The sequence below is a fragment of the Ochotona princeps genome, chromosome 10 (assembly GCF_030435755.1).
Source record: "Ochotona princeps isolate mOchPri1 chromosome 10, mOchPri1.hap1, whole genome shotgun sequence".
NCBI lineage: Eukaryota > Metazoa > Chordata > Mammalia > Lagomorpha > Ochotonidae > Ochotona > Ochotona princeps.
The window spans coordinates 31,041,078-31,183,512 of NC_080841.1; the positions used below are offsets into that span (position 1 = coordinate 31,041,078).

Here is a 142,435-nt window from a genome sequence, read left to right on the forward strand (position 1 = left end):
AGGAGAGCTGGCCTGAAGATGAGGCTAGTATAAAATAGGTGGCATTCCAGGGCTCAGCAGTATGGCCTAGTGGCTAAGGTCCTCGCCTTGATCCCATATGGCCGCTGGTTCTAATCCCGGCAGCTCTACTTCCTCTCTATCTCTCCTCCTCTCAGTATATCTGACTTTGTAATAAAAATAAAATAAATCTTTAAAAAAAAAATAGGTGGCATTCCAGAATGTCACTGACTTTAAGCTGTCCCCTTGATAGCAGTGGTTGCTTTGGAAGCTGGACAGAATGGAGGGATTGTTCAACTTAGGAAGGGCCAATAGGATTTGTGGCTCTGACTTGGGAGTTCTCCAACCCCAGGGCTGGCACAGTTCTGGAAAGGATTTATTTTATTTTTGAAAGGCAGAGTTATACAGACAGAGGATGTGAGAAAGACAGAGAGCCAGAAAAATTGTTGAGAGAGAGAGAGTGAGATCTTCGATCCACTCGTTCACTCCTCATACTGGCCACAATGGCTAAGGCTGGGCCAGGCTGATGCCAGGATCCTGAAATACCATCTGGGTCTCCAATGTGGGTAGCAGGGACCCAACTACTTGAGCCATCTTCTGCTACTTTCCCAGGTGCATTAGCAGGGCGCTGGATTAGAAGACAGTTGGGAATCGAACCAGTGCTCATATAGGTTATTGATGTCACAGGTGGTGGCTTGGCTTAATCTGACATGCCACAATGCCAGCACCTGTGTCGCAGCCCTTATTACTAAAATGTCAGCAGCACCTGCTACTCTTCTTAGCTTAGGACTTGCTTCCCTTGGACAATAAAGAAATCGCACTGGACCATCTTATTCCCATTCTCATTTCCATTTCTGTCATAATAATTTTATTTATTTTTATTTAACCACTTTTTATTTGCTAATTTTCAACTTTATTTGAGAGGCAGAGAAAGAGAAGCAGTGAAATCTTCCATCTGCTGGTTCACTCCCCATGTCCTCCCAGGAGCCAAGGCTGAGCCAGGCTGAAGCCAGGAACCAGGAATTCACTCCATGTCTCCCACATGGGTGGCAGTGACCAAGCACTTGAATTACATCTCTCACCTGCTACATCCTGGGCATGCATTAGCAGGAAGCTGGACAGGAAGTGGACGAGGGACTTGGACCCAGTCCTTTTAACTGCCAAGTCAAACATCTGCCCTGCCCTTTAGAAAGTCTCATTTAAATTAGATTATATAAGAAAAGATTCTGGCAGGGTCCAGTCTGGTTGACAATGTAGGAACTGAGAGGAGCATGATTTGGGGGGAGGGATGTGATGAGGTCTCAATCAGTTTGTTCATCTTCAAGAAGTCCCCTGGTCCTTTAAACGGCAGCCTAGCCCAGGGGGTATGGTTGGGTGGGTGGGTGGGAGGCTTGGGACATGGTAATTTAAGCCCTCACATGTGACATTAGGTTCCCTTATCCTAGCTGTTGAGGTCATTTAGAGTGAACCAGTAGTTGGAAAATCTCTCTTGGGCCTGGCACGATCACTCAGTGGATAACTCCTTGCCTTACAAATGCTGGGATCCCATATGGGTACCAGTTTGTGCCCTGACTGCTCCACTTTCCATCTAATTCCCTGCTTGTGGCAGGGAAAGCAATAGATAACGGCTCAAAACCTTGGGACCCTGCACCTGCATGGAAGACCCAGAAGAAGCTCCTGACTCCTGGCTTCGGATTGGCTCAGCTCTGGCTGTTGTAGCCACTGGGGAGTGTATCAGTGGACAGAAGATCTTTCTGTCTCTCCGTCTCTGTAACTCTGCCTTTCCAATAAAAATATATACATCTTAAAAAAAAATCTCTCTCAGGCCCCACATGGTAGCCTAGTGGCTAAACTCCTTGCCTTGCATGCGTCAGGATCCCATATGCGCTCTGGTTCTAATCCTGGTAGCCCCGCTTCCCATCCAGCTCCCTACTTGTGGCCCGAGAAAGCAGTTGAGGATGGCCCAAAGTCTTGGAACTCTGCACCCTCATGGGAGACCCAGAAGAAACTCATGACTCCTGGCTTTGGATCAGCTCAGTTCAGCTCCGGTCATTGCGGCCATTTGGGGAGTGAATCAGTGGATGGAAGATCTTCCTCTGTCTCTCCTCCTCTCCATATGTCTGACTTTCCAAAATCTCTCTCTCTCTGCCTTTCGAATAAAAATAAATAAGTATGTTTTTAAAAGCTCTCTCTGTCTTAGCTGTGCCCAGGAGTCTGTTTCCTCCCCATCTCCACCCCTGACCAGCATTAACCTCTTAACCTCTAGTCTTCAGCTGGGAGGGGGCGGGCGGGGGCTGGTAGGAGTCAGTGCTGGAGCAGTGAGTGGAATCACACGATATCTTGAACAGACCTGCTGTGAGAACTGCACCTTCACCACCACTCCCCAAGGTGCCTGCTTAGGGTTCAGCATTCTGGGGTCTGTAAAGTCACTTCTGTCTTCTCATCCATCTGCCCTCCCACGTCCTTTCCCGTGGTGCTTTGATTTTTGTCTCCTTGTTCTGAGTTTAACTTTTAACACAAGTCTCTGTTATTTTTGTGGGCTAATGAGTGTGTTTAATCTGCCATCTTTACCCAGAACCCCGTAATTTGAAGTAAAGATGGTTCCATTGTCGGAAAAAGATCGGAAATGGCTTTTTTTTTTGTCCAGGTTCTTTTACTCCCTTCGACGTCTCATTTCAAAACCTTGTACTTTCTCGCAGTTCTCTGCATTGTGGTGGATTACCTGACTGTGTATTTTGACTAATTGATAGGCACGAATGATAATCAGGCATATGGTAAATCACTCCCTGCTCTTGAGAACATGATATGAAGAGCTCAACGCATGGGAAAAGGGGTACCTCCTGCTTGCCTTTAAAGAGAAAGAGACTGCTCTGCTCTTTGGGAAATAACACTGTTGCGCGTGGTTTGAGTCATGGGAAAAGAAAGAAGGATTGTCATCCTTGTGAGCCCATTATGTTGTTATTGACTAGCTGGCTTTTTAAAAGTGACAGGCACCATTTTTCTTTTCTCAGAGCTGATTTGTTAAGGTCACATTTAGCTCATCTGCACAGCTAAGGATCTTCAGGAATAACATTTGAGTCACTCGTAAGCCTGGAATTTGAGAGATGGACTTTTCAGGTCCAGATTACCGTGGTACGAGGAGGACTCTGGGATGCCTGAGAGCAGAGAGGATGAGCTGCATGTTTCGGGTATCTCTTCACGCCTTTGGAGTGACAGGGTGTGTGACATTGGGGTGTTGAGCGTTTTTCCTCATGGGTGATGGGGTGGGTCTGCACAAGATGGGCGAGAACCACGGTGATGATACTCGGGCAGACTGGCCCAGCCTCAGGTGTCGCAGTTATCTGGAAAGTGAACAGGAGTTGAAAGATCTTTCACTTTCTCTCCCTGTTTCTGTAATTTTGCCTTTAAAAAGATAGAGTTATGAAGGGAGAGAGAAAGAGAAATCTTCCTTTCACTGATCACTCTCCAAATAACCATGACCACTGGAGCTGGGTGGCCTGAAGCCAGTAGCCAGGGGCCTCTTTGTGCTCTGCCACATGGGTGCAGGGGCCCAAGGACTTGGGCTGTCCTCCACTGCTTTTCCCAGGTGCATAAGCACGGAGATGAATCAAACTGGAGCAGCTGGGACATGAACCAATGCCCATATGGGAGGCTGGTGGTGCAGGCAGAGGCTTAACTCAGTACATGTAATCCACAGCGCTGGCCCATACTTATTTCTCATAACTGTCACATGAATCCATAAATTGCTGTACTGGCCAGGCCTTAAAATGTGCTAGTATATCATCAATGTTTTAGAAGCAAATATTGTCCTGTTCTGTGTAGAGACAGGTATGGCTGAACTTTTCTTTCACAGGATTTGTCTGTGATAAGCAGACAAATCTAAAGTTTAAAGAGAATAAAACTGAATTTTTCCTTCCTAATATAGCTAACAACCAGTTATTAACCTAAAATAATGGTGAGAGATCTTTTTCTTTTACAGATTTATTACATTTTTATTCATGTAAGGTAGAGAGAGATTAATCGATTGGTTTTCCATCTGCTGGCTCATTCCCCAAATGGTTGCAACAGCTGGGACCATTGTCTGACAGAAGCCAGGAGCCAAGAAACTCCATCTGGTTCTCCCTTGTGGGTGGAAGGAATGCAAGTACTTGGGCCATCATCTACTGCCTCCCAGGAGCATTAGCAGCGAGCTGGATAGGAAGTGGAGAAGCACTCCAATGTGGGATGTGGATGACTCAAGTGGCAGCTTAACCAGCTGAGTTGGAACCCTTGCAGATGGGTCTTGAACATAACCAACCTAAAAGAATCACCAGAGAATTTCCTTCTTGTGTACGGGGGGAGTGGGGGTCTGGAAAAAAACTTCTGGAAAATGCATCTTATGAGAAGACTATGCATTAATTTCCATTTTTTTTTTTGCAGCAGCAGAATAAACTTATCTCTTAATCTCATTGCCATGAACTTTTTGAACTATGTGTAAATCTCATTTCCATGAACCTTTGAAGTATGTGTATGTATGTAATGATACAGAAGAAATTTTATCCATCAGATTCCTGCTGGATAGAGGGAATATGTCTTTGAAAGAAATATTTCAACAGGACCATTGGAGTAGGGGACTCTAGGTGACATGGCCGGCAGTTATAAGAAACTTGATTCCTGTAGCCTGGAACTTTTTGTTCTGAATGCTGAGCCAGTCAGGTCTTTGCGCTTGGAGGCTAGGAGATGGCATGTGTGTAAAATGCTCTTAAACAACAAAGGGAAGAGTGGACTTCATTTTTCCATTCATTATTTCAGATGTTTTTGTGAATCCTTTCTTTCCAGGATGTTCAGTCATGTGGCTGCTTCTGGGGCGTCACTATGATAGCGCGTGCCGTAGCTGATGGGATCTAAACTGGGCATTTTCCTGGGTTCTTGGTGGTGTCCCTGATAGGAAACACAAAACTCACCTGTTTTTAAAAACATTGCATTTTAAAGATGCTGGACTCTATGTTTGGTATATGCTTGCAATGGGAGAATCTCAACTGAACTTGAGCTGTGGTTATGCAACAAGGTGGAGGAATCCACCATGGTGGGAGGGTTTGGGGAGGGGTGGGAGAACCCAAGTATCTATGTAACTGTGTCACATAATACAATGTAATTAATGAAGTTAAATAATAAAAAAAAAAAAAAGAAAGTTAAAAAAAAAAAAACATTGCATTTTAAAGGACTTGCCCTGGAGCACTTGACTTTCAGCTCCTGAATGTCACTGCCTGTGTTGACTGTCCCCAGGCACACACAAGCGCTGCCAGAATTCCATGGTCTAAGAGAATCTTCCTGGCAGTGAACAGTCCTGAGTGACCACAGGCGACAGCGCTTGAGCTGAGTCTTGAAGGGGTGGGAGTGTGTGTGTGTGTGTGTGTGTTAGGCAGTAGTTGTTGGCTGTGTATTCTTGGGTGAAGAAAGCACGCCCGCTAAGGAATTATCTTGAATCCAGCTCCAGGGTGGAATTGGCAGCCAGCGTGGACAGATTTGGCCACGCTGTGGGAGAATGAGGGATGAAATCGGAACTGATACAGAGAAGAGTGGGTGAGAGGCAACTATGAATCTGTTTTGTAGAGGAAATTCTGATGGTTTGGGCCATCACTGAGTGAGACTTTCGGGAGGTTAACAAGAGGATGATGTGGAGTAGTGGAAGGGATGTTTAGAGACCAGTTAACTAGATTTCATGATTTTTAATCAGAAGTCAGCTTGGCAGTCACCTGTGGGATGGTTGAAGCCACCCGACTGGGGTCCCCATGGCTAGAGATTCCAGTCTAGGATAAGTGGGGTGGAGTGCAAGGAATTCATACCTGGACAGAACAGTTCAGCTCATTTTACTGCATTCTGTGGTGGAAAAGGCCCTGAAATGAGATGTAAGTCCAATAGCCCATTTTTAATGTAATAGAATTAAGGTGAAGACAAGAGAAGTGGGTAAGAAAGATTGAATTCAGAAGGCTTGGTAAAACAAGAATTAACAGGTTATGAACAGAATTAGCCCCTTCCCTGCTATTGTAGTGTGATGAGCTGGTCACCCCTTGCTCTCTGTGTATCTTTCAGGCTAGTACCTCCTGGGTTCTCAACTTATAGCCCTTTTCCTGGAAAATCGTTCCACTGGCAGCATAGTTCCTGGTGAAATTTATACACGATTTTTACGAAGGATATTTTCCTATATTATAGTTGCTGGCATCACCATTTGCTTTCCTGTTTTAAAAACTATTTTATCATCCTGTCCAGCTTCATTTTTGCTCTTTTAAAACAGAGCTATATAGAGCAAGTGTAAATAGGAAAAAAAAAAATCCTCCAGTGCCTGTTGCATGGAGATGCACAGACTTGAGCACTGTGGGTCTCGTTTGTCCTTGAACGTCCTTGGAATAATGGGAGCCTTGGAGACAGCATCACCCCCTTTAGGGTGGAAGACGGCAAGGTGCTTCTCGATTTTGAAAGACCTGGGTTTAAGTTACGTATGCAGACTAGAAAAAAAAAATCGGTTCCATCATAAACTCTTCATCCCATAGCAGACAGTATGTCAGTAAAGGACAGAAAGTGCTGTTAGGGGCCCTTCTTCTTTGGAAGGCATTGCTTTTTGTCATGAAACAAAGACTAGGGAAAAAGATTTATATTGGCAAATCATCAGGACAGCAAAACTTGGATTTGCTGTTTTGATTTGCTTTGGCCACTTGGGAAAAACGAAGCATCTCTTGGGTAGGGAATACTCTGTTGCTCTGGGATACTTGTCTTTAGTTGCTAGCCTATGGCATGGGGCTTGAGCATGGGGATCTTGAAAACTCAATAGTGGCACAGCATGAACCTCACGAGGGTAGGACCTAGGGTATGGTTAGAACTGGGACTCAGATGACTCTTGGGCACTCTGCTCTCAGCCTGTACTGCTGCTCTCCATTTCTTTCCCGGTGGAAGCCCAGTGCTTCCACAGCACATCCGGCAAGACCTTCAGTGCTTGTCCCATCCTCCTCACTATTGCCACCTCCCCATCACCTGCCAGTTATCGTGTACACTCAGCATTCTGTGGCGCACTTTGGGCCTTGGCTCTCTTGTCCTTCGGTTGAAGTACCCTTCTGTTGTTCTGCATCAAAACCCGACTCCCAGTGTGTGTTCATTCACCTGGAATCCTGGAGGGTGATGTCTTTTGAAAGTAGGGTATTTGCAGCTGTGATTAGTTATAGAAAGTATATTTAGTCGTTGCCTACTTGAGTTGTAGAATAGAGACACCAAGCCCATTCCTGCTCAGCCCTGAATGGTTACCGCCTTGTGTTGTGTGGCCCCCGAGCTCACTACAGATAGAGACGCTGGTGTATATCCTTGAGATTTACTTGGATACTGGAAAACTTCTGGTGCACAGTGTGGTATCACCCACATTTGTTATTTCCTTGGTATTTTTCTTTCAAATTTTAGATGAAGTATGGTTTATTTAGGGCATTTGCCTCAAACCTTCCCATTGCTGGAAGACAGGGCCCCAGGCTCAGGATGCAGGAGCCAGGAAAAGGTAGCGACTTTGATTATGTTGTGTAATTGTGATGGATTCCCAGTGAGCATTTTGGCAGCCACGAGAGTAAGGGCCCTGTGGCAGAGACTCCTGTGCCTGTGAAGAAACTGAATCAATCAAACTGAGGAAAGCAATTTTTTTAGAAACAGCACGATTTCTGGTAGGATTTTGTCTTTTTTTTTTTTTTGCTTTTCTTTTTTTTATTATAAATAATACACATTTATTAAAAATTCAAATACAGAAATAAAAGCACAATATCCCACCCAGTATACAGACAGCCACATAAATCCCCTTCCCTCTAATCCCATTCCCCAGAGGTTACCACTGTGAACAAGTTAAAGTATATTCTTTGAAACATTTTCCTTTGTATATACAAGCATATATAAACACAGATAAATGCACTTTTGCCTTTTACAAAAATGAAATCATGTAAATGTACATATTAATCTTCAATTTCTATCTTCATTCATTCAATATACAGAAAATTCACAACAAATCTGATTATCAGTCCTCTTGGGTTCTTTTTTAAAAAAAGATTTATTCATTTTTATTAGAAAGGCAGATTTATAAAGAGAAAAAGATCCTTCATTTGCTGATTTGCTTCCCAAATGGCTGCCAGAGCTGAGCCGATCCAAAGCCAGGAGCCAGGAGTCAGGAGCTTCTTCCAGGTCTCCCACGCGGGCGCAGGTTCCAAAGCTTTGGGTGGTCCTCCACTGCTTTCCAGGCTACAGGCAGAGAGCGGGATGGGAAGTAGAGCAGTCAGAAATGAAACAGCACCCAGATGGGATGCAGGCAGAAGATTAGCCAATTGAACTATCCAGCTGGCCCCTTCCCTAGTTATTTAAAAGTATTTAAAACTTCCACATTGTAAATTAATTCTGATGAATATCCATTCAGACAAGCAGGAATTTGACAGAGCTGTCTGCCAACACGTCCTGGGTAATTAGCAAGATTTTTGCACTTCCTTCATTGTGCTGGAGCATTCAGCAGCACTTCCTTGGTTCTTAGTTCTCACTTGAGGATGCTGATGATGGCAGTCAGAAAAAGTTCAAAGTGATGAGCAGTCGCATAGACTTTGGAACATGCTGTGGGTGAGAAGGCTGGCCCTGGACATTTCTGGTCTTCACACTGTCGGTGATTTTGTACTAAGCCTTGGTCCTTGCCATCAGTTTTCTCGGCTCTCCCAGCCACTGTGACGTTACTTCTGTTCTTTCCTGTTCTAGGGGCAACTAGTCCAGGTTCCTCTGTGAAGCACAGGGGGGTGTGGGAACCAGCTGTGCGGCTGCACTTGTTGGGTTCACGTCCCGAGGCCACCCTTTACCAGCTGTGGGTCCTGGGCAGCCACTTCTCTTCTGAGGCTTGAGCTGCCAGGTTCTCCCCCGTCTCCCTCCAGGAGGGCAGTCTCCGTGGGTGTCTACCTGTGGCACGTAGGGAGGATGATTTAGAAGCCTAGCTGACTCTGCTATTTACTGTGTGACCTTGGACAGGTGCCTAACCTCTCAGAGTCTCGATTTTCCCGTTGCTGGAACGAGCATGACAATTTCCGCATTGCAGAGCGGGAGAATGAAAGGAGCCGGTGCGTGGCAGGTGTTTGCACAGGATCTGGTATCCAGGAAGCAATCTGCATTGATTATTAACAGCCCCTATTTATAAACTCTTTCACAGAACACGTAAACACACAGGCTGTCATGATCGGGTAGAGATGATGATATCCTTTGCTCATTCAAATGATGCTTCCAGCGTTTGTTTTTGTCCCAGCGTAGAAGCTTCACTCATTCCCTGTGTGTGCACACGCGCATGCACATGTGCGTGTATGTGCATGCAATCTGACCTTCGCCTGAATGAGGAAAATGGAACCTTTCAGTGCTTCACAGCTTTTAAAAGTTGAGATTCTGGTGGAGCACAAACGTTGGAAGGCGAGGGAAACAGAATTCAGTGAGAAGAGGAGGGGCAGGCAGCAGACGTCAAAGCCAGTGCCTGGGAGGGCCCCTATCCAAGCCGTCATGTTCAGGCTGTGCAAAATTAGAATCAACATTAATCTAGTGAGTTGCAGACTCCTTTGCTGTAGGGTAGAACTTGGCAGCCTCAGATTTTCTGCTGAATGTCTGAAACTCTTACAGAGAGTGGCACACCTGCAAATGGTCTGAAACACATTTCAACATCTGATGGTAAAGCTCAGAATCTCATGATTCCTACTGGAGTTAGCAAATCAGAAATACCGACATCCCAGAAGGATTCTGTTACTAATAACGCCCAGTGATGTCTGTTGATGGCCTGTGCTTTGGAGCATCATGGGCTGATCCAAGAAACGTTTTAGACATGAGGTTGGTAGGCTGTGGGTTTTTCATATCCCCAGCACACACCACTAAGCTCCTCCACTCCAGCTCATGGGAGTCTGAGAAACATTCCCCTGACACGACAGCCGCCTCCCAAGCAGTATTGTTCCAACATGTGACACATTTCCAGGTGTGGAAGGAGCAGGGCTCAGAACTGAACAGGGTGTTTCCAACAAAGGCTCATTGTTTGTGATCTGCATAGAGTGCCTGTTCAGTGGTGCTAATAATAGGAAAATCACTTAATTTCTACAGGAAGCAGTGTTTGCAGGAAGTTGGCGTTTGGAGGAGTGGGGAAGGCAAGCAGGAAGTTGCACTCCGTTAACCTGCCTCCCTAGCCTAGCATGTAGAATGGTCAGTTCTGAACTCTCCACCTCCCACCCCACTCTAATCTTTCTTGGGCAAGAACTCAGCTTCTCCATCTGTTGGGTCCCATCTACAGAGTTGGAGCCAGCACCCCTTTGGTCATCAGCTCAGAACCATTGCACATCTGCAGGGCGAGCAGGCTGAGGGTGATCCACTTGTCAACGTCTTCAAGTGAATCAGGCACTGTGTGGGAGGCATGGCCGGGGTCCTCCACTGACACCTGCACGTCTCCGCCGCTGCTCTAAGGAAGGCAACAGATGCCGTCTCTGCATTTCGGTTGGACTGTGAGAGTGCTGCAGTCAGGGCTCTGTCCTGCGTATGGAGGGCTGGATTCCCCTAAGTAAGTAAATGAAAGGTGGACGCATGTCCTTGTCTGTGTGGGAATCATCTAGGGGACGACGAAAGTTGCCTGTGATCCTAGGCAGAGAATCCAGTGCTTATTGGATTTATTGTATGGCAGATGGTGGGATGGAGGTTTGGGGTTCCGAAAAGAGTTAAGAAAAGTCCTTAACCTTAATGTCAAAGACCTCCTGAGGAGATACGCGCAGAAGTGATGTGGGCAGGGAGGTGGCCAGCAAGGAGGAGCTGAGAATGACCAGCACATGCACTGCAGCCCCACAGACACTGCCCAGTACAGATAGAAGCTACTGGGGTTTCTCTACCTAGAACTGGCACTAGCTAAAGATAGCCAGTCTGGCTGCAGACTGCACCCGCGTGATGCCCTCTGGTTCGCTATAGTGAAATTACCCCTAGCCAACACTCCCACTCACACCATGCAGCTTGTTGCCATGATACTTCTGAGATTTCCAAAACAGGAAGGATACTCAAGCCCTGCCCAAGCTCTATCCTCTAGGTCTTTATTACTTTCAATTGAAAGGCAGATTTACAGAGAGAGAGAAGGAGAGAGAGAGAGATAGAGAGATTGAAATTGAAAACTTCTATCTGCTGGTTCACTCTTAAAATGGCTGCAATGGCTGGAGCTGATCTGACCCATAAGCCAGGAGCCAGGAGCCTCTTCTGGGTCTCCCCTGTGAGTGTAGGGTCACAAGGCTTTGGGCCATCTTCTGCTGCTTTCCTAGTCCATAAATAGGGAGCTGGAAGGGAAGTGGAGCAGCTGGGATTTGACCAGCGCTCATGCTGGGTGCCAGTGCTGCAGGTGAAGGATTAGCTCATACTGCTACTATGTCAGCCCCTCTCCAGCCTATTGTACTATTCAGTTAAACACTGCTTAGATACCCCCATGCCTCCAGATCGCATCAAGCAATGACCTTGATCCTTGTTGATTGCAACTCTGTCTCATGAGTTTGTTTGCCTGCAATAAATCTTGCTCACATTTACCTGTATCTGATTCTTAAATTCTTTCTTGTATGGAGACATGATCAAAACCAAACCCAGATCTTTTTTTAAAGATTTACTTATTTATTTGAAAGGCAGTGTTACAGGAGGGAGTCTTAGGGGTGGGAGGGAAAGAGAGAGAGAGTGAGAGAGAGAGAGAGAGAGAGAGAGAGAGAGAGAATATTTTCCGTCTGTTGAGTCATTCCCCAAATGGCCACAGTGGTCAGGTCTGGGCCAGGCCAAATACAGGAACCTGGAACAGCTTGCTGGTCTCCCATGGGGGTGTAGGAGTTTAAGCACTTGTGGCCATCTTTTGTGGCCTTCCTAGGTGCATTCCTAGGTGCGTTAGCAGAAACCTGGATTGAAAATGGAGCATCTTGGATGCAAACCTGTTCCCCATAAGGGATGTTGGTGTTTCTGGCAGTGGCTTAACTCGCTATACCATAACGCTGGCCCAGAACGAGTTGAATCGTATGACAGGGTGGAATTTCACATTTATAATATTCCACCCAGACTGGAATTCATAGAAACAAAACATGGAAAGGTGGTCAGAAACTAGAGGAAGAGAGGACTGGGAAGTGCTTTTCCAGCAGGTGTAGAGTTTGAGCTGGGAAGATGGACGAGCTCTGGAGATGGGGGATGGTAATGCTTGCAAGGCAGTGTACACGTGCTGAATACTGTTGGGCTGCACACTTAAAATCAGACAAAGTGGAACTTTTTAAAATAAGATACTTATTTTCATTTGAAAGGCAGATTTACATAGAGTGAAGGAGAGACATACACAGAGAAAGAGATAGATCTTCCATCTGCTCAATCATTCTCCAAATGGCTGTAAAGGATGAAGCTGTGCTGGTCCAAAGCCAGGGGCTGGAGCATCTTCCAGGTCTCCTGTGTGGGAAGAGGGGCCCAAGCACTTGGAGCATCCTCTGCTGCTTTCCCAGGTCATTGGGAGGGAGCTGGATTGGAAGGGGAGCAGCCAGGACACAAAACAGTGCCCCTTTATGGGATGCCGGCACTGCAGGTAGAAGCTTAGCTTATTACTAATGCCAAAGTGGGAAATTTCAGGTTATGTGTGTCTTAGCACAACATAACAGAACCAATCAGGGTAGGAGGTGATTACTGTGCATCCTGAGGAGGGGTGACCTCTAGGGCCCATGGCTTTCCCTGGCCTGATCTCCAGAACTTTCATGCCTGTCTTGTCTGTGACGGGCTTGTGCAGGTGGGGGGACTCTCCCCAAGCCCTAAGAGAGATGCCCTCTCCCAGAAACTGTGAGCTGTATCCTCAGTGGGTGCTTGTTCTTGTATGTGATGGTGAGCCCTGGACAGCCGCACAGGGAGGCTCGGCAGGTTGATTGTCTGCACAGGCCCTAGGAGCAGGAGGCATGGCCAGCAGGGTGACGTGAGAGAGCTAGTGTGCTCCAACTAACTGCAGGAGGGCAGGAGCTGAGAGCTGAAGCCTTTGTTGGGATTTTCTCAGAAAAGCAAGGCTTCAACAGCAACAGGAACAACAACATTTTTTTTTTTTAAAAGATTTATTCATTTTATTACAGCCAGATATACACAGAGGAGGAGAGACAGAGAGGAAGATCTTCCGTCCGATGATTTACTCCCCAAGTGAGCCGCAACGGGCCGGTGCGCACCGATCCGATGCCTGGAACCAGGAACCTCTTCCAGGTCTCCCACGCGGGTGCAGTGTCCCAATGCATTGGGCCGTCCTCGACTGCTTTCCCAGGCCACAAGCAGGGATCTGGATGGGAGGTGGAGCATCCAGGATTAGAACCGGCGCCCATATGGGATCCCGGGGCTTTCAAGGTGAGGACTTTAGCCGCTAGGCCACGCCGCCAGGCCCGGAACAACAACATTTTAAAAGAACTTTTTCTGTTAATTTTTAAATGAAATATTTATTTTTATTTTTTATTGGAAAAGCAGATCTAACAGAGAGAAGGAGAGACAGAAAGACCTTCCCACCACTGGTTCACTCCCTAAGTGGCTGCAATGGCCAAAGCTGAACTGATCTGAAGCCAGGAGCCAGGAACCTCCTCCAGGTCTCCCACACAGCTGCAGGGTCCCAAGGCTTTGGGCCGTCCTCCACTGCTTTCCAAGCCACAAGCAGGGAGCTGGATGGGAAGTGGAGCAGCAGGGATACGAATTGGCACCCTTATGGGATCCTGGCGTGTCAAAGGCGAGGATTTAGCCACTAGGCTACCGCACCCGGCCCGCAGGAAGAATCTTGTGCACAACACGCTCTGAACTTGCTGTGTAGAACAGTAGTCACCCAAGCGCCCCTGGCTGCGGCACTCACTCAGTGGGCCGCCTCACTGGGGCCACTGTGGCATCCTGGAAGTGTAACTGAGGTACATGGGGACCTGGGCCTGATTGTCCTTACGGAGTAGCACCTGTAATGAAATGTTTTCGCTGTTATTAATTTTTTATCACTTTCAGTCCATAGAGCTTTGCACACAGCTTTGACACAGTGGATGCCGTTAATAAATAGAAACAACTTAAACATTCATTGTGCCTTTTGCATAATTTATGAGAACATTTAATAATTTATCCTTTGAATTATTATAAATATTTAAATCATTATATGGGTCTGTGTGTATTTATCTGATCAGTTAATCATTTTACATAATCTGATTTTCTAATAACCTTAGGACTTACAATTTTTGTCTCAGTGATTATATTTCTTTGCTTCTATATTGATCCTTGTGTGCTTAATTATCTTTATTATTAAATTATTAACTGAGACGTTTCTTACAAGATTATGGAAACCACAGGTTTCACACTTGGAATATTATTTATTAAGGTTAAATTCTTTTTTTAAGTTTCTATTTTTTTTAAGGTTTATTTAAGATTTATTTGGAAGGCAGAGCAGTAGAAAGAGAGAAAGATCTCCGTCCTCTGGTTCACTCCCTAAATATTGACAATTGGAACTGGGCCAGCTCCAGGTGAGGAGCTGGAAGCTCGGTGGAGTTCTCCCTGTGGGTGGCAGGATGCCAGGCCTTGAGCCATCAGCTGCTGCCTCCCAGGGTCCACATTGGTAAGAAGCTGGATTTGGATAAAGTTGAGTCTTGATCCAGACATTCTGATACAGGATGCAGCACCCCAAGTGGTAGCTTAGCTTGCCGTGCCACAGTGCCTGCCTTCATTTCCCAAGAGTTTACTCTCAACTTACAAGTTACACTAAAGTGAATATAAAATTTCTAATTCTTTTTTTTTTTGCATTATAGAATTATAGTCCATGAGGATTCAGATACTCCTTTTAATTTCAATTCCCAGATTATCAGAAAAACGATTTGTGTCTGTTTATATCTGCATTAGTTTTTGTGAACTGAATTGTATTCCCTCCCTGCAAATTCCTGCCTATCCTTAACCCCTGCACAGCTGCAGTTGGCGAAAGGGCCAAACCTACAGTAAAGGTTGCATGGAGTCCTAAGGCTGAGTGCGCAATCTGAAAGGACTTGTGTCTTTTTAAGAAAGGGGGAAGATTCCAACTCTTGCTCCCCTCCTGCTATGCACAGAAGAAAGACCGTGTGAAGACACAGCGAGTACGTGGCCACCTGCATGCCAGGAGGAGAGCACCCCCCAGCCACTCCATCCCAGGTGTCTGTAAGGCGACCCAAGCAAGTCCAGCAGCAAGTGCGATGCTTAGGAAGCCAACTCTAAGCAACCTGCTGCGCTCACATCACATCACGTAGAGGTAATTGAAAACAGTAATTGAGTGTCAAATTACAAGTAGTTCAGAAATGTTTCTAAAACTGGCTGAAATGTTAGACTTTCTTGGTAGTGGTGGGGGGGATGGGACACCAGCCAGTCATGAACAATAGGTTTTCCCACAGATACTTTTCCTGGATACCATTTTCCTTGAGCACAGACCATAAGGTTTGATAAATTATCTCAGCTATGATTTATTCCAAGTCTGCAAGATCAACACGCTTTTAAAGTCCTCACTTAAAATAAATTATTAAAATGTTTTCATGTGAAATAATTTCATTGAAAATTAATATTTGCTATATTGATTTATGGTTTCTCTGATAAATTGCTTTCTCATTTCAGTAGACAGGTTTTCCAACAAGTAGGGCCATGCATTTAAAATACATTGTATGCTTATATAGGTATTATTTTTTAATGGCTATTGAATATTTTATATTTGAAAATGCTTGAGTATACCCTGAATGTTTTTTTATTTTATTTTATTTTATTTTTGATGATGTTTACATAGTTCATCAAGGTTAGAAGGATTGAGGATAAGGGAAAAGTGGGTGAGACCATTGTTTCTAGATTGTTTTTTTCTTCCTCCTGTATCTGGGGGAAGGGGAAAATAAAGAGAGGAGACTCACCCTTTCTCCCAGCTGCCTCAGCACCCAAGGGTGGGGCATGGCCACCCGATATCATCCCAGGGTCCCCAATGCAGAGCATGTTCCAAAGGTTCTACTTAAGTGATTCTGATAGTTATGAAATGCTGTCTATCTTGTCAATCCAAGGATGAGGAAATCCTTTCAAGATCCATTGGCTGGCATACTCCACTTTAGAGTCCCCATTCGCCCAGATATTTGCTGTCAATGCTTGGCTGGGGTAGTTGTCTAATTTGTTCTGCCCTCCTTCCTCTGCTATGGTACTAGATGTCCTCTGCAGGCCCCAGTGAACTGTCATATCCTCCATGGGCATCTGGGCATGCTGTTCACTGTTCCATCTTAGCCAGTAAGGAGGCCCAGTTCTGACACACGCACTCCACAGTCAGGTCACAGAGCCTGCAATTCTCCCCAGGTTGGAGTTCTTCTGAGTCCACCTGTTCATTTGGGGATATCCCCACAGAAACCTATTCTGAGGCGATCCCAGACCTGACTCTTGTGTGTGTTTGCCAGTACGGGGTCTGGTTAAGTCCATCACTCATGTGTACTACCCTACACACACACTGGTAGTTGCAATTGTTGGGTCAGTTCAATGGATGCTGTGACCCAGCCCACCCTGCCCACCACACACTTGGCCCTCACATTCACCAGTAGGAACTACCGCTTGATTGGAACGACCCCCAATTACCTCCACCAGGCTGGTTCCCAACCGTGGTTCTTATGCTTGTCTGTATTTACAGCAAAACTGGTCCAGTCTGTCCCACATCCCATTCAGCTCTCGTATATATCAATGGGTGTTGAAGCCTGGCTCAACCCAACTGATCTCACTATCCAGCCCACATTCATACTGGTGTGTGCCTGTGTAGCCAGGTCCACCTTCAGTCTTAGTTCTCGTGCTCACCAGTGGGAGTTACAGCCCATCAGAGAGGTGCCCACAGTTTCCCTACTTAGGTCCACTACTTGCCCCGAATCTTGTACTTTCCAGGTGCTTCTGTGGTCTAGCCTGACAGGACTTGTCTCCAGTCCCAGCATTTACCATTTGATGTTGTGAAAAAGCCCAACCAGCCTACATTTACTCTGGCCTATGCATGTACCAATGGATACAGTTGGTTAGCCCCGTCTGGTTCTCCCACTAACCCAGCTCACATGCAGGCCAATAGGTGTTGTATCCCTGCCTGACCTGGTCTGCCCCTCATTCCAGTACTCATGTTCACCAGTGGGAGCAGGAGAGCTCCTGCAGCCCCTCTGCTGAGCTCGTATTCCCTCCCACATGTCTTACATGTGTTGGTGGGTGCTGCAGCCCAGTCTGGCATGACCTGCCTCACCTCAGCATTAGTTGGTGGGTGCTGTAGTCTGGTGCGGTCTTGTGTGCCCCTAGTTCCAGCTCATGCTGGTGGTGCTGCAGCCTAGCCCAGCTCAGCTACACCCTGAATGGTTTTAACATTTTTAAGGATACTTTCTTTTCTGTATTTCTTAATTTGATTAGCATTTTTGTTAGATTTCCTTCAAATGCATTATTACATAAAACTGATTTTTAAAAGAAGATGTATTTATTTTTTTTGAAAGGCAGTATTACAAAAAGAGAGGGAGAGTCAGAAAGATAAATATCTACTGTTCTCTCCCCAAATAGCTGCAACAGCCAAGACGGGGTGAGGCAAAGGTCCAGAGGTAGGAATTCCATCTCCCACATGGGTATGGGGGCTTGAGTATTTGGGCCATCATCCTCTGTCTTCTCAGGAGCATTAGCAGGGACTTGGATAAGAAGTGGAATAGCTGGGACCTGAACTGGCTTTCCAATACGGAATGGTGGCTTCGTAAGTGGAGGCTTAACTTGCTGTGCCACAGCACTAGTCTCTGAAACTCATTTCTGGAATGCTCCTCACTGATGCTTGTAACTTCTTTAATTGAACCATAAAGCCCCTCTAGAGTGTGTTTGGTATTTTGATGAATTTGCACTTTTGTAAAGGAAGAATGATGACTTTTTTTAAGCCTTCATAAAGTTGTAACTGAAAGGGACCCCACTAAACTAAGACAAATTTAGAAGAGAACAAACAGAAGCTGCTTGACATATTTATTTCATGTGTGTAGAGGAGATACCCAGAGAATGAATAAGCTCTCCAGGAGGGGACCTGTGTTCCAGTTTAAGGAGCATCTTCAGCAAAAATCTGTTTGTAGAGCATTGGCAAGACTCAGGAAAAGGACTTGCAGTGTGTCAGGGCGGCAACCTGGCAGAAGGCAAAGGGCAGACAAAGGCTGATTGGTGAAGCAGGTCCCTGTCAATTGCTCTGCTTCCATCTCTATGTCCAAGGCAGCTGCCAGGGCTCATGTCTGTTTTCCCCTGTAGGCTCTGGGACAGGATCCTTGGTGACTTAGGGACTGTGGTCCTGCCTCACGGCGGGCAGAGGGCAGATGGCTCCCCTTCCCCATCTGTGTCTTCCTGGCCTTCAGCTTGACAACCCTCTGTGTTTGGGGGAGGCACATTCTGGTTGTTCCCCAAGCCACTGGGCAGCGAACTTGGGGCATCCAGTGTTTGCATCAGTGGTACTGGTGAGATGCTCATGTTACGTTTCTTATAATCCAGTTACTTTGGTTTGAAGCGATAAAGAATATAGTGTTATTTTGTACTGATTCTGGCACAGTGCCACAGATGTTGGGGCCACGTGGTAGATGCTCTGGGCTGCAGGCTCGGAGGAGGGAGGTATGGGACAGGGTACGGAGTGGTGATGAACACACCCGTGGGGCTGGGTGTTTGGCCCAGCAGTGAAGCCACCAGGTGGGAAGCCCACATCCTACATTAGAGTACTCTGGCTCCTGACTCCTGCTTGCTGCTGATGTCAACTTTGGGAGGTGATGCCAACCTTGGGAGGTGATGGCTCAAGCAGTTGAGACCCTGCCCTTCATGCAGGAGACCTGTGTGGAGTTAGTGGCTTTGCCTCCCTTGCTGGCATGGCCAGTGTATGGGGAGCGGGGGTGCTAAAGCCGCTCCTGGGATTGGGAAGGGCCGTTACAAGATGGCGGCTGGCCCAGGGCCAGGAGGTGGAGTTGGTCTCCCCAGCAGGTAAACAGGAAGTCACAGGGATAGGCTAATGCGCTTGCTGTGATTATGTCATTGCTACTGGCCTATCACGTAGCGCCAAGTGGACCCACAGGGAGAAGTGATTGGTGGAGAACGATATAAAAGTAGCCGGTAAAAGCTAGGACGAAACGACAACGAGAAAGACAAAGACGGAGAGACTGCAACGGAGCGGCTGAAGGGCGACTGAGAAAGATGGGGAGGAGAACGAGGGCCGGAATGAGAAGAATAGGGCAGGGGAAGACAAACGGGGCAAGTGGCAAGAGGGCTGGAGAAGCGGGGAGGAAAGCTAAGACCAATGGGGAGAGGGGCAGTAGAGAGAAGGATTTAAACACAGCCACTTTTGGCAGTGAAGGGTCCGGTTGTGGTTCCGACTTTTCCCAGACCCTCAGAGTATGCCTCGTCATTTCAGTGTCACTGCTAGGCGGCACAGTGGGGCATCTGGCGAGGGATCCAGCTGATGGGAACTCTGTCTTGTTCTCTCTCTCTTATTTATAGAATTTATTTTTAATTAAAAATGCATTGTCTTTAAAAAAATGCGTCTACAGTTGTTGCTTTATCCTGAGTGTGTTTTATATATAAATTCTTTTTTAAAAGAATTCATTTGCTTATTTGAAAGGTGCAGTTAGAGTTGGGGCAGGGGAGGAGAAGAGAAGAGATGAGATAGAGTGAAAAATCTCCCTAAATGGCTGCAATGGCTGAAACTTGGGCCAGGCTGAAGCCTGGAGCCAGGAGCTTCTTCAAGTTTTCCGCATGAAGGGCCTAAGCGCTCGGGCCATCTTCTACTGCTTTTTTTCAGGCCAGTTTAACAAGAAGCTGGATTGGAAGTGGAGCAGCTGGGACTCTAACCTGTGTCCATATGGGATGGCAGCCTTGCAGGTGGTGGCTTAATGCATTATGCCACAATGCTAGCTCCAATTTATAAATTCTTAAATGTATTGCTATTGAAATATTGCATTTATAACATACATCAGAATTGCAACATGTAACTGCACAACACAGTATTATTATACCATCAAAGTAACAATGTGATTTCAGAGTAGTGGGGAACCTGATGTGCACAGTAGGGTGTGTTTGGTGCTAAACAAGCAGACCCTTGGCCCATTTATCAACACTCTTTGTGACATTCCATGACGGCTAGCCTGAATGAATGAGTTTAATTTATAATTTAATAATTAATTTTACTGTTGACTGCAGTAGCGATTGTATTATTTACTAATCAGAACCGAAATATTGACTAGTGTAAGAATCATTGCACTTGCACTTATAGGATGGGAAAATTACAAGGTTCCAAAATAGAAGCTTGTTAGAGACCCAGGCCCTTTCTGGCGTCCTGCTGACTGGCAATGTTCTGATCCAGGCCTGCAACTCATGGGAGAGGCAGGACCCCAGAAATGGGAATGGGCGGGCCATGGAGGCAGGAGCCAGCGCTTCCCAGCAAGTGGACAGCAGCAGTGAGGGGAACTAAGGGCAGTGCTGCCTGAGCCCCTGCAGTGAGGCAGTAGGGGAGCAGGGAGCTGCAGTGCAGGCTGAAACTCCTGCTGGTCACCCAACAAGTTCAATTTCAGTTATTATAAAGAAAAGAAAAAATAATGTTTGCAGCCTACCTCATGTGAATGTGCCCAGTAAGCCCAGACCAAAACCAGACGACCCCAGGTTAGACCTGTGGGGGCTTCCAGAACAAGGGGCATTGGTGACCTATGAGTCCCACGCAGTGTCCTGCACAGAATTGCCCAGACCAGGCGTGCAAACTTCACAACAGTCACTGTTGTGTGAATTGTATGCCAGAAGAGGATTTGTGATCACCAGCAACATACACAATTTGGGGCTCATCTGCAGCAGGTAGAGTGAATTGCTAGCTAGCAGTTGTTGAATCTAGGTGATGGGCAGACAGTTCCTCAAGGTCTCTATCCTGCTGTTTTTTACTTTTTTTTTTTTCCAAAGATTTATTTGAAAGAGAGAGAGATGGGGAGAGACAGAGTTTCCCATCTTCTGGTTCACCACCCTAATGGCTGCAATGGCTAGGGTTGGGCCAGGCCAAAGCCCAGAGCCAGGAACCTCTTCCAGGTCTCCCATGTGGGTGCAAGGGCCCAAGCACTTGGGCCATCTTTGGCTGCTGTCCTAGGCTATTAGCAGGGAGCTGGATGGGAAGTGGAGCAGCTGGGACTACAACCAGCGCCCACATGGGATGCTGGTGCTGCAGGCAGTGCTTTACTGCCTGTGCCACAGCACCAGCTCCTGTTCTGTAAAAAATCATACAAAAGCTCAGACCCGAGACCAAAATCCAAACCTACCTGAGAGATACAGAAGAAAGTTTTAGGGAAGCAGTTCAGCCAGCAACTGTATCCTTCTGGCTGGAACTCGAGGGCAAACTCTGCGAACTGTGTTCAAGCTGGAGGATAGGAAAATATTCTGGATCCTGACACAGCTTGGCTGGGAAGCAAGCAAGCAGCTGAAGGCTCAGAGTTCACTAACGGGGCAGCATGCCAGGCAGGAGGTGCTCTTGAATTCTGTGCCAATGAAGCACCTGCGGGTCCTCCTGGGAGTGGAATGGAGGTCGGGGAGGGTAGGAAAGGAGGCCCCCAGCCTCCCTAGTTAGGCTTCCCATGAATGCAAAGTCACTGTTTTATGCTTTGATGGTTTCTCTAATAGGTGTTTTGAGAGTGAGTGGCGACAAAAGCAGGAGGAGGGCAGAAATGGGACAGGCTTGGAGGAGCTTCCCCATGTGCCCAGACCCAGCTGGCTGAAGACAGGCCAACCTTGGTGTGAAAGCCTGGCAGCAGGTAAGAAGGCACCAGAGCCACAGGACCAGGCACACTCACGGGAGGTCTAAGTTGTCACTCTGTCCACAGCCCCTCCCTGATCATACTGCCTCCGAGGCATACTGTCTCTCTCATGTGCCCCCGTTAGCATAGCGTTGGCCCCTGGAAACAATACCATGATGCTGGAAGCCACAGTGATGTCAATGTCTTGCTCCTTCTGTATTCTTTGTTTTTCCATTCTCAATGTGTTGATTTCTCCATTTATGGTCATACAGCAATTGGTTGCTGTATCTCCAGGCATCGAGTCTGCAGGCTGGCACAAGAAACTGCACACTTTGTGGGTTCAAACTGTGTCACCTGGCCACTCCTGGATGCATGGTGGGTTGGAGAAAAAACAGACTTTGTAGCTTGTATGGTCGAGGAAACAAGGCAGGTTGGTCACTCACTCTGCCAATCCTTTTCTACATCTACCGGGTGACAGGCACTTCTGTTTAAATAATATTGCCTTCTGCAGGAGCCTCTACCCCACTCATTGGGCCAGAAACCTTGTGGATCCCTCACCTGTGCAGCACAGTGTGAATACTAAATAACATTTTTGAATTAACAAGCAGTAACTGAGTAAGTTCTTATTTTTCTAACTTTCTTCAATCCCCTTTACTGAGACCCTTATTCTACAAGGAATAAAACAAGGCAAAGCAGGGAGAGAAAAAGCAGGAAAAACACTGGTTACCAGTGCGGCAGGATGGTGGATTGATTTTGTTTTTGTTTTAAGTTTTGGTTTGATGTAGACATTCCTGCTAGTGGCAGTGCCAGGCTAGACAATGCAGGCCAGTCCTCTCACCGACCATGGCTTCAGGAGCTGATGCAGGCTGATCCCGCCTCTCCAAGAACTCATAGGCACCGGGGGCCACTGGGACTAACCCTCCATGCTCTTGGGGCCTCAGAGAGGTGAGCGTAGCACTTAGGGTCCCCCCCTTTTTTTCTTTCCTTCCAGACACTTGCTGATCGGGAGGAGTTAATCATGCTTTTAGGGCATTAAAAGGGGATGGGAGATCACCCTTCTTGGGACTTCATAGCCAGCTGCTTTGTCTTGGGATCGAGGAGCTGCTCTGCATGAACGGGTGCGTGGCAGACAGACCAGCCCTCTCACAGAACACACTCATGACCCATCCAGTGCATCTTGACCCTGCCTTTGGATTAAGGCATTTCTGGAGTGTGATAGTCCCTTAGACACTTGGTAGAAGCAGCACAAAATCCGCCAGAACATTTCATCCTCAGGCCTCAAATGTCTGCAAAGAACTGCTTCAAACAATTGTTTGCATACAATGAAAATTACTGCCACACATGGAGCTAGGACACCATAAGGAAGCAGCAGCAGGGACAAAAGACCAAATCAGCTTAAAGACTCAAAATATTCAAACTATCAATGTTTTTATTCTTGTATTGTTCTTGTGTCACAACAGTTTATGTAGTATAATTACAACAATCAAGAAATCATCTGTGTAAAAATACAAAGCAAAAAGCAGAGCTAGACAGAATTATCTCACTACATGTGTTGGTAGTGTTTAGTAAACGATGATTTCATTTCTGTGTTTCCCAAATTTTCTTTTTTTGTGTGTAAATAGTTTTTCCTCACTAAAGATTTAGTCACTTTATTAATGGATGGATTAATTAACTCAACAGGCATAGTGCAAGGAGAGGGCCAGGGAGAACACAGAGACAAAGAGAGATTGAGAGACAGAGACTTTCCATCTGCTGGTTCACTCCCCAAAGGGCCACAACAGCACTAGAATCAATATCTGCTGCTTTCCGGGGTCATTAGGGAGCTAGGTTGGAGGCAGAGGAGTGGGACTTGAACCAGGACTCTGATGTGAGACGTGGGCATCCTGAACAGCAGCTTAACCTACTGTGCCACAACCTTGTTCCACAGAGGTATTTACGTATGTGTGAGAGATGGGTTCTCTCCCCATCTGCTGGTTCATTACCCAGAAGTCTGCAATAGGCAGGCCTGGACCCAGCCAATGCCAGGAATATCAATCCAGGTCTACACAGTCAGTATAACCATATGAGACACCCCCTGCTGCCTCATGGGGTCTATATGAGCAGGAAGCTGGGATCAGGATTGGAGCTGGGATTGAACTCAGACACTAGGATACAGAACATGGGCATCCCAACTGGTGGCTTCATTGCTTTGCCAAACATCTACTCCACCCAATTTTCTTTAGTGGCTGTTTACTCTGGGAAAAGAAAAAGCAAGAGGCGTGATCCAGAGCGGGCTGCACTCACAGGTGTGTGGATCCTGCAGAGGTCGGGTCTGCTGTTCGGCAGGGCTTCCAACTTGGCTGAGGCCCTGCTGTTTCTCTCTTGAAATTCTTCATTTTCCCATGAGGAGTCTCACATTTCTGATTTGTACTGGTCTCTTGGTCAGTCGAAAGGCCGTGAAATGCTGACCTGTGATGCCTGTGGCCAGCTCCCCGGACTTGCTCCAGTTCTCCTCCCCCCCCCACTTTCCCTTAGACATGTTTACTTTTTTTTTTTTTTAAAGATTTATTCATTTTATTACAGCCAGATATACACAGAGGAGGAGAGACAGAGAGGAAGATCTTCCATCCGATGTTTCACTCCCCAAGTGAGCCGCAACGGGCCGATGCGCACCGATCTGAAGCCGGGAACCTGGAACCTCTTGCGGGTCTCCTATGCGGGTGCGGGGTCCCAATGCACTGGGCCGTCCTCAACTGCTTTCCTAGGCCACAAGCAGGGATCTGGATGGGAAGTGGAGCTGCCGGGATTAGAACCAGCGCCCATATGGGATCCTGGGGCTTTCAAGGCAAGGACTTTAGCCGCTAGGCCACGCCGCCGGGCCCGACATGTTTACTTTCTAAAGTGAACATGTAGCCTGAGGGCCAGGTAGGCAGGGGTGTGTGCGTGTGTAGCACACCCAGCCAGGGTTTGGAGGGGAGTATGATTTTAGCTCTGTCAATAGCAGGTGGTATGGCCAGCTCAGTAATTCACTCTTTCTGGCTCTGAAGCCATGGGTCGCATCTCTATGGTTGGCACACTAGAGTCACAGCACGCACACTTCCCTGTGCAAGGTATCAAGTACCCTGAGATCCCCTCCAAACCATGCTGTGGTTCTAGTTGGCTACCTAGATTTGCGGGCCATCCTCTTTGCTTCCTGAACAGATTGTCTTCAAATTCAAGGTTTTTTTTTTTTGTTGTTGTTGTTGCAAAGATTTATTCATTTGAAAGGTAAAGTGAGGGAGAAAGAGAGAGAGAGAGAGAGAGAGAGAGAGAGATCTTCTATCTGGTAGTTCACCCCCCAAATGGCTTCAATATCCGGAACTGGGTAGGTTAGAAGCTAACAGGTTCGTCCTTGTCTCCAGTGTGGGTACAGGTGCCCAAGCACTTGGACCGTCCTCTGCGGCTTTCCCAAGCACATTAGCAGGGAGCTGGATGGGAAACGGAGTACCCAGGATTTGAACTAGTGACCAACATGGAATGCTGGCATGACAGGTAAGCGGCTTCATTCGCTGTGCCACATGATTCAAAGTTCCACCTGCAATGACTGGAACCTGTCCCTCTGCTCTAAGAGAAGCAACCTGACAAACAATTATGCGAGCTTTCAAAGTACTGCTCAGCTGCCTCTTAACCCATGTGTACCAAGTGCCAGCTCCCTCCTAGGCTTTCTATGTTCCCATCTCGTTCTTTTAAATGACTGACTTTCATGCTTATTTCTCAGGCCTAGGTTAGCAGCTGGAAACTGAACTAGACCAACAACCAGCAATACGAACCCCACAAAAGTCCACCAATCCTGAGGGCAGAGGGCAAATCAGGGTGCAAGGGCAGGGCTGTAAACGCACCGTCCCCCTCCATCACGGGAATTATCCTCAGGAGACCCCAGCACCTGCCAGGCCATCACCCGCTTCTGTGGGTGCCAGGGCTGGAACCCGCTGCGCCAGCGGCAGGCGCGCTAGGGCGTGAGCCACGCGTCGTACCCTTCCGCAGCTTCCCGCCTCCTCCGGACGCACGTGGGTAAAGAGTCCCGGCTCCGCCCCGGCACGCCGCACCTGCGCTCGGCAGCCGCCCGCAAGTTTCCTGGGAGAGCGCGACGGGCGCCACGGCTGAGGGGACCGAGCGCCCCGCGGCGCTTCGCCACCCGCCTCGGCCAGGCTGGCCCCGCAGTCTCCGCCCGCCGGGGAGGGCATGCTTAGCTGCTTAGCGGAGGGGGAGCTGAGGGTGGGGCGCCGGGAGGGGATCCCGGGCGCGCCGCTACAGTCTCGCGGCGGCGGTAGCGGCAGCAGCAGGTGGAGCGACGTCCGCTTGGCCTGAGACCCGCCGCTCTAGCCACTCGGGCGGCAGGCGACCCTCCGGGCCGGAGTCTGTGTCAGCACCGATTCTATCCCTCAGTTCCCTGGCACTTGGGTTACCGAGGCCGGCGGGCCCGCGGCGGCGGTTGGAACCGGGACCCGTCGCTCCTCTGAGCGCACAGCTGCGTGGCAAGCCGCGTCGGGCGCGCAGGACCTACGGCACTGGCACTCTCTGCTACCTGAAGAGCGGTCCTCCCGTGAGGAAGCCGCCCCTGCCTCTGGGACTCGGGAGGCTCTCGGAGCCCGCCGGACACCTCGCCCGACGCCCTCGGTTTGTGGCCGGGGCGGGGGCGCGCTCGCCTCTCGGCTTCAGCTTGGACGCGCGCAGACAGCGCGGGGCTCTGTCCTGGGGACTCCGGAGGGCCGGGACCTTCTTCCCTGATCCTCGCATCCTTCGCCGCGCTACTCTCTAGCGGGCTGTCTTCGGCCCACCCGTCTGAAGGTGTGCCCTGTTGATTTGGTTTCTTCTTCGGTCTGGGGACAGTTCATGCCAGCGTCCGTCGCCGAACCTTTCTCTGTCTTGGCGGGCGGGCCAGGTCCGCGCTCCTATTCGCTGCTGCCCCGAGCGTGTCTCCCCGGCCCGCGGGGTCTCCGAGTTGCTGACCTGGAGGGGCGCACGCAGACCCGGCTGCTTGTTGGCCCCGGTGTGAGGGAGCGCGGCCCTGGAGGAGAGGTGGGCGTCCCGGGCGCTTCTTGGTGTGCTGTGGGATCGGGGTCTGCCAGCCATGGCCTTCACTTTCGCTGCTTTTTGCTACATGCTGTCGCTGGTGCTGTGCGCGGCGCTCATCTTCTTCGCCATCTGGCACGTGAGTAACCCACCGCGATGTCCAACTCTTTCCTTTAGCCCCTTGTACATCCCTCTCCGCTACCTTCCCGAGGTATCTCACTCTCCTCCTCGCGCGCGTGGGCGCGCCCTGAGTTGCTGGCCACGCACACCTGCTTGGCGCAGATCCTCGCGGCTCCCTGATTCCGGGCCAGGGGAGACTGCTGGCCGCATCTCCAGTTCCACGACCGCCGGGCGCGCCCTCACCTTCCGGCTGGAGGTGGAGTAGCGGCTGGTACCCAGCACAGGACACCATCTCCAGGGCCTGCCCAGCGTCCCGGGCCTCCCCGGACATCTCCCTCCCTGAGTCCCCCGCCCACTTATCTGCTGCGGGCGGGAGGCCAAGAAGCGCCGCGGTCGGCCCGGCAATTAGTCAAGTAACTATAACAACTCAACGTGGAAAATGTCAGCGTTTGTGGTGGGCTGCGTTTAGACATCATTGGAGGCACAGCGGAAACGCGACGGGATCTCCTTCTGAGAGGAAGGAGGGAGAGGCGGGTGCAGGGAGGGGAGGAGGGGGGAAGTAGGGTCCTGGGGTTGCAGTGGAGGGACAGGAATCCGAAGAACGTGGAAGTCCCCCAGACCCTCGGAGTGACCCTTCTGCCCCGTTGGGGTCGCAGCCACACAGCTCCTGAGGATTCCATGCAGGGGGGCAGTCAAGGAGTCCTTGCAGGTTCCCAGCAGCCCCCAAGCTGCACAAACTGCCTGCTACCCTCCCTGGGGCCACACTGGCCAAGTTATGGGCAGTGGAGGGGCCTGGTTCTTTAGATGTGGCTAGGATGAGAGAACAGCTGCAAAGAGGAAGAGAAGGAGGAAGAAGAGGAGGAGGAGGGGCCATTGCAGCAGCAGCACTGAGGCCTTGGTACTGCTGGCCTGGAATCAGCAGTGTCCAGCAAGGCCACTGCACTCTCAGGACAGCTTTCTCCTGGTTCTTCCAGGTTTGTCAGGAAGAATGGCCAAGGTCAGGGGCTTTAGCAGGAGCATCACTTGTTGGCTTCCCTTTATTTGCAGCCTTGCTGGAGACCCTACAAATCCAGGGTCAGAGAAGGACTGAGATACTTCTGGAGGGCGGTTCTGGGCAGCCTCTGACAGCACCCTTGCACTTCTAGGGAGCTGGCCCTCCGAGAAGATTGCAGGGTGGCAGTGTGCCTGTGCTTTTTGCATGAGTTGAAGTGGGAGAGAGAGAGAGAGAATGAATGAATGAATGAATGAATATACTAGAACCCAGAGCCCAGTTCTAGGTCATGTCAGGGAGGAGGGAGGCTCCTGACCCTGGGACCTCAGGAAGGGGAGAGACTGCGCTTGTGAGCTGAAGCTTCATTCCATGTCTGAGAAAGTGCAGACCTGTGAAGGGTGAGTGGGAAGAAATCAGATACAGAAGCAAGGTGTGTGTGTGGGGGGGCGGAGGGGTAGTTAACAAAACCCAGTCCTACTGGCTGGCTGCTGGTGATGGGATTTTGTATCCTCTCCTCCTCTGTCCCCAAATGCTGGGTCTACCCGATGAGCTTTGGCAGTGTTAGCAGATGTTAAGGGAAAAGGAAGCTACTGAATTGAGAATGGAAAGGCGGGTATGGACAAGGTCATGCCCAGCCAGTGCAGTAGGCCCGTGCTGGCCCAGGCTTAGAGGAACTTGGGCTGCTTTGAAAGGCTTATGGCTCCTTGGGTCAAAAATGGGTCAACATTTGCTGTCTTTCTGTGTCTGTGGGCCACAGGGGTGGCAGGTACAAGAGGCTTCCCTCCATCCGGGTCTGTAGGGGAGTTCTCTGAGCCAAGCCCTAGGAATGGTAGGTAAACTGCAAGCATGAATGCCTCTCACTCAGGGGATGATAATAAATAATTCAAGAACAGGTTAATTAAGTGGGTGGTTTGCACAGCGGGGGTTGAGGAAGAGAGATTTGAATGACAATCAGGTAATCTCCTGTGTTGGGTGACAGGTGCAGGCTGCCAAGGAGAGGTAGCTGGATGCAGTTAATTCCCTGTTTCTGTCCAGGTTAGAGTGGACTTGCAAGATTCCTGCCTCTGATGATGAAGGCAGTGTGTACCCCTTGAATTTCACTCTGAAACACAATGCCCAAGTCTCAGGCAGGTTTTTCTTTTCTTTCTTTCTTTTTTTTTTTTCTTTTTAAGATTTGTCTATTTATATTGGAAAGGCAAATATACAGAGAGGAGGAGAGACAGAGAACAAGATCTTCTGTCCGCTGATTCACTCCCCAAGTGGCCGCAATGGCCAGAGCTGAGCTGATCTGAAGCCAGGAGCCAGGAGCTTCTTCTGGGTCTCCCAAGTGGGTACAGGGTCCCAAGGCTTTGGGCCATCCTCATCTGCTTTACCAAGCCACAGGCAGGGAGCTGGATGGGAAGCAGGGGGCTGCTGAGACACAAACTGGCACCCATATGGGATCCTGGTGCCTGCAAGGCAAGGACTTTAGTGACTAGGTTACTACTCTGGGCCCCAGGTAGTTCTTTCCCAGTCTTTTCCTTCCACCTCTCTGGAGCTCTGTAAATTTCTCATGTATTTATTGATCTCTTAGGTTTTTCTTGATTGATGGCTTACCACATGCTGACCCTGCAAAAATGAGGTGGGCTCTTACCATTGGTTGGAACCCCTGCTCCAAGGCAGTGTGGAGGCTGCGAGAGAGGAAGATGACTTTCCTTACTTCTACCATGCCTAGTCCAGCTGAGGAGGGGTGTACCAAGAGCCCCTGTGTTCTGTGTTTACAGTGCACAGTCTGTATTCTAGGTGCTTTGTAGAGGACCTGCTGCGGGTGCTCCAGCTGTTAGCCCCATTCTTACCAGATGCCTGGGGGCAGGGACAGATGTGGTCAGCCGGAAGCACATTCCTTTTAAGCCTTTTTTTTTTTTTAATAAGTTGCATTTCTTTTGTCAGGACAGTATTTCAGTTTATCCACTTACTATACATCAATTATCATCTTTGAGTAAGCCTGTCACTTTTGGAAGAAGGCTATTTTTTTCTTCCATGGTTTTGTACACCTTGAGGCATCAGGCCTCTTATTTACCAGACAGTCCAGCCATCCTCACCTTATACAGACGAGAAAACTCTGGATCTGAGAGGCTGTGAAACCTGCCTGAGGTTGGAGCTGGGATTGGAGCTGGGTCTGTGTGACTTTTTATGCCCAAACCCTCTTTCTCCTGACTGCCATCACTGCCTTTGGGTTTTGCAATAGCCGTTCAGCCTTCCCTTCCCAAAGTATCTTTGTGCAAATGAAATATTTCTGGTTGGGCTTTTTGATTGGAGTTATAATAAAAAGTGAAATGTTTTATTTTCATCAATTGGGTTTTTTTTTGCTTATGAACCAATACAGCTTTATGGCCAGAAAGATTTGGAAAAGACAGTGATTCAGAATGAAAGAAAATCAGCACTCACATTCTGTCCAGAAAGGATGGGACATCCTTCATGTTTTTAAAAATTGCCTGAGGATGTCTAGGAGGAGGAAAATGCTCTGCGGGGCCTCGTCTGTTTGCAGCCAGGGGCAGATGACCTGTGTTCACCCATGGAAGCTGCTTGGCCCTGGCACTGTGGGGCTGGCCTGCAGGCTGGCTTGTTTTGACCAGTGCAGCTGTATCTGCTCTTGGGGGGGGGAGATCAGATTTAGTACTAGTTATTTCAGTCTGTTAGCTTTTAAGGTTCTGATATCTGGAGTCACTGCGAGTTCTTACAATGAAGTAAAACTGTGCAATATCCCGTGGAAGGAGCTGGTGTTCGCCTCTTCTGGAAGTTCCTTTGCTTTCATGGCTTTTTCAGGGATCCTCACAGAGGAAATCCAAGGGCATGTTTGTTGAAAGGTAGTTTTGCTGGGCGGACAGAGTCTGCTGTTGAGCCATTCAGCTAGCTCCTGCTGGTCTCAGACTTGGTTCCTCAAATTGTGTTCCTGGAAACAGGAGCCACAACAACACAAATGGACTTGTGTGCTGGGGTCGGGGCTGACCCTAACCTGTTTTGTCAAGATTCTCCCTTGACCTGCTCATCTGAGGGTGCTGAGCTCTTGACCAGCTCTTTGCCTCTGTTTGGTGCAAGGCACTCCCTTTGCCTCTCTGGTGTCTGCCTTGCTGGTGTGTGATGTCTGCCGCTCCAGCCTGCCCAGCTCCCTCTCAGACCCACAGCCCTCCGCTGCCTCACAGCTGTACTGGAAGGAGATGTGGTCACTGTGGTTGCTCTAGAACAGGCACCTGTGTCTTGCAGGTGCTCACTGAGCAGGTGTGGACTGTGTTCATGGGCCCTTTTGACTGGCTACGTTTCTGGCCAATGCACTGGCTCCTTCAGGATTTGGCCTCTGCCTGCCTCTCAGAGGCTACTCCCTAGGCACTTTGCCTTTTTCCTTGTACCCTGGCATGTGGCTACCTTGGAAATGGATTGCCACAAGCAGTGGCCATTGCTATGGGCCTCGTGGCCCTTCTTGGTGATGCTGGAGTCGACCTGCAGAGGGGCAGCCAGGGGAGACAGGGTGGTTGCATCTGGGGGCGTCATGCTGCGTGAGCTCTAGCCTCCAGGCCCTGGCTTATATGGAGACACCGCCTGACCACTTCCCACAGCTGAGCCAATAAAGACAGCTTCCGTTATTGCTGTATTCCTAGCCCCGTGGTGTTGAGTGAGAGGAGAGAGGGGTGCAAAATTTAGAGGCTGCCTGAGACACATTGGGACTGCAGGGCAGTGGGGTGGGGTGGCACAGAAACATTAAAGAGACTTTTCTTGAACTTGGAACTGTGGAATGAACATTTAGGGCCAAGAGCGGCTGTGAGGCCCGTGCCAGATTCTGGAGCCCTTCTGGACTGAGTTTCTTGCTGAATGTGGCAGTCTGCTGTCTCCATTGAGCTCTACTCCAGGCCCATTGCTGCTGGTCTCTTGTCTTCCACGTGGTTCTGGGCCTTCCCCTCTGGAAATCTGCAAACAGATGCCTCTGTTGCCTCATCTTCCTCTCCTTGTGCTGTCCAGGTGGTGTCCTTGTCACCCTTTCTGGTCACTGTCATTGGCCTCCTGTGGGATGCTCTTCTGGGGATCCTTGGAGAACTTGGCACCTGGTCATTGTCCACCTGCTGTCAACCTGGCTGTAGGTGCTATTGGTTGTCTGACTTGTGCTCCAGTGGCTCCTTCCTCCCAGCTGCATCCTGGACCTGCCCCTGCTGCCTCTTGCTCTCCGCCCTGCCCCCTTTCTCCCTGCCCTGGGCTGCCCATGATGCTAGTCCTCAATTTTTTTTTCCAGCTTTTATGTATTTTTTTTCATTTCATTTAAAAATGAGAGAGAGAGAAAGGTATCTTCCATCAGTTGGTTCACTGTGCAAGTACCTGCAATTGGGAAGACTGGGCCAGGCTGAAGCCAGCAGCCCAGAGCTCAGCTTCTAAGTCTCCCACGTGAGTCGCAGGGACACCTGAGTCCTCAGCTGCTGCCCTCCCTGATGCTCCAGCAGGAAGCTGGGTTAGAAGCAGAGGAGCCAAGCCCCCTGATAGGGGATGCCTATGCCCCTGCTGCACCAATTGCCCTCTCTGCTGGCCTTGTTGACTGTGACTTTCTCTTGCAGCGTGTGCTCGCTTCAGGGTTTCATGCCTTTCCTGTGGCTTTACCTGCTACACTGCAGTGCGGATCTCCTCCTAGCGCTCCTGATTCGACTCCTGTGAATTCTGTTTTCTGGACTCAAAAGTAGCAGGGTCTCTCTTTGTGTCCTCCTTGGGGACATTGCCCCATCACTTCCTCCACTTGCCTGGGTCTTCAGCCCCTGCACTCACCTGGAGGAGCCTCTGGATAGAAATAAGCGCCTTGTTCTCCCAATGCTGCGGAGATGCCCCTCCCTTGGCTCTCTGGTCTTAACCTCAGACACATAGAAAACCCCTGTAGCCACCTCCTGGGACTGCCAGTGTTACTTGGTTGAACAAGACATTCATGTCGCTTGGTCTGTGCCTTGTGCTCCCATGCTTGGCACAGCACCAGCAGCCTCCTGGACCACCTCTGGGTACCCGTTAGTGTTTGTCTTGTCCTCTGTGTGCCTTACCTTCTTCCTGCTCTTCTCTCTGGGGTTCTCTTTAGGCTTGGCTCCTGGAACCCTGCCCTGGGTTGCTCACCGCTCCTTCCATGATTCTTCCTCCTCCACACCCCCTCAGTGGGTTCTTCCTCTGCATTCATTTACCTGTCCCCATCTGACAGGGACTCGTGCATGGATAAGGCTTTTAGCCTCATGCCCTGACAGGTGACTTCATGCCCAACTTTGCCACATGCTCCTGTTTATGGCCTTGACAGTTCTTTGTCCAGTGTCTGTGTGGGCATGCTGTCCATCCTCTCTACTGTCCACCTGGCTGACTGGCTGGCTGGCTGCCTGGGCCCTCTGGAAGCCCCGCCCATTGCCTGCAACCCCCATCTAAGTCCCACGGCTGCTGTGCCATGTGGTGGTGTTTTAGACTTTGTGTCTAAACTGTCAGCTCCTGGAGTAGCTGCCACTTTCCTTGGTGCCCAATGCAGGGCTGGCACTGTAATCTCAGGTCAGTGGCCACAGAACACATCAAGTCAGGATCTGGGTCATTCTTTGGGGAGCCAGACCCCTCCTCTTCCCTAGGGAGGTGTCACAGGAGACATTGCAATGCTTGTCAGCTGTGTAGCTTCATGGCTTCTGGGGGCTGGTGGAGGGCCAGGCACGCAGGCTCGCCAGCTCCAACCCAGAGTCGCCGGGCAGGGCAGGGCAGGGCAGGGCGGGGAAAGGCAAGATGGGACAGAAACTGTGCTGGGCAGAGGGGCTGAACAACTGGCAGCAAAGAACAAGAGCTATGTCAGGATCTATCTGTGTCTGCAGCCTGAGAACTTGAGGGCATGTCTGAGAGCACAGGGTATGTCGGGACTAGCACGGGTGGGGGGCAGTGGGGATAAGTCTCTGGCCTTTCCAGCATCACAAGGCTTGAGTCTGCTGCGAGTCCATGGCCCCACTGCCTTCTCCCAGCACCAGTGTTTGATTTCACATGAGGGTGACATAACCCTCTTTCCCATCTGCTGGCAGCCAGGTGCAGATGGTCCCTCCATGGCTTAAGTGAGGCAGGAATGTGCAGTGTTAACAGGCGTCCTGTGATAGGTCTCACCAGCTAAGTTCCAGCCTGAGGGGCTTACCAAGCAGGTTGCTTGTGATGAGTTACCCCTCACAGATGAAGGGCCACAGGGAAAGAGACCAGAGGCCCGGGTTTAGTCCTGCTGTGCCCACTGATCATGCTTACGAGCCGCAGACTCAGCTCTGCAGTGTACAGCTGATGACTGACCGGGCTCGTTCTACCCAGAGAGTCTGTGTCTTACCATGGTTGTCTGTCTCCTCTGCACTTACTTATTTTTAAATTTTTATTAAATTTTTCAAGATTTAGTTATTTTCATTGGAAAGTCAGATCTACAGAGAGAAGAGACAGAGGAAGATCTTTCTGCTGTTTCACTCCCCAGCAGGCACAGTGGCCAGAGCTAAGCTGATCCAAAGCCAGGAGCCAGGAGCCTTTTCTGGGTCTCCCACGTGGGTGCAGGGTCCCAAAGCTTTAGGCTTTCCTCGACTGCCTTCCCAGGCTACAAGCAGGGAGCTGGATGGGAAGCGGGGCCACTGAGATTAGAACTGGCGCCCATAAGGGATCCTGGTGCGTGCAAGGCAAGTACTGTAGCCCTAGGCTACTGTGCCAGGCCCTGCACTTATTTACTTTTTAAAAAACTATTTATTTGAAAGGTATAGCTGGAGACATGTAGAGAAATTATCCATCCACTGGTTCACTCCCCAAGTGACTACAATGGCTAGGGCTGGGCCTGACTGAAGCCAGGAGCCAAGTGGCTTCTCTTCGGTCTCTCACAAGGGCCTAATGATTTGGGCTTCCTCTGCTGCTTTCCTAAACACATTAGCAGGGAGCTGGATCAGAAGTGGAGCATCTGGGACTCGAACTTGTGATCATATGGGATGCTATCATGCCAGGCACTCACTACCCACTACACTGTAATGCTCGCCCTTTTCTATACTTTTTACTAAAAGATTCATTTTATTTTTATTGGAAGGGCAGATTTACAGAGAGAAAGGGGAAAAGACCTTTCATCTGCTAGTTCACTCCCAAAATAGCCACAACAGCCAGAGTGGAGCTGATTGAGAGCCAGGAACCAGGAACCAAGAACTTCTGAGTCTCCCACGTGGATGCAGGGTCCCAAGGACTTGGACCATCTTCTCCTGCTTTTCCAGGCAGCTGGATGGGAAGTGGAGCACTTGGGACACAAACTGGTACCCATATGGGATGGTGGTACTTAACAGTGGAGGATTAGCCTACTGAGCCATGGCGCGTTCTGCCCAACTCTGCACTTTTTAAAAAGTGGTCTGCTGGGACTGGCATTGTGGTGCAGTAGGTTAAGTTGTGACCTGCAATGCTAGCATCCCATGTGGGTGTCAGTTCAAGTCTCAGTTGTTGCATTTCCAATCCAGCTCCCAGCTAATATACCTGGCAAAGTAGCAGCAGATGGCCTAAGTGCTCAAGATTCTGCCACCCATGCAGGAGAACTGGATGGCTGGATGAAGCTCCTTGATTTGGCTTGGCCTATCCCTGTCTGTTGTAGCCATTTGGAGAATGGACTAGTAGATGGAAAATATTTTCTCTTTGTCTTTCAAATAGAATAAGTTTTTAAAAAGTTATTTATTTATTCTAAAACGGAGTGACAGAGACCTTTCATGCACTGGTTCACTCCCTAAATGCTGGCAGCAGCTGGGACTGAGCCAGGTAGAGGGCAGGACCCATGTGCTGCATCCAGGTCTCCCACTGGGTGGCAGGCACCCACATACTTAGGCCATCTTCATGGCAGTTAACCCGGAACTGGCTTAGGTCCACAGTAGCTGGGTCTTGATCCTGTGTTCTGATGTGGAATGCTGGCATTGCAGGTGGCAGCTTAACTCACTACGCTGTGACACCCTTCTCCCTCCTTATGTGCACTCCTGTATGGCACCTGAAATCTGGTGAACTCCATACAGACCACAAAAATCTCCAAGTGCACAGCTAAATCCTGAGTTGGCCTCTGAATAGCGATCCAGAACTTAATGATGAGACAGGCAAATGTTTTTAATTTGGTTTAGAAAGAGAGGCAAACATGAAACAGTCTTACATGTGCTAAAATAAAGCTGAAATATGAAATGCGCAAGATGGTACCTAAATAGAGACGAGGTTGTTCAGCTCTAATGGGACCACTGGTCTTTGTGTGCCACTGGTGTTGGGAGACCTTACACAAGGCTTGGGGTTGATTCTAAGGTTAGAATCTCGTGGGATAAAAGGACTGTGAGTTGATGTTCCAGCCCCTCAGTGGCTTATCACTGCTTGATCACCTGATGGCATCTGCCTCCCTCCCTATGAACTGTCTGCTGCTGTCTTGTCCTGGCCCTTGTAGGAAAGACTCCTTCTGGCTTGCATCTAAGCCCGTGGCACTCCTTAGCTGCTGCCTGTCCCACCCTGTCTGGGATATGACTCTGCGATGGCCTGTTGCCCTTCACACACCACCCTGAGTTCAGACTGGCACATGTATTGTGTGTGGGGCATTCAGGGAGGCAGAAGCTGAAGGGGGTGGGATTCTTGAGGTCCTCTTTATGCATGCACAGAGCAGGACAATTGCTGAGTATGGGACTCGTGGCTGGTGGTTATTGTTCGGAGCATGGAATGAGTGAGCCCCTTCAGGCTAGAAAGTCAGGAAGCTTGCAGGCCTGGTCCTTTTGAAGAATAGGGGAGATCATAGCCTCTGGGACAGTGGTGGCCGGCTATGGGAACAGTGCTTGGCAATTTGTCCCGCTGGATGTGCACGTCCAGGCTGGCCTCTGGGGCCTGAGAGCTTCTCCTGTCTTCCACTCTGTGACTATGTACTGAGGAGGCTGTGCAGGACAGTACCTGTCTCAGGAGATCATCAGAGGCCTGTATACCTAGGAAGTGCCCATTGGAGGGAATGGCTTCTTTCTGCAAACGCTTGCTGCTGGTACTGGGGGATCTGGGAACACACCTTTCCAACACCACCCGACTCTTGGCACCAAGGTCTTACAAGAGTGGTGAAATGACCCTGGCTGACAACTTGTTAAGGCCTCTGCTGCGTGTGGGAGCAGAGACAGGAGGGGCCGTGTGTTCACCTCACACAGACCCAAGTGCCTGCTCAGTGTGTGCCAATGTGAACTGGGTGTCTGTCAGCTAACCTGGCATTTCTTTCATCTCGTACTATCCTGCTGCCACCCAATACTCCCCTATGTTCTCTAACTGCCGAGGAGACAGAGCGCTCCCACCTAGCTCTCCAGTTTTCACTGTTGGTGCTATCATTTTTTATTTTTACCTCTTTCTCTCTCTATGTGTGTGTGTATGTGTATATATAAATATATAAAAGATATATTTATTTGAGAGAGGGAGAGACAGAGACCTTCCATGTACCAGTTCACTTCCCAGATGGTCCCAATGGTCAGGTCAGAGCTGGGAGTCAGGAGCTTCATCTGGGTCACCCATGTTGGTGGCCAACCACTTGGACCATGCTGTGCTGCTTTCCCAGGCCATTAGCAGGGAGCTGGATCAGAAGTGGAGCAGCTGGAACATAAGCCTGCCAGCATTGCAAGCTTTATTAGCCATACCACTACACTGTTTCTGTAACTTTTTTTTAAAGTTTACTTCTTTCTATTATGGTGAAATATGCAGAACATGGTGTTTACTATTGCTAGCCATTTTTAAGTACAATTCAGTGGCGTTAAACATATTCACATGTCGAGGCGTGAACATGCCATAGTCCACCTCCAGAACATTTTCGTCTTCCCAAGCGGAAACTCATTAACAGTGATTCTCATTCCTTCCTCCCACTGGCCTATGTGTCTCTATGAATTTGATTCCACACCTCATGTAAGTGGAATCATAAAGTATTTGTCCTGTGTATGGGTAGTTTTACTTAGCATAATGTTCTCGTGGTTTATCCATATTGTATTCAGATTTCCTTTGTAAGGTTGAGTGATAGCCCATTGGAGATATTTACGCACTGCCTTCTGTTTGGCCTTTCATTCTCCATGCGGGCACTTGGACTGCTTCCATTTTTGCCTGGTGTGAGTAATGCCGTGACTCTCGGTGTGAACGTTCCTCCGTTGAGTCCTTACAGGTTTCTCTGTAGATGTGCAGAAGCAGCGTGTGGGAGCAGTTTTGCAGCTCCTCCAGTCTTATCAGGGAGATCTGCCAGTTCTGTATCTTGGCTGTGCCAGCTTCCTGTGTCTTCCTGGCCCTCTGCCCCTGGCGGTGGCCGCCTCTGGGCTTATTTTCTAGGATTGAGCCAGTAGCAGTGCTATGGACTTTTAGGGTTGACTTGGTTTAAGGGTATGGGTCTGTTTTACTCTATTATTTGAGATTGTCAAGTATTTTAAGTGAATAGGACAATTAGAAAAATTCTTAAAAAATATTTCTGATTGTCTGAGGGAGACACATTGTTTCACTCCCCAAATGCCCTCACTGGCTGGGTTGGGCCAGGCTGCTGAAGTCAGGAGCTCAAAACTGAGTCCAGTTCTCCTCTGTGGCTGCCTGGGACACAGACACTTGATCCATCCCTACTGCTGCCTTTCTAGGGTGCATTCTGACAGGGATGCTGTAACCAGGAGCCAAGTGGAGACTTGAACCCAGGAACTCTGATATGGAATGTGGGTATGCCAAGTATTGTCTCAACTGCTTTACTAAATGCCCATTCAAGAAGTCTTTTTTTTTTTAAAGAAAAATATTTTAGGGGCTTGGCGCAATGGCTGAGTGGTTAAATCCTTACCTTGCAAGTGCCAAGATCCCTTATGGGTGCTGGTTCGTGTCCTAACTGCTCCACTTCTCATCCAGCTTCATGTTTACAGCCTGAGAAAGCAGTGAAGGATGGCCCAAAGTCTTGGGACCCTTTGCCCATGTGGGAGACCTAGAAGAAGCTCCTGGCTTTGGGGAGTGAACAAATGGGCGGAAGATCTTCCTCTCTGTCTCCTCTTCTCTACCTTTCCAATAATAATACATTTTTAAAGATGAATTTATTTTTTATTGCCAAGTCAGATATGCAGAGAGGAGGAGAGACAGAAAGATCTTCTGTCCGATGATTCACTCACCAAGTGACCGCAATGGCTGGAGCTGTGCCAATCCGAAGCCAGGAGCCAGGAACCTCTTCCAGATCTCTCACACGGGTGCAGGGTCGCTAGGCTTTGGACCATGCTCAACTGCTTTCCCAGGCCACAAGCAGGGAGCTGGATGGGAAACAGGGCTGCTGGGGTTACAACTGGCACCCATGTGGGATCCCTGGGCGTTCAAGGCGAGGACTTTAGCTGCTAGGCCACAGCGCCGGGCCTAAGAATATATTATTTTTACAAAGATTTTATTTTTTTGAGAGAATTATAGAGAGAATGAGAGAGAGAGAGTTCCATCCCGTGGTTTACTCCTCGGATAGCTGCAACAACTGCGGCTGGGCTTCAGCCTGGCTGAAGCCAGGAGCCAGGAACTTCCTCCAGGTCTCCCATGTGGGTGGCAGGGACCCAAGCATTAGGGTCATTCTCTGCTGCTTTTCCAAGGCTAATAGCAGGGCTTTGGATCAGAAGTGGAACCACCAGGTCACAATCTGGCATCCTGATGGGATGGCAGCATTGCAGATGCCACGATACCGGCCCCCAAGTTATAAAGTCTTCAATCAGATCTTATCATGAAGCAATAATTTTTGGAAGTTGTAAATGGCCCTTCGACACATCTTACTGTAGACAGCTTTGGGCTTTGCAGGGAGTTGCCTTGGGACCACAGATCCTTCTTCCAGGAGATTTTGTCAGGAAGAGTGGAGTAGTGTTTCCCGTGATTTTAGGGCTGAGAATGTTTTGAGTAGTTGAGAACTGAGAAATGCACCTGCCATTCACAGCCAAAGGGAGTCTTACTAAAATAAAGTTCTCGTTTTTGTGAAAATCTTATTTGTTTTTCTGCTTACAAATCAGTGCAAAGACCTAGCATTTCTGTGGAACCTGCCATGGTGGGGAAGGGGGTAGATCAGCAGTCTCACTTGGGCTGCAAAGGAGAGCAGGCTCTCACTTCCGTTTTGCCTCAAAGCTGGCAACTGCTGGGGGCATGGAAATGAGACAGGTTGTCAGCTCACTGGGAGACAGTTTGGAGGATGACTTAATTTTCTTTCCTTTTTTTTTCACGTGCTTGAAAGGCAGGATGACACACAGACACACAAAGGGAGGAAATGGGGAGGAGGAAAGAATGAGTGCACAGGTAAGTGCTCTGTCAGCTGGTTCGTTCCCCAAATGTCCACGGTATCCAGGGATGGGTCAGGCCAGAGACAGAAACCCAGAACTCCACCTGTCTCTCACATATGTGTGGCAGGAGCCCAAGTCCTTGAACCATCCCCTGCTGCTGTTAGCGGAAGCTGGTTGGAAGTGGAGGAGCTGAGACCCAGACTGGTACTCAGATGTAGGATAGTGGTCCTGCATGTGGGGGCTTCACCCACTGCGCCATTACCCATACCCCACGACTTCTCATTTTCTCATTTATTTAGGCTGCTTGGAGTAATAAAAGGTTGTTCTTTTTTTCCCACAAAGAAGTCCACAGCTGTGCAAATCCCACTTCTCCCTGGTAATCCCATTATAGGTAGACTCTGCTGTCTCCCTGCTCCCAGGGCATGTGCGGGGAGCAGGTAAGGAATTACTTGTGTGTCCTTTTGCAGTGTACACGGTTGGGGATCCATGCCTCAGCGGGAGCAGTTCATCCCACACGTGGACTGTACCATTGCTGGCCTCTCTGCTTGGTTTGGGGTCCAGGGCTCCCAGCCTTGTTGCATGGCCTGCACATAAATGTGACTAGACCCAACACGGGCTTTTGAGACAGCTGTCTGGTCAGGATGGAGTGGTAACCTCTGACCCTTTACATGGTCTTTGAGGACCCTAGGTGTGTGCTCAGGTCATGGGTCTGACTCCCAGCCAGACCCCTGGGAGTCCCCACATGGAAGTTCTCCTGGTTCCATCCATCATCTTTCCCATGCATCCTCATTTCTGGCTTCCAGTTGTCACGTTGTCCTCTGGCCAGTCCCAGAACCCTGGAATTGAGTTGTCTGCCACTGCCTAGCAGGTACTGTGGGCCGGCTGGCTGTGCTTGTGGCCATCCCTGTTGCTAGGGACTTCCAGGCTTAGCTACTCTTTTTTTCTGGTTCTCTTGCCGCTCTCCTCCTTTTTCTGTTGCCTCTGACCTCCTTTGATTTCTTCCCCTCTGCAGATGAGGTCAGTTGGAAGCAGCCCACTAGCACTTGGCCCAGCGGGTGGGTCATTTCATGGACTGGGAAGGTGATGCCACCTCCCACCTGCTCATTGGTGGCAGGAGCCAGTGTCTGGAGCTGTGGGCTGATGGTTGCAGAGCACTGATCTTGGGTGGCATTTCTGTTTTGGTTTTAAATGGACCATTTTGACTGCAGGACATAGTTCTCCTGCTGGGAAAAGTGCAGGGGAGGAAAACAGTCTTGGCACTAACTTCTTGTTTTTTTTTTTTTTCCCCTTATTGGAAACTGATTCATGAACTCTAAAAAAAGAGTTGATGGCAACATAGCCAGCTAGCAGTGGCAGCCCAGATGGTCCCCCTATATAACAGAGACGTTTGTTTCTTGGATTAAAAAAAAGTGCTCTGTGAATATTATTAAGACAATGAGTTAGCAACTGCATTCACTGGTTGTAGGTACAGAAATACCCGAAGGATTAGCCAGGCCCCTGGAATGCAAAGATTAGACAGTAGGAGCTCGGCGGTCTGGGGCCAGGATACGGGACAGGGAGGGGAAGTGGGGGCCAGCAGTCAGATGAGGGTGGTGGCTCCTGAAGGAGCTATCCCAAAGCTATCCATAGGTGTGTACGATCCCACGCAGAGGTGTGGAGCTGCTCATGCAAGGCCTTGTGGCAACTGTGGGCAGATCAACAAAGAACACAAGTGTGCCGAGAGGTCCTGCATTCCACACTGAACTGTTAGCTGCCCTACTTGTTTCCCTGCTCTGTCTTTGCTCTGGCAAACTTGGGAAATGTGATGGGCTGCATTATGCTACAACAAGCCCCCTGGGACCGGCCTGAGATCCTCAGCCGGCTCTCCACGGTCCTGTGACCCGAGCAGGCAGGTCATCCGGCTGGTGTTCATGAGGCTGCAGCAGGAGAGGATGCTGAGAATGGAGTTGTAGCAACCACTGAGATGGGGGGTGTGGGGCAGGTATTGGGGCAGGTGGCATTTTCATCCTGAGCCAGGAATCGAACCAGAGGATGTGGTGGATCTTTAGGTTGCTGCACTGTGAGCAGGCTGTGATTTCCCTCGGAGTGATTTCTCTGGAAAGCAATAGGGAAATGAGTGGAATGCCGGCTGGAGGAAACTGTGTTTGGGCTTCACGAAATCTGTTTTCCTCCCACACAGTGGAAGGGGCCTGGAGGCTAGCAGGTCTGGTGCTGCTGCCGAGTGGTGCTCTCTGGCCAGCTTCTTGTGGCTTCAGACAAAGCCGAGGGGCGTGAAGGGCAGGAGCTGGACGATGGGCACGCTCAGATCCTGCCTGGTTCTCCCACAGCTCACTCCTCGCCTGGGTCCCCTGGCGTGGCTTTGCTTCCCATGGCCTCCCAGGTATTCAGTGTCAGGGAATGTGTCAGTTAAGGCACCTAGATGTTACCTCTGGCCCATATGTGACAGAAAGGGAGTTAGGGCACTCACAGGGGAGAAGTCTGTAAACAGAATCTCGGTGCAGACTGCTGTTTGGGAATCCTTCCTAAGAAGGCAGTCTCTGGGCTGAGTGAGGGCTGATGCCACTGTTGGCTGAGGGTTGCAGGCACTACAGGCCTCCTGGCACCTTGCTGGTGGAAGGGCAGGCCTCTGGGTTACCCAACATTGTCCCTAAAGGTGCGAGAGCACGCTGTAGAGGACATGAGACTGGTGCCCAGATGGTACCTGGATGTGGATGAACAAAAAATGCCAGTCAGTTGCTGCCTGGACTGCTTGGTTTAACATTTAAAAAAATTTTGTTTAATGTATTTATTAGCCTGAGAGGCAAAGACCTGGGGAAGGCAGAGACAGGTATCTCCTATCTGCTGATTCACTCCCCAGATGCCCACGACAGCCCAGGTGGGGCCATGCTGAACTTAAAAACTCAGTATAGATCTCCTCTGTGGCCGGTGGGGATATTATTATTATTATTATCATCATCATCATCCCCATCTTTGCTGCCTTTCAGGGTCTACACTGGCAAGATAAGCTTGAGTTTTTAGTCTGTTACCTCACCTTTGGAGAAGGCAAGATTTTCTGCAAGGCCAAGGTCAACTTCCCAATGCTGCAGACCCTTGGCTATGTAAGCCCATGGCAGGGCGGCTACAGGCAGAGAACCTATTCATCGTCATTCCCAGCTTGATGAGGAGTGGTGGGGCTGTGTCTGGCAGGGCAGATGGGCTGAATGGGATCCCCCACGGGGCAGCGATGCCCGCAGCCCCGAGAACCAGCTCCACCTTCTCATTATGAACACCTGCGGTGGTCCTGGAGGCAGTGGGCATGCTCTCCTGATGTGTATCTTGCCTGCTTCGCCCGTGGACCCCACAGAGTCCCAGGATGATGCTTTTGCAAAGCACGCACTCACCCAGGAGGAAGGAGCAGCTGTGATGGATCCAGGAGAAGAGAAAGGTTTCTTGGCCAGTTTGATTCTGAAATCTTGAACATAAATAATAAAGCAAACCCCAACATTTCCTTTCCCTCTATTTCTTCTCTCCCCCATGCCCACACCTCTCCCCGACTGCTGATGTGTTTGCCTCCCATTCGCTGCCTGCCTCAGAGCCAGGCATAAGAGATGCCCACCCCTCCCCCTGCCAAGTCCTGTCTGTGCCACTTAATATGCATCCCGCTGTGTTGCCGCCTGGAGCCACTCGTACAATTAGCAAAGTTGGCAACTTGTGCTGTGGTCCCGAGTAAGTTCTTTTGCTCTGTAAATGGGAGGCAGTGTCAGTTGTCCCCCCTGGGGGAGAGGTGATGTTATGGCCCAGAGCTGTGCTGCGTGCCGGCTGGCACTGCCGTTAAAATGAGCTCCTTCGTACCATTCAACGTTGCTGTCATGAAGCCCAGTAAGGGCTGCTGTGGCGAGATTGTTAAAGCCAAGAGAGAAGTAACTGGAGGAACAGCAGGTCTGGTTCAGAAAGTGCACTGTGCTGCGCTATAGGGAGGAGAAGGAACTGTAGAGGCCTGAACCAGGACGCGTTGGAGGTTTGGCTGTGGATGTTGACTGTAGCACACCCCACTGGGCCATCCAGCAGCTGTGGCCATGACTGCCCAGCCTGGACCACAGTAAATGGTTGGTTGTTGCCAGGAGCTACTTTTAAAAAAATTTGGTAGGTCAATCTCCCATCTGCTAGTTTACTCCCCAGATCACTGGGGATGGAGTAGGCCAAGGCCAGGAGTCATGAATTCAGTCAGGTCTCCAGGCGGTTAGCAGGCACTCGAGCCATTGCTGTAGCCTCCTAGACTCTGCCTTGGAGGAAGCTGGAAGCAGGACCCCGAGTCAGGTAAGCAAGCATGGGATGCAGACCTCCTAACAGGGGCTTCACTAGGCCACAGACCTTCCCTCCAGCACCTGCTGCTACATTAAAAAAAAAAAAAGATGTTTTTATTCATTTGAAAAGGAGAGAGAAACAGAGATAGGGAGAGAGATGGAGTGTCAGTTCTTCTGCTCTCCCAGTGGCCCCAGCTGTAGTGACTGGAGCTGGGCCAGGCTAAAAGCAGGAGCCTGGAACTCTGTCCAGGTCTCCCCTGTGGGTGTAGGGGCCAAGCACTTGGGTTGTCCATTGCTGCTTTCCCAGGCTGGGAGCAGGGGTAGAGCATCTGGGTCTTGTCCCCGTATTCATGTGGGATGCCAGCATCATAGGCCGCGGCTTAGTGTGCTGTACCATGGCCCCAGCCCCCAGGAAGTACTCCTTAATCCCTCTGTTCCTTTGGATGTTTTCATTTCTTATTTCAAAACACCAGGTAGAATGTTTTGTTTGGGAATAACAGAGCAACAGTTCAGTAAACCAAGACCCAAGGTCATCAGAGGTGTGGACCAGGGGCTCAGCCAGCAGCGGCTGTGGCTGTTTCATCGTTGCATACGCCACATCTCTGCTCACGGGATGGGGTTGGGGGGGCTTAGTTCACGGCTTGCCGCTTTGTTTTCTTTTGCTTCAGCTTGCACAGAAGGAGTAGAGTCAGATGGTCATCTAGTCCTGGAATCCCATTGAATACAGGGACCTGAGATGGTGTGTGGTTCTGTCTTGGAGATGAGGCCCCTGGAGCCTAGAGGGGTGAGGCGGCTTGGATGAGGCCACACAGTCCATTTAGGGCAAAGCCCAGAGGGAAACTACCCGTGTTCCTTCCATACATCTGGGCTGCTGCTGCTTTTTTTTAATCCGGCAAACCTGATGTGTTTTATATTAGCATAAAGCTGTGCATGTTAAGTATTCGTGCTTCCTCTGTGCCTGGTCATCAGATTATGTAATTGGTGGTTCTGCAGATGGGTTGCAGAGAAAGGTGTTGGGTGAATTAAGGAATGGGGTACACATCTATTCAGGCTGCTCCCCATGTTGGACATGTTGCTGACCCTAGAGAAGATGTGAACCAGAGGGTTGTATGAACATTAGCCTCTGCTCACTTCATCTCTCTGTCTGTGTCAGTGTGTGCTGCATTAACAAAACACCTGAGATTGAATAGTTTATCAGTGATAGTGTTGGAAGTTCAGCTAAGGTCAAGGTGCTGCTGGATTCCATGTCCAGGAAGGTTCCTTCTTCAGAGGTGGTGCCATCCGAGTGTCCTCATGTGGTATGACAGACGGAAGGACGTCAGGGGCCTCTGCTGGCCCCTCTAGTCCCAAGGCACAGCCCCCAAACCTCAGTCCCTTCCCTGCACACGACCCCCCTCTTCACTCACCATGGCGGTGGAGTTTCAGGATGAGCTGGGTAGGGACATTGGCCTTCTAGCCTTGGCGCTATCTGTCCTGGAGAGAATGTTCTTGACCTGTGAGCAAGGAGCCTTCACACATGCAAGCCCAATTCAGAGTTGGAACTGAGTGCACCCCTGGGTGCTGCCCTGAGCCACCCCTGCTGTACCTGCTTGCCTCTCTCTGGGTAGCCATCTCTTCCACTGCCCACTCAGAGGGGTCACCTCCTCTCTGCCTGGGAAGCTTTTCAGGCCCCTGGCTTGCCTTTAGGAGACCTTTGTAGACCAGCAGGAAGCCAGCCTGCACTCCCTTTGTCCCAGTGACTGACTCATTGCCCCTGAATCAGGGTCGTGGTCTGCTTGTCACCGTGTGGCAGCTGGGGTCTTGTTGCTCAGATGACCAGCTGCTGTCCTTGGGGGCTGGCTCCCTGGCTGCCAGTGCCAACTGCAGCATTTGCCCTGCAGAGGAGAGCCCAATTGACTGGCAGCCTCTGTGGTTCCAAAACGGACAAAGAGACGAAAGTGAAGCATGTGGCATTTTCCATGCGTGATATTTCTGAGATAGGAGTCCTGACTTTGAGTGGAGTTGAAGTTAACTCGGATTTTCTGCCTGAAATACAGAGGGAAGAAAAGGCTCACATGATGAAGGGAGGAAGAACACTTTGTGGGAAGCTTCCCAGGACGAGCTTGTCTGCTGGGGCTGGGAACTGCGCTGGGCTCCCTTCCCACTCAGCCTTGAGGAGGCTAGACCACCTGTCCAGGTGGCGGTTGCTGGAGTGGGCAGACCCTGTAGGGAGATTCTCAGGGGGCCAGGAGTATGGACAGGTCTTTGGCCCCAGCCCTGCCTGCAGGCTGGAGACGGGCAGCCTTCACAGGAAACCCCTGCCTGGAGAGGAGCCCTACCGAGAAGGGTGCACATCCCCACAGGTGCTTCTCTGAGGGCCAGGTTTTACTGTGTCACAGTAAAGGCTGATGACTGTCATGATATGCAGGTAAATGTGGTGCTAAGAACACAGAAGCCACCAGCAGAGCTTCTGCCCAGGCTGCTCCAGCTGGGCCCCAAGCACCCTTTGAAACACTGGGGCCCTTCTTGAAGGAGGGACAGCTGCCTGAAGGATGTGGGATGCTCCCCCAACCCTATCCTTTGCTACATTTTGTCACGCTCTGCTTCCTTAGCGGCCCTGTCTTAGGAAAGGATGATGGCTTGTTTCCACACCCAAACTTTTCCTGGTGCTCCTAGGTCCTGGCTTCCATCACTAGTTAGTGACAAAACAAGGCACAGATTGTAGGTGATTGCAGAGTTTATACCCTGAGCAGGTCTCCTTGCCACCACAGTTCTCCACCTCTGGAATAGCCCTTTCTGGTTACTGCCTCCAACTCCATGCTCTTTTGGTAGAGATTTTTATCTTGTTTTATTTTGAAAGATAATTGATTTGAAGGAGTTCCAAAGAGCTCTTCCATCCATTGGTTCACTCCCCAAATGGCTGCAGTGACTAAGGCTGTGCCAGGCCAAAGGCAGGAGACAGGAGGCTTTTCTGGGTCTCTTAGGAGGGTGTAGGCTCGCAAGCACTTGGGCCATCCTCCAGGGACTTCCCAGGTGCAATAACAGGGAGCTGGATTAAATTGGCATCCATATGGGATGCCGGCACTGCAGGCAGTGGCTTTATCTGGTAATGACATTCCGCTGTCCCTTGAGGTTCTTATGTTTTCTACAGAATTTGACATTTATAATTCATCCTGGCCTTAGAATTGCCTGTAGATCAGAGGAGCTCTAATAGAAGATAATACAAGGATGAGTGGTCCTTCTCTTGGGATAGAGAGCCTGACTCTGTGAGGAAAGAAGTCGATGAGTTGGGCAGAAAGAAAAGTGGGGCCGTGGCGAGCTGGTGGTGCTGCATGTTACACATGCTCCAGGGAAAGCCCTGTGGGGAGATGTGCTAGGGCGTCCCTAAGGTGTGCCCCTAAAGTGTGGGCCTCCTACAGATCTCACACTTCCACCTGTGATCACCAGCTGAGGCCTGGCAGCCTGGACATGGCCTCTGTGGGCCTTCTGTGGCCTGTAGGTGGCAGAGGAGTGTGTGTGTGTGTGTGCTTTGATTTCTCTTTCATCTTTCTCTAGTCAGGTGCATGCCTAGCTGGTCTCAGTGCCCAAATACCTTCCCTATCTGGAATCCTGGGCCCTGGACATGGAGGAAGGAGGTGAGCCGGGCCTGCTTGGGGGGCGCAGGGGCATGCAGGGAAAGCCAGCTCCACAGTGTGTCAACACTATGCTTTACCTACAACGCCTTCATTTTTTGGTTCCAGCATGTCTTCATGGAGCCCCAGCTATATGCAAGAAAACGGCTAGATGCAGCAAGATGTTCAAAATAGCTTCACTGGCCCCACATTGGGCTTTGAAGGCCAGTCAGTTCTGCTGGAGCGAACCAGGCAGGAGGCTGAGCAAGCTGAGGCAGCAAGAATGGGGTGGGGTGGATTTGGAAGTCGAGGAAGTCAGGGAGCCTCTGCACTAGGCACCCGGGGAGTGAGCGTAGAGCCGACAGGCCAACCCCAGTGTATCCAGAAATGGAGCTGTAGGCTTTGGCAGCAGCCCTGGTGAATTTTTCATTGGGTCAGAATTGTGGTCAAGGCCGGGTGACCTTGGGGACCTTAGGACTGAAAGCTCCCTGAGTGCAGGGCTTGAGCCTACCTCCTCTTTAGCTGTTGCTGCAGTTCCTGGCGAGGCCTGCTTACTTGGGACAGGCTTGGCCGTTGAGTATGTGGAAGAGACCGTCAGTATCTCCATGGGTGTCTCACTTTCAGGGTGGTAGCTAAGGAGACAGACCATGCATGGCAGAGAGCTGGGATGACTTGGTGACATCTGACTGCTGATTGCAGCCAGCGGCCCAGCGCACCCCAGTGTGTGTGTGTGTGTGTGTAATTTTGGGGAGGATAAGGCCATTCCAGCGACATGTACTCACGTGGTCCTCATCCACTGTCGGTTACCTTTGTGCTGGCTGCCCAGGTGGGTGGCAAAGTACTGACTGCTGGGTATTGTATTCTGTAGGTTGTTTTCCTTTACCGATTTGTAATGCTCACCTGTTGCCACTAGAGGGCTAGGTTTTGCACAGCAACAGGACGCTTTCAAGTTCAAAGAGCTCCTTAGAAACCTGCAGAAGTTTGGCGAGCAGCCTGAAAACTTACCTAAATGATAGGTGCATCGGCAGCCAGCTGCATGTGTATCTGAGCTGGGGGTGCAGGAGGAGAGCAATGGCTTCTGTGCTTTTAACAGAGCCGGTGCTGACAGCGGCTGAAGAGGGACAGTGGAGCATCTTGGGTCCTGGAGGAAGGGGGCTCATGGGAGAGTGGAGACTGCCTTAGCAGCAGGGACCACTGTAAAACTCTGCTGGCTTTCTCATTGAGGGCCCGGCTGCTTCTGTATTAACTTTAAAGATGCAGCAATATGCAGGTGGGAATACAGTAATTCTTCACTAAGGAAAAGCTGCATGTCTGCTTTGTGGGGAAAAAATTATTTATGTGAAAGGCAGGCAAAGGCAAAGGTAGAGACAGTTCTTCCATCTACTGGGTTCATTGCCTTAAATTCCTGCAACAGTTGGACATGAACCAGGTCAAAGCCAAGAACTGAGAACTCAGTTTGGATCTCCTAGGTGGGTGGCCGGGACGGACCCTTACTCTTGAGCCATCACAGCTACATCAATAGGAGAAGGAATGCGGGGTGGATCTGAGCCTAGAACCTAGGCACACCCGTATAGAATGGAGGAGCCTCATTGGCTAGACCAAATGCATGCCCCTCTGTGTTTACCTTCTGCTTCTCCCATCTTGTTGAATGTATTCTTTATTTTCTCTCATGCCCATCCCCTCTGCCTTCCTCGCCCTTCCCTACTGTTGAAGTTCTTGGGCTTGCCTGGTTTAGTGTCTGGTCAGTGTTTGCTGCTGCTGTGGAGCCCCAGCAGGTGGTGAGCTGGACGGGTGATCCAAAAAGAAGGGACAGCAAGATTTGATTCTGTCTCCTTTGCCCTTGTGCTGCCAGCAGTGCTGTGCTGGGTTGTCTGTGGAAGGTGTGAGACTAGGATGGAGGTCCTGACACAGACTGCCAACACCGCCAACCCTGAGCGTGGGAGCATGGGAGGTCCCCAGCTGCTCTGTGGGAAGGGTGCACAGCTCCCCTGGCATGCAGAGGGCAGGATCTCCATGCTGCTCCTGGGCCTGTTTCCAAGCTGTGGCAGGTGGGCAGGTTTAGGCCCTGGCTCAGTTTGGGCTATGGCAGGTGTGCTCTGCAAGGATCTGTGTTGGTGACCAGTGGATGTGTTTATCTCCTGTAGTCTGGAAATCTAAAGAGAGGCACACCCCAAATCTGGACGTTTTCAACCCCAAGCCCTTGCGTAGGGGCATGTATGTTGTCATGCATGCTTTTTCCCTGGCCACCTTTCCCTGAAGGAGTTAACAAGGACTGAGATGGCCAGAGGGCAGGAAGCAGTGGGGAGATGCAGAAGAGAGGGACGGAACATGTTTAATTCATAAATCAGATCATCTCTTGCCCTTGGCAGTGTGCAGGCTATTTGCGGCCCTGTGCAGTATAGTCTAGGGAAAGCAGTTGTGTTTAATTGTATTCATATTTGTTGAGCACCCATCTGCACTAAGTCACTAAATTTGTGTTAATTTATTACAGTGGCTATTGGAAATGAATACTACAATAGAGACCTAATTCCCAGCTTAGCCTCTTACACAATAGGTGCTCAATTGAATTTATGGGATGAATTATGAATCCCACACTTGACTCTAATGGCCAAGACAGAGTTCTCTGCAGTGTTGTCGGAAATCCACTTAGCTTCATTTGGATAGTTAGAAGTTTCTCGGGGGAGATTTTATCCAAGCTGAAAACATTCCCAGGGATTCCTTTCCTGGAGGTTGCCAAATGGTCCTGTGTGTCGTTTATGCCAGTCAAGGTAGGTGTGTGACAACAGTGAGGACTGACAACAGTGAGGTCATGTGGACTTGGGCTTACTTTCGGCTGCTTTTACATTCTTTTACGCTCTTGGAAATAAACATGGAGGTAAATCCTGGGGAGCCTGAAGAACAGGTGGAGTGACAAGGTGGTGACTTTTTACCGAATCTCTGTGGGGTTTTTGAAAGAGCACAGGTCCTGGCTGCGCTCCCAACAGCCTGGTAGGAATAGTACACACTCATCTATACTCACCTACAAAGTGCCCTTCCTTGGGTCTAAAGTGTCATGGGCTGGGGGCTCTACAGGGCTCACGACCCAAGTGTCCTAAGTGAATTGTTCCCCAATACCAGGGCTACAGCCACCGGAGCTGCACCCAGGAGAAGCAGGAGACTTGGTGATGACCGGATGAGCTGTTCTAGGGAAGCAAGGTTCGGGAGCCTCCAGGGTTTGAGGCTGGGCTGGGGTGGTGGGGGACCCGGGGGACACTCCTCAGTGGGATGGAAGCTTCAGCAGGCACTGACCAAGAAGGGCAGCAGCTGGGTACATGCGCCCCAGAAGTTACACAAATTCAGCAGTTTCATGTTAAGTACTTGGAGTTAGTGCTTGAGGCCAACTTTCAGTTTATATAACCCAATATACAAATAAACTTCAGAGTCCAGCAGCCTGACCCCGCTCCCTTACATGGCACACAGCAGCCCTGTACCTGCTGTCCTTGGATTTTGGTATCATTTTGGCTTTGGGAATCCTGTGCTGTTGTGTTGGCAGTGTTGGGCAGTTGGTGGGGTAGGCTGTGGAGGGATGGAGGGACAGTTTCAATTTAAACAAGCCCAGCACACCATTCTCCTGGTGACGTGGCCAGCTGCTTCTAACCAGCACTGTGTTCCCGCCACGACTCCTGAGCTGACCAGGGAAGCCAGGGGCTGAGGCTGGGTCGCTGGAACCCAGCACATGAGATGGCAGTTAAGGGGAGGGCTCTTCCTGCCTCCCAGGTGGAGCTGGTCACTGTGATGGCTAAGAGTTGGGCTCCTGGGCAGAGAGCGGGAGGTGGGGTTGGAGTGTACATGTTCAGTAGATGGTGGCTTGGTGGGGTCATCGGGGTTTCCTGTGTGGTGTTTTATGTGGGAGGCTGGTTTTCCTGGAGGTGTTAGGCTAGGCTGAAAGTGAGAACAACACCCACAGACACACACAGAGGCATATAATAGGTACACAGGTATGCAAACACGCAGACACATGCATGCATACACAGAGGCACACATAGACATACATACATGCACAACACATTGGAGCACATAGACAAATGGGCACACACAGACACACATACATTCACACAGAGACACAGACATACAAAGGTGCACACACACATCCCACTCAGAACTGGCGAAGGTAGAGCCCAATGTAGTGGGCAGTGGCCTCTGTGATGTGGGTAGTCTGGTTGGAGAGAAGAGAGTTTGAAAAGCAGAGGAATAATAATAAAAAGAAACCCAGTGAACTAGGTTTGGGGAAGACTTTCCTGATAAACAGTGAACATTGCAGTAACGGGGTAAGGAAGCAGTGGTGACAGCCTCTGTCAGGATTCTGGGACTGTGTGTCTGCTCATAGATACTCCCGTGCTCAACCTTACATCAGTGGGACTGTGGGATGTTGTCACACATTCTGGTTGACCCTTAAATCCCTTGTACCAGGTTGTGGCTCTGGTCGCTGCCGTTGCCTGACTGTTCCTCCTGGCCAGCGGTGCAGTCCTTTCCCTGCACCCTGTCCAAGCTCCCATGCTCCCACACTCCCATGCTCAGGGTTGGAGGTGTTGACAGCCTGTGTCAGTCCTGCATGTGTTTCTTCATGGCCTTGCCATCATAGGCAAGCATTTATCCTTTCTATTAAAAAAAATTTTTTTTTACAGTGAGTCGATTTTGGTTTTCATTTCTCTGCCTCTTGCTTTCTCACTGGATAACAACCCAGGCATCCCCCATGTTAACAGTGCACATCTGCTCACGACTGCATCATAGCCCACAATTTAGACATGTCCCATTCAGGCCCATAATAATGAGAATTGGTATGTTTGCCATTTTCTTTGCCATCTTGGACAGTGCTTGGACTTAGCAGTGTGTGTGTATGTATGTAATATGTACATTATATATAATATATATTTAATTTTTTTAAAGATTTATTCATTTTATTATAGCCAGCTATACACAGAGGAGGAGAGACAGAGAGGAAGATCTTCCGTCCGATGATTCACTCCCCAAGTGAGCCGCAACGGGCCGGTGCGTGCTGATCCGAAGCCGGGAACCTGGAACCTCCTCCGGGTCTCCCATGCGGGTGCAGTGTCCCAATGCATTGGGCCATCCTCGACTGCTTTCCCAGGCCACAAGCAGGGAGCTGGATGGGAAGTGGAGCTGCTGGGACTAGAACCGGCGCCCATATGGGATCCCTGGGTGTTCAGGGCGAGGACTCTAGCCGCTAGGCCACACCGCCAGGCCCTATATATTTAAGTTTTAAAGATTTATTTGAAAGAGTTAGACGGAGGGAGCGGGTAGGGAGGGATGGAGAGAGAGAGGGAGAGAAAGAATCTTCCATCTGCTGGCTCACCCCAATGGTTGCAATGCCAGGGCTGGGCCTGATGAGCATAGGATACATATGTATGTGTGTGTGTATATATATATATATATGCACACATATATACATACATGCAAGCACACATATTTCTTTATACTCTTTTTTAAGATGCTTATTTTTAAAATTCATTTCAGTGTACTCGAAAGACAGAACAGCTTAGAGAGAGAGGGAGACAGAGACACTGAGAATGGTCTTTCATTTACTAGTATACTCCCAAATGCTGCAAATATCTGGGCTTGGGCCACGCCTAAGCTGAGATCTGGGCATCCCATCAGGGTCACCTGTGCGGTTGGTAGGCATCCAGGCACATCACCTGCTGTCTCCCAGGACAAGCACTGGCAGGAAGCTGGATCAGAAGTGGAGTAACTGGTACTTGGAACAGCGCTCTGGTGTGACGTACGGGCGTCACACACTTCACCCGGTGCACCCCATGTGCATCCCTGAGTATTTTCTTACCTAGTGGTGTCTGTATTTCCATGGGCTGGAGCCACAGAAAGAGGATTCTTGGGTTAAGGATAACTTGGATTTTTTATGAACTTTTTTTTTTAATAGTATTGATGATTACATAGTTGATCAGGGTGGGAAGGGTCAATGATCAGGGGATGATGGGTGAGACCATTGTTTACACATTTTCTTTTTCTTCTTTCCGGATATCGGGGAGAGGGGGTATAAGAGGAGAAACCACGCCCAGCCTCCCAACTGCCACATTCCCTGGGGGACGGGGAGCTGCTGCCCAATGTCATCCCAGGCTCCCATTATGGGCCATATTCCGAGGGTTCTGTTCACGTGTTTTCAGTAGTTCTGAGATGCTGTTGATTGTGCTGTCCAAGGATAAGGAATTCCTTCTGAGGTAGATTTTCAAGTACCCACTGTGTGTTTTCATTGGCAGCAGATAGTGTCAAATTGTTTCCTAGAGGTTTTACCAGTTCACAGCTCCACCAGCAACAGGCAGGGTTTCCTTTGTTTCTATGCTTCTAGGATAACAATTTGCTTGCCACAGTTCATTTTTTCACTAGGAGTTGTAAAATTATCTCTTGTTACCTTCAATTGCATGGCCCAGGAAATTCTCCATTCTGGATGTGGTTAGATATGCTTGCGAAGCACCAGGATTGGCCTGGAAGATGGACCTGTCTGTGCCTTTTGTGTCCTGGGAGATAGAGATAACTGGCCCTGGGGCTCACCAGACCCCCTTGCTCGGTGCAGCTTTGCCCAGAGGCACCTGCAGGTGTGAGCGAGCAGATGCTGTCTGTTTTGGAAGCTGACTAACAGTTGAGCTCGGATAACTTTAACATTGCCAGGCTGGGATTTGGCTGGTAGGTAGGAGGGAATCATTTGCTGCTGCACAGAAGCCACACGTTTGATGAGCTTTGCTGCAGGCCCCAGCAGGGGGAAGTGGTCCTGTAAGTTGGATTAACAGAAGTGTCCCTTCCAGGTGCCCATTCAATTTGCAGTCTGCTGGATTGCCAGCCAGCTGCTTGGTGTAGGAAGAAAGGGGCTGGTGTGAGGGATTGACGGGGAGGAGTGGGCGAGAACCAAGCAGAGCTGTGGCTCTGGTAGGAGAGGTCCCAGTGTAGCAGGCAGGTGCTGTGTGCCAGGCAGGGTGGCAGAGGAAGAAGCCACGCAGAGCAGGGAGCATGGCACAGGGGCTCCGCTTCCTGGACACCAAGCCCAGCTCGCAGCAGCGGAGTCCAGCTCACTCCAGCTGGTGGGGGCTGGACCATGTACGCACTTGTGCTGTGCACCTGGAATGCCAGGCCTCTGCTGGGAGTCGAGAGTTTGGGCAAACACCAGGAATTTGTTCTGTTGGAATGTCCCTAAATAATCAGCCTCAAGTGGGAGTTATTCATAGGGGAGTATTGCTTGTGACAAGTGAGGGAGATGGTGGGAAGGGGGAGATCCCTGGAGAAGCTGCCTCTCCGTGGGACTTCCACGTGAGAGGCTCGGGAAGTGTCCAGAATAAGGGGTGGGGCGCAGGGCCCTTCAGGGGTGTGGAGTATGGTGACATGTGTGATGTATGTACTGAACAGTCATCATGCATGTGTAGCATGTCATGGTGGGGTATGTTGTCATGCATGTGTTATGGCATATGGACACAGTATGTCATCATACATGTGGCATATGTCATCATGTGTGTGGAGCATGATGTGATTGGCATGTGCTCACACTCAGGCTGGTCTCTGAGCCTTCCTCATCTGTGTTCTCTGGTTCCCTCCGATCACCGTACTGTAACACACACTTTCCTGGAACAGTATCTGCAAAGTTAACTCAAGTGGGAAACTCTGCTCCTGTCTTGTCTTTGTCTAAGTCCTGCACTCCTGGTTTTAACAGGGAGGAAGTGGTGGGACTCAGGCATCAGCAAAACTCTCCAGAATTTTCCATATTTTCCAAATGGTGGAGGCCAGGAAAGGATAGCGTGTGGTGCTAACTAACCCGCTTGAGAGTGACCAGCTGAGTTTTACTAGCTACAGTGATGCATGCCCTAGGTTACTGCTTCCTTCTCAGTCATTTGTCTACCTAATTATTTTCAAAGTCATTATTAAAAGCTGTAGTGCTGTCAATATTGCATCTAATTTTCATGTGTTCCTTTCTTAAATTGTGCGGCTTATTTCTCAGACTGATGGTTCACATTGGGTTCTAGGCATTTCTGTATTTTTTTGTTGCTCACTTTTGCACACCTTTTGCTGGAACCAACCTGAGAAGCAAAGCAGGCCCCTGCAGTCCCTCTTCAGCCTCCACTTGGAAATGGTGATGCCGTGTGGATTCCCAGGTACTGCTGCCGTATACCATGGCCTCCTGGGAGGCTGATTATCCACTGTTATCTAGGGGGAAGAAGCTCTGTTCCCTCTTACCTCAGAGCAAAGACTTAGAGCTGCTTCTGGGTCATTCACACGTTCATGTTGTGGAGTTTGCTTTTGTGTTTAACTGGAAGGCTCTTCTGTATGTTGGAGAGACAGTTTTTATTTCCTTTTTAATCAACTAGGAGTGACCTCAATTGACACTATGTTTAGCTGGCGTCTGAAGCCTCATTCTAAAACAACAGTCAGCAAGTGTCCTGAAAAATTTGCCTCTCTCCAGCAGCTCCAATACAGCGGGTCACTTCCTTTAGTCACGTCAGGAATGCATTGTGCAAGTAATTCATTCTGCGGAGTTTGTTAGGAAGCTGCATTGCTTCAAGCCAGATATTCTGTAAGAGACTTGCTGAGATTGCTTTTTTTTTTTTTACCCTCCTGCTGGACAAGGGTGTCACCACTGGTAGCCCTGGGTTGAAGAGTTCCATTCCCTGTGGCGTTGGATGTTGAGGTCCTGGCCAACTCTCCCTCCCTGTGTTGGTGTACTTCTGGAGATGGAGCCTGACCCAACCTCAGGGACTCTTTTCTGGGGCTTGTGTCAGCACATTCATAGAAGAAAGAAGACATTCTTGGCAGTCACTGGGGAGAGTTTAGTGAAAGGTGTTTTATCGAGGAAGCCCAGAATTAAAAAACCACCAGGGTGGGGATCTAGTAGCTGGGGAGGTTGCTCCTGCTCCAAGGTGGAAGGAGGCAGGAGGAGCAGCTATCCCCAGAAGTTCACGGGGATTCTGGTGGGGATTGGGCCATGGGAGATGTATGTGGAAGAGCAACACTGCCAAGCCACCATGCAGCTGGAAGGAGACAATAAATCCCCTCTTAAGACCCTCCCTGTCTTCTGCTGCTGTCTCCCACTGGCAAGAGGAGGAAAGCTAGATAGTGTTACTTTGGGGGTCTGTCTCCAAGAACAGGATCGTGTTGCAGTGTGAAGAGGGGCCTGGAGGGGAAAGTGGAGATTTCAGCTTCCCTTTGCTGAAGGAAAATTGGCATGTAGGTCAAAGGGAGAACCCCTTAGACTCTGCTAGTTTTGCTTGTTGCGATGTCGTTGTGGGCACACAGAGCTTTCTGACCACCGACAGCTACATCTGATGAGCCCCGAGGCTCCCCTGCTGCCAGGGCCCTTGCTGGGGGCCCTCCCCTCTCCTTGTTTGTTCTCCAGCCTGTTTGTTCCACAGTACACTGATGGCAGATGAGCTGAACCACATCCACAGTTTGGGCCACACTGTCTGTGCTCGCCTGCTCCAGCATTGTTGGACTGAGTCGCACTTTCGTGTTGAGTCCTCAGTTATTTCTGAGGGGTACCGTGGTTCGCAGTGCAACACCTGTGGCTGTGAGGGTACATGCCATGTGTGTGTTCTCTTTTAGTGTAGGGAACAGTATGTGTCCCCCCCCACCCCGCCCCTGGGAACTGGTACTGCCTTTCTTTGTGGACATTAAGAAATATGCTAATGGTCACTTTTTCTTCTCCCTTGAGTTTCCAGGTAACTTCAGTTGCTTAAGCCAATGAATTTAGCTGTTTGGGGACTTGTAATCTTTGGGGATGTATGTGTGTGCATGTGTGTATGGATGCATGTTTATGTGTGTGTTTCTTTTATTATTTATTTTATTACAAAGTCAGATATACAGAGAGGAGGAGAGACAAGGAGGAAGATCTTCTGTCCGATGATTCACTCCCTAAGTGAGCTGCAACAGCCGGTGCTGCGCCGATCCCAAGCCGGGAACCAGGAACCCCTTCCAGATTTCCCATGCGGGTGCAGGGTCCCAAAGCTTTGGGCCTTCCTCAACTGCTTTCCCAGGCCACAAGCAGGGAGCTGGTTGGGAAGTGGAGCTGCTGGGATTAGAACCGGCGCCCATATGGGATCCCGGGGCGTTCAAGGCGAGGACTTTAGCTGCTAGGCCACGCCGCCGGGCCTATGTGTGTGTTTCTAACATTACTTTTGTTTTATTGGGTAAACTCTCTCCTTTTCTTCCTTCCTTTCTTCTTCCTTCTTTTCTTCTTTCCTTTCCTCCTTTCCTCCTTCATTCCTTCCTTCGTTGAACTGTGGTATGCCTGGCCCTGTTTCAGTGATCAAAACACAGTGTCATCTTCTCTCAAGGAGTGGTTCCTCCTGGAATCCTTGGGACCCTCATCATCTCCTGGGATTCTTCACTAGGTATGTGATGGGTCTGACTTTTGAGAACAAAGCTGTTTAGATTGAGGGTCTCTGGGGCTACATTATGATATGAAATATGAAGTTCAAATTTACAGAAAGATCAGCACTTTCCCTCCTTTCCCGCATTTCCCCAACACTGTGGAATGATACCCATAGGCGAGGGTCAACAGCTTCCATGCCAAAGCCAAGGATTCTGGCCGTAGGTTCCCAAGGAAGCCACCGGGCTGGGAGTTTGTTGTCTGAGCGATCCTTTGGGTTATGGGGTTCATCTTTCACACACCACATGTAACCAACATGTGGGAGCTAGAGTGATTAGTCCTGGAGGCTCTTAGCTGGCCATGAGTGTGCTACTGTTCAGGTTTCATCTAGCAGATCCAGACCAAAGCCTGTGCCCCCATGTATTTTGAAGATCTCCCTGGGACATCTGCAAAGGTTGCCATCCCTATCCCGGATCAGAAATGCTTAGCCCATCCCATGTGCTCATTTTGCCCATTAGGAAGGAGACTGTAAATACAGGGTGCGGGGTGACTGCTCAGAATCCCTCAGAGAAGAACAAATCCAGAGCTACACTCAAGTCCTCACTCAGTGCCCTTTTCGTGAGTCCTGGGCTGTATACCCACACATGCTGCCAGCCACTGAAGTCTGGCATAGTATGGGCAGGCTGTGAAATGACCAGTGCTCACTTGCTGACTGGCCTTGACCCAAGGACTAGGAAGGGCCTGAGCAGTCACATCCTGTGTGTGCCTTTGTGGTTTCCTTGATACTGTGGTTACTGTTCTTGCATTGAAGTCTACTCATTAATTTCTGATGTGTTAGCTTTTCAAACTTCTTAAAGCAGATGGTGCTATGTAGAGAAATCTTACTGAAGTATTGAGTGCCTCCTGGGGGAGGGATGTCTCTGCAGGAGAATGGTGGGGTGGGTGCTTGTCTTGGGCAATTGACAAAGTGATCCACTCAGCTCCAGATAGGCCTTCAGTTGCCAGTTCACTGGTTTGAAGGAAGTGGCTGCCCCTTGAAAGGCTCTGTAAGGAAGAAGTCTGCCAGCACCATGGGGGCTGAACCAATTATATGTTGTGAATTTGTTTGTTTGTTTGTAGTTGATTCCATTTAGTTTTGAGAACTGAAGCTTCAAATTTAAGTCTTGGTGCAAATCCTTCCAGAAATGAGTTCTTGATCTGCCAGGAGAGTCTGTGTTGGGCTGTTGATACATTACCCAGATGTTTACATGGTCTTCTTTTTAAATCAAACTTGAGTGTGGTTTACTACTGGGGAACCACCAGTCAGTGGAATGTGTAAGGAAGGCAACATTATTGGATCTGGCCTTGCCAGGCAGCCAAGCACAGTGAGACTTGAAACTGAATAAATCTATAGGTGGCTAAGCTGGATAGGTTTGTATGGCCTATACACAGTGTTATATTCAGTGGCTCTCATCAGAAAGTAGTTTCCCTGTTCTCTGATCTCTGTAGATTACTACAACCATGGTCTGTTTCTTCAGGGTCATCTGCATGTTGACCTCTCTGTTCTTGTACTTGTAGTTTTCCTTTCCTGAGTCCTCTTACCTCCTGACACATGGGTTGTTAGTCTGCACCTGTCATCGAGCTGATTGAGTCTTCTCTCTTCCAGCTCCAAGTACAGTGCCTGGCATTTAGTAATTGCTCATAAAACATTCAACGACTGCAGTAACTAATCTCATGGCGTGACGTAGCGTCCAAGGACAGAAGACTAACGAGCCCTGAAACTTCATAAAGAAAATGGAAAATACTGTTGGGTTCTGTCTTATGTGTCTTCAGGGAAAGGAAGAACTTCAGTAAACTTCAAAATATATGAGGCAGTAGGCAAGAATGGATGGCGTTAATTTTCCTTTAGTGAAGCACACGGTGGACACAGGCAGCTCATCCATTAACAGGTGACACGTGAGAGAAGATAAAGCAGAGGATTGATATGTCGTCATCAACAGCAGTTCTGTTTAGAAAGGAGCAGTGGCAGAAAATCCCATTGAAAATTATGGGGCATTGTGGGCAGCCAGGCAGCCGACAGAAATGGAAATCTTGAAGGCTGTGGGCATTATAAGCCTCGTACAAGGCCTAGTGGCTGAATCCTTGCCTTGCATCTGGCAGGATCCCAGCTGGGAGCTGGTTCATATTCCAGCTGCTCTACTTCCCTACCAGCTCCCTGCCTGTGGCCTGGGAATGTAGTAGAGGATGACCCAAGTCCTTGTGACCCTGCATTTCCATGTAGGAGACTTGCAAGAGGCTTCTGGCTTTTAATTGGCTCAGTTCCAGCCATTGCAGCCACTTGGGGAGTGAACCAGCGAATGTAAGATCTTTCTGTATCTCCTCCTCTCTGCATATCTGCCTTTCCAATAAAAAATAAATAAACCTAAAAAAAGAAATGCACATTATGACAGAGCACATGTTGTGTGCCTGAGACTGCTAGGTGTCTCCTTAGAAATGCCCGGGAATGCTCAGCTGTGCTGGGGCAGCCACTTGCAAGGCAGCCGGGGAGGGATGAGTCCAGCTGCAAACACATAAACCTCACGACTCAGCTGGCCTACTTTTTGGGTATGAATCCCAAAGCAGTTGCTACATTGAACCCTGAGGGGACGCTATGGGTGATAGATAGGTGGCAAGATCAGGTCAAGTTTGTGTTTCTTGAGGGAAGAAGGATGGACAACACCTAGTGGCCACTCCTATAGAAGCCCAATGCAGAAGGCAAGAGAGTGAAGTGCAGCTACTTACACTTCAAAGTGTATGTATACAGACCATGCACGTGTTGTAAGAACACAGCGAAGTTACACATTAAGTGTAAAGTAGTGATTGCCTGGAATGGTAGCAAAGACTTGAAGGCGTCAAAGGAAATAAGTAAAGTAGGATCGAGTCTTGCTCAGATCGTGTTGTGTAATGAACCAGACAGTAAAGTTAATTCTACCTTCTGCCTCTCAGGATCTCAAAATAAGCCAAAAGTGACCCGCCACCAATGGCTTGGAAAAATTTCAGTTCTGGGCTAGAGCTGCTATTGTTACATAGTCTCACTTAGTTTGAATGAAAGTTCCTATATGCAGATGAACAATTGATGCCCTCCTGAATAGAGTAGGACTCCTAGAAGCTGCCACATTCTTGTTAATATTTATTTATTTGAAAGGCAGAGTTACAGAGACGGGAGGAGTAATAGACATTGAGAGACTTTTCTATCCACTGGTTCTTTCCCCAAATGGCTGTCATGGCTGGGACTGAGCCAGACCAAAGCCAGGGGCCAGGAACTCCATCTAGGAACTCCCCACATGGTGACAGGGGCCTAAGCACTTGGGACATCTTCGGCTGCTTTTCTAAGCTCATTGCCAGGAGTTGGATTGGAAGTGGAGCAGCTGGGACCCCAACCCCCAGCTGTTATGGAATGCTGGTGTTGCAGATGATAGATTAAGCTGGTGTACCACCACACCACCCTTGCTGCTGTGTTTTGGGTGAATGCAGAATGACAGAGATCATATCTTCCACATCACTTTCAGTGTGATGTGCAGCTCCCGCTCCGGTGCCTGGCACATGGCAGACCAGAGTGAGCATTTCAGAGTGACAACATCGCATCTTTGGGGAAGAGACTTTGTTAGCTTTGCTGGGGCCCATCCACACTCAGCGACTGTTCCCCGAGAGCTTGGAGCATGCTGCTGGGGGCACTTACTTATCCAAAGAAACAGAAAGCATTGGAACCAGAAGGAGAGGCCTGAAAGTTCCTGTACCAGTTGAGCTGGAAATTCTTCCTGCAGGCTCCTGTTTGAGCCTCGGATGTCAGAGCAAGCCCAAGTATGGTGGGAGAAAGGAGGCCTCTGGAGCTGGGGATGGGTACCTAGGCCAGGCTCCATGGTTCCCAGCCTCCCCAAGCTGCCCAGCTGAGTGGGCAGCAGCTCTGAGCTGGCTTACAGGAAGACACCAGAACACTTCAGACTGCTGCCCTTCCTCAACCCCTCCCCCAGTGTGCATGTCTTCCCAGAGGCCACCCTGCCTGTCCCCGTAGCCCATCAGCAAGTCTACTGAGGGCTGGCCTTCCTAGTATCTTCTGCATTCCTCTGTGGCTCTGGCTGCTGCTGGCTGGGATATCTGGCTCTGCTGAGTGTTACAGGAACAAGTCTATTGGGGCCAGACCTGCCCTGGTGCCTGCTCCCTTGGCATGGCTCTGGGGCCTCTTTGTTCTCAGTTAATGAGACGAACACCAGGGAAGCTGTGCTGGAAACAGCTGTGTCTGCAGGTTCTGGCGCAGACGGTGGCTGTGAGCCTGCCCTGTGTGCTCCAATTTGTACTCATCCAGGCTATAGGGCCACTGATGCTCCCCTGCCTGGCTCATCTGCTCACCTCTACTCTCTGCCTGAAATCCCAGTGCTCAGTCCACCTTAACAAGGTGGGCCAGCATTCTCATGCACCTACAGCCTCATAGTGGATCTACCCTTGGCTTCTGTCCACTGCCCTTTTCCCCTGTACAGTGAAGGGGTCTATGCTTAGCCTGAGGGATAATAATGATGGTTAGGGACTGGGGGGAGAGGAGAGGCATGGGGCCAGAGGCACGGGCCCCTGACAACTGCATGGGAATATGACAACAGTAATGCACAGTGGCAGCATTTATTGTTAGTTAACTTAGTGCCTGGGTTTTGTGTGCATTATCTCATTTAATCTTTCCCAGCACTGATTTCCAGCTGCGGGGGAATCCCTGTGTAGGATTCCACAGTCACAGAGTTTTCCGGCAAATGGAATCATTTTGGTAAGGGAATGCATAGGGAGTGGCACAAGTGACTGCAAAGTGTGTGGGGTAGGTTTCTAAGCTGCGCCACAGATCTACAATTCTATTTACTTATTGCAGTTGGCCCATAGCTCTTTGTTTGCAGTCACTTGTGCTACTCCCTCCAGCAAGTTCCAGGTCTGGGTTCTTGTGTTAGATTTCTACCATGGTCTCCATAGCCTCAGCTCCTGGCTCAACAGTCTCCACCTCTGTGCTGAGGCTGCACCATTGTCTGTACAGCCTTTCTCCCACTTTCGGTTGGAGCAGGTCCCAGGATTAGGGAGACACCAGGTGTCCTATATAGCTAGGTTGTTGTTGGTGGTGATCTTGCTGGAACGTGTTGGCCATTAGGTCTGAGGGCCACACAGACCTATTTTGACCCATACAAAGCCATAGTCGGTATTATTTTCCTGCAGGACCAGTGCAGTGCAATGAGTTCAGTGAGTTCTCACCGAGCTCAGTGCATATGCAGCTCACTGTTGTCCCCTGCAGTGTTAAATTCTTTGTCACACTGTAAGAATGGCGCTTGATGTGCCACTACTAGAGTTCTTGGTCTGTTGGTCGTCACATCTGAGGGCTACCAAGACCTGTCTTTGGTGGAACCTGTAGGATCCCACATTGTTGCAGTTTGCTGAGCCAGAAATGAGTTCACTCCCATCTCAGTGCATGAACAGTTCTGTCCATAGCCCTTGCCTCCTTAAACAAAATGGCGTCTGATATGGCTCTAGGGGTGATCTGGTTTGTGAACTCCACCCTGTTCTGTACTGCCCATCTGGTATTTACCGCTCTGTCTCTGCTCCTGGTCAAAGCAAACAGACCAGCAGGATGGGCAGTTCTTTGTCTTGGTTCACCTCCAGAGCTCCCAGTGAGAGTCCCTTCCCACCTGGTTGCTGGTGGATTTCTGGCTGCTGGTATGATTTGGATCACCACTTGCTGAATGCCGCTGGTGTGTCAGTCACTGCAACACCCCACCGTTGTGTCCACTGTTTTCTTGTGTCTGTCGGTCTCCAGGTACCCCTCTGCTATTGTTCTGTCCTCTCTTATTTCCTGGAATGTGCCCTCTGTGCTCCACACTGGCTAATATTTCTCCAGCTGTTTAAACATGTCCTTACCCTATTTGATTCTCCCAAGGTTTTGTTTTGCTTTCCCTGTGGTACAGCCTGCCGATTCTTAGCATAGTTGCTCTTGTAGACAGGTAGAATCACTTTTGTATTTGAGTCTAAATCCCATATCCCTGATGAAGGAAGCCTCTAAGGGTTTGTTTCCTTTCCTCCGCATCGGGTCCAGGCTGCAGGGTGAGGGAGGCAGTCCAGATATTGGGCAGACCCAAGCGGTGACAGCTGGTGCTCCAGGCCTTTCATCCCAGGCTTCATTTGCAGCAAATCATTGCTTTGTGGAGATGCCAGAGGGCTGGTGCAGGGCATCTGGGGAGGCACCAGCCCAAGCCAAGTGGTGGCAGGAACAGGGTCTGACTTTGGTAGCTCCCTTCTTTTCTGGATCTCTCCTCCAGGAACCACCAATGGACCGTCCTCGAAAGGTCTTGGTGTCTTCCTTTCTCCCTCCTCCTGCTGGCAGCATCTCTTGTAGGAGTTCTGGTCCCAGCCCAAAGCTTCATCTTGGCCCTGCTTTTTCAGGGAGGACCCACCCCAAGGGAATCCTGGACATGATGGCTCTGTAGGGTCGTGGTCATGCATCCTCTGGAAGAACAGCTTTGCCTGCTTGGTCCCCATGGCTCTGCTGTTCCCAATTCTAGTCTTTTCTAGAGCCTTGACTAAAAAGCTGTGTTTGTGTATTGCATGATGCTTAATGATTTTAGAGACAACCACATACCTGTGAACCTATTGCCGCAATCTCTGCTGTAAACAGAGCACATCCCTATCAGAAAATCTGGAGAAAAAGCAGGAGATGTTTCATGAAGAAGGAGAAATAGGGACTAAGAGTAGTTTTGAATATGAATCTGTGAATTTGACAGCTGTGATGAAATGGGCCAGATGCTTGACATCACGTCAGGAAATAGGAAACAGATAACTAGACAAGTACTACTTGCATAAGGAAATTGAATTTGTACTGGAAACCTTCCCACAGAGAAAACTCTAGGCGTTAGGGAAAAGTGGAGATAACCTTTGTGATCCTGCAAGTTCTTACAATCAAAACGACACTGGACTGCATTACCCAAGCTATGAGTCCTAAAGGGGAGCATAAATGGGATGAGCTGAAATGTGTCAAAATGCAAAATGTGCTCTGACAAACCTGCTAAGCATGAGCAGACAGGCCACAGAATGGAAGATGTTTGCTAAGTATGTGACTGACAGGTGCTTGTATCCAGCACACACAAAGAACCCTCCAAAATGACCAATCAGAAATCAGCCTGCTAAATTAAAAATAGGGAGAACAAATGATTGTAACATAGATGTTTTTAAAAAGATTGTTATTTCTTATTTATTTGAAAGACAACAACAAAGGGAGAAGCAGAGAAAGATGCCAGCACTGCAGGTGGAGGATTAGGCTGATATGCCATCATGCCGGCCCCATACTGAACTAGATTTTAAAATAAACCACCATGAGCCTTGAAATGCTCTTATAGTCATATCAACAGTGAAGGCGCTGCAGGGACTGTCAGGTGCAGAGAAACCTTAGAGTGCACTGGAGAAGATGGCTTTTGCATGTAGTAGATTAAACCATGTCAACCACTTGTGTGCTCACTCCTGGACTTCAATATTGTGCTGGTCACACTCCCAGTCTGTCCCTGATGTTAATGACTTGGCTGCAGAGGGAGCCCCCGTGGAACCCCCAGGATCCACTGCACTGTGGTGGTCATAGTTTCCACTCCCAGACACAAGTCAAGAGGCCAGAATTAGGAGTCTGAATTTGCTCTCCACACGGGTCATCTAGACCTCCCCTCCTCCGGGAGGCTCTGCTTTCATTCTTCGGAGCAGCTGCTCATTTTCCTGTACATTTTTAGCATTTTGGCTTGCTCTTCTGTGTGTTCTGGGAAGCAGTAGAGTGGTAAGGGTAGCTGCTCGGGTTTTAGTGTTAGGCAGGACTTGGTTTGAACACTAGCACCAGACCCATGGGCTTGGCCAAATAAAGGAAAATATTTTCTTGCAGTAGATTTTTCATCTGTCAAATGGAAATGTGTGCTGGGGTCTGTAACTTCGAGACAGCGCGTGTCTCTAAAGATTGGACCAATGACAAGTACGAAGCAGAGAAAAGATCACATACAGGGGAAAACCAATCAGGATCACTGCTGACTTCTCTGAAGAGACTTTACAAGCAAGAAGAGAATGGACAAAGATCTTCCAAATCCTGAATCAGAACAACTGTCAACCAAGAATATTGTACCCAGCAAAGATTGGACCAATGGATTAGACTGAACAGGGAAGAATGAGTTGTGGTCAACGGCAATTGCTGCTCGTGGGCCTCCAGATCCACCATGCTCATGCAGAATGAGATGGACCCGTTATGTCCATTTGGGGAGTGAGCCAGCACATGGAAAAATTCTCTGTCTCTCTCTCACTCTTTCAAATAAATTAAAAAAAATATTCTTACATAGTGAACATTTGGGCGTTGCAGGCATGTGGTCTCCATTGCCTTGGCTCGGCCGTGGTGGTGTGGGAACATGTCCTGCCAGTGTCACCGCGTTCCTGTCGAACTTAACAGACACCAAATCTGAATTTAGCATAATGTTCATGTGTTACAAAATATTGTTATTTTGATTTTTTCTGTGAATACTTAAAAAGATGTGAAAATCACTCTTAGATTGTACAGAAACAAGTGGCTGCCTGGAGGTGGCCTGTAGGCCAGAGTTTGCTTAGTAGACTGCTTGGATGCTTCAAGGAGTCACAGGACAATTCCATAAAGCAAATGATGACCAGTTAGAGGTGGCCAGTGTGTATTCCTTGCTGCTGTAGGCTGGGTGGTAACCTCTGGCAGGGGACACTGTGCAGGTTATAGCAGAGTTGTCTTCTGATTCTGTAGGAGTATTAAAGTCGGAATGGCATTTGACTGCTTCATTTAATTAAATTTTCAAAAGTGATGTGAAACTCCAGTCTGTCTCCCATGTCATTGTCTTATTCCGCTCTGTTCCTTTTCAGATGTTAACCATTGCTTTTCTCCTAAGTCCTTAGAAAATATTGATATATTTGTATTTATTTAATTTTGAGAAATACCTTCCCTCAGTAACTTGTTATGGAAATAAGTCCACTAAGAAGCCCATAGCCTCTTGTGAGAAAAGAAGTAATTTTGTTTGAGTCAGATGGCATCGGCCAACCTGGGCCTCCCCTGAAAGGCTGGGCCTTGATGGTCCCTTGTCACAAGCTGTTTTAGGATAAAAACACTGGTTTCTGCACTCGCAGCAAGCAGGCAGGCAGATACAGAAGCAGAGACTCCACTGTTGGCCGGGGGCTGTCACAATATCACAGCACAGTTGCTGGTACTTGCTATGTGTTTAGTTGACATCTGTCTCACTGTCTGGCAGTACCAGCCTTGTTTCTCTTGACTCAGAGCCAACTCATTCTTCCCTCTCTCCCACACCCATGCCTATTGTGCAAGTCCGTCCTCTACATGACCTATGGGTGAGCCTGTTTTTCTGTGAGGCCTATGTGCAAGCCTGCTTTTATCCTTCCAATTCATTCCCAGATGCTTACAATAGTGCGGACTGTCCCAGTCAAGTCCAAATCCAGGAGTGTATAACTCAATCCAGGTCTCCTGTGTGGGTGGCAGAGACCCAAGTATTTGAACCATCCCCCATTGCCTCCAGGGTCTGTACTGGCAGGAAGCTGAAATGGGAAGCAGAGCTGGGCCATGAGTGCAGGTTCTCTGATGTGGGATGCAGAGGCCAAGTGCTCACCTCTGTGATGGCTTTGTAGACAGATGTTGTTCTCACTCTCAGCCCCTTGTCCCTGGGTCAGGGACCCTGAGAGGTGCTGAACTGGCTTTTTCAGCTTCAGTGGTTTCACCAGAAAATCTAGGATACCCACCCCCCAGCGATGCACCATCTGGGGAGTTGGTTTTATTCATTTCTGTGCAGTAAGAGTGATGAATTTGGGAGAAACTGGGGTCTCCTGTCTCCTAGAAGCCACGTCTTTGGTCAAATGCCACCTTGTTCCACCACATAGTCCACCTGCTACAGACAGGGTGGTTGGGATTGGGCTGTGGACTTGAGAGCCCTCACCTCCAAGGTGTTTCTTCCTGTGGGTTGGGTTGTGTCGTGTTCTGGGACTGGAGAAGATGACTTGCACAGCTCTTCCTGCCAGATACATGGGGAAGCCACTCTTGTCTGGGAAGTCTGTATTCAGACTGAGCTTTCGTGGAGCTGTGGAGGGCTGTGTGGGAGCTGGTTGTCCAGACCGTGGGCCTCTAGAGTTGGTCATTTCCGTTCCTATTAATGCTGCTGCCTGAATTTTGGTTTGTCTCTTTGGCCCACCTTCTGCCTGTTTGATCCCCTGTCAATCCTTCTGTACTTTATCTGCCTGCCAACCTGCCCTGGCCTGGCCCCGGCCCTTCCCTACATCCGAGTAAAACATAAGAGACTTCAAAAGCTTTCCCTGGGGAATGTGAAGCATGCACAGAAGAGGGAAGAGTATAGTCAGTGTGCCTGTCCCCAGCTTTAATGGTGACCATCTCCTGATGGAGCCCATTCTGTCCAAACATTCTTCCACACTCTCTCATCATGTTGAAGCCAACCTCCAGGTTCCTGCTTTGGACATATGAACCGACCCACCTGTGCACTGACGCCTGCTTTCTGTATTCTTTTGCAGATAATTGCCTTTGATGAGCTAAGGACAGATTTTAAGAGCCCCATAGACCAGTGTAATCCTGTTCACGCGGTAAGTCATTGGGGGGACAGTGACAAGAATCTGGTGTCACCACAGGCTAACCAGTGCCTGGCATGGAGGGTAAAGGCTTCGATGAGTTGGAGGAATAAAGAACATCTACCTGCTGAGTGCTCCCCTTTACGCAGCTCAAGGCTATTGGAGAGTCTTCTCCAGGCCCACTGAGGTCTTGAGCAGTCCTGTTAAGCTGACAGCCCAAGGAGCCCGGGGAAAGTCTGATGGTTTTCAGTTACTTGTCCTTGAACAAGCAGAGGGGTTCCACACCTTTTTGCTGCATCCCTCTCTGTGTGCCAGGTTTCCCAGGTGGCAGTTTGATGGATAGGATAATATATAAAACCCCGAGTCCCTTACTGGTGCCCCAGCATGCATTGATCTCTGACATGAGTGTTTTGGAGGAATCTGAAGCGGTCTGGTAGTTCTGGTTCAGGGTAAGTGTGTGGGATCCACCTGCCTCAGCACACGTGGCTCTCAGTGTCTTTGTGTTTGTCTCGCTGTCAGTCCCTGCATGCTAGCCCTCCTGTCTGCCTTACTTTGGAGGAGCTTCTAAATGGATGCAGAAGCATTGGTGCATGGAGTGGAGGGGGAGCTCTGTGGGTACTTGAAGCTGTAGAGAGAACACTTGCTGGGTTGGGGCCCTTGGACCCGGGGGGATGTCCGACCTCATCCTCAGCCACAGGACCAGGGGCAGCATCTAGGGAGGTCACACTATTTGTTGGCCTGGGCAGGCTTCAGCACCCTTGTCTGCAAGGTGCTGACAGGCGGACGATGCTTACAGGAATTGTAACGTGGGTTTTTTTTTGAGTTTTTTTTTTCTATATGTTAAGAACTTAATATAAACAATGTTTAATCCTCAGAAAGAAGCCACTTGATACAAGTTTCCTTGAGTCAATTTCCAGTCCACAATGCTGCCTGACCTGGCCAGGATCTTGGCGCTCATAAGCAGTCCTTAGGACTTGAGCGTGGATCTGTCTGACTCTGAAACCTGTGTGCTTACCTCCCAGTCTGTCCTCTCTTCAATGAGACTTGCTTTTGTGTCCTTTGAGAGTGCCTGTTGCACTACATTCTTTGATACTATGGAAATAGAGCCACACTCATTGAAAGTACTTCTGTAAAATCCACCTCACAACTTGTCTTTCGGGGGACTTCAAATTGTTAACTCAGGCTTGTTTGCATCTCCCAGCTGCCCCTTCCACCTGGGGTGACTTGGAGTCCTCATCTCGGAGAGGGTTTGCCCTCGAGGCCTCGTGTCTTGCTGTCATGTTTTTGTGCACACCTGGCTCGTTGACACCGTGCAGGTACACTGGGCTGCTCTAGTCTGAGATGGGGAGCGCACTTCCGTTTCGATGCCAGGGAAGACAGAGCCGCTTTCCCTCCTTCCAGATGCTTGGTCTCAGATTATGAAAAAAATGGCACAGATAGAAGAATGCCTGAGCGTTCTTGTGATTTCAGAGTAAACATTAGTTAAGAACTTTTTCCTGTTGTTCAGTGTCCCTTTTTTTTTTTTTTTTTTAAGATTTATTTATTTGAAAGAGAGTCATTTTAAAATGGCTACAGCCACCATGGGTAGGCCTGAATAAAGCCAGGAGCCTGGAAGTCCATCTGGGTCTCTCCTGTGGGTGGCAGGGGCCCAGTTACTTGTCATCTTCATCATCTGTTGTTTCCTAGGTACAGTAATGGGGAGCTGGATCTGAACTGATGTGCATAGCGGATGCTGGCGTGACTGGTGGTGGTTTAATGCATTGTACCACCATGCAGGGCTCATCTTCCCAAGTGCCACACTGGCTTAGAGGTGATCAGGACCATAGACATTTTTTTATAGAGTCCATTTCTACCTTATCATGGCAAGTTCCTTAGTGTAGACAGAACATAGAAAATTAGGGCTTGGATAAACTCCCTGGAACTCCTGTGCAAAGCCAAGTGTAAGAGTAGAAATTGTGCACAGTAGCTGTTCCATGAATGAAGAGTGTTTGCTGAAGAAAGAATGAATATGTTTTGGAGGGTGCAGCCATGGAGCACCAACACTGGATCTTTTTTTCTACTGCAATTTCTAAGGCCACCTTTCTTTTTTTTTTTGTTATTTATTTTTATTTTTGGTGATGTTTATGTAGTTTTCCAGGGTGGTTAGGTTGAAGGTTAGAGGAAAGTGGGTGAGACCATTGTTTCTAGATAGTTTTTTTCTTCTTCCTTATCTGGAGGAAGAGTGGTGATAAGGGGAGAAGCTGCACCCATCCTCATAACTGCCTCACTACCCAGGGATGGGGAATGGCCCCTTAATGTCATCCTTGGGTCCCTGATGCGGAGCACGCGCCGAGTGTTCTGCTCAAGTGATTTCGATAGTTCTGAAATGCTACCAGCATTGCGAATCCAAGGATGAAGAAGTTCTTCCAAGGACCATTGGCTGGCATACTCCACTTTAGAGTCTCCATTCACCCAGATATTTGCTGTCAATGCTTGGCTGGGGTAGTTGTCCAATTTGTTCTGCCCTCCTTCCTCTGCTGTGGTACTAGATGTCCTCTGCAGGCCCCAGTGGACTGCTATATGCTCATGGGCATCTGGGCCTGCTGTCCACTGCTCCATGTAAGTGAGGAGGCCAGTTCTGACACATGCACTCCACAGTCAGACCACAGAGCCTATGATTCTCCTCGTGGTTGGAGTTCTGAGTCCAGCAGTTCAGTTAGGGGGATCCCCAAAGAAACCTGTTCTGAAGTGATCCCAGACCTGACTCTTGTTAGTACTTGCCAGTATGAGGTCTGGCTCTTTTGTCACCCATATCAGACAATGCACACACTGGTAGTTACAATTGCTGGGTCATTTCTATTTCCAGCCCCATCTCTTATGCAAGCCAGTTGATGCTGTGGTTCATCCCAATCCCGTCCACTACACACTTGGCCCTCAAATTCACCAGTGGGAGCTGTAGCCTAGTTGGAGAGACCCCCCTCCCCAATAATCCCCACCAGGCCTGCTCCCAGCCCTGGTTCCTGTGCTTGCCAGTGTGTACAGCAGACTGGTCCAGTCTGTCCCACATCCTATTCAGCTCTCATGCACATCTATGGGCAAGGCCACCTTTCTGATTAGCTCACAGATTAATTAAAGAGCCTAGGCCCCACGAAGCTCAGACATTTCATAGACAGCTTAGAGCCTCTAGGGGTAGGTACCCTAGGTACCCTGGGAAAGACACTTGCTTGTTTGAAGACAAAAGCAGCATCCCACTTCCCCCACTGTAAAAGCCCTAAATGGAAAAGCATCCATTTAGGAAATGCTAGGATCTTTATACCTGGCAGGAAGTAAATGGTTTGGATGCCTCATTTAGCTCATCTGCAAGTTCTCCAAGCCTCTGTGGAGCCACTAACACAGCGCTTCAGGCTCCAGTGGTGTGAAATCTAGGCTTTGCTGGCTGGTGACGAGGGCCCTGTCAGGCCTCGTGCTCATGTCACAATCTCAGATGCTCCCAAAGGCAACACGTTGTTGGGCTCACTGGTGTGCTCACTTGGTGGCAGTGGAGGGGAGGGGAATGCCGTGGTCACTGCTCTTGCCTCAGGCCTTCCTTCCTTTGGACCTGCTGGACATTCAGCAGCACTGTGAGGTTGTGAGAGCTGCTGTGTTGCTGGAGAGTGGACTGTGGTGTGTCATGCATGTGTGTCGTGTATACATGTATATTTGTGTCTGCATGTGCGCGTCTGCACACATGTACACATGTGTTCATGCATGTACCTACACGTATACAAGTCTATGTGTGCTTACACACGTGTGCTAAGCGGGATGATATCTGTTTTGCTAGCCACTTGGACACTGATTTGTCCTGATGTGCGCTGCTTCCTCTGGGCATCAGGATGCACAGGAGTCACTACACTGATGATTCAATTAGGGAACTGGAAGGGGCCCAGCCACCTGTCCTCTTCACATTCACCAGGAATCTCATTACCACTATGTCTGTAACAGCCAAATTGCCTGGGTAATGAAGCACCAGGAGCTACCACAGCTGTGCTCTGCGCTTTGGAAAACATGAAAGTCTGCGGAAAAAGAGGCCACAGCTCTGAGTGTGTGGTGTGACTTCCTCCCTGGGCAGCAAGTCAGCCCTCTGAGATGGACTTGGACTTCTTGAAAAGTCATAGCCTGGGGGCACTGTGCTGTCTTTAATTTAGCGGGGAAAGTTACTCCAAGCATCCTGACTTTAGAAAAATTAAGCCAGTGGGGAGAACTGGTCTACGTTGTGCACTGATGGTGGGGCATATGCCGTCTGAGACTCGAGTGGAGAGTCCTCCCAGGAGGACCAGTTGTCAACTGCAGGATGCTGCTCTGTGGGCCTATGACCCCCCTGCCCATTCTGCATGATGACCATTTCAAATGGACCTGGAGGCCGAGGTGTGGTCTACAGGGGAAGGTGCACAAATTTTTGCTAGGTGAGGAGGAGAGTTCTATTGGCACCAAGTAAGTATAACATGGTAGAGGGAAGAAAGCCAGAACTTGCTGGAAAAAAGCCACCTGCTGGCCGGGCGCCCAAGAGGGGTTGTGTGTGTGAGTGGGGTTGGTGGTGTGGGCTTCTCCCTCTCTTGTAGCAGGACCCCTCACTTTCTGTCTTCTTTCTGGCATATCCCAACAGAGGGAGCGGCTGAGGAACATTGAGCGCATCTGCTTCCTTCTGCGAAAGGTCAGTGCAGTGGGGCGTGTGTTGTGGGGCATTGCCCATTGGTGGGCGGGCTCACTGTGGAGGGGACTGATGCCTGCACCGGCTCTGTCTACCCAGGAAGGCAAATGGCAGCAGGGGAGGGGAGCTGCGAGCAAGCCATCAGCTCCCTGGAAATCTCTTGAGACAAGAGGAGCTAATTGAAAGCGGTGGCCATCAATCTGGTGTCATGCTGGCTCTTGATGATTACAGGTGCCCTCTGGTTGGGTTTCCAGCCTCTTCATCTTTGCATGATGATGGATGGTTTCTACAGCTGCTGTCGCTGCACAGCCTTTGTTCCCGTCTGGTCTCCCCACGTGCAGGGAAGGTTTTCACTGGGTCCTGGCTTTCCTGTGAGGTTTCTGCCTGCCATTGAATGTGGCAGTTTGATTGGCAGCGTCATTGGGAGTGTCAGAGGCATAGGGTGGGGAAGCTGTGATGAAAGAGGGGAGCCACACCAGGCGGGGAGTCTCTCTGAATGCCGGGTGGGCCGTAGGCTGCAGCTGCCCTGAACTCCTTGGGGAAGCACGCATGTACACCTGCCGCTCAGGCTTGCTACTCAGAGCAGCTCTGTCTGGAGGGCTGCCTCCCCCTATCAGGAAACCGTTTGCAGCAAAGTGTACAAAACAAGCAGCCTGCAGTGAACATCAAAGTCTTGGGCCGAAGGACATCCCCGAGCTTTGTGCGGAGTGGATGGACAGCAGGCCATGGGCAGCCACCTGTCAACCTGAAGGGCATTTTTGAGCCTGTGTAAATAGGAAAGTAACCAAATGCTGTGGCCTGTGCCGGCAGAAGGGAGAACATTTTTGCAAGTTTCTGAAGTTTTTCCCTGTAGTTCAATAATGATACTTTTCTCTGGGTAAGAGTGCTTAATCAAGAAGCCAGTTATTTTCTAGCTAATTACTTGTCCTTGCATGTTTTATAAGGGTGTCCATATGTTAGAATTCCACATCTTGTGTGACACAGCAGGGGAGTGTTCTCAGATAAGATACACACATAAAAATACTAGTGATCCAAGGAATAAAGAATAACTGTTATATGTGACTGAGTCAATGATTTGACTCAGGTGTTAGAAGAGGAGTGGGGAATGTTATGGAGTGCAGCCAGTGATTGCTCCTTCACCTCTCCTTGTATACTCTTCCCCCCCACGTCCTAATTCGGCCAGGATGTTGGATGCAGATGAGTCCAATTAGTCTTTTTAGCTGCAAGCCCAGTTCCTGTTCTTGCCCATCCCAATGTGTGCCAATTAACTCCTTAACTCACAACACTTAGGTATTCGCTCCTGCCCACCTGTGACTCACCTATCAACTGAGAGGGGTTGGTATTGCATTGTTGTGTAACCACTCCCCTCACAAGCCCCTTTAAAAGGCCCATGCAGCAGGGGCTCCCTCTCTCTTTCTGGTCAGGTGTTTCCATTACTCTGGCACCTCGACTCTTGGCTGACCCAGGACAGGTAATCCCCTGAGCATGGTCCCTGTGTACTGCTTAGATGGGACAATGGATATAGTAATGTTGTTTCTGGTTTGTGTACTATCAGGAGTTCCAGGAGAGATGAGGCCTAGCAGTGATGGAATGTGGGCAGAGAAGCCAGGGAAAGGTGAATGTCTGCAGTTTTGTAGCTGTGTCCAGGTTATTTGTTGCATGTTTCTTAGGATAACTTTTATTGTTGGGGAAGCTGGGACATAGGTCATTAGCTTAACGGATGGACTTAAGGGTAATGACCATTTGTTCCTCTTTGGATTGTGTTTGGTTGGATTATGATTGGTTGGGTTGCCATATGGACTTGTGATTTGCTATTTCTTGTATGTTCTGTTATCACCAAGCTTGGTTAATAAAGACTCCTTAATAAAACCTTAGACATGTCTGGTGTGATCTCGCTCGCACCCCATAACAATAATGTATAATGTGACTTCATGAATATGTAAATTACTCTCCCAGATAATATCTGGCACACCTTGCTCCTGTTAACCACTTCCATAGTCTTTGGATTAAGTAGCATAGAATGGATCGAACAAGCTTTCTCTCTCAGAATCTGGATTGCCCTCCTTCCCCACCCCTGAGCATCTCATCCTGTGTCATCTGGCAGAGCAGGAATCCCTGGGCCCGTCCTTTTAGCCTTGCTTACCCTTCGTTATTGCTTGACCATGGCCTCCGGCTGCACAGAAGGAAGGGCCTGAGGCTGGCTCCACAGAGGTCTGGCTGCTCACAGCTTTAAAGCACTGGATCTTTCAAAGGTCAGAGCCCAGGATAGGAAAGCAGGCAGGCTTTGCAAAAATTAGCATTGCCATTTGCAAATCTGCATATAGTTTGCATACATTTTTATAAACAGTAGACTGAAACATTTGATGCTAGGAAACATTGCACAGCAGGTACCTTTTCCTGGATTTTGCCCTTTTCACTTCCTCCTTCTGCTTGTGCTGCCTCTGTGAAGTGAAACATTGATTATTGCTGCTCACTGTAGTGGTTAAGACAGGGAGAGAAGTGGAGGACATCCAACACTGGCTGGGAAGCTTTAGGCCATGACAGTGAGTGATGGCACCTTCTGCAGGCTTGTGGCTTCCTGGCTCCCGGCGGCCTGCCCCAGGAATCACCTCTGTCCTTGTAACACAGTGTGTGTACCCCGATTACTTGGCACTACTGATGTCATAGATGCAGTTTCCTTCTGAATGTAGTTTCACATGATTGATACTTATGGTCTGGCCCTGGTGGTCTTGCCGTGGCTCACATGTTCTTTGCCTGAATTTGGAAATTCCCTGTGTTCTCTGAGGTACATTTGGGTACCAGGTGTGTAGGAATCACTGCTCCTGTTGGAATGCCTGTTCATCATCTTGTCTAGTGACATGGGTGTAGAGCAGTCCTAAGCCTGCTGACAGTGTTTACAAAATGGAGCTGACATTGTGGTGCAGTGGGTTAAATTGCCACTTGTGACGCTGGCATTCCATATCAGAGTGCTTTTCTGAGTTATCGCTACTCTGTTTCATCCGGCTCCCCACTGATGTGTTTGGGATGGTCCAAATTCTGGGACCCCCTGAACCCAGATGGAGTTCCTGGCTCCTGCCTTTGGTTTGGCCCAGGCCCTTGCTGTTGTGGGTTTTGGGGGAGTGAATCAGTGGAGGGAAATATTCTCTCTCTGTCACTCAAATAAGTAAGTAAGCCTTTTACAAGTGTTAAGTAGGTGAATGCTAGCTTTTACAATCTAAATCCTTCTTGTTGGGCCCTGTGGGAGAGCTGACGACCTGTTCATTTCTTCATTTCAGGCATGTCTGTTATATAAATTTGACAACTGTGACTGCCATTTACTACTGACATTTTAAAATCAGATTTAACTCAGCATTGTCTTCCTGCTTGGCTCAGGTGCTAACTTACAGCTGCTTCCTTTCCTTCCTGCTGGTGCCCACCCCGCCTTCTATAGTCTGAACTTAAACCTCCCTGTCTTCTCTCGGCCAGTTGTGGGTCCTTCAGAATTGAAGGGGGTTAGTTAAGTTGGTGAGCTGTTGCTGCCACTCCCACATGCTGCCTCTATCCTATGGCCAGTGTGACCTGTGGTGTGTACCGGAGTGCCACCCCAGGTGGGAATAATAACGGTGGTGTGCCATCACAGAGGGGTTGTGAGATTGAAAGGGAAGTCGTGTCTCCAGCTCAGAGCTGCTAGAGCGGTAGTCACCCTGACCCTCGCCTGCCACTGAGAATCTTGATGAGCATCTTAAACACACGCCTGGCCCTGAGTCAGGCAGAGCTGTTCCACGTCCACTGGCATCTGCCTTGGCCAGCCCTCGCTCTGCATGTCTAAGTGACCTCAGGAGATGAGACAATCTGGGCCTTGGCCTTGTGTCTCTCTGTTGGAATGGGCCTCGGACGTCACATTCCCATGCTGTGAGTGTATGTTGGGAACGATGGGGGAGGGCTCATGGGTCTTGTTGACATCACCCCTTCCTGAGAACTGTACCTTCCAAGAAATTTCTTGGAATTCGTCTCCTGAACACCCCGTTGTGTGGGGCCTCTCGGAGCTGGTTGTTGTGACGCCACCTCCTCGGCTTGCTTGGGAGAAAGGAAGGGGTTTGTAGGGTGGATCATTTTTAGCTCTGTAATTATCAGCAAATGTGCTCTTGGGTAATTGAACTGTAGGCTGCTTGTGTCAACTTGGGCTTATGATTCATTTTGCGTGGCAAGTGTGACTTGCTCTGGGTTTGTCCCTCCCCATCGCAGCGTACTAGGGAGGATTTGAGGGGCACTGAAAAGAGCATCATGGAAGCCAGAGGTGGTTTTTTTTTTTTTTGGCTGCTTTTAGGTCAAAAACATAAAGGGTTCTTATGGGGCCTCCTGTGGCAACTGCAAATTCAGAGGATTGTTGGAGAAGATGAATGAGCTCAACTGATCGGTGTGAGAGTAAAGAGAAATTTCTTGAGTTGTGGCTGTAGACTTGGGCACTGGCTGTCACATCCCTAAGACCAAGGTAGCCCAGCTATCGGGAGAGGTGGTTTTAAGCCAGACTGAGCTGGTTGAAGAAGAGAGGTGCTCAGTTGTATAGTTAGGAACCCCCTTTGGGCTCCCCCCTCCCCACTTTTTCTTTTTTTGGATTCTGTAGTTCATGTCCTGCTTTCCCCAGGAGCACGTGCGGTCCTGCTGCAGGGTTGACGCTAGTGGATGATGGCAGGCGGTCTGGCGGGTGATGGTTTTCCCTCTTTCATTGAGCAGCTCGCACTAAGATGCGCTGCAGGAGGCTGAATGAATGGGGCTTGGTGATGGAGGGGGTTGCTTTGTTCACTGGGGAGGCTGATGGGAGAGGGCAGGTGCTCCAGGTTGAATACTGGGAAGAACATAGCAGTGTCAGACTACAACTGATCCCAGCAGGAACCGCCTGTCTGTGCCTCTGTGGAGAGTCACGCTTCTGTCCCAGGGAGCCGTTGTGTGGGAGGCGAAGCCGTGAGCAGAACTGGAATCTCCTGCAGAAATGCTGTTGCAGGGCTCTGAAAGCAGGGTCTGGGGGAGGTGGGGCATGGATGAGACAGTGTCTCAGCGAGGAGTCAGCTGTGTCCAGTGAAAGCACAACATCATTATCAAGTCTATCCTTCCCCACATCGGGTCCAGCAGTCTAATTTTCAGGGGCTGGTTAAAAAAAAAAGGCAACATGGGGTTCCATGTGAAGAAATTTCAGATTCTGACGGCAGAGCATTCACCCCATGATGAGGGCCTTTTGGGCTTTTGAACAACTCACCTGTCCCTCATGCCGGCTCTGTCTCTGTGACCTTTGCCCTGGGATCTAGCAATAGTTCCACCTACTAGAAGTCTCTCCCTGTTGATGTCATTGGGCTGTGCTGTGTGATGGGTTTGTCACCTTGGAACAAGAACAGGTGTGTGTGTGTGTGTGTGTGTATGTGTGTGTGTGTGTGAGAGAGAGAGAGAAAGGAGGGGAGAGCTTACGAGCCCTTGGGTGTTACTGGTTTTTGTCCTGAGAATGAGAGATGAGAGGCAGGAGGCTCTCACCTGGGCCCACCTGTAACCTGCTTGCTCTGGTGACCCCCAGCCGTCCTTTAGATGTGTGGCTGCTGTTAAAGCACTGAGGTTTGCAGTGACTTGTTATGTAACATGATGATGACAGGAGCTAACCGTAAGCATGTACCACTTTTCAAAAAAGATTTATTTATTTATTTTTATTACAAAGTCAGATATACAGAGAAGAGACAGAGAGGAAGATCTTCCGTCCGATGATTACTCCCCAAGTGAGCCGCAATGGCTGGTGCTGTGCCGATCCGAAGCTGGGAACCTGGAACCTCTTCCGGGTCTCCCATGCGGGTGCAGGGTCCCAAAGCATTGGGCCATCCTCAACTGCTTTCCCAGGCCACAAGCAGGGAGCTGGATGGGAAGTGGAGCTGCCGGGATTAGAACCGGTGCCCATATGGGATCCCTGGGTGTTCAGGGCGAGGACTTTAGCTGCTAGGCCATGCCACCGGGCCCGCATGTACCATTTTTATAGAAGGAAGGGATCTTCAATGCCGGCTTCTCCATTTACTGACTCTACAGATCAGCCCACAGTGGGTTCAAGCTCTGCCCCAGTTTCTTAGAGCTCAGCGAGAACTACTAAGAGCATTCTCTGCCCTCTCCCAACAGCACCTCCAGAGAACTCCATGTTGCTTCGGTGCCTTGGGAGGCTTGCCGGCCCTCCATGACTTGGGAGGATGGCAAAGATGGCACCTTTCTCTAATTACTGGCATTTGTTGCCACGAGGGATTCATTGGAGTTGGAATCTTGGCAGCTGTTAACACAGTCTTTCCCACAGGATTCAGGAGGGAATGGTGGCTTTTAATGGAGCGATGCGAACTTAGAGACAGTTGTGGGGGAGTTTTTCATGGAAGGAGGATTTCTAAAGTCTATCAGGAGCCCTGGCAGTTTTTATCTTTTGAGTGTTTGCTGCTTGGCTTTAGTGTTAATTCTTTTCATCTCCACTGCAGCTATAGAAGAAAGTAGCTGCTATTAATGGTCCCATTTCACAGAAATCTTCCATCCACTGCTTTACTCCCCAAATGGCCACATCAGTTGGAGCTGAGATGATCCAAGCCAGGAACTTCTTTTGAGTTTCTCTTATGGGTATGAGGCACAAGGACTGGAGCCATCCTCCCCTGCTTTCCCAGGCCATAAGCAGGGAGCTGGATTGGAAATAGAATCGCTGGGACTCAAACTGGCACCTGTGTGGAATGTCAGTGCCGCAGGCAGGTGCTTAGCCTACTAAACCATGGCACCAGCCCCAGGGTCCACATTTTTAATTAGGACAAATTGTTGGTTCTCTTGAAACACGCAGTATAAAGGCCACCAGTGCAGTCCCTTGGCTTGGCTGTTAGAAAGGGATGACAGGAATCCCACAGCCACACGTGGCCTCGGGGACCCTGCGGAAATGCCTGGCTCCCAGCTGCTGAGGCCAAGCAGATCCCTGCTGGGCTTTCCCCCTCATTCCATTTACCTGCTTGTTGGAGGAGTGCACCCCTAAAGGGAGTGCTTGAAGAAAAGTAAGCCAATGCCAGAACTAAACTTGCAGCTAGTTCAGAAACCGTGTCTCATGTATAATGTATTTTGAGACGCTCTCTCTGTGGCAAGCTCCTTGTTAGTCAGAGGGCAAGCTGGGACATGTCACTCGCTGAGTAAATAGTGGTGCTGTCACAGGGCTGCTGAGCCGGAAGCTGGAGGGGTGGAGATGGTGCCCATCCTCACTTCACTGTTCTCTTGGGGCTGCGACAGGCGAAGGGAGGGCTGGGCAAGCGTACCCCTCGCTAATGGGTGCTGACTTTCCATTCCCATCTGGGTGGCTGTCCTTGTACGTCCTCCAGTGCCACGGGGATAAGCCGTCAGATCAGCCGACAGCCATTGCTGAGATTTTTGGTTTCTCCTGCTGTGTGCACAGGTCATCTGGGGTGGCTGGGCTTGGGGATGGGAAGGCATCCATCTGGTCTTGGCTGGGCTCATGCCTAAACCAGGACGCCAACAGGCCATTAGCTAACCCAGGTGGGCCCCAGCTGTGGGAGGTGGTGTAGGTGCGGGTCGGGGAAGATTGGGCTCTGCTCTACTCTCTCAGCTCACAGTTTCCATGGGCCTGTTCTGCAAGAGAGGTGGAAATGCACAGTGCTTCTTGAAGCTTCTGCCTGCATCCACTCTGCAAGCATCATATTGGCTGAAGCAAATGGCCACACCCAGGGTCAGAGTGGGAGGGACCATAGAGTCCCAGGGCAGTGGGTTTGTCTGTTCTTCAGGGCTGCCTTACTGTGAAAATTCATCCTGAGTCAGGAAATAGCACAAGAGACTGATGTTCTTTTGTATCTGTTCTGAGCTGAGATGGTGGTTTCTCATCTTTTCTAGTCACGTCATCTCTGGAGATTTTTCAGTGTATATCCATATGGGAATGTGTTGGTCGGTTAGCTCAGTTGGTTAGAGGGTGGTGCTAATATCCTTAAGGGAACCACAGCCTGAAATTCTGTTCCAGCAGCTTTTGGGGAGGCCCAGTCACTTGCCTTTTGACAATGCCCCTACCTGTGTGGCCAGGGCAGAGAAACACTATGGGAGATAGGGTGGCTTGGGTGATGGGTAGATACGCATGTGTCTCCTAAGCAGCTCCCTGAGGCCTGCAGGGTAAGAGGAAAAGGGAAAGGGCAGCAGGCTTTGACCCAGGGCAGCTGATGGTCAGTGGGCAAATGTGGCTAGCACCCAACTCCTATGTAATGAGCCCCAGCTGAGCAGACCCCTCCATGGAAAGAATGTCTTCCTGACCCAAGACTTGGCAGAGCTTGGATTCTAGATCCGTGTGGGTCTGGCACAAGCAACTTCATGGAGGGTAACAACTTGTGCAGTCCTCATGGACTTGAGAAAAGAAACTGAGTTAATGGTCCCTTAGCACACACATCATTGAAAGTGGCTCTCAAACCTGACTGGCCTCCAGTCATATCTGGATAGATCTTGAAACATATCCATCCAGAAATAATGGAAACTCCTTGACGTCCATGGGTTAGTTTTATGGGTCAAGGAAACCAGTCCAAGGTGTCCCGATCTATAGTCAGATATCATTATGGGTATTCTGTGTGAGTGTTTCATGGCTGTGAGAATCCCACTGAAACCAGTGGACTCTGAGCAAAGTGGAGGACCCTCTGCAGTGTGAGTGTGCTGTATTCGCTGGTGGGGAGCACTGACCTCCGTGAGCAAGGATGATGTTCATCCATATATGGCCCCAGCTCTCAACTGCAGACTCTACTCTTTCAGGGTCTCTGACCTGCCAGACACTGACCGTGCAGATTTTGCATTTACTAAGTCTCTGTAATCATGTGACCCAGTTCCTTAAAATACTGTAGCCCTGCCTTGCCCCTGGAGGATATTCTTGTTCCAAAGTCTTTGCTGGAAGTGAAATCGCTGACGGTACCAAACGCTTGAGTATACCGTGTCTTTTTCTTATACATCTGTATCAGTGATAGTGCTTGTTTTATAGCTGAGGTACAGTTAGTAAGACCTTAGCAACAGTAGCTAATAATAAAGTAGAACAGCTATAGAAATAGCTGTGGTGAAAGTTGGTTGAGTATGATGTCTCTCTCACTTTCTCGAAACAGCTCATTGGACTGCCTTGTATTTCTCATTTGAAGGATCCACTTTACAGCACCCAAAGTGGGCGCAGCATCATTATGCTTGCACGTTGGGGCCATTGTTGGGTAAAATAAAGGTTCCTTGAACATGAGCACTGTGATACTGTGGCAGTTGATCCAGTGACCAAGATGCTTACTTAGTGAGTAACGGGTAGGTAACATATACAGCATGGGGCCACTGGACAAAAGGGACCACTCATGTCCAAGGAGGGACAGTGTGAGCTTCATCACACTACAACTACTCAGAATGGCATGCAGTTTAACAGTTAAGCATTGTTTATTTCTGGAATTTTCACCATAGTAATTTTGGAACATGGGTGATCACAGAAAATGAAGCTTGATAGAGGGGAACTACTGTCAGTCTGTCTTTTCACACATGCCCTCTTGATTCTGTTTTTCTGGATAATCCTGATGATTACAGCCCAGAGTCCTTTTTTAAGTTCAACTTCGGGTTTAGTTGGCTTGTGGAAGGGCCTGAAGCTGCTGTGGAACTAAATCTTCACGCAACCCTGAGAGTGGGCTGACCGTGTCTACTTTGTTCCAAAAAACACAGTTCTAGCTCCAGGGTACAGGCCCAGTCGCCTCAGCCCCTTTGACTTCTGTCTGCACCCCCAGGTGCAAGTGGTTGCCAGACTACCAAGGGCCTTGTCAGAGAACGATAGCCACCTTCTCACCCCGCCACTGTGGTCTTGAGGACTGTAGGGACCAGAAGAAAGTCAACTTGTCTGCTTGCTGTTGTCAGCGGCAGAGCAGCTTCTCTCAGCCTGGCCTTTGTGCTGTGGGAAGTCATGAAGTCATCGACTGTTCTGACAGGAATAGCTTGGGTTTTCCTACAATCTCCTCTCATGAATGTGAAAAGGAACATAAGGTGTTGTAGAATGTGTGGGAGGCAGGGAAATGCAGTGAGATGTGGGTTCAGCTGTGAGTAAATTGAAAACAAAGTGGCCGTGGCTAGAACATACTGGCGCTTGCTCTGGGGGGTGGCAGGGTTGTTGTGTTGGGGAGAGGCTGGGTGGGAAACAGTGGCTCGTGATGTCCCCCAGAGACACAGGGTACTCCTGCCATTGGGGCTCTTCATTGTTAGGTCTTTTTTGGTTCATCAGGTGTCAACCCTGTGACCTTCCCACACGTAGAAGGGAGGAGGGGTGAAGAAAGCAACCATTGCTGTGAAGGCATGGTCCATTCACTTGCTCCTGTAGACCAGGTCTTGGGCAAATGGCCATAGCTGGTCTTCATGCTGGGGGACTGTGTACTTGGCTATAGGTTGAGGATCTTTATGGATGTTGATGGACCATGCCAATGTCCCTTACAAGAAGGAATGCAACCAGCGGTATAGCCAGTGAAGGGCACACAGCCACTGACATTCACCTCCAAATGTCAAGGGGATTCAAGGGGAGGGGCTGAGTCTGCATGTCTCCAGGGTGTCAAGTGGTACCTGAAGTGGCTGGGCATGTTGGGGCTTGGGGGGAGCTAAGGAATCCTGGTGTTGGTCGTGATGGAAGAAACCCAGTGGGTACCAATTTGATTTAGTGGAATTTATTTCCAACTACTATGTTCATAGTCTTGTGCTATGCACTGAGATAGATAGATAGATAGATAGAGAGAGAGAGAGAGAGAGAGAGAGAGAGAAGTGAGATCATTGTAAGAATATGCTCAGTTCATCTAAAAGCCCTCTTGTTTTTTCTCTGCCTTCCTGAGCTGATCATTCAAACCTTTGTGATTGCCAATACTCAGACCTTACACATTTATCTTATTGAGGCATGGATCATGTCCTCTTTATTTCTGCACCTGCTATGCTACTTATCAGGGTGTCTGCTTCTTCTAAATTAGCTAAGTGGATTAGTGACCGTGAGACTAGCAGCCACCTAACACTGTGGACTATTTGTAACGTGTGAGCTCTCACTGCTGAGCTCAGGTTAGGGCATGGGGAGAAGACCAAAGACAGGTGAGTGACAGGTGTTTCATGCTGCCTGGAACAGTGGGTGGGTGTTGCAATGGATGCAGTCACAGTGCTGGCTTTCCACTTGGTTTACACACTGGAGTCACCTGGACAGACTGAAAAATACTATTGCTTGGGTATCGTGTTTCAGAGTTTCCCATTTAATTGTTCTGGAGCCCAGCCTGGGCACTGAACTGTGAGTCACTGATTTGGAGGGTGAGCCAATCTTTGGTGAGCAAGTGGGTGGAAGGGCATTTGCGCTGTTTCCCAGGGTGTGATTCAGAGGACCTGATTTCCTAAGTGGTACCAGAGTCAAAGCAATAATTTGTCAGCAGGTACCCAGTGGACCGAGGGAGTCGGTCCTCACTTCAGGCCGGTGCAGCAGAGGGACTTGGTGCAAGGGATCCATGGACTGTTTCTTTTTCTTGGTGGCCGCTTCACTTTCACATGGCTTGGTTTTGCAAAAAACATGGCGAGAAATAAAGATTCTGTTTTTTGCTCACCCTTCCAAATACTCATTCTTGTCCTTTTCCAAATTGCTGAAGAGGCAGCAAGCATTCTGTGGATTGTGTTTCTAGGCCGCATCATGAACCAATATTGCCAACTCTTAATGCCCTCCCACTCTAGTATTACAGAGTGTCTGCCTTTCAGTCTCAACTTTTACTGTCTCCTAAAGTTAAAAGTGGGCATCAGCCTGGAGCTGGGCAGTGGTAGTATCGAGATCCCCTGGAAGTAGCTGAGGACTCCTCTGGGCACCCAGCGTGTGCTGAATTGCTTCCCAGGCACCAGATGTAACTTCTCCCCACAGAGGAGCTGCACTGCCGAGTTATCATGCTGGCTCCATTTGCAACTTCTGTGGGACTTGTTATTCTTGAAGCAATTTGGGGCATTGGTTCTCCTCCAGCACAGAGTTTACTGGCTCTGATTCCTAAGTTCTCTCTGCGGAACAGACAATTACACAACACATGGAGTTTTGTTTCATTAGGATAAAGCCTGGCAACAGACAAGAAAATGCACTGCCTAAGTTAAAAGTGCTATACAAATGCAAAGTGTCGTTATTGTAAAGGGACAGAAAAGCCATACAGTTCTCTTTCTCTATCTGCCAAATGGTCAAAGCGATGATGAAATTCTGGGGGCAGTGATCCCCAATTACAGCCCAGGGAGGTGGGTGAGGAACACGCAGCGAGAACAGTTCCACGATTGTAGTCTTTCAGTGCTGATGTCACCACTGCTGCTGCTCAGCACGTTGGGGGGGACAGTGCCTGCGCCACTTGTGTCCTGGTGGAACTGGAGCCTGTGAGGCAGGTTCCTCCCACGGCGGGATAATGTGTGGTTCAGATTCCATCATCAGGATTCACAGATGAAGTGAAAGCCGTGTGTCTTCCCAGAGTCTGCATCATTTTCTTCACAAGCCAGATGTTCACAGGTGCCTTTGTAGCACCTACATGTTTAACTAAAGCAGCAAACAGAGCAAAGCAGGCAGACAATTGGACAGAAGTTTCCCATCCACAAATTTAGTTCCCAAGGGACCACGACAACCAGGGCTCAGCGAAGGTGGCTGAAACCCAAGCACCTGCTGCCTCCCAGGGTGCACATTTTAGCAGGAAGCTGGGATCGGAAGTGGAGCTGGCACTTGAACCCAGGAACCCTAGTGTGAAAGAGGACATCCCAGTTACTGTCAGAACCACTAGGCCAAACGTCTAGCTCTTCACGTTTTAATTGTGGCAATGCCTGTGCTAATAGAGACCAAGAGTGATGGATATTGGGTTGCTTTGAATTATTGATAAAGTTCTCAAGTACACATATCCTTGTCTTTAAAAGGAAGATAAGTGTGATAGATAAAACTTACAAGGTATAGTACTTCATAAAGTGCTTACTGTGGGGCTGATGTTACGGCATGGGGAATAGGTTAAGCCAGTGCCTGTGACACCAGCATCCCCTGTGGAAGTCACTTCATGTCTCAACTGCTAAATCCAGCTCCTTGTTGATATGCCTGGGAAAGCAGCAGAGCTTGGGCCCTGGCCATTCTGACTCCTGGCTACAGGCCCAGCTCTGACTATTGTGGCCATTTAGAGAGATCTTCCAAAGGATGGAAGATCTCTGTCTCTTCCTCTCTCCCTGTAACTCTGCTTTTAAAATATCCTTAAAAAAACACCACAAACCTTTACTATGTTTGCTTTCCTCAGCAGAGTATGAAGTTAGTAAGAGTATTGTCTATTGTGTTCACTGCTCTATTATGCTATGTTATATCACCTGCTTCGCTCATGATGGGAAGACCTGCTGCTAGGCGCCACCTCCAAGAGGTCCCACCAATGTCAGCCCCATCATTCTGAGGACCACACATCCAGCACAGCAGCCCTTGGGGACAAACTACATCCCAACCATAGCAGCCACTTAGCACTTTGCTGAGAAAGTGACATTTAGCTAATCATGCTTTGCTGGTACAGTGAATGAGTGTGTGAGTGGACTAGACGATTGTGGTGACTACGTGGGGTACTTCTCCCATAGGAGAATTTACTAATTCACTCCCAAATCAGTAAAAATGGCTGGGCCAGCCCAAAACCAAAATCCAGGAGCTTCTTCCAGGTTTCCCATGGGAAGGGGCCCATCCACTTGAGCTGTCTTTTGATACTTTTTCCAGGGTATTATCAAGGAGCTAGCTTGAAAGTGGAGCATCCAGGACAAAAACCATTGCCCATATGGGATTCCAGCATCACTTAACTTGCTATGCTACAATGCTGGCCCTGGGAAAGGCTTAGAGGAATTTGCTCATTCAATTATGGAGGCTGAGGACTCCCACACTGGAGCACCTGCAAGCCAGAGAACCAGGTAGCATGGCTCAGCCCAAGTCCCACGTTCCAAAACTAGGGGAGCTTAGTGATACCACTCTGAGTCCAAAGACACTGCTGGTGCAAGTCCCAGCGTTCCAAGGCTGGAGAAGCTGGAGTTCTGGTGTCCAAGGCAATCAGAGTTTACCCTTGCTCTGCCTGACCCTCAGCTAACTGTGTGGTGCCTGTGTTAGTTGTTCTGATTATAAAAGTAGCATATCCTTATTTGTACTAGTAAAATGATGCACAGATCAGGAGAAAATGCTATTGAACTCTTCCCTCCTTTCTCATTACTAACAATAACATACCAGCGTTAAAAGCTTGGACTAGGGTAGTTGTGGTGGTGTGGCTCAGGTTTGGGATGCCTGCATTCTATATTGGAGCACCTGAGATCCAGTCCCATTTCCACATTCCCATCCAGCTTCCTGCCAATGTGCCTGGAAGGTGGCAGGTGATGACTCAAATACTCAAGTCTCTGCTCTCTAAGAGGGAGACTCAGATGGAGTTCCTTGGTCCTGGCTTCGGCCTGGCACAGCCATGGTTATTGCAGGCATTTGGGGAATGCCAATGGATAGAAGATCTATCTGTTTCTTCTCTTGGTTGCTTCATTCATTGCAAATAAATCTTTACATTTGGGGTTGAACATTTATTCTAGTGGTTAAGCCATTGATTTAGTTTCTTGTTGTGTGTGTTTCCCAGTTTCGCTCTAAGTTCCAGCTTGCTACTGATACAACTCTTGGGAGGCAGCAATGATGGATCAAGTAATTGAGTCCCTGCTGCCCACATGAAAAATGTGGATTAACTTCCCTGCTCCTTACTTTGGCCTGGCCCCCTGGTCCAGACCCAGCCATTGTGAACATTTGGGGAGTGAATCAGCAGATGGGAACTATGTCTGTCTCTGTCTCTCAATTGAAAACAAAAACATTTACTTTGATGTAAAATTTTTGAAGTCCATGCATACTATGATTTTTCATGAATGTTTTGAAGATCTCCTCATGTGTGGATTTCACTGTTTTGGCACCCAAATCAGTTTGTATTCTAACTTTACTTTCTGCATTTTTAAAAGTAAATACACATACCCATATTAATATATATTTGTTTTTAATGTCTTTTTGTCCCAAGAGTATAGAAACCGTTTTTTTTTTCTATATGGTAACCTCCCACCTCCAACCTATTTTTGTTTTTCAAGGTTTTAGTTACCTATAATTGACTGTGTTCCAAAAATATTTAATGGAAACTTCCAGACACAGATAACTCATGAGTTTTAAATTGCACACTTTATGGTTAGCATGACAAAATCTCTCACTGTCTTGCACTGTTCCACCTGGAATGTCACTAATCCCATTGTCCAGTGTATACACACTGTATATGCTGCCTGCCCATTAGTTCTTATTTATTCAGTAGCTATTTCCATTATCAGAGCAACTGCCCTGGTATTTCAGTGTGTGTTCAAGTAACTCTCAGTTTCCAGAGAGCTGGAGTAGTACAGTTCAGATAAGCCAAAGAGAAGCCACACAGTGCTTCTTATAACTAAAAAGGCAAACAAGTCCTCCCTACAAGGATAAACAAGAGTCATATACTGAGGTTGCTAAGTTGTGTGAATATATGTAGGAACATGTTTTCTCTCTGTGCAATTGGGAAGAAGTTCATGCGAGTTTTGTTGTTGCTTTTTAAATGCAAAAAGAATGAGCTCGGTGTGTAATAAATGCTTAATGAAAATGGTTATTGTACTGGATGGGAAGGCTTAGTGTGAAGTGTGGGTCAGGTACGGGAGGTCTTGGAACATATGCTGTACAGATTGGGAGCAGGATGCCTTACTGTAACTTCAGTTTTTCTTCAGAAACCATTTCATCGTGCAGCTCCTCTAAGTTAAAAGCTGTAGATCTCTTAAAAATGAATTGCACAGCATACCTAATGCATTCACTTGCACTTTTATGGACTGTGGCTTGTACTAATAACCCTATGATAGTATGAGTGGCATGCCAGAGTATAGGAACTTACAGTACTTTTCTAAAAATCGCCAGGCAACTTTCCCCAAAGTTATGTAAGGAGGCAAGTCTGTTTCTCTCCTACCCTTTCACCCCGGGGAGCCCACAGCCTGCCTGGCACATAGGTCATCATCCCCCAGGTGCCTGTGTAGAGCTCCAGGCAGAAGCAGAAGTACTGCTTTCTCAGGAACATCAGCAGCAAGCTGGATCTGAGATGGAATAGCCAGGACCCAAACCAGCACCCATTTGAGATGCTGACTGAGAATGGTGGCATTATCTACTATGCTCAGTGCCTAAAGAGGTGATTTTATTCTTCATAAAGAAAAAAAACTTTAGGATTTATTTTATTTATTTGAAGACAGAAGGGGAAGAGCTGGGAGGGGACAGACAGAGGCAGACAAAAATTTTCCATCTACTGCTTCATTGCCCAAGTGACCACACCAGCTGGGGCTGGGTCAGGCCAAGCCAGAAACTGGGAGTGCCACTCGGGTTTCCCACTTGAATAGCAGGGATCCAACTGTTCAAGTATTCCTTGCTTCCTCCCAGGCTGCACACTAGCAGGAAGCTGGAATCAGAAACAGAGCTGGGATACTGCAGTGTGGGATGTAGGTATCCCAAGTCCTCAGGCCCATCACACCTCCCCTTTCTTAAAACACCAGCTCTTCTCTCAATCCTCTGGGAAGCCTTTTGTGTCCTGTGTCAGGTGGTCTCTTTCCTTCTGGGTTATCTCAGTATTCTCCATCACGCTCAGCAGGCAGCACTGCTGTTTCATCCCCAGCCAGACCAGTTGCAAGTGACAGGCTGGGACTGAGTTGTGAGGCCCCTGCCTGCTGCCCACACAGAGCAGGTGTTTAGCAAGGAAGTGGAAGGGGAGCTGTCAACAGTGCTGAGGCTTCTGCAGTCACCACCCTCCAGGTTGGCATCCTGGCAGGTTAGAGCTGCAAGGGCCCCTTGTTCCGCAGGTGAGCAGAACCAGAGAGAGCCCTGTGTCACAAGTGAGAGTTGAGATTGACCCCATCTCTTCTTTCCCTTCCAGAGTACAGGGGTTCCCCCACAGTATCATTCACATTGATTTCACTGGACTTGTTTTTCAGTGTACTTGTTGAAATGCCCTTGACCTCTCTCTGTTGACAGGTGGATTAGTCTTTGTTTCATTGTATCCTGCAAGTATCCAACCTCTGCTTGACTGTCCCTGTGTTCTGGCTGCAGGAAAGGGAAGCCCATTTTAATGAAGACATAAGCAGGATGTAATTGGGAGAGCAAATCTCTTGGATGGAAAATGAGCAAGCACAAAATACACATCACCCTGAACCTCTCATAAGGGATCCCCTGCTGCTTTGGGCTGTGGTGGGGTACCCCTCTTTTAGTGTGGATGATCGAGAATTGACATACGGAGTTCACTGAAGTGGATTTGCTTGCCTTTCTTCTTGATTGCAGGCACGGCCAATGTGCCACTGGGTTCTGGGACAGCTCTAGCAGGTTGTTGATTCTGTGGTCTGCAGGTCACCTAGGATTGCCTGAGAGCCTGTGATCCTGTAGGGCACTGGGATCTTTAGATGCACATTGTTTGGTATAGCGTGGCTGCCGAGGAGCCTGGCTGCTCATTGTGGAGCTCCTGGGCTGCACCTCCCGGTCCACGTTTGCCTAGCATGCACTGTCGCCTTGTGGGAGGTCCCGGAAGGAGTGACCCTCTTGTCCTGTCACCTGTGCTGACTGACATGCCTTCCCCACCTCGTCATTTGCGCTCTGCTGTGGAATCCCAGGTACTGCAAGGCACCATCTCTGTCCAGCACCAGACTTCGTGCTCTGTCACCATGTAGTTGGCTTCTGACTTCGCAGCCCACTCGCCGTCACATTCCCTCTGCTGAGAGCTCCTTCATTTCCCCAGGGAGTCTGCTACCCCTCAGTGCTTGCCTTCTCTGTCACGTACACTCTTGAGAAAGTGGAAACCCTGGAGACTGAGCTCTGCCTGTCTTTCTCCCTCCACTTTACCATCTTCAAAATATATTTTATGTATTTGAAAGGCATAGAGAGGGAGAGCTCAAGATCCAGCATCTGCCGGTTCATTGTCGGTCAGCAACAGCCGGGGCTGGGCCAGGCCCAAGCCAGGAGCTGAGTCTCCCTTTTGGATGGCCAGGACCCAAACCCTTGAGCCATTCCCTGTTGTCTCCCACGATGGGCATTAGCAGGGAGCTGGAGTCATCCCAAGTGGCATGTTACCCACTGTGCCACATGCCTCCCCTCCCCCTCCTTGCCACAGGTTCATCCCTCCAAACCTTCCTTGCTGCTCAGGTCCCCTCTGCCCCTGTAAACGCTCACCCAGGATGCGATACCCTTCTTAGCCAGGAGCACATCCACACTAGCTCCCTCTTTCCCCAGGACCTTTCTGTCTTACCCATTTCCTGCTCTCCCCACCTCTAGCCACCATTAGCAAACACATCTCATCTTCCTTGCTCTAAAAAAAATTTCACTGACCTGGGTAACCCTTCCTGCTTCCAGCCCACACATTTCTTCTTTCAAATTGTGCCAACTTCTGGAAGAGTCGTTCTCACTCCACCTACGGTCCCTCATGCCTCTTCATCCCAGAATCCCTTGCAGTCTGGCAGGTGTTCTTTTGATGATGTTTTGAAGGTCACTAATGCATCTCAATGACCAGATCCACTGGGGCTGACGTCTCTGTCCTGGTGCCCTTGACTTCCTATGGAGCCACGTGACTCACCTCCTTCCCTGTCTTAGTTTCCCTTCTGTGTTGCATAATCTTCCCTTTTCCTTCTGATCTCCCTCTCCTTTCTCTGTACTTGTGTTTACTGCTGTTCTCCTCTTAGCCTTATATTCCTGTTCCATGCCATGTTGCAGTTAGAAGCTGGTTGGTCAGATATGACCTGCCTTGTTTGATCCTTTTAATATTTTAGGGATCTGTAAATATAGATTTCAATCTTCTCTTTTTGAGAGATTTATTTATTTATTTTTTTAGAAAGAGAGGAGGAGAGACAGAGAGGAAGATCTTCCGTTTGCTGATCCACTCCCCAAGTGGCCGCAACAGTTGGAGCTGTGCCGATTATAAGCCACGAGTCCGAACCTCTTCTGGGTCTCCCACATGGGTGCGGGGTCCCAAGGCTTTGGGCTGTCTTCGACTTCTTTCTCAGGCTGCAAGCAGGGAGCTGGATGGGAAGCAGGGCCACCGGGATTAGAACTGGTGCCCATATGGGATCCCGGGGCTTTCAAGACGAGGACTTTAGCCACTAAGCTACTGCACCAGACCCAGATTTCAGTCTTTTTAAAAAATGCACAGAGCTTGTAAAGAGTGGATGTGTGAAGAACAGATCAGCTGTGCAGAGAATGAGGTGCTCATTCTTTTTTTTCAAAGATTTTATTTATTTGAAGAACAGATTTAGAGGGAGAGAAGGAGGGACAGAGAAATGTTCCATTTTCTGGTCCACTTCCCAAATGGCTGTAGTGGGCCAGCAAGCCGCAGACTCCATCTGGATCTCCCAAATGGATAGCCAGGGTCCAGACACTGGGCACTCCTCTGCTGCTCTGCCAGGCGCATTAGCAGGGAGCTGGATCAGAAGCAGAGCAGCTGGAACATGAACCAGCACTCACGTGGGAGTCCAGCATCACAGGTGTGCTTTGACCCACTGCACCATAATACCAGCCCCACTCACTGTCAAGCACCACATGTTAGTTTAGCATAAGCTCTCTGTCGCCAGAGCTTCCCCTCTGCAGTGTCGTAGTGCTTGTGGTGATTTCATCTTTCTATGGTCCCCATGTCTGCATGTCCCTTCCTATTCAGCCTCTCATATTCCAAATGTGTGCAGTCACTATTGGGCCTTGTTAACCCAGTCCTGCTGTTTATCTCCACACTGAGTATTGGGGAAAGGAGAGCCAACAAATAATTCTTCACCTCTTTAGTTTTGAAGCTAACTGGGGACAGGCACAAGAGTCTTGGTGAGGGTTCATGTGTGCCCCAGCCAGCTGCATGGAAGGGCACGGAAGCACTTTGAAACTTTGGAGAACAGGACAATGAATCATTATCAAAAAGCAGTAGGTCCCGGGCTTGTGTTGCCAAGAGACAGGCTCTGACCCCAGACCACATAACCCTCCCGCAAGCTTGCAGGAGTGGAGAAAGAATTTGTGCAGTTGAAGGGCAAGCCGGTTCCAGAACAAAGAAGCCAGTCCACAGGCTTCCTCCAAGATGCCTCCCCAAGGCGTGGAGAGTTGAAGGGCATATCCTATGTTTCAGGTTGAAGCAAAAATGCAGAGAGAGGAAGGGATGGTCTCATGTGTCTACATTCCAGCTGCCGTCAGCTCTTTGCCCTGTTCCTTGGGGTGGAGGCTACACCTGTTGTCATTCTCTGGCTCTGATTTCTGGAGTGCTGTATGAATCGCAGTCCTTGTCTTCCATGCCACTGCTGGCAGAGCTCTGTTTGCCTCCTTCTGGATGATTGCAGTAGCTTCCTAGGTTGCTTTGGGTCATTGGTCTGTTTACCCATTCTCCTCCTCTGTTCACACTACACTCTAGTGTTGGAATGACCTAAGCAACCTTGATTGTCTGTGTTTTCTTTACACAGAACCCTTTTTAGGATCCTGATTTTTGAGAGTGAATGACCATTTAACATTTGCAATTTCCTCTAATGAATGTTTAAAAAAAATTTTTTTTTCTATTTTGGGGTCAGCACAGTGGCATAGCAAGCTAATCCTCTGCCTATAAAACCAGATAACATGGGTGCTGGTTCTAGTCTTGGCTGCTCCACGTCTGGTTCATCTGCCTGTTGCTAGCTGGGGAAGGCAGCAGAGGATGGCTCAAGTCCTTGGGTACCTGTGCTCAAAGTGGAAGACCTGGAGGAAGCTCCTGGCTCCGCACTTTAGACTGGTTCAGCTCTGGCCTTTGCAACCATTTGGAGAGTGAACCAGTGGGTGGAGGATTTCTTTCTGTCTCTCCCTCTCTTTCTGTAACTCTTTCAAGTAAGAATAATCTTTTAAAAACTTACTGATTTTCATTTGAGTTGAAAAGGAGAGAGAGATCAGTCTTCCACCTGTGGGTTACTCCCCAAATGCCTACAACAGTTGGTGTTGGATCAGGCCCAAACCAGAAACCAAAACTGTTCCTGGGTCTCCCACATGGGTGGCAGGGACCCACATACTTGAGCCATCATTTGCTACCTCCCAGGATGCATTTTAGTAAGAAGCTGGATCAGAAGCAGAGCATCCAGGAGACAAAGCAGGCACCCCAGTGTGTGATGCAGGCATCCCAAGCAGTGGCTTCACCCCTGTGCCTAATCCCCGGCTCCACTCATCCTTTAGCCTCATGGAAATTTGCTTCCTTTCAGATACCCATTAGCTCACCCAACATGGATGGTGTTCTAAACTGTGCGTGCCAGGTTGCACGCAGTGCTGTGCATGGAGATACGTAAGACACAATTTCTGCTCTGGATTTCCAGTTTTGGCGCCATTTCTTACAGGATGCTCCCTAGAATGTTCTCTGTGGGTTAATGTGTTGTATTTGCATTTCACTGAAATGTCTCCCCTTCTGTGAACACTTCTCTATCCCACTGGAAGAGAAAGCCTGTGCTTTCCCTACTTGGGCTATGCTTGTAGCCATCTCTTGACACAGGAGTGTGCCCTTCCTGACCAGCATGTAATCCTCCTGAGGGCCGAGGCTACTTCCACCCTGTTGGCTGCCCTGTGGTACAGTGTGCGCCTGGCACACTGGAGGCCCTCTGTAGATGAGTGTAAAGATAACAGCATCTCCTCTGAAGCAGAGACTGGAACACACCCAGAGAACTATATTTCCAAACACAAATAACTTAAGCCTGATCCCAGGTATTGCTTAATATAGCTGTACAGAGACAAATATGTCATGATTCACGAACACCACACTGGTGAGCCAACTGCTATCCAATTTGAGGATCAAGGCATGGATTAGCATTTTAAAGTAACATTTCTTCATTGCTTCCTTTTCACTCCTGTTATAGAAAACTTAGATGTTTAATCTCTTCCCTCTTCAGAGCCACAGGTTTGCTTATGGCTTTCTCAAAATCAGGTGCATGCTTTTGCCAATTCATCCACGTGCTGCTTCAGATCATTTCTGCTAATGTGGCTGGGCACAGGCTATTCCTGAACCTCTGATGCTCCTCACTGCCTGCTGCATCAAGTTCCTGTTGCTCTATTGCCCTTCGTGGCCCTCTCAGGGACCTGGCCCAGGCACTTGTCCCTGATTCTGGGCCAGCCAGACTTTCCCTGGAAGGAAAGGCCTTGCCTCAATCCCATCCACTTCCACCAAGTCCTGTATAACCCTTTTCAGCTGACAATAAGTTCTTCCTCTCACTTTAGTAATTGTCCACAAATCTAGTGGCAGGAGGCACAGCTTTTAAAATGCAGATCCCAGGGATGCCATTTGGTGCCGAGGCCGAGACGCCCTGGGGGCAGCAGCATGCCATATGGAAGTCCTTGGATTTGGATCTGTTTGCACTTCTGATTCCTACTTTCTGCTCATGTGTACCCTGAGAGGCAATAGCTGATGGCCCAAGTACTTGGGTTTCTGCACCTTGTGTAGGAGACCTGGATCGAGTCCTGAGCTCCCAGCTTTGGCCTGGTCCAGCCCTGGTGGTTGCAGGCGTTTGGGAGGTAAAGCAATGGATGGGATGGGAGATATCTCTCTCCCCACCCTCTCTTTCAAAAATAAGTAAGTACCCTATATTTGTTGATTTATTTTAAAGATCCATTTATTTTTACTTAAAATTTAGAGTTAGAGAGAGAGAGAGATATCTTGCATCTAATGGTCCACTCCCCACATGGCTGCAAGGGCCCAGAGCTGGGCCAATCTGAAGCCAGGAACTTTGTGTCCTATGTGAGTGCAAAGGCCCAAGGCTTGGGCCATCTTCCACTACCTTCCCAGGCCATTAGCAGGTAGCTAGATCAGAAGTGGGGCAACTGGGACTAGAACTGGTACCCATGTGGGATGCTAGCACTGCAGGCTGAGGATTAGCTCCAACACTCCACTCCCACCTCTTCACTCTCCCCATTTATTAAAAAGAAAAAAATAGAGTTCTTTAGATTCTACCGCTGTCTGGCGGAGGGGGTGTTGCTTTGAAGTTCTTTGCTTCCAGGGGTCAAAATACACCTCACAGATGAAATTATTGTCGACTTTGGGAAATACTCCTATTGATGAGTTTTCGATAGGTATGTTGTTATCTGGTTGTCTCGTTCTGGCTCTCTGATGATCAGCTGGGTGTTTTTAAAATAGAATGCCTCAGCTCTTCCAGAATCTGGTCCCTGAGGTTGCCCTGGCAACCACCTTGAAAACTCTGGAGCTTCCAACTAAGTTTCCCATCTTGTCAGATTTTCCAGCTGCTGCATGTCTTTCAGCATGTTTCCACAGAAGGGTTAACTCTAAGTACCTGGGCCTAATTAGGTGACTGTAGTATCCTTGTCATTGTCTCTCCCTTCTTTTCTGCTGGCGAGGAGGCCTGAGGTGTCCAGGGCTTACGATTGGTAGCCCCGGGCTAACCAGGTTTCAGATACACTCCCTGAGAGATCTTCCAGTGGGGTCTGATTAGTCAGCATTAAAACCGTAGTCACTGCACCCATGACTTGCACAAAGTGCCTCTGGTCTTACTGAAAATTGAAAACATTCATCAGCTAAGTGTGTGTGTGACTTTGTCATGGTTCATGGTCATACTGCTCCTGCTTCTGCCGGCTGCTGACCCCCATGTTACAGCCTTGCTGGACAGTGATGGATGTGGCTACGATTCCAGCACCATCACTCAGCTTACAGGTGTTCATCCTGAGTGAGGATGTGCATCTTGCCAGCAGAGGCTGGCTGCGAACATTTCCTGTGTGTTCCAACACGAAGCCCCTCCACCCTGCCAACTTTGCTGACCGCTCACTCATGGCTATTCCCCTTAGCTGTCCATTCTCCTAGCTCAGTTCCTCATTCCCCACTTGCTCCTTGTTGGTGAGACTAAGGGCTTCATCCTAGGCTTTGCCCTCAATCTTGTCTTGCTCAGTTCCCCCAGCTGACATCCCGATGGAGCAGAGGGTTTCACTGGCCATCTGTCATCTGAGAACCAGAATCTCAGACCCAGCTGCACACACTGGCCACTGCTGATCTTCCGTCTTCCCCCCTGAAAATACTAGTCTTCCTGTCTTGTCTGTCCCAATAAATCGCTCAGCTATGGGCGTGGAAAGTATACCAACGTTGGGCCAGAGTCGCTGGATCCCAGATTTGCTTAGATTAGTGCTGATTAGTGCCTTTTTGGTCTTCTGGGGTGGCTGTTGCAAATTTCAGAATCAGAAATGAACTTGAGGATGGTGCTAGCTGTGTTTGTGTGAGGGAATGATCAGAGGCCCAGGGAGTTACTCATCCAAGCAAAAACCTACACTGTGCCAGCTGTTATTGTGGGCTTTGGGATAAAGCTGTGACTAAGGCAAGCTGCCCTTTGAGAGCATTCTAGTGTGGGAAATAGATAATGAATAGACAAGGACATGATGTGCTTTTAGATAATGAGATAAATGCTATGGAAAGATGGAAGCAAATGAGGGATGGGTGCTAGGAAATGACCTTGAGTTGACCCTCAAACGAGGGGGAGCCAGATCTGTGAAAGTTCAGAGAGGCCCTGTCCAGCAAGAGGCTGCAGCAGGTGCCAAAACCCTGAGGTGGGGGCCCACAGGCTGGGCTGAGACAGATGTGGTTGGTGTGGAGTGGACGAGGGAGTCAGTGGGGGACTGTGGAGTGGAAGGGCACCAAGGAGGCCCTGTGGGCCTCAGAGGTCATGGTGAGGAGCTGGGTTTTATTTTCAGAGAAGACGGGAGGGTTGGGCAGGGAAAGTGCCATGATTATATTTTACAAGTGTCACTCTGGCTGCCAGGTAAAAAGCAAATTTGGGGTGACTTGGACTGTGATGCTCAGTTAGGGGGAGTCTTGTGGTTCCAGTGGGATGTGGTGGAGGTTGGGGCTGGAAGGACTGCAGAAGGTGGTGGATGGAGTGGCAATTACCTCCTCACCTGTGAAATCTCTCTTTTTTTTTCATTTGGATGCAGAGGATTCTTATGGCACCCCTGGCATTAGGGGGCAGCTATTCTCAGGACTCAGAGATGGCTGGAGCAAAGAGTTGCCATTTTTCCGAAGGGGAGCCCTTTCCCCATGGCTGCCTGCCATGGTGCATGCCAGCCCCTGGCTTTCCCGCTGCCCATAGCTTTGGCTGCTGGCTTTTTACGCCTTCACTTGCCATTGTGTAAGTGCAGCCTGCAGCCCTCAACCACTGCCACCAGCCTGGGGATGCCTGGAGTGCTCACCTCATTTGTCCTGGGCCTGTCATAGCATTTGGTACTACATGGGCTCTCAGCGTGCAGTTGTTGAATGAATCAGTGTGAAATTGCTGGGCATGTGCTGTGGTGCCAGTCCCTGTGTTGACTGATGGTTTTATGGTGTGAGAACCATAAAGATGCAGAAAGAGCCAGTGACATGCATATACATAGCAGTGATGTCACATGCATAGCAGTGGCACACATAGCAATGATGTCACACTTACAGCAGCGATTCCACACAGCAGTGATGTCATGCGCACAGCAATGGCATGCACACACAGCCGTGATGTCACACATAGCAGTATTGTCACATGCACAGCAGTGACACACATAGCAGTGATGTCACCCTTACAGCAGCGATTTCACACAGCAGTGACACCACATGTGCAGCAATGACATCACATACACAGTAGTGGCACACATGCACACAGTAATAATGTCATGTGCACGGCAATGGCATGCACATACAGCAGTGACATCACACACAGCGGTGACATCACACACACAGCAGTGACATCACACACACAGCGGTGACTCCACCTTCACAATGGTGACTCCACATGCACAGTGGTGACCTCACATGCACAGCAGTGACCTCACATGTACAGTGGTGACATCACACACAGCAGTGACATCACATGCACAGCAGTGATGCAGGGAGATGAGAGTGTCAGTCTGCAGGAGGTTGACGAGCTTTGTAACTTAGGAGTTGCTGTAACACACAAATGACCACATTCTGCGCAGCACATGGCCTTTCTGGAGAAAGAAGTCAGTGCAGCAGGAGGATTTTGAAAATGTGCAGGCTTTGCAAATAGATTGCAGAGGGAAAGGTGGCTTCATTTTCAAGGGGGATTTAGTTGCTGCTTTTCAGTGAAGTGAATCCAGAATAGTTGAGCAGAAAGGAACTACAGAGATCATGCAAGTCAGAAGCCTGTTCTCGCAGATAGGTATAAAGTGGTATTATGTGCTAGATCTTTTCAGAGCTTCCTGCGTATCAGTTCATTTAATGCTTTAACAGTCCCATGAAAGAAATGCTGTTGTCATTCCCATTTTATAGATGAGGAGATTGAATCCACTGAGAATAAATACTTTATCCAAGGTTCTGTTGCTTCTTTTTTAAAAAAAAAATTATTTGAGAGGTAAACACACACACACACACACGAGATAGAGAGAGGAAGGTAGAGAGAGAAGAGAGAGACAGAGGTGCACAGAGGTCTTCCATCTGCTTGTTTAATTCCCATATGTTACAACAGACAGGGATGGTCCACTGGGAGACTGGGAGCTGGGAACTCAGTATCTGTCTCTCATGTGGGTGGCTGGGGCCCAACTCTCTGAGCCTTCAACTGCTGCTGGCCAGGAAGCTGAAATGGAGAGTGGAGGTTAGACTCGAAGCCTGGTCCGTTGCTATGGGAGGTGAGCATCCTGAGTGGTGTTTGAACTGCTGTATCCAGTGCTCGTCTCTGCCACTTCATAGCTCAGGTTAGAGCCAAGGCTCAAAGGACTTTCAGGCAAGCCCTTGTTGGGAGGAAAGGGACATTTATTTGGGTGTTCTTCCCAGTGTTTAGTTACTAGGTCAAACTCTTGGGGAAGCTTGGCAAGAGCCCAGCTCATGTGAGCCTTGGTTGGATCCTGCAGGGATAGACAGCTGCTCTCCTGGTGACTCAGAGACTGGGTTCATTTGTCCTTCCTTGGCCCATCCTCCTGTGCATGCACTAGTGGACTCCTGATAGCTATTGATCCTGCAGATGATCACAGTTTATACTCCATCCCCAAATGCCAGTTTGCCTCTTGTCTTTTTCAGCTTACCCTCACCATCCTCTTTCGTTTTGAGCAAAATTTCTCAAGCCTGCTGAAGGCAACAGGTGCTTAACATTGGGCTCTCTCCTAGCTGTCCAGTGGGCTCATCCTATGCTTCCAGCCTGTGGAGAACTTGGTTTGGGAAGCACATAGTGCAGCTGAACATCCAGGCCAGGCTTAGGTTTGCTTTGTTGAGTTGCTGAGTGGTGTAGTGACAGAAACTCTCTGGCAATGCCGGCTTTTCCTTAGGTAAGGAGCCTCATATGGAAAATGTCGCTCTGCAAAGGCACTGAATTAGGAAAGCCTTCAGAGTTGGATGCAATCTTTTTCCTTCAGGATTTGCAGTCTCTGCTCTTTGCTTAGGGCTAGGAGGGTCCTGTGGGCAGGTCTCATGGCTGAGCTCAAGTTTACCAGCAAGCTTGGGCAGATGAATTCACTGTCAGCCACTTTATGCAAGACATGGCTTGTTTCTACCTCCCGCCTCTTCCATGTCACCATGGTCATCCCTGGTAAGGTGCTATTTCCTATAAATTCTCAGGTTTATCAAGGAAAATCTTTCAGGTGACTTCTGTGGAAAGCTTGTAGGTGATGGTCCTTTCAGAACCTGAAGAAAAAGAGGAGTGGCGTTTGGTCTAACAGTGCAGTGGTAAAGATGCTTGCATCCTGTATCTTGGGTTTGGAACTTGTAGCAGGTGCTGCTCCTGCCTCCAGCTTCCTGCTCATGCAGACCACAGGAGGCAGTAAGTGATGGCTTAAGTGGCTGGTTTCTGGGTTCTTGCCTCCCACATGGGAGATGTGGATTGAGTTCCTGGCTTCTTGCTTCAGTCCCATCCAAGGGCTGTTGCAGGCATCTGGGGAGTGAATCAGGAGATAGAAGCTCACTCTTCTCTCTCCTTCTCTGAAATAAGTAAGACAGAAAGTAGGAATGGTAACTCTGCAAAGCGCCTGGGTGGAGAGATGATGCTCAGGGTCCATGGCGTATGCTGTGCCTTCCTCAGCATAACTCAAGCTATGTTCTTGGCTCCTCCATGGGGGCCTCCTTGCTTCCCTCACTGGTTCTGTCCTCTTTCCCCCAGGCCATGTTGCCTGTAGGTAGCCTACACTTGTCCTTCAGTGTCCATTTTCATTGTGTGTGTGTTTTAAGATTTACTTATTTCTATTTCAAAGGCAAATTTTAGAGAGAAGGAAAAAGAGAGATGTTTTATCTGCTGGTTCACTCCCCAAATGGAGCTGGGCTGGTCCTGGCTGGTCCTGGCTTCTCTCAGAAGAGCGCAGTGGCCTGAACACTTGGGCTATCATCCACTGCTTTCTCAGGGTACATTAGCAGGAGCGGAATTGGAACTGGAGCAGTTGAGATTCCAACTGGTGCCAGTGTGAGATGCTGGCGTGGTAGGCTGAGGCTTAATTTTCTAAGCCATGATACTGTTCCCCTTTTTCATGGTTGATGGACTCTGAGGTGTGTGCTAGTACTTACGCTGTATCTCCCCTTTCCAGCCTGTTTTGCATTAATGGCCTAGCTAGAGCTTGTTGCTGGTTAACTTTGAGTGAGTGCCCAAGTGGGGGCTTTTCAGCCCTGGAGCAAGGGTTGTGGGACCTGTCACCCTGTCCTCTGCATTCTGGAACATTCCTCCTAGTTTGTGTCTGTCTCAAGCATCCTGACCCTCTGCTGGGTGACTCCCATTTTCTGAACATGATCCGCCCGCCCCCCCTCACCTGCATTATCCCTGGCTTAGAGAAAGTAAGAAAAGGAGAGGGTTGCTGCAAGGGTTAGGATGTCTAAACTGGCAGCAGGTCGTAGGGGAACCACATCCTTTGAAAAATGGGGCATTATTTATCAGAGTGTGGTTGCATTCTCCCCTCCTCACGGTGGATTCTCAGGCAGTGTAGACATTTAGCACATGTGTGAGGAGATGGGCAGTGATGCCTCTGTAATCCAGGGGTCTCCTGATGCTGCATGAGAATGGTGTAGGAAGGATGGGAAGGAGTGGGCAGAGCTGCCGTCCAGAGGTTGGGTCTTACATGGAATCAGTCACCTCCTGAATGAGCAGACACAAAGAAGGCCAGAGATTGGTGGGGGAGGTCTGAGAGGGTGAAGTGGGGAGCCTGAGGAGGAGTGGGAGAATCTGGGGGGACCTGAAGGAAGATTTGGGAGTGTAAGGATGTTGAAGCAGTGCCCTCCATCCCAGGGAGATGCCAAAGTCAGCCTCCTAAGACTGGAGGCTGCTGAGTGCAGGGCCCAGAGGAGCCTTGGAATTCTGCCAAGCAGTGGTGACGGGACTACTGACAGCCAGGTGCGCTTGACCACAGACGCTCTCTCCCCAGGTTGTAGTCCCCTAAACAGAGCTAACTATAAGGATTTCTGTGCACACAGGATACCCTGGTGTAGGAGAACAGAAGTGTCTGCTTCAGGTGCTCTCCCAACCTTTGGTCTACATGTCTCAGCTTCAGAGTCTAACACAGTCACCCGGATGCTTCTGAAGATGCAGATTCCTGACCCCAGAGTGTATTTCAGGATGGCTGCAACATCCAGGGTGGGGCTGGGTCAAAACCAGGAGCCAGGAGCTTCTTCTGGGTCTTGCATGTGGTTGCCCAAACACTCAGGCCATCTTCTGCTACTTTTATGAGGCTATTCTCAGGAGGCTGGATCACAAGTGGAACAGCTGGGACATGAACTAGCATCCATATAGGATGTTAGCGTCATAGGCAGTAGCTTGACAACCACAATGCTGGCCCTTGAGAAATCTGCATTTTCAACAATTGCCCCAGGTGAGTTTTGTAGGTGGCTGGTACTCAGCAACTACTTGCTACACTTTCATGTTTCTAAACATCACCTGAGGAGCTTGTGCAAAGTGCAGGTTCTGATTCAGGAGATCTGGGACAGGGCCCCAGTTCTCCAGCTCCAGGAAGCTTCTGGGTGGTGCTGGTGATATGGTCTCGGGACCACAATCAGAGGAGCAGTGTTCTCAATGACTCACTGAGGAAGTCATCAGAAAGGACAGACTGCAAGCACCCACCCACATCCAGCTCCCATAGGGTCTGGCAATCTATGTTAGCAAGACCTCCAGGTGGCTCTGAACCGCTGCTGGATTCTAATAAAGGAATGGGTTGGAAGAAGAGGCAGGGCAGGTGCACCAGGGCTGGGGAACAGGAAGCTGAACTCTTCCTGGTTGCTCTGTGGGATCCTTGTCAAAGTGCTGGGGTTTGTTACCCAGCTCAGGTCTGGGAGGCAGCAGTGGTGGTTTCAGCAATTGGATTCCTGCCATCCATGTGAAAGAACTAAATTGCAATCCCAGCTCTTGACCAACCCTATCTGTTGTAAGTATTTGGGGAGTAAACCAGTAAGTGGGAGCTCTCCCACTTTCGAATGAATGAATGAGTGAAGATACCTGATAAACGTAGGTGCAGATTCCAGTAGGGTCACATACTTAGCACTTGAGCACCACCAGACAGGCAGCCTTCTAAGTCAGCCCACACATTGTTCCTCACTGTTGGGGTGCTCTCACCTTATTGTGCTCTCTGAGGTTGGGTTGTGGGGCCCTGACAGGGCAGTGCCTGCCAGGACTGGGCTGCCCACCCTCCAGGACTGGATATTTAGACTGCTGGTGTAGTCTGTGTTGGGGTGACCTTCACCAGGTTATTAAAGAGGCACACCTTTGTTGTAGTCTCTCTGTGTAGCAACACCGTAACTTCCCAAGCTTGCCAAACCTTATCCCGCTTTGTTGCTGTCCCCTCTCCCCCACATTCCCATGTACACTGAGCAGGGCCAGTGTGTTGCTGTTCATTTAGGGAGAGATGGCAAGGATTGCAATGCTCACATTTATGAGAAAATTGCCTTCCCCTTCAGGACAACTGTCTATTTTAGGGCCCAAATCATTTAAGCAGTCCTGGACAGTCCCATAAAAGATACACTATTACCTTTTGCTTTTTCTTTGCATTCACTGACTGTTAACTCTTAGGACAGACACACAGAGAACCGAAGATGGTTGTTGAGAAGAGGCAAGATTTGGGGTGCCCTGGTTCAAACTGCAGACTGTTGAATAGTCCCCGGTGGTTCTGACCTCATGTGGAAGCTGGAAGCTTGGGTTTATCAGAAGAATTAGGAAATACTATTGGTTCTGGGCCGCTTTTCTGACTTCCTTGCCAACAGTGAATAGGTTAGCATCTGAGAATTGTGATTCCCTCCTATTTGAACACGTTTGTCCCAACAGGAGTCTCTCTGTTTTTTCTGGGGGCTCTTTCCCTCACCTGTCCTGTGTGCCTTGCTGGGAGGTGTGGTGCATTACCCACAAGACAGGTTCAGTGTTGCTGGCAACTTTTCCCGATCTGGCACTGTTGATGATCCTGTAACAGATAAGGATTCACATAGCCATGGAGAGAGACCAGATCTTTTCAGCTCAAGGTGATATCTGCACAAAAGCTTGTCCAAGTTTACAGGGTCTGCCGGCAGGTGGGTGGAGACTCAGGCTCAGTCTCTCAGCTGTGAGTTTTCCTTGTGGTTTCCTTGGCCAAGGCTCTCAATGTGTTGGGACCCAGGCATGCTTCTATCAGCCCCTTAAAAACCACTCTCCTAAGATGCGTGGGGAACACATAACTCTCCAACAGGAGGGCCACCTGCCACCTCTCCACCTTTCTCCTCTCCTAATCTTTAAGAGTCTCTGCTCCCTCTCCTACTATGGGTCATCATTATTTCTTTTCAACTCACACACATCCTCTATTTCTTGTTCCTCTGGGAGCAAGATGAATCTCTCCCTGATGTCCCTCTCTACCATTGTAGTGAAAATAAGGCACAAGTTGGGCCCCTCACCACAGTGTTCTGCCATCGTATGTGGCAGTTACCAGGGAGATGAAGCAGCAAGTGTTGGATATGTGAATGAATGACAGGATGCATCAATGAGTGTAAAACATGTCAAACACAAAGAAATAGGATTTCTGAGGGAAACGAGCTTGTGATGGAAGGCTTAGCACTGAGCCATGGGTGGCACCCGGAAGGGAGAAGAGATGGCAGCTCTGCTGGACTGAGGGAACAGATGTGGGACAGGCACTCACCAGAAGTTTCCTGCACCAGCCTTGGATGGAGGTACAGTGGCCTAGACCCGTAGGCCCATGGGGAAGAGTAGAAACTAAGAGGAGAGAAACGGGTGCAAGTGGCGAAGAAAAGGTGAAGGCCAGATTCGGAAATAGATTCCTGTGGAAGTTGCTGGGAAGGAGGGGCCAGAGATGGTTACCATTCTCAGGCACTGAAGGGTCAGGAGGTGAAGTGTGCAGGCGTGTGGGGGAAGCCTGAAGTGGTTGTCGAAGTATTTCCCAGCAAATGCAAATGGACTACTGGAACTTAGATGGGAAGTCAGGACAGGTAGAATAATGTTAGCACCTATCCCGTCCTCACACAGTCTCTGGCTTGGCCTTAACATCCTGAAGTAAGTGGGCCTGTGGGATGTTTTGGGAGAGAGCCACCCCAGGTCATGGCTTCCTTCCTTCTCTATGTGACTATGCCCATTGGTCCACTGCTAGATTACTGACCTCTGTGTTCCATATCTGACTAGGCTTTGCTCCTTCCAACTTCCCATAATTCTACCTTGATCAGGAAACCTTTTGTGATATCCCCCCTGGTTACAATGAAATGCAGTCTTTTCAGCAATCTCATCCTACCTATATTGAGACTATATATTTAGTAATTTTCACTAGAGAGAGCAAGGCATAAATAGATATGAGAATTCAGTAGACTGTGGCCTTCCTGAAATAGTTTCCCCATTCATTGAATGAGGGAGTGAGACTAGCACCATTCATCAGCCTCTCTTATGAGCAAACACAGTTTTCCATCGCTCAGAGATGCCTCAAGGGCCATGGGCTATGGTTGGTGCTTCAGTCCGCTTTCGTATTTTGCCTGGGGAGTTTGGGAGTGTTCATTACAGAATAGTTATATACGGATCGGTGGTAGGGAATATTAAACACAACTGTGCATACAAAAAAGCAAGTATTATGCCTGCCTGGTGGCCAGCCCCTCCCTGGAATGTTCAGTAACAGGGCAGCATGCCGGGCTGGCCTCTGTGGCTTGGTCATGAAAGGACTGCATGGGTGGGCCAGGGGCAGAGAAGGAGGGAAGGACATGAAGCTAGGCTTTTCCATTGATGACTCATTCCAGGGCTTGCTGACTAGTTTGGATGAGATAGGTTCTATCTAGCTACAGGAAGCTCTGTTGGTACCCTGAGTCCATCACAGAGGCAGGGGCCTGTCTTATGTTTCTGAATAGTATAGCAGCCACCTCCCTCCATGTGTCTGCTGTGTCAGAGAGAGTAGAGAGATGTGTGGGAGCATTTTGTCTGAGCCATCAGGTACTACAGCCTCCTCCTCACACCTGTTCTGCTCACAGCACCCAGGGCCCCAGCCAGCCACTCGGTGGCTGGGAAATGTTATCTGTTGGGCCTCAGGGGCCACAAACTGGAAGATGATGAAGGGCAGTGGTTATGGCCATGGGATGGGCTGGTTTCTGTTTGGTCTAGAAGGAGCAAGTCCCCTGCATCTTCTGCATCCTGGGGATGAGGGAGAAGGGGGAAGTGGGATTGTAGAGAGGCACTGCCACTCCTCAAGGTCTCTGTGGAGCCATGCGAGGAGCCCAGGACGTGTAGGGACCCTGACCCATGTTCCACATAGACAGGGGCAGTTGGGAGAGGCCACCCAGGACAACGCCCACCTCCTCAATCCCTGGAAACCATGGAGACCTCTGCAACCAGCTGGCCTTCAGTAAGCAGTTTCCCTTGGCATAGGAACAGTGATGAATCCTCCTGGTTTGGAAGGCTGTAGCCCCCACCACACATCAGGCCCCAGGGAGAATAGAGCAGTGGTGATGAACGCACAAGCCTGGAATCCACACAGAGATCAGAGATTTGTCCTTGGAGTTGGAACCCAGGGTGGTGCCATAGTAGGTGAATCAGGGCAGCGTCTCTCTCATGTCGCACCTCGACAGAAGAGGCAGACGTTGATGGTTGGACAGCATGGAGATGTACATAGCAGAATCTCAGCCTCCAGCTCCAAGGGCTGGCCCTCTGAGCTCCCAAGACATGGAAGGTGCCTGGAGGGGATACAGATGTGGTCAATCAGTATGATGCTGAGGTCCTGTACTTCATGTTTGTCCACTGGCGTCACTACCTCTGGAGTGACAGCTCCTAGAGGGAGGGGAGAACCACTTGCTTGCCTTTGTTTTGGCTCCTCTGTATCCACCTGCTATAGTGCTACTTCTCAGGTTCTTCCTGATGCTCCTGGATTTAGAACAAGCACACCAATTCCATTCAAGTTTATGGGTTACTGGGGGTAGCAGCTCACAGGGGCTAGGATGAGAGTAAGTCAGTCGAGAAGCTACTGGGGACCCTGAGCACACTTCTTGGTGGCTCCACCTTGGGAGGGATAGCCAGGGACCACATTATCCCTAACCTGCTTCTCAGTGGTCATCCCTGGGTACAAGTGCAGAGGGTCTGTGCCCAGTTGGGACTGGGAAGAAAAAAGCTCCAGTACCATATGGAGTAGAACCTGGCAGAGGTGGATCGCAGCCTTGGGGTAGTGACTGTGTGACTGTGGGAGGCCATTTGCATCACCTGCCTAGGACATACAGCATCAAGTGTTGTTGAAGCTGGAATGGCTTTTGGCCTCTAACCCCGACCCGTGTCTCTGCTCCCTCTGCAGCTGGTACTTCCGGAATACTCCATCCACAGCCTCTTCTGCATCATGTTCCTGTGTGCACAGGAGTGGCTCACCCTGGGGCTGAATGTCCCGCTGCTTTTCTATCACTTCTGGAGGTAAGTCTGCCTCACCTGGCCCCTGCCTGCTTCCTGTCCGAGTAGCCTGATCTCCAGGGACACTGGCAGCCCAGGTGGGTCAGTCACCCTGTGCCTGCCTTCAGGAACCTCCCCAGCCCCCTACAAAGCCACCTTCCCAGGCTGCGTCTAGGCAGCAAATCTCAGAAGGGAAGACACCTCCCAGTGGCTGCACTAACCCCAAGCCTACCTTGTAGCTCAGTGCTGGAGGCAGCTGCAGCATTATCTATAACGGCCCAACAGCTGAGCAGTGGGTCAGCTGGATACTGTGTACATCCTTAGGCTGGAATATCACTCACTGGGCAACGAAAAGAAGAATGGATACCAGCTACTGCATCAATGAATATAAGTGAAAGGAGCTGGACACAAAAGGTCACATGCTGTATGATCCCATTTCTGTGAAAACAACCCAGAGTAGGCATATCTGTAGGGACAGGAAGAACATGAGTGACTGTCAAGGGCTGGGAGGGAGTGAGCGATGGCCAGTGGGTACATAGCTTTCTGTGTGGGGTGAGGGGAATGATCTACAGTAAGATGATGGTGCTGGCTACCCAGCTTTGTGAATAAATACTGTACAAAGTGAAGTTTGTGGCATGGAAATGAACTCTTCATAACATAGAAAGGAGCACCTAGCAGATGGGCTAGACTTTCTGTGTCTGTTCTGACTTACTATATTCTGTTCCCTGCTTAGACTGTGCATCGGATCATGTGCTATGGGCTTTTTTGAAAAAATGCAGTCGCAGTATGTATTAGAGGTGGGGGGTATGGGGGAACTTGAAGCAGCAGAGAGGGTAGCTGTGCAGATAAATCGCCCACCCCTGACCTCTCACTCTACAAGCTCTGGTCCCCCCAAAATATTTCATCATTGCCACTTTACCACTCCAACACAATCTGCATCTAGTCATGTCTGGGCCCATTCTCCCCTTTAGGTAACAAGTGTACAGATCACGCACCACATGCCAGGGCTGGTGGTGAGTTCCAGGGAGGATGTCTAGTAGAATCCTCGCCCTCTGGGCATGTGCGTGCTAGCAGCAGAGGGAAACATGCTCCCCCAAGATACATGAGGAGTATATATGAGGGATCATCGGGGATGACGCACTTTGGGTATTCTGAAAATCTGAGACCCTTGGAAAACCTGGAAAAGCATCTTCCAGCATGAGGGATCAGCGTCTGCCAAGGCCCAGAGGTCAGAGAGCACTCGGGGTGTGTGGGGAGCAGTGATTGCTCGGTGTGTTCTGGTGCTGGTCTGGTGGGGAGGCTGGGATTCTTTCTGGCAGATGCAGGAAAGTGTCAGAAGCTCCAGAAGGGAATCCAGGGAACAGTGGGAAGGAAAAGTTGGAGGGTGAAGTATGAAGGCGTATTCCAGGGAGGAGGGATTGTGGTGAGACTCCAGGAAAAGGCATGAGGTAGATCTGGCTCAGGCAGCGGATGTTGCAACGAGGAAAGAACTAGAAATGCAAATAGGCAAACTCTGGGCAGCCTTGGCTGATAGCTGTTTGCGGGGGCTGAGGGAGAGGGTGCCATTGATAGTGTGCAAGGAGATGGAGGAAAGGCAACCGGGTTGTCTAGGGAAGCCTGACTTTAAGGAAAGCTGACATGCTGCAGCCTGATATTAGAAATCAAACACAAGGGCGGCAGTGACGTGTGCATGAGTCCCCACTGGGGCCTGTCCCCGCCTGTCTGCCTCCAGGACACATGGCAGCCAGTGGAGCCAATAATGCTGGCATTCACCCCTACACGATGTGACACCCCAGGCTGTGTCTGTGTCCTTACCACCTCACCTAGGCACTGTTCTTCTCCCAACAAGAGACATTTATCCCCAAGTCTCTTAGTATCAGTGATCTAGCTGGGGTACCAGTGATGTGGCTGATCAGCAACAATTTGATGGAGGCTGACTTCTCATGGTCAGTGCTTGTCTGAAGGGACTGAGAGGAAACCAGCAGGTATCCCTATACTTGGAAGGCTTACATCTCTGAAGGAGGGAGCTATCATCTTCCCTACCCTTGTTTTGCTCTGATAACATCCAGTTCCTGGTAATTAGTAGGCAGTTGGGAATGAAAAAAAAATGAGATGGAAATAGGCATGTGGCAGTTAAGACATACCACATCACATGGCAGAGTGCCTGGGTTCATGTCCTGGCTCTGCTCCTAGCATCCTTGTCAATGCATGCACTGGGAGACAGAAGGGGATAAGCAGTAGTTGTGTCCCTGCCATCCACATGGGAGGCCTGGATCGAGTTGCCGGATCCCAGCTTTAAAACCCAACCTTGGCTGTTGCAGGCATTTGGGGAGCGAACCAGCAGAATGGAATCTCTCCCTCTTTGTGCCTCTCAAATAAGTAAATAAAGCATTAAAAAAGAATGAGGCAGGAGTCCTTCAATAACTAGAACTCTTGAGACCCCCTCTTTATTCCCGTTCTTCACTGTCCTTCCTTTCCAGCCGGTCCAGGGTAGAGACGTTTGCCGTGCACAGAAGTCCCTGCTGCTGTTACTCTGCCTGCGTAACAATGGAACTGCCAGCTGTTCCTCCACTGCCTGCTCTGTGCACATTATTCCATGCATGTCACCTCATGTAATCAGTGCAGCAGCCCTTGGACGTAGGCAGTTTCACCCCCCACTTTATAGATGGGAAAGCTGTTGTTGACAGGTGAATGGTTAGCCCAAGGAAGGTCAGTCTGGTGGCAGGTGAGTGACAGAGCCCTGCTTGTTGCCACCAAACCACTTGGCCACCCTATCTGTCTGCCTCCATTTAATGAAGTCACCAAGCCATGGCCTGTGGAAATAAGATTTTGCAGTGTGTTCCTGGGAGGAGGAGGAGAACAGCCTGGAGCTCTGGGAGCTGACTTTAGAGTTCCCTCGGTCTGGTGCTGGTGACAGTGATGTCAGGACCATCCTTTGAAGGGGAAGGAAGAGGGACCCGTGCCACCAGCTGGGCAGGCTGCTCTATGGCCTGGGTGCAGTCTGTCACCAAGAACCCACACTTAGATGCCTGGTCAGGATTGACTGTGGGAGCCACTGACCTGTACATGTGGCCTCCCAGAACTCCCTCAGCAAGTGATTGACAGGCAGCTCATGAGCAAGAGATTTGAGCCTGGGTGCTTGGAGGTGAACAGGGCACAGGTTCTCAGGGTGGTGACTCAGTGTCCTGGGCTCCTTCATGGCCTGGTCTGGCTCGCACAGAGCAGCTGCAGATGTGGTATTTCAAGGCCTCTTTCCTGCCTCCTGCCTTCCACCCACTGTGCTTTCACTTACCCCCAGCTCCTCCTGGAGGTGCTGTGTCCCTGTAGATGGTCAGCATCAACTTTGCCATGCTGGGTATCTCTCTCACAGAAGAACCTATACATTTACTGCATCCTAAGGTGGGAGGCCCCTCCCAGGGCACTGGGGATTTTCGAGGGGAATCTGGGTGGGCGATCCAAAGCAATGAATTTCTAAGCTAAATGGCAGGTGGAGTGGTGTGGAGGCAAGGTGGCCATCTGTCTCCACCACACCTGTAGCTCTGCTGGAAGGAGGCCCTTCCTGGTACCTCCAGATGGCAGCAAGTGACACACTCTTTCTTCTGTATGTCAGAGCAGTTGTGTGCTTGTCTGAGTGTCCTTCCTGTTAGAAGGTGGCCATCAAGCCACCCTGTAGAGGTGCCCAACTCTGACTGTGGTGGAAGGCAGATAGCTGCTGGTCACTGGCGTCCTGTGCCGGGAGGGCGAGGCCCAGGTGATGCCTCTGAGTCCCTTATGTTGCATTCCTGTTGTCCTCCAGGTATTTCCACTGTCCTGCAGACAGCTCGGAACTCGCCTACGACCCACCGGTGGTCATGAATGCGGACACCCTAAGCTACTGTCAGAAGGAGGCCTGGTGCAAGCTGGCTTTCTATCTTCTCTCCTTCTTCTACTACCTTTACTGGTGAGTCACTGCCCTGCCTGGTGAGATGGACTTTGTCAACCAGGGGAAGGAGATTTCAGGCTGGTCTTGAGGAGGTGGATGAGAGACTGGGTGTGATTACACTTGGGTTTGGTAACAAGAGCTTCTGTATGAAAAGGGGAGGGCCAGAAGGTCCCCTAGGAGACCTCATGCTGCTGTGTTTGTGCTTAGGGCCACACATGGAAAATACCTGCTGTAGCTCCCTCCCACCCCCCGCCACCTCAGCAGCGAATCAGTAACAGAACAGTAGGCTGCTGATTCCTCCCAGTTGAGCTTCCTGCCTCTTGGGGTTCCATGGCATGCCCCCCTGCTTACCTATGGCCTCAGGTCACAGCCTCGTGGTCCCTGGCCCCCTCTCCTGATGGTAAAGTTTCTGGGGTTTCACATCAGATACCCCACAGTGGTGGTTATGCTTCATGGTGTGGCATGTGCAGTCATTATGTTGATGCTCTCCATTCTTCCCTGATGACATAAGGCCATCCTAATTCAGTGGAACCTGCTGACTTGGCAATTCCATTTCAGGAATTTCCACTCTTCTCACCTCTGCACTCGGAACCTCCCGGCTAGAGGATGGCCTTGTGGTTGGACCTCCCTCCTCCCCAGAGAGTGTCTTCTCTGAGCATGTTTCCTTCTTCCTCTCCCTGTTGGGGCTCTCACCTCTGGGGTTTCTCAACCTGTCACCCTGCAGGCCCCGCCCAACCTCTGGCAGGGCCATAGACATTTCCAGCCATCCCAGCACTCCCCAGGGGGCATGACTGATAGTAGGCAGGTGAGGGAGAGGAGGGGTGGGGATGTCTGGTTCCATGGCCACCTCAGGATGGGATCAGGCTGTCGCAAGGGTTGTGGGAGCTGAGTGTCTGTCCCCAAAGATGTCATTGTCCCTCCTCCAAGCCAGAAGCAGAGTTGGTGCTTTCTCTGAAGCCCATGTTGGCATGGGGAGGAAGGGCGATGGATTTCCACAGGGAGATCAAAGCAGCTCAATGCCTGCTCAGCCGTAGGTGGAGGGATGGCACGGGGCAGTATCGGCAGCTCCTGGCCATTGGTGGGTGGGTTTGGCCATTCTGTCACCATGCATGTTCCAAGCGTTTTGTTTGACTGTTGACCTCCTGGCCATTTCTTTACCTTGGCACCGTCTTTATGTTATACCCATTCCTTTCTTTGTTTCCAAAACAGGATTGGAAGCAATTGCTCCTTCTACTACACTGCCACCCTGGGTGGTGGTCTAACTGCACTCTCTTGCTTTGTTGAACTTGACCTCTAGGGGATGCTGAAAAGCACAGTTTCTTGCATCTGCAAAGCCCAGATTCGGAGCTGGGGAAGAGCACAGCTCCATCTAGCCAGGTGCTGTGTGTATGCAGAGTCACCCTTGAGCTGAGCACAGGCTCAGGCAATAGTGCCTGGGAAGGCAGCATTGGGTATGGTACGGTCTCGGGTTCTGAGGGGTTCCCGAGGACTTGGGAAAAGTTAAGGAATGTGTCCAAAGTCCCAGATAATGCATAACCGTTTTTCTGGCTCTCCTGGACCTTAGCTCATTCCCTTATGCTAATCACGAGTCTCCATCTGGTGCCACCCCCTTCTCAGTGTGCCTTTTGGACCAGTTGATATTTTTGGTTCCCTTAGGATAAGGACCAGCTAATAATAATAAACCCCTCAATTTAGGATTGGGCTACATCCTGCTAGATTCTCTGCCCGTATAACTTGAAAACTGCCTACAATGCATTGACTGTACTAAACCTCCTGAATATCATGACTTAGTTTAGCCGACCTTATGTATTCTCAGAGATTTGCCTGCAGCTGGGGCAAAATCATCCAACATGAGGCCTATTTTATAATAAAGCCTTGAATAGGCCCTCTAAATGATCAAAGATAATCCTGAAAGTGAAAGTTGGAAGACTATTCAGCTGTACCGTCCTAAGTCAAGGATGGTCCTGTATTAAAGAATGGTTCTAGCTGGGAATGCTCGTGAGTACTCGGCCCGCTCAACAGTGAGATCTTCGTAAGTCTATAGCGGGAAGCAGGCCTGTGATCTGCTCCTGAAGCGGCACCACTCGCCTGCCCAGTTCTTCTGGGGGCATACCTCTCCCCAGGCTTGTTTCTCTCACTTGCAGTTACACTGTGGATGATCTGTCCCTTGAGGGGTGAGAACTCATCTGTGTCATGGACTTCTGTATCTACAGTGCCCTGGCCAGTGGCCAGTGCCCAGTGCCTAGCAGTAGCCCATGGACTCCTTACTTGTTGCTCCAGTGTGGCTGTATGCATCTTGAAAGGCTGGGCCTGCCCTCAGTCCCCGTAACCCTCCCCACAGTGTTCCCTAGTCCTGAGGGTACCTGTCATGCAGCAGGCACTCAACAAATGTCCAAGGGAAGCAGGGACATACATGGGGAAGGAGAGACAGCTGCCATGAGGTGCAGTACTGGCGTGGAGGAAGCACTGGCTTTGCAGGTGAAATGTGGTTCTTCACCTTGAAGATCATGAGCAATGTACTTACTATCTTCTTCTTCCCCCATGGGGAGTGAGCAAATCCCTCTGGCTCCGTAGCTGACCGGTGATGCTCTGGGTTGACAGGTTCTGGAAGATGGAACATCAGCTACTGAGTAAAGTTCCCTCAGTCTTCCCAGAGGCATGGGATTAAAGTGAAACACATTTTAGTTTATTCCCTTTGGCTTTGCTTCTTAAACCAACCTTTTTCTCATTGTAGAATTATAGGACGTGAAAAGCGGGTAGTTTTTCTTTCTGCCAAATAGACAAAAGTGGCCTCTTTGGTGCAGATCTCATTTGTTAGCCCTGCATAATTAACCTGAAGCCTCTTCTGAGAGCACAGGAGACTTGTCTTCCCCGCTCGCCCTGCCTAGTGGTGGTGTTGATGTGCAGAGCCTGCTAGAAACAGGAGGGTCAGGGACCTCATTTAAATTGTATGCCCCGAGAGTATTTGCCCTGTCTTGGCCCTGGGCCACAGTCATGTGGACCTTTCGCCTGGCACTAACGTATCATCCAGCACAAGCTGTGAGTTGCTGGACATAGCTATCCGGTGAGCACGCAGCTGCTGGTGGCGTAACCAGTCCTATGCACTCCCCCTTCCCCCTGAGACCTGCTGTGCAATAACAGGAAAAAGAGTAACAGCCATAATTACTATCCTGATGAGAATAATATTGTGTGTTTACAGCAATTGCATCATTCATGCTTTGCTAACAGATGTTCATTGCGGTGTTGTGAGAAGTAGTCAAGGCCCCGCAGTGGGGTGGGTGCAGTGCTTTGGTGGGGTGGTGAGAAGTGGAGAGGTCCTCTAGCCTTTGGGAGGTTGTCCTGAACTCATCCCACTAATACTTTCTTTTCCCTTCCTGTTTGCACACAGCATGATCTACACTCTAGTGAGCTCCTAACTCAAAACCACACACTCAACTCATCAGAGACTGAGATGGGCCAAGCCAGAAAGTTCACTTCTGTGAGTAACATCAGAGCGGGAACCAGAGTGGGCGCGTGTGGGCAAGAGGCCACACAAGTATGACTGATCAGGTGTCAGAAGCGTGCAGCACCTGGGAGTGGAGCTACCCTGCGGATCTGGTGTTGCCCCCGTCCCAATCTGTAGTGGTGTTCAGATCCCACACCTGGGGGTTGTACTGCGTGGGGAGGAGGTGACAAAATCCTGTCATCAGAGAGTGCTGCTTCCAGGATCCACTTCAACCAACCCCCACCTGTGAGTCCAACGCTGAGTTCTTGAACTACGGGAGTGGGGACCATGGAAGGATGAGTGGTGCTTGCAAAGGAGCCAGAGTCAAGGCCACATCTGCAGGACCCACGGAAGGCTGCGAGGATGCTTGGAAGTGCTGCAGACTCTTGTGTTCCTTCCATATCTGAGTTTTGCCTCCCGCAGTGGAACATCAGCCTCAACGCCCCACTGTGTGCGAACACAATGGCCTAAGGATTCCAGGAGCCTGTTTGGGGGCAGTTCCCTGGTATAATGAGTTCTGTGCCAAGACAGGTGCATCAGAGGAGGGAGGGATGAATGGAGGAACTAAAGGTCCCAGGCTGGCAGATGCTTGGAGGGGCTGCTCTGCCCAGTGGGCAGCCAGGCAGGCAGACAGTGAGAACATGATGATAACCATGGTTCTGACACTGCATTGTTGAGCTGTGTGGTTTAACGCAAGGACATTGGCTTGTTTAGAATTTTCCATGCGGCGTGTGGGTTTATATGCAAGAGCATACATGATGACAAGGTTGAGATGTTGGGATGTTCAAGGTGGGCACAGTGATTGTGGCCTTGACTCCCCATACCTCCTTGTTAGGCATACTTGAGTTATTTCTACATGTGCCTGGTTTCCATGTGAAACCTGTGACTCGAGCTTATGAATGGTGTTTGGGCAGCATGTCGTGTGCTGTGTTTAAAATGCAGTGACAACTTGAGTGCTCACCTAACGGCTCTTGCATTTCAGCCCCATCCCGGGCTGGATTCATCTCCATCTGGTTGGCAGTTTGGGAGGGAGAAGAAGCAAATCTTTCCGAAACAGCATTGCACTTCTAAAAATTCTATGCAGATCTTGGCTCAGTGGCTAATGGTGTGAAATGGCAGAATTCACAGCGGCATTTCCAGGAGGAGGCTTCCTCCTGGCCAAGGCTCTTTCTCCCAACTGGGGGACTGCTGGCTGGGGGACAGAGTTAATACTGCTTGGGCTGCATACCAAGTGGACCAGCCACGCTTTTGCTGAAAACAGCCTTGGCCATGAGGCTGCTGATAGCAGCTGCTGCCCCACCACCACCTTGTAGATGCACCTGCTGAGAGAGGGCTGTGTTGCTTCACCCTGTGAAGCTGAGTGGCTTTTATTTCTGCTTCCCTCCAGAAAGGTTGGAGTGCCTTCTGATGGGAGACACGAGGGCATGGAGCTTGTCAAAGCAGGGTGTTCAGACTAACCAGGGACGAGGACACAGAGCCAGCAGCTTCCTACAGCTCTCTGTCTGGGGTTAAGCATTAAGTTGGGAGTCATTCTATTAGTATCAAATAATACTAATTCAACCTGACCCCATGCTTCGCCTTCTGGGCCAAGTTGAATTAGCATTTCCACCCGACCCTCACCACAAGCCCGTGAAGTTATTGCTGTTCTTTTTGTATTTGTCAAAAAACTGAGGTCCAGAGAAGGTATGTGGCCTGCCTAAGGTCACACAGCAACTTCAAGTCCTTTTTGTCCCCACCAAAAGTTGGCAAGTAGCTTAAGGTCCTGTGTGGGTTTGCTTGGGAGTGTTGACTTTTTTTTTTTCCAAGAAAAGAAACTTTGAAAATTAGAGCTTGAAGGGTATTACTTGGTGGCCTGTTTTCCTTTGTGTTCTGACCTCAGATTGGATTTACTGTGATAGTTTTTTTTTTCCCCTCGGAAGTGATCCTTTAAAAGCTTTGAGAATGCAGGTCTCCTTTAGGCAGCCCTTATATTTATGAAACAGACACGTGCAATTATTTCCCTTTCATAGGAGGTGATGGGAAATAACCCTGTGATCTGTTGGGAGTTGCAAAAATTTCAAGTTCCTAGGAGAAGCTGCTCATGATGCTAAAAATACGTGGCCTGGGCACCGAAGTGAAAGCACGGGTTGGATATCAGGTGCCCTGCCCAGTGCTCTGTGGCACGGGTCAGGTGCCCTGCCCAGTGCTCTGTGGCACGGGTCAGGTGTCTTGTCCAGTGCTCTGTGGCAGTTGCACCCATACCCACAAGGAACCTGCAAAGCAAGCTGGGAATTCTTATCCCCAGTTTGCCAGTGAGGATGCTAGTGAGTCTCAGGGCAGGTGAGGACAAGCCTGGAGTGACAGCACAATACTGCCAAGAGGCGTCCAACAGTAGCTGGAGTTATCAATGAAGGTGTTGGGCACAGTTCCTCATGCCTCTCTCTCAGCCTCACAACAAAACCATGAGGCCGATTCTGTCTGTTTTACAGATGAGCAAACTGGGACAAGTAGAGCTTGCAGGGATGCACAGCCAGAAAGGCTGTGTAGCAGCCGCAGCCACAGCCGGGGTTAAGCCAGGACTGCCTCTGCTCCCACAATTTTGCTTGTTTGGAGATCTTTGCCTCTTGATGTGTGTCCTATGGAAATGACTGAAGGGGCAGGGGGAGAGTGAAACTGGGGAGATTCCTCCATGTTTCTCAGAACTGGGATCATCACAGAGGAATGTGCTAGAACTGTGAAGGCTCATTGGGGGCATAGATGTCAACGGAAGGTGCTGTTGGGGAATGGGTCTCCTTTCCCCTTAGAGAGGGCTGAGTGGGCCCTGGGGGAGTCACCCATGCTCTTTTCACTTAGGTGGGAAAAGAATGAACTACCACACCAGCTTGCTCTCCAGGTTAAATGGGGGCTGGCATTGGTACAACGCTTAGGATCCATGGCACCATCGGAGTACCCTGGGTTCCAATCCAGCTCTGATTACAACTCTAGCTTCCTGCCAGTGTGCACCCTTGATGGGAGCTGGTAAATGACTGAGCTAGTTGGATCCCTGACAACCACGTTAGAGACTCAAGTTGGGTTTGGGGCTCTTGGTTTCAACATTGCTTGTCCCTGACTGTTGAAAGCATTTGGAGAGGATCTGAGAGAATGGAAAGTTTTGATTGATCTGTCATTTGTCTTTGTCTCCCGCCTTTTAAATAAAATATAAAAAATCAAATGAATTTGTCTCTGCAAATAACTTACAACAGTGCCCAGCATGTGGTAAGCGCTGCTTATGGAACCTTCCTTGTTACCCCCACTTTGCTCTGTATCTGTGTCAGGGCAAGGTTTGTTCCTATGGTGGGACCACTGAAGCCCGTTGGCCCCATGGGAGGGCAGTGAAGACCCCAAGACCTAGCCATTCCCGTCTAGAGCCCTTGAATGAAGGTTGGGCCAGGACCTGACTCTCTCTTGGCCATGTTCTCTGGCTTATGATGACAGCTCCTGCTGGACCCCTGCCATGATGGCTGCTCTACATGACGCTGGACATCTGCGGCCTCATGTCATTCCCACAGCCATCCTAGAAGATAGGCATGATTACTGTCAACAAGTAGTAGTTGGAAGTAGCTAGGCCTCTCGAGTCAAGCACGTGAGCCTGCAGTCAATGTTGCTAATAAGTCAAGGAGCCTAGATTCCAATCCCAGTCTTTGGGATAGTGGGTGTGCTTGCCACCATCCTACAGCAGTGACACCTGTGGTACTGCCACTTTCACTCTTTTTGCTCCCCTACAGGCGGTAGAAATGCTACCTATTGGGTGCTGTTGCACTGCAGGACATGATGGCTTGGTGCTACGGAAAGGGTAAGTGTGACATCTTTCAGGGTGAAAATGCTTTTATACTTGGACTTTAGCGGTACTGTTCTTGACGTAGTCTGAGGCCTTCATTCTTCCTTTGGGATGGACTGCTCTTTAGTAGGTTCCTGCCCTTGCACTTAGCCCTGTGCTATTCACCACTTACTGTCTCTGACTTCAATACAACGGCAGTCATTGATCCTGCAAGGCCACAGAGTGGGTAAGGATTAAAGTTACAACCAGAAAAGGACATTCAAAAAGGAAATCAGAAACCTAGACCTACTAGAAGAAATAAAATAGGTATAAATTGAAGGTCTCACAATGGGCTGAAAGAGAAAGAACATATAGAAGAGGTGAGTGTGGGACAGTTGGGGCCATGAGCTGTAGTGGACAGTGCATGTTCATGGGCTGTAAGCTCAGGAAGCTGATGGTGGGATCTGCCTTCCAGGAAGGTGTGATGCGTTAGACATATTAAGTCTCTAGTGGAGTGATGGAGGCTGACCCTAGTGTCCCTGGCTGTCCCCTGTTCACCATGAGAACACTGTTCAGCTTGCAGCCACGTGCTTCAAGGAGGACATTGAGAATCTGAGCCTGCCCGAAGCAGGGCATTCAGAGTTCATTTCATAGGCTTGGGAGAAGTTTCCGGAAAACTGCTTACAAAGAGTTAAGGTTCCAAGAGGGAAGAAGGCAGGGATGAGAGGAAAGTAGTCCCACTCTATCTCTTCTTCAAGTGGTATTGGGGCAGTTGCTTCCCAGCACAAGTTCTGGAATGGTGTTAGCATAAGGGATGTTGTGGGGTACAATACCTGTGGCACTGCTGAGCAAAACACATCATGGGCTTCCCACACTCTGACCAAAGGAACCTTCCATCAGAAGCTTGGGGAGAGGGATGACAGTTGGTAGGGAATGTCCTGGGGAATGCAGCTGGGGGAGACACCAGATGGAGCTTGTCAGAGTCCATGGTAGGCTGAGAGACTGTGTGCTCAATGGGATGGGATGGGTTCTCCATGTAGAAAGTACGAGGGGAAAAGGGGATGTGGGAGGGAGCAGGGCCTGGCCCAGGTGGGACAAGAGCACTGGTAATCATGAATCCCCATAATTCACACGCAGGAATGGCCAAATGGATTGGTCTTTTGGAGATAAGCATTTATCTATGTAGCCCCAACACTGGGTACTGTCCCTAGAAGGCCCTCAGGAAATAGCCATTGAATTACATTGGAGATTGAGAATCTGTGGGCAGTCTTTTGGAGATAAGCATTTATCTATGTAGCCCCAACACTGGGTACTGTCCCTAGAAGGCCCTCAGGAAATAGCCATTGAATTACATTGGAGATTGAGAATCTGTGGGCAGCAGAAATTGCCTCGGGTCCCAAGAAGACCAAGGGAGGCAGAAGGTTCAGCCTCTGGGAGGCCCAGTGCAACCTGCATTCCAGAGGCATCCTGTTGGACCCAGTGGCAGTGAAGCAGGCAAAGCCATGTCCGGAGTGTAGGCAGCTTGTTGCTTACTGCTGCAGGAAGCACTGGAGTCACTAAAGCTCAAGGCTGTAAACAGAGGCTTCAAGAGATCTGCTCTCCAGAGCCACAGAGGGACTAACTAAACTCTGCCACCCTTTGGAGGCATCACACTTGAGAAAACTTTGGTCAATAGAGAGAAAGCCAGGCTTATGGCTGCAATTCATGGCTTCTGAGAGTCTGGCCATGTCTGGGGAAGCTTCCAGTGGGGAGCGCACACTGGAAACACATGTGTTTTTCACTCAGTGTCTCTTGGAGCTTGTCTGAAGCCCATCACTATCTCAGCTTTTGTTCAGAGCTTCTGGCACAAACAGGGACTCACTGGCTGCTCCTTGGCCTGCAAGCCTCCAGCAGTGCTCTGAATTGAGCCGTGAAAGGCCAAGGGAGTGGGTGAACAGTGACTTCAGCCCTGCTCACCTGCTGTGGGTTGAGTGGGATTTCATGCTGTTGTTGAAATGCATTCTTAATGGTTGATTGGTTAAACATGGAGCTGTTTAAATGCGTAAGAAGTGGGGTTGATGGGAAGTCTGTGCCGTTAAGGTGAGCCCTTGGAGATGTTGAGAAAGAGGAGAGTTCGACTGTTTTAAGTTCAGCTTTGGTTTTCTGTCTCACTTCCTGGCTCGCCATGGCTTGATGCTGCCGCACCTGCCAAGCTGGGATTCTGCTACATCCTGGATCCATCTTTCATTGTAAGCTGAAGTGATACTCTGTCTCAAAGAAGCTGTTCTCAGGTATTCAGTTAAAATAATGAAAAGTGGAATAATATGTCACCTCTATAGGCTTTCCTCTCTTATCTCCAGTTTGGGGGGGAGTCAGTAAGTCCCAAGGGGAGAAGGAGAGCAGATAGAATTGAGCTGGGCCAGTGATATCTGGCCTGTGCTCAGTGAAGACACTGTACTCTTCTCCATCCACATGACCCCTCCTTCTGCCTGCTTAGTGGAGAGACTGGAGGCCTGGGGTGGGCATTGGGGACAGGACGGTGGATATGCCAGAGGGGTTAGAGTTGGCTCCAGGATGAAGCCTGTACAGGTGTGCTTGGGAATCTTAATCAGCTGCGTTCATGGGGTTGAATTGGGGCCACTGGGGCTGTGATGTTAAGCAGGCTGTGGACACTCTTTCCGTACTCGTTTTGAGGTGAGAAGAGTCTAAACTGGGATTCTGACTCCCCATCTTGTTGGCTGTGCGGTGTTGACCATATTTCCTCGCCTTTCTGAGTGTTAGTTTACTCCTTTGTGAGATAGGCATGCTAATAAGTCTTGCTGCAAGAATGAAATGAATCCTGAGTAAGATTATTTATATGAATTCAAATACAATATGGAAAAGTACGGGCAAGGGGCTGTTCAAATCTCAGAGGACTTTGAGTTTTCTCCTGCGTTCCAGAGTCCATTTAAAGTAGAGCTGTATCTGGGTCTGTTGGATGGAAGTGCTGGAAGACTTGGCCTCTAGGAAGAAAGGGGTGTTGGTTGCTGCCAGCCCTACTTCTCCCATTTAAGACGCTATCCTCGGCTTGGTGGATTATCCTTACCTGTGTAAGGGCTGTTGACAGGTGAGGGTAAAGGACATTTAGACACAGTTGTGTGGACACCCCGAGTTAATTTTTTTCCTTTGTGGCTAAACATACAAATATTTAAGTGAGAACTTTGTCAATTTGGGTAACTTTCACTGAGAAAGAAAGATGTAGAATGAATTCTATTTAGAAAAATTACCTGGGTCATTTTCTAAATGGTATCATTATACCATTCCCCAGATTTTTTTTTATTTTCACATTCCTAGAATATTTCCTCTAAGATTTTTGTAATCAAATTTATGACTAAGATTGATCTAGTGGTGAGTGGTCATCAAAGCTCCTGCCACTGCATGTCCTCAGGAACATTCATTTTACCAAGTTTTAATTTTCCAAGTCAAATGTGGACTACGAAAGTCTTCTATCAATGTGCAGTTTATTCAGTAATTTTTCACATGAAATGTCTCAGACAATGGGACTTTTATTTGGTGACTAATGCTTTGCTAATTTTGCATTTTCCTCCATATTGAATTCTGCAGTTTCCATTGCTATCAGCATGAGGTGATTGTCGATTGTGTTCATCTGTCGCATGTTTTATGATGAACTGCTTTAGGTACTGTCGGATTTGTTTTACCCAGATTCTTTTTCCTATCAGAAATAGTAATGTTCATTGGATTTAGAAACACTGTTGTTACTTGTTAACAAACATAAGATAGCAGTTGTTTTTGGATATTTCTTGATGGCTTTTTTGGCCATCGCTGTGTCTTTAGCTAATCCAGGTCAGTTCTGCCTCTTTCTGCTGGAACAAAGTGAAGAGACTAGAATCAACATAGGGAGTGTCTGGACGTCTGCAGCTGATTGCAGCGTTAAGAACAGATGCGAAACATGCTGAGATTTAGGCTTTACGAAGTCCAGTCTGCCTTTAGATTGAAGACTGGACTGGAGAAAAAAAATGGTTGAAAGATGCAAATGTTGTAAAACCCAGTTGAGAGACAGATTGCCAACCCTATAAGCATTGTAAGAATTCCATGAATTCCATCTCATTTACTCTCACTACAGTTGTGTAGTGCAGGTAGCATCACGATTCCCATTTTACAAATGAGACACCAAAACACAGTAAGATTCAAGACATCATACAAGGTTACCAGGTAGGAAGACAAAGGTGAAGATCTAGGTTTTCAGCTTCTTACTGTTTTCTGACACAAGGAAAAAAGGGGTAGAAGATTTTGAGAAGTACTATGAGGATAAGTAAGTGAGGGGACTTGGTAAAAATGATATATTTTTGGCTTTTAAGATTAGACAGAGCTTAAGAGAGAGTAATTGTTTTGTTTTGGGGGAAAGAGATAGGTCTTGTTCAGTTGGGTGTTGTTGAGTAGGTGAGGGCATTATAGTATGGCATAATCAAGCATCTGACTCCAGTTGATGCTTGACAGCTGGTGTCTCAAGTTCCTGTCTCTCTCCTTCCTCTTCTGCTCCACTTGTAAGCCTGCCAGTAAGGTTGCAGCGTCTTTCCTTAACACCTGCTAGAAGTTTAGAACCTGGCCTGCATATGAGATCCCTACCTTTGTTGTAACCCCTAACTACAATGAAAGCCAGACTAGTAACCCTCCATGCTCTCTTGAGCCATTTTGGAGGCTGCTTGGGAGCCAGTCCTGCCCTTCCTTGAGGCCCTAGTCTAGGAGGTGGTGAATTTCTTCAATCCTTCTTAGTTCATATGTGACTTGGTCAGCCTCAACATTCAAACCAAAATTTGGGTCAGGAGTTGATCTGACCTCCTTCCCAGGGAGACCAAAACCACGATAATGGGTAGACGGCAAACACAATAGTAGTTCATGCTCATGTCAGGTGATCAGTGGGTACGGTGCAGGAATTTCCTGCCAGGAAACCTGTGAGCTCATTCATGGGCCCAGGCTTTTCTGTGTCATAGCTCTACCTCTTCAAAATGGCAAAATCCACTCCATTCCATCAACAAATAAGAAAAGATCAGGAAGAATAATGGGAAATATTTTGAATGGAACAGGCCTGGACCTGGTACCCATCCCTTCACTTTTCTTTGCTTAGAACCAGTGATAGTGATAATGTGTAGGTGAGCTTGGGTAATGTGTAGTGGATCTCACCCCAGGTGTATTGAGCTGGAATGTCGGCTGGTTGTTGAGCTAGATGTTTAGGAGGTGATAGAGTCTGAGGAGAGAGTGCTGGGCTGAGAGTTTTGCCTTCATAGGTGACCTTCCAGGTAAGGTAAGGGAAAAAGGAGAGAACACAAATTCTCTTCCTAATGCTCTTTTTGTTTGTCAGATTCAAGGATTGACTTTTTAGACTCTCACTAGCAGTAGTGGGTGTTGAGAGAGGTGAGAATAGAGCAGGAAGGTGAATATTGTTCCTCTTGGGTCTGAATGAGCAACCTGCAGGCACACATGCACATGCACTGTGCGTGCTCTGTGCTGTTGGTCTTTGCAATTTGTTAGATACATTGCATGGTTACATTGAATTCCAAAATCACATGGGGAGGTGGGGGAGGTGGAGGTGAGTGACATGCCCAAGGTTAAGTGGTGTTGAGTGTCTATGCCACTTATTGCAAATTTGTTTAAGCAGAACTCCTGCGGTCTCTGCCAATCATATGTGGTTAGGTGAATGGATGTCCCGGTAAAGGGATTACCCATTCTAGGCTGTAGGTACAACAGTCTAAGCTAAGTGGTAAAATTAAGCATGGCAGGAAAATTGATTTGAATATTTACTTGGGTACACAATCACTTTGTGTCCAACCTGTGCTAATTATCACTGCTGGTCAATGGAAATCCATTTATACAGTGAACAGATAGCAACTAAAAGCCTTAAGGGCTATGCAGGATTCTCTGAGTATCAGTTGTTAAATTGTTTGCTTCCATTTTTTTCCCACATTAAATCTTAGCATTCCATAGCTTGCTTTATATCTAGAAGCAGATTTTTTTTTCTTGTCAGATGACATGAGTACAAATCCTAGAGGGTGGGTCTGTGGCAGATGTGGATCTCAAATGTACACCCAGCCCCTTCTTCCCATCAGTGGGAGGACAGGAAGCCAGATTTCCCCCATTAAAAGTAGAGAAAGCATTTAAACACCAAGCACTTCCACCCACTATGTTATATTTTTGTCTCATTTCATTGTTTTATATTTTTATTCTGTTTTGCAGAAAATCAGCCTGAGGAATTAAAGGAGTGTGGGTAAATAGGGGAGTGTTCATTCATCCATCCGTTCTTTGAGTGAATGTGCACTGAGCGAGGGTGTGCCAGGAGCTGTGCTCAGCTGCTGGGTTGAGTGCACTTGCCAGCCTCTGGGAGTTTACTGAGGGCCTCTTAGCTCCCTGCCCCGTTGATGCAGGCTGTGATGATATTTTTTAAAGTGAAATGAGAGAAAAGCTTTTTATTTCTAAAAGATCTTAAAAGTCCATCGGGAAAAGAGAATGAATGTAAACCAATTTAGGAACACAATGAGATTGTCATTAAGGGAAAAATTTGTGGCACGAGCTCTGGGAGAAGAAGGGATTTTTAAAAGGAGTTCATGAGGAGGCTGGGAAATTTGGGAAGGCTGCCTGGAGGAAGTGATTGGAGAAGGCTCTGGTTACACACAGACTGTGAATGCCTGTTCAAGTCCCAGTTCTCCTCCTGATCCCAGTGTCTAATTAATTTAGGTTTCCGAGGGAGCCCAGAATTGAGTTCCAGGCTCCTGGCTCCAGCCTGATCCTCATCCTTTGTGTAGGAGGCATTTGGGGGACTGAGTAGAAGGGTGAGGTGTGGTGATTCTGAAGGACAGGAACCCTGGACAAAGCACCAGCACTATGCCTCGCTTCATCCCAAGCCAGACACCGTTGTGCAGAGGCCTCATTCTCCCCTTCTCCTCAAAGTTTAGGGTTGCACTTGATTTTTTTTTTTACAGGAAAGATTTATTTTTATTGGAAGTTCTAATTTACACAGAGAGAAGGAGATATGGAAAGATCTTCTATTCACTGGTTCACTCTCCAAGTGGCCACAATAGCCAGGGCTGAGCCAGTCCAAAGCCAGGAGCCAGGAGCTTCCTCTAGGTCTCCCACCCAGAAGCAGGGTCCCAAGGCTTTGGGCCATCCTTTACTGCTTTCTCAGGCCACAAGCAGGGAGCTGGATGGGACATGGAGCAACTGGGACATGAATCGGTGCCCATATGGGATCCTGGGCGTGCAAGGTGAGGATTTAGCCACTCAATCATTGTGCTAGGCCCCACACTGGATGTTTGTGACACATTCTCAAGTTCTGCCAGGTTAGGACCTTGTGGGACTTGACTCTGTCTTTCCTTAAAGCATGTTTCATAGTAGAAGGTGGAAAGGCAGTTAAAAAAGGTGGGGGAGAAGGAAGAAGGCAGTTGGGGACGCAGAATGAAGATTGCCCTGCTTCCTGCATTTGTGCCGGTATGGTGGAATGTTTGGGAGGTGACTAGGTCATAGCAGCATGGCAGGGTCACCTCCTCGGTGAGTCTGTGCTGCCAGAAACCAGGTAGCCTGCTGCTAAGTTCCTGCAGAGTTGGCAAGCTGCCAGCTCAGGAGGGCAGTGAGTGGGGCCTCTTTGGGATGCTCCATCCCTTGTCTTGCTCTATTCCTTGGTCAGACCCATTTCCTAGTGTGCCCAAGCTGGGGACCAGAGATGTGGGGATGCACAGGCTCAGCCAGAGCCTCCACAGCCCCAGGTTCTCTTGGCAGGAGAAGCTTGAAGGATAATGATGTCAAAAAGCTGGACAGGGTGTGAGTTTTTCCTAAAGGGAGACTTGATTATTGATTTGTCCAATTCTTTTGATATTTACCTCTTGTATTTCCTCCTCTTGATTTAAAAGCATTCTCCCAAACTACTGAGATTACTGTTCTGCAGTGGAGTCTGGGGTCATGGCCAATGGCCCAAGAATTGCAACTGGAATAGAAGAGACCTCATGTGGAAGGCAGCATTACCCCAGCGAAGATCTTGCTCCTGGCCATGTCACCAGCTCTACCAATTTCCAGGCCTGACCTTGTGCTCTCCAGTTCTCACACAGCCCTGAGCTGTGCTCTGCCTGACCTCTCCACTTGGAGCTGATGGTTCTCTGAACTTGGAGGCTGAATGTGGTTATGTAACTCATCCAGGTGATCAGCAACAAATGACACTGTGCCGGGAGACTGACCTGTACCAAAATAACAATGTCCAAAATGCAAAGTGGTGTATAAAAATAAGGCATGCTCATTAGGCGATTCCTTGCCCTATTTAGCTGCCCCAAACCTCACTTGTTCTACCCAAGCGTAAATAGTGTCCCTATTTATAAATGGCACTGTGGGAAGTATGTGAATCGTTTAGCAGAGACCAGTCACAACTCATCATACTGAGAAGCTTAAAGCCTCTTTATGTGAAAAAATACTAATGCCTAGGAGTTGGTGAGAGCCAGGCTCTGTGCTAGGGGTTTTACATACATTATCATATTTAATCCTTCCACTGACTCTGCAAGGTTCTCCGTGTTCAGTTTTATAGAGGGAGAAAGTGGGCTCAGCAACGTTAAGTGGGTTGCTGAGGGTCTTGCAGACAGTGAGAAGGAAGCTGGAAATCAGGCACCGGCCTGTTCTTCCCAGACCTGTTTTTCTTTCAACGGACCCCTCCACCAAAGACAGGCCGGGATGGGGAGGTTACCAGTTGCGCTTGAAAGCCTAGTGATTCTTTGGCTGAAAGGTGCTCTGCAGTGAGGCTGCTTGTGAAGACTCAAAGCTGAAATAAAACTCCCATGCAATGGTGCAGTCCACCTCCGGATTCTCTGGACCCCAGGCTCTTGGCAGGGGTCCTGCAGTATAAATGGAGGCCTACCAGTAGCCACACTACATGGGCCCTGTTTGCCTGCCTGCACTGGCCTTTCTCAGATTTTCTAATAGCAGTAGCCATGGGGACTTCGAAGCAGTGCAATAAAGAGGGCCCTAACTCCCTGTCCAGACCGAGTCAATAATAAGGCAGAGAGTAAAGCAGATGTAGGCAAATAGCATCTTCCTTAGAGTAGAGCTGGATTGGAGAAAGTGGGTTCTGTGGCAGTGGGGTGGGCAGCAAAATCTGAGATGAACAGCTCATAGAAATGTATAGGGAGTTCTCTTGTATCTATACCTGCAGAAGGGAATAGAGGCAGAGCTGGCAGTGAGAACAGTGGTATAGTCTGATTTTATTAGCTATACCCAGATAAGCCACTTAGGAAAGAAGAAGGTTTATTTTGACTCAATTTCAGAAGCTCACATTTTAAAATTAGGCAGCCTCTGATCAGGAGGAGGCTGGCAAAGGGGAGATGTAGGGAGTATGGAGACAGCTAGATGGAGAGCTCACTCTCTTCTGTCTTGCTGCTTTTCTTTATAAAGTCATCAGACTCAGACTCATGAGACTTCACCTCAACAACCCAACCCAACCCAACCCCATCCAATCCAATCCAATCCAATCCAATCCAATCCAATCCAATCCAATCCAATGACTTATCAAGGCCCCATCTTCAGACAACAGAATTGGGTAGAACTCCATCCTTAATCCATTCATACACGAAGATCCTCAGGAACAAGCCTTTAACACATGGGCCTTTGAGGAACACCCACAATATTTATCCAAATGATACCACTAATTAAAGGCCTCAGCTGACTCCACAGAACGTGATAGATCTTTGTACTTCTACAGAGGAGGCATGACTCCAAGAAGCAGTAATCTTCAGCCAAGGGCATCTCTCTGCCAGGGCTTTCAGATGAGTCCCATCAGTCAGTAGCACTCTCAGTAGATGGGAAGCAGGTCCCTTTGTGCTTGTGGGGAACCTGACAGCTAAGGAAGGCATCCCTTTGCTGCATCTATCTCTTTCTACAACATCTGGAAGTAGAAAGCAGAAACGTCTGGAAGTAGCTTCTCCAGCATTCTTGCAGAGATAGGTAAGAACAAGGTTAATGTTAAAAGCATTAACTCTTCACAGTAGCTGGGTTTTAAGTCACGATGGATAATTATCTCCCTTATCCTCAGCAAAGATTTCTGCTGGTCTAAGTGAATTGCTGTCAGCTGACTTACACTGTCAACTCTGATGACTCCAGCCCTTGGGCACCATTTCTTTCTCAGATGTGATTGCTGAACTTGTCCAGTTACCATCACAATCAATCAGTGGCAGTACCAAGAGGTTCCAAGTGGATTACCTAGACACCAGATTTCTCTGTGCCCCCATTAAATGGAACAGTTTTCATTTCTCATTCTGGCCAGGGCCAATTTCTTCTGCTGAGATGGCAACTTGACTCCACTTTATGCCAAGTTCCTTGGCCCATGTCCCTACTGCCCTGGCAGCTGCCATCACTTATAGTTCAATTATTGTTTTGGGGGTACATCCTCTGGTGGGGATGTTCCTGGAACATCCCTGGAAAGAGGGAACTTGTAAAGTTCCGAATCAGAAGGAGAGTGAAGGCACAGTGTCCCCAGTAAGTCACCAGCCAGCAGAACCCCACCATGGCAGCTTCTACTACTGAGCTTTGGGATTGGATGGGTTGCAGGAGAGGTGGAGTGATGCACGCAGGATTTTGTGAATGTGAACCATCCACCTGTAAGGAAGCAGCAAAGATTAGGAGCAGCATGTGAGTACTTTGTGCTAGACCCTACGCTAGGTGCTTTGCTTGTGTTAAATTCAATACAGTGTTTTATGGTGGGTACTATTTTTTGCCTCCAGATGATTGGTAAAGGGACAAGGAAGTGAAGAGGCCAACGGTCAAACCCAGGCCCAGAATTGTTCTTCCTAGTAGCTCTTAAACTGGTGTTTCTGAGAAGCACATGTGTGGTTTGTTAGAATTCTCTGCCAGGAAGATGTGAGGTGGGTGACCTGAGTATTAATAACACTTGAAGAACTTGTCTGTGATGCTGTCTTCTCGTCTGTAAACCTGGTACACAGAAGTAAACGAATGTTGACTCTTGGCTGAGCATCTTTGTTCTTGCCACCTGCTGAAGGAAGGGCAGATGGCCTGGAGGAGCACACCATGATAGGCAAGTTCACCTGGCATTGATGGAACTCAGGTAACTGCAGGTAATACAGCACAGGCATGTCCTCGAGGGCTAAGCCACCTGGCTCAGGTTGTAAAAGTGATATGATTTCAGAAGTGTAGTCTCTCCTTGTGCTGGGCTAGAGTGCTTAGAAAGAATTTAAACAAATCAGAACAGTGAAGGACAGAGCCCACGCAGGGATAGGAGGCTGAGGAGCCAGCGCTTGGAGAAAGATCTAAGGGAAGAGATTTAGACCTTGGAAATGCTAAGACATGGCCAAGGAAGGAGGTTGGCAGAGGGGCATGGCTGCCAGGGAGCTGCCAGCTGCCTCCTATCGAGAGATATATGCCTCCAGCCCCTCAGTGCACACCTGTATGAACCCACAGGGTGCCTGAGAACCCATGATTATCAGATGGGGAGCGGGGGATCTGCAGCATCACATGGGTGTGCTAAAGCATTTATTGCATGCGGGCATTGCGCCAGTACTTTGGATGCAAAATGCGGAGAGGACTAAAACCCAGTTCTGCTCTCCCTGAGGCACCCACAGAGCCTGAAGAGTCAGGAGAGTGCAAACATTATCTGTTTCTTTCATATATTTAACTAGATTTTTTCCCCTTTCGTTTTCCTAAGCAGAGTTTATTAGCTTTGGGAGTGGACATTTGTGCCAGACTGAGAGAAAATAGGCTTTTCTCTAAGGAGTTCATACTTGAGTGGGTGTTGTGGATGGGGGCGGGGGAGCAAGACAAAATAGCAGTTGCGATTCCAATGTCTTCTCCAAAACTCACTTTGGAATTTGATTGCCCCTCGGACATACTGGGACAGGGCCTTTGAGAGGTGATTAGGCCTGGAGGACAGCACTGTCGTGAGTGGATTCATGCTGGTAGAGTAGGAGTGGATTTGCTCTTGCAGGCAGCAGTTGCTGTTCAAGGGAGATCTTATGCCGTCTGCTGTTCCTTTCGCTTTCCCGTCACATTCTCTCTGCCATGCTGTCCTCGGCCATGTGGGAACCAGTAAGAAGGCCCCACCTGATGTTGGCACCTTAATGTTAGACCCTTAGCTTCCAGAACCTGGGCAAAGAAAGTTCTTCCCTCTGTAATATGAATTTCCCAGTCTGATACTCTATCCATAGCAGCAAAAAATGCACAAAGACAACTGGATTCTAGCTCTAGGATTCTGATCTTCCCCAAAGACAATAAAATGTGACTTACCTCTGGCCTGACCACAGGGATCCAGCTCTTCTCCTGGGTCCTGGCAATGCTGGGGTAGGGGAACGGGTCTGCTTCCCCCCTTTGCAGCTGGATAAAAAGGGAGTGAGAACCAGGGAGCAGGACAAATTCTGAACTCTTGTTTGATTGCCTTGCTCCCTCTTTGGAGCTGGGTTGTGTGCCTGGCATTATAGGCCTTAGCAAAGAGGAGGGTCCCAGTCAGGTGGAAACCACTGGATCTAGGGGATGAGGCTGCCCTAAAGCCACCTGGCAGGGTATGGAGTTTTGCTTCCTGCCTTCCCTTCCTCTGATCTGATGCCCTTTCCTGCCCTCAGCCCAGCCTTGTGGGAGCTCTGGTCACCCTGTCCTGGGTCTTTCTGCTCTGTCCCCAGAGAAGCAGAAAAACCTGAAAACAGATTGAAATGCTGAGCAGACAGTAAGATTTAAGCCTCTGATGAAATTAGTAAGCAGCTCTTCCAGCACAATGAGCGCAATCAACCTGTACTGACTTCAGAATTCATTTCATCTCAGTCACCAAAGCACGGGGTCTTCCCCAGGTCCTCTGGAGACAGTGCGTCCAGTGGCCTTAATTTGTGTTGTGTTGATCCCAGTGTTCTGGAAAGCTTGCCCTTTGCTCACTTTAAAGGATTATGGTTTCTCCCCTGACACTCGAGGAATGATTTGCTCAGCAAGCTGAGGCAGAAGCGTTTTTGCCTAAGGTCGGGTGGTGGTGTTCAGGGCCCTTTGGATAAGCCATCTCAATTAAGGCTCTGTGGAACTCAAGGCAAAGGGCTGATAGAATTGGAACGTATGACTTGCCACTATTGCTAGCATGGTGGGGACCTGTTAGCACCCCTATGTTATTATCAGATTTCCCCTGAAAGGAGTTTTTAGAACTAGTGATTTTCCATTAACATCACCCAGGGAGTTTTTCAAATGCCAAATACCTCATGGCTCCATCCTGGAAAGATTTTGGTATTACTGATACAGGGTAGGGCCAGGTCACAGGTATTTCTTAATCTGCCTAGGTGACTGTGATGCAGGTGCAGTCTGAGAGATGCTGGCTTGCTTGCCCTTTTGCTGTTCCTTATTACCGGTGCTGGGTTCAACCTAGATCTGTGCAGAGCCTGAGAATCTGCATTTTAGCAAGGCATTTCCCAGGTGATGCTGATCTGAGAGCTATTGTTTCACAGTTGTTGATGGGCTCTGGTCCTTCAGCTCCTGGTACCTAAACATGGCCATGTCCAATAGCCTGGAAAGATGAACTGTAGTCCCTGTTCTAACACCTTTTTGGACAGCTTCCCAGGATCCCCCTTGGTTTTGCTCCAAATTGGCTTCCTCTGTGTTCTGAGTTCTATCTGGCTCCTGGCCGTGGCTTTCTTTTCTATTACCAGCAGGGTTTGGATTTGGCTTTTAGACTTGGCATTTCTTCAGGTCCTGACTTGGTATTCCCTTCTGACTCTTCATGATCCTGAACAGTGAAGAAGAAAAACCCATCCTGGCCTCCTACAACAGGTAGGAGCAGGGTGGGTGATGACAACATGACAGGGAGCTCTCAGTGTGTTTCCCACGGTGGCTATCATGTTTTTAAACAGTAACCATGTAATAACAATGATGGCCATGATAATACTGACAGCTTACACTCTGAGTCCACACCATGTGCTGGTATGTGGCAAAATACTTCCATAAACCATCTCTTGTTGTGTCTTATCATTTGCCCAATCTGTCGGTAAGTCACCTGGGACCAGGAGTCCCATTTTCCACAGCTTGCCACTGTCATCCAAGGGAGTGAACGGTCCTGTGTGGCTTTCAGTGAGTGTGTTGCTTTATAATATGTAGTATTTCTCTGATTGACCTGAGAGAGTAAAGGAGAAATGGACACAAGTGAGCTGCACTACAGGGTGGTGTATGCCACTGGCTATTGCTGCGAACACCCAGGTCATTCTGGCCAGCTGAGAACATCTTGTTGACCTTTTGTCTCTTGTCAGAAGCAGTTGTCTGATTGCAGGATAGTTGTGGAGTGGTCTAGAATGCTTCCCTTCATTCCACTCCACCATCTAGCAAACATGGATGTGTGTGTGTTGTGGGATGGGATGTGTGGAACCAACATCCCCACACCTTTTGTCTCAAGGTTGGGACATATGAAACACAAGGAAAGCCCAGTGCTGATAGCAACTCTGTGGATTTGTGAGCAGCCAAGAACCTTTGATTCTTTGGCAGCCAAGGGTCCTAGAATCACTTGCATCAGTTCTGGGGATAGTCAAATCTTTAAAAAAAAAAAAAAAACTCTTATTTGTTATTATTGGAAAGACAGAAATACAGAGAGGAGGAGAGACAGAGAGCCGTCCACTGGTTCATTCCCTAAGTGGCTGCAGTGGCTGGAGCTGTGTTGATCCGGAGCCAGGAGCCAGGAGACCCCTCCTGGTCTCCCACATGGGTGCAGGATCCCAAGGCTTTGGGCCATCCTTGACTGCTTTCCTAGGCCACAAGCAGGGAGCTGGATGGGAAGCAGGGCTGCCAGGATTAGAACCGGTGCCCGTGTGGGATCCCAGAATGTGCAGGGTGAGGACTTTTGCCACAAGGCTATAGCGCTAGGCTTTGCCAAGTCTTGTTTTAAGACACTACTGTCAAATTTCCACTCTTTTTAAAAACATTGACTTATCTATTTGAAACACAAAGCAAGAGAGACAGAGAAATGATCTGTCTGCTAGTTTACTTCCCAAAAGCCCACAATAGTCAAGAGTGGGCCAGGCTAAATCAGGAGTCTGGAAGTCCATCTGTGTCATGTGGGTGTTGGGGACTCAAGCACTTGAGCCATGATCTGCTGCCTCTCTGGTCTGTGGGTTGGAATATAGGGAGAAATAGAGGTGGAACGAATCCTAGACACTCAGACATGGGGTGGAGGTATCCCACATGGCATTTTGTTGTTGTCATTAAGGCAGATTCACAGAGAGAAGCAGAGACAGAGAAAGATCTTCCATCTGCTAGTTCACTCCCCAAATGACTGCAAGAGCCAGAGCCGAGCCAATTAGAAGCAGGAGCCAGGAGATTCCTTTAGGGTCTCCCACATGGATGCAGAGGCCCAAGGATTGGGATCATTTTCTGCTGCTCTCCTAGGCTATAAACAGGGAATGAGACCTGAGTTTAGTAGTCAGAAAATGAACTGGCACTCAAATGAGATGCAGGTACTTGCAAGTGGAGGATTAGCCTGTTGAGCCAGTGCTTGTCCCATCCCCCAAATGGCAGCTTAACCTACTCGGTCACAATGCCCTCTGATCTCTATTCTAAAATCACATTGATATATCTGATGGAAGACTCCTACTTGTGATGGATTCAGTGTTTTTTCTGAGTGCGGTTGCTAAACGCTTTCTTGTAGAGGTAGTCAAATTGGCTCAGATGCCATTAAGAATGACACTAGACAAATTTCAATTCATCGGCTTTAAACAAAGAAGGTAGTGTGTGCGCAAGAAATATTTGGATTTTCTATTAGAATAAAGTGAAAATGACTTCCTTTGGGCTAGAGAATGCTAGAGAATCACATGTATAGATATGATCATGGCAAATTTTATTTTCAGATTTATTCTGGTGTGTTAGAAAGTGCATATATGGTAGTTGGGGATGGGAGGAGCCAGAGATGTGTCTCTGGGATTTCCTTGAGTCCCAGAGTGAGATCACAGGCCTTCTCTTCCAGTGGTTTACTCAGCTTAGCCAGGGTGACCATCCTACTGCACACAGGGCCAGCCATCTGATTGATGGGAAGTGAGGCATTTGGATATAACTTAAAACTTAGCCATACAAGCATCTTGGAGGTTAGTGTCCAAAGCAGAGCTGGGTGGGGATTAGAAAAGATCACCTCCATTCCTTTTTTTTTTTTTTTCATTTAATTGGTGGTTAGAGTACTTGGGTAAACAAAATGGAGAGGACTCTGGAGGATGGCCATCAATAACACGTAGTTTTCCAAAGCTTGCTCTTGGTGACTTCTTCAACCTACTGCCTAATCTTTTTTGTGCTGAAGCCATTTAGAGCTCAGTTAAATTAAAAGACATTAAGAAGACATGGATTTTTCCCCCGCAAACTTTTAAGGAACAAATGATTTCCATGCTGTTTAAGTGCATCTGAGCTATAAAAGATGTAAAGCCCCCAGTCTGTTTTGTGGAGCCAAATTGAACAAAGGCAACCCGGAGAGCAGATGACTGCCTGGCTGTAGATTTCAACTTTCCACAAAAACTTTGGCAAGCAGAAGGCAGTGGTGGTTCCTGTAATGCCGTCACATCAGTGCTGCTAGGATAGGAATTTTGTATTAGTAAATACATTTTTTTAAAATAGCAGCTGATACAAACTGTGGTGGTGTTGGGGCTGTGAGGTGGGGGAGCACCAGAGGGTTTGAAGCAGAGAGTGGTGATGTGATGCGTGCACAAACAGGGTCACTCTGGCTGCTTTGTGAAGGTGAGATGGAGGCAGGGCAGGAGTGGAAGCCGAGAGTGGGTTCGGTGGTGTGGGAAACCTATGACCACAGCCTGGTCTGCACAACATGTCAATGTGTTTTTTATGCAAGAAGGATGTGCAGTTGCAGTGGAATTATGGTTGTTCACGAGGTGGCTGAGATGTTGATCCAAGTGCAGATGGACACACAGCATCCTTGAAGTCAGAAAGGGAGGCAGGAGTCACGGCCTGGAGGATTGAGGTGGAAGGGGTCATGAGCCAGGCACTGTAGCCAGCCCAGAGAGGCTGGGGAGGGCAGGACAATGGCCTCTTCCCACAGCGCCCAGAAGGAAGCAGGACACCTTGGCTGTAGCCCAGTGAGATCTATTTTCAACTCCAAGCTTCAGAAATGTAAAAAAATACTTTGCTAATGCTTTAAGGCACTCAGATTGTGCTGATGCATTCCTGGGACAACAGGAAATGAACCCTGGGCTGCGGGTAGGAAGCCAAGTAGGACTTGGTGTTGGCATGGACTGGTACAGTAGCAGTAGAGACACCGGAGAGAAGTTGGATCCTGGACACATTCTAAAGTAAACTCCACAGGATTTTTCAATAAACTGGGCCTGGGGTTTGAGAAAGCCTGGAGTCAAGGTGACTGTCAAATGAGAGACTCAGAGTGCCTAGGGAGAGGCCTTGGAGATGTGAAAAAGCCCTACTAGACCCCACAGGTTTTTGTCGGTCCCTACTCAGTGCCCCTCAAGTGTTGTGGGAATAGCCCGTGGCCAGGCTTGGTCGGGGTGCTTACCTCTGCTGCAAGAAGGAATTTAAGGAGATGTCAAAGTTTACAGGAAAACAGGATTTTACTTAAAAGTCCATACTCAAGATATAATTGTGTGAGAGATGGAAAAAGAAGAGAGGGCCCAGTGCAGTAGCCTAGTGACTAAAGTCCTCTTCTTCCATGTGCCGGGATCCTATATGGGCGCCGATTTTATTTATTTATTTATTTATTTATTTATTTTATTATTTTTTTTTTATCCATTTTATTGTATTGTTGTTAACTATAGTTGAAGGAAAAACAAGAAAAAGAAAAAAAAAAAAGGTTCAGGGGGATAGGGAGGTGGGCAATGCCATTATGTCCACACTGTTTCCATCATGCACCTGAGGCAAAGGGGGATATTGAGGGAGAAGCCCCACCCGGTTTCCCGCCCACCCCAAGTCCCGGATGTGGGGCATGCTCTGAGACATGTGCTCAAGTGGAGTTAATAGTTCTCCAGTTATGAGTCACTGCCAGTTTCGCTCGATGAGGTGGTAGAATTCTGAGTCCAGCAGTTCAAGTGGGGAGATCTCCAAAGATACTTTGAGGCATTCCCAGATTAGTTTCTTGTATGTTCTAGCAAGCACAGGGCCCGGCACAGTCCATCACCCTGATCAGCTGGTGGTTGCAATTGCTGTGTTGGTTCTGTTTTCAGTCCCGAGTTGCACTGGAACCAATGGGTGTTGTAGTCCAGTCTGGTTCGGCCCTTACATCAACCAGTGGGAGCTGCAGCCTAGTTGGGGCGACCCACAATTACCCCCACCAGACCGCCCCCTACCCTGGTCTGCCAGCATGTGCAGCAGAAGACCAATCTGTCCCCCATCCCATCTGGCTCTGGTACTTGTCAATGGGCACTAAAGCTTAGCTTTATCCAACCAACTCAACCATCCAGCCCTCACAGATATTGTTGAGTACCTCTCTATCTAGCCATCCTAGCCCCCGTCCTAGTCTTCATGGTGGGCGCCGATTTTAATCCCAGCAGCCTGCTTTCCATCCAGTTCCCTGCTTGTCGTCTGGAAGGCAGTTGAGGATGGCCCAAAGCCTAGGGACTCGGAACCCATGTGGGAGACCTGGAGGGGGCTCCTGGCTCCTGGCTTTGTTTTAAAAAAATTTTTATTTATTTATTTAGTTAGTTAGTTAGTTTTATTTTATTTATTTATTAAGGTTTATTTTATATCTGGAAAGTCAGATATACAGAGAGGAGGAGAGGCAGAGAGAAAGATCTTCCATCCAATGATTCACTGCCCAAGTGAGTGCAATGGCCGGTGCTGCGCCGATCCAAAGCCGGGAACCTGGAACCTCTTCTGGGTCTCCCATGCGAGTGCAGGATCCCAAGACTTTGGGTCGTCCTCAACTGCTTTCCCAGGCCACAAGCAGGGAGCTGGATGGGAAGTGGAGCTGCTGGGATTAGAACCAGCGCCCATATGGGATCCTGGTGTGTTCAAGGAGAGGACTTTAGCCACTAGGCCATGCCCCCTGGCTTTGGATTGGCTCAGCTTTGGCCATTGCGGCCGCTTGGGGAATGAATCAGTGGATGTAAGATCTTTCTCTCTGTCTCTCCTCCTTTCTGTATATCTGACTTTCCAATAAAAAAGAAAAAGAAAGAAAGAAAAAGAAAAGGAGAAAAACCCTCAAGAAGGTTCAGGCCATTCAGTCCATTCCTTATACTGCCAAGAGGAATGGGGCGAGGGTAGTGTCTGGGCTGCATTTTGGTTGGCGATTCAAAGGGGGCCGGGTTTGGGGGAAGGATTTGGGAGGGCCCACTTCTGTGCCCTTAATTGGAAGCCTTAGCAGTATCATGGTGTCAGGTACACATGGGAGTGTCAGCACTGATCATGGTGATTTTATTATAGTGACCTACAGGTTCTCCCAGGTAAACAGACAGCAGCCATGCTGGCCAATTCCAGCTGGCTCTCAGCTTGCAGCACTGTAGAACTTGTGGTTCCCACTGCACAGAAAGGGAGATTAGGGCAGTCAGAGCACATGCAGCGGGTTTGGTTGGTGCAGACTGGGCTTCTTGTGTGGGCTGGCTGGGGCTGCCCCATGGTGCTGTGGTCCTAGTTGCTGCACCAGTCAGCTGGGGCCTCTGCACAGGCTGGCTGGAGCTGGCCCACAGCAGGTGAGCCAGAGCTGTCATACTGTGGGCTGCATTCCCACAGCTGCAACAGGGTGATACTGTCCAACCTCAGCTCCTCTCTGTTGGTGACCTACCTGCTCCCATTATAAGGGTGTCTTCTCCCTTTTTAAAACTGAATTGTAAAAATTTAAAGAGTTATAGAGAGAGGATAAAGACATCCATTCCATCTGCTGGTTCAGCCCCCCAGAAGGCTACAATGAACAAGGCTGGACCAGGCTGAAGTCAGGAATGTCGTTTGAGTCTCACGTGTGGATGCAAGGGCCCAAATACTTCGGCCATCTTTCGCTACTTTATCAGGTTCATCGGCAGGGAGTTGGATCAGCAGTTGGGAATTGAACCAGTGTCCAAATAGGTTGGTGGTATTACAAGTGCTGGGTTAACTCATTATGCCACCATGCCAGCCCCCTCAAAATATTTTCCAGACCTACCCTCTCATCTTAGCCCTTAAGATATTGCTTCCTTGAAAAGAATTAAGATGATTAAAACATATTAAATTATGAGATTCTCCAGCAACTTGCCCATCACCCTGACTGTGAAAATGCGAGTCTTTGAACTTCCCTGCCTCATCTCAACCAGCAACTGATTGTGTCAGCTCCAAGACAGGTGAGGAACATCAAGTGGAAGAGGAGGCCAGAACATTCCATCAGAGAGGAAGTGAGAATCTAGTAGGAGAGCAAAACAGATCTTAGGGTGGAAGTGGAAGAGACGAGAGTGCCCGGGGTCTCTCGAATGGGTTACCCGAAGGGTGTTGGCAGCGAACTGAAAATGGAGTGGAGAGGGAGGCTTTGATCACAAGATATGGGAGGGAGATGGAGAGGGAAAGGAGAGAAAGAGGGATTAAGCCTTGCTGTCATGGTCTGGATGTCCTCTGTGATGTTCTTTCGGACATCATAAAGCTTGGGATTGTTTTTCAATATATGGATGAAAAAGTTTGCATGCATGCCAGGTAACTCCTGCATTAATCCTCCCATGTACTTTTCTCTTCAAATTGCAAGTCCTCAGTTGCTCAGCCTATTCCATTTTCCTAGGGGGAAAAATTACTAATTTAGCCTTGAAGCTGTGCACAATATCAATAGCTCATGAAAACAATCTCAGCTAGCCAAAAAATTCCCGTTTTCTTGGTATTATTCGGCATTATAAAACTATCACTACAGGTGCTACCTGTGGAAACAGGAGCCTTGCAAGAAAAAAAAAATTCTGCCCTTCTCAATGGCTGTCAGAGTAAATCAGTGGGTATCCTGGCAATGGATAACTGTTTACATGCTACCCATGTTTTCTGAAAGTCATTAGTGTTGTGAGTTTTCTTTGACAAGCCTGAGGAAGATCACTTTGTTTTGTCACATACAGGGATGGAAAGATAAATAAGAAATGAGTCTTTGACCAGCTTCTGAGTTGGAATCAAAATGTGGGCTTGTGAGTCTCACTCCTCTTTGGGAAACGCTTCAGTTCACTGAACCTTGAGCCCTAGAGGGTGATGTGAGCAGGGCTGACCTGTGAGTTTAACTGATGAACTCAGACGGTTTTTCATAAACCCCAAATGGAATGGGAACAAGGTGACCTCGCCACATCTTCCCAAGCAGATCTCCACCTCTATCCTAAACAAAATGGGAGAAAAGGGCCCCAAAAACATCTGGGAAAGGGTCCCTTGTCAAGAGGGTGTCTTTTTTTTTTTTTTTGGTTCACAACTGAGATTTTATTGGTATTGAATCAGTACACAAACATTTCAATTTGTATACAATGCTTAACATACGTACCAAGAGTCTAACAAGCCGTGAATTGTCATTTTTGAAGTTATTCCAGTGACTTTCCAGCTCTGAATTTGGAGGCAGCCCTCCTGGAAGAGGCTACCAAGTACCAGTGTCTGCTGTTGCTGTCACTGAATCCCACCCACTCACGACTGAACATCACATACACGACACGCAAGTCTTCAGTCTTTCACAGCACGTTAACGATTAGGAACCCTGGACTCCCACAGCCAAAGGTGTAACGGGTGCACGATTCTGACACAGCAACAAGGAGTGGTTTACTGTAGAACACAGCTCTACTGACCAACACGGGAGAAGCAACTGAAAATTTCCAAGACAGATGAAATGCACAATTGTGACTCCAAGTTGCCACTTGGTATGCAGTGTGTGTTGTAGGATATAAAAACCACCCACCTATGGAATGTGAAGCTGACACCCAGACAGGCAGAGCCTCCCGTAATTCAATATCCCACTATTTTCTCGTTGTACCAAAAAATAAACAACCAGCAATGATTTCACCTCTTAAAACAAATCATTTACACTTAAAAAATGGGATGAGATGGGCTTCCCTCCTTAAAAATGTTTCTAGAGCTACTAAAAAACTTGCATTTACAAAATAGTTGATAAAAATATTCCTCTGGATTGTACAAGAAGGGAGACAGGGAGCACTGATAAGACGTGGTGTGTGGCATTAATCGGACTTGGCTTCCTTCTCCTCGGCTTCGTCAGAGGCGGGACTCTCCTCGTTTTTAGTATCTCCGTTTTCCGCGGGCACGTCCTCCTTGGTTTCCTGGTTGGCCAGCTCGGCCTGCTGCTTGCCCTTCACCCCTCTCCTGCCCTTGGCCTGCACCTTCTTGTCCGACGACTTCTCCTTGCCAGCTGCCTTCTTGGGCTTCGCATCCACCTTTGCAGGAGCCGGTTTAGCCGACAGCCTGGCCGATCTCCTCTTGGGCTCCTCCTTGGCCGCCCCTTCGGCAGAGCTGACCTTCCTCTTGGGCATCTTGGCGGCGGGAAGCTCGTGTGGCGGGGTGCCTGCGGGCCGCGGCGCCCACCGAGAGCCTTCACGGAGCCGGGCTGGCCTGGCCGCTGCCGCTCCTCCCGCCGGGACCCGCGGCGGGGGCGGTGGGAGAACCGGATGGAACCAGATTGGGAACCCGCCCCCTCCTCCTCCTCCCTCCCCGGCGGCGGGCTCCCCGCCGCCCGGGCCGCCCCTCGCCCCCAATTGGGTGCGGGGGCCCACCCCGCCTCGCGCGTGCCTGGAATAGCAAGAGGGTGTCTTTTCTATTCACCTGTTTATATGTTTTCAATAGAAGCTTCTCCATCCACGGCTCTGTCCTTGACATCATTTTTTTTTGGGGGGGGGGGTCTTTGATCATGTTAGGGAGGGATAGATCATGGAGCCAGTGTCTATTATTCCGGCAGATGTTAGTGTGTGTTGTCAACTTTCGAATATTTCCGTTGACTTAAGGATGGAACAAATGGGCCTATTGTTGTTCCAATTAAAAGACACTAATGTAATACTTGGCAAGTT

General features: G+C 49.1%; 2 protein-coding genes across 2 annotated transcripts; one reads left to right on the plus strand and one right to left on the minus strand.

Moving 5' to 3' along the window:
• The first annotated feature begins 25,717 nt into the window (after positions 1-25,717).
• On the plus strand, positions 25,718-116,085 carry CNIH3 (cornichon family AMPA receptor auxiliary protein 3). Its single transcript, XM_058669227.1, has 6 exons — positions 25,718-26,907; positions 68,891-68,959; positions 73,566-73,613; positions 108,280-108,392; positions 112,165-112,308; positions 115,679-116,085. Exons 1-6 carry the CDS (start codon positions 26,827-26,829, stop codon positions 115,704-115,706), a joined length of 483 nt encoding a protein of 160 aa, XP_058525210.1. The 5' UTR covers positions 25,718-26,826; the 3' UTR covers positions 115,707-116,085.
• A 25,436-nt stretch (positions 116,086-141,521) lies between these two features.
• On the minus strand, positions 141,522-142,026 carry LOC101530905 (non-histone chromosomal protein HMG-14). Its single transcript, XM_036495330.2, has one exon. It carries the CDS (start codon positions 141,902-141,904, stop codon positions 141,596-141,598), a length of 309 nt encoding a protein of 102 aa, XP_036351223.1. The 5' UTR covers positions 141,905-142,026; the 3' UTR covers positions 141,522-141,595.
• Between the last annotated feature and the right edge of the window lie 409 nt (positions 142,027-142,435).

What these genes read in the sequence shown, in the direction of transcription:
- CNIH3 (XM_058669227.1), top strand. Translation starts at nt 26,827, where the DNA reads ATGGCCTTCACTTTCGCTGCTTTTTGCTACATGCTGTCGCTGGTGCTG. An exon ending in TCTTCTTCGCCATCTGGCAC is followed by an intron (nt 26,908 to 68,890) that starts GTGAGTAACCCA and finishes ATTCTTTTGCAG; the next exon opens with ATAATTGCCTTTGATGAGCT. An exon ending in TCTGCTTCCTTCTGCGAAAG is followed by an intron (nt 73,614 to 108,279) that starts GTCAGTGCAGTG and finishes CTCCCTCTGCAG; the next exon opens with CTGGTACTTCCGGAATACTC.
- LOC101530905 (XM_036495330.2), bottom strand. Translation starts at nt 141,904, where the DNA reads ATGCCCAAGAGGAAGGTCAGCTCTGCCGAAGGGGCGGCCAAGGAGGAG.